Consider the following 144179-nt stretch of genomic DNA (forward strand, 5'->3'; position numbering starts at 1 on the left):
GGTTGATACTTTTTATGGATATTCATGTCTATGTAAAGAGATGTGATGAGTGTTAAAAGCACAGATACTTTGTCAAAGTTGATTACTATACCTTGCATTAGTAGACCTAAGCACTCATTTTGAAAACAGGGGACTAACTTCACTAATTGTTGTGACCGTAGCGTCGTGACAAGGAGTGCGAGCGAACTAGCCCAACTATTGAGATGATATGGGAAGAGTAAGAATAGAAATAAAGCAATGATGCAAGTGAAAGTAAGGTGAGTAGGATTAGAGGTGAACAAGAGTAAAAGAGAATGAGAGAATGAGATGAAAGAAGAAGAGAAGAGTGAGTGAGAAAAAAAGAAAAGCTTAAGAAATTTTCATTAGAAAGACCTTGTGCAAACTAATTTCGCTCTAGGTAGAGCTCATTAGTGCCAAGGTCATTTACAACAAAAGGGAAGGTTTATATAGGGGGAAGAGAGAGAGAGAGAGAGAGAGAGAATAGGAGTTGAATGATGGGAGAGAGGGAAACGGGGATTTGTGATATGCAAAGGATTGATAAGTGAAAGTGGGTTAGAGGGGGGTTATATGTATGTATATGATAAGTGATAGGTGGGGGTGGGCTCTAAGAAGAGGGGGATTATAGGGGTGGGATATAAAAGGAATATAGTATTAAGTGGGAGTATTTATGGATTTATATTTAGTTTTGACGAGAAGGGAATGAATGGACTTAGACTTAGTCCAACATATGAAGGGTTGCGGTAGTTCGGATAGTTGGGGATGTGTGGCTAAATCCGCGTAGAGGTTTTCTAGCATGTCGCGAATTCCTAATCTAGGGGTATCTTTCGTATACCTAAGTTTGAAGATGACAGGTATAAGGGTACTTTTAGGTTTTCTACTAAATACTAGTGATTTCCTAGCGCTAAATGAGACCTTTTTATAATTCTCTAATATAAAAGAAAGGGGATATCCTCTCTTAACTAATCTACTAAAAAATAGTTTTTTTCATTCGAAGGAAACCTAAGGGGGTACTTTCTCTAATTAGGTATCGTTTTAGTTCATTAATAATAAAATGACGTTTTAAGTGAAGGGGGTGAACTGACGAGAATGAGAGATACTTGTAGGCATTTTGGGGCTTTTGGTAGCAATTAAAGGAGAAATGTGAATTCTTTAGGTTAATCCATAAATCTAAGAACAGTAATCTAAAGAGAGAAGTGGTGATGGTAATTTTGATGCAATTATTAGTGGAGGTGTTATAGAACTGGAGGTAATTTTCTAATTCGGGTTTAGTACCCGTCCATATCCTGAATGCATCATCTATATATCTAGTGAAATAAAAAAGATTAGGGTGTGATGGTTGGGAGTTCTCTAAGTGAGCTAAGAATAGGCATGCATAAACTATAGAAAAATTACTACCCATGGTTGTACCCTTGACTTGTTGATAGATCATGTCGTCAAAGGATAGAAAGTGATATTCTAACGTGAGTGCACTAAGTGTATTGATAAGGTTAGTTTTAGAAGATTAAAAATGTGGGGCAATCATTTTTCGTAAAGCCTGAAGTCCTAACCTAGGGGGTATGCTGGGATATAAAGATTCAACATCAAAGGTGAAGATAAAACTATTAGGGGGTGGGTTGAGATGTTCTAAAGTTTGGACAAGGGAATGTGAGTCTTTCAAATATTGCTTCTGAAGGAGAAGGATAGGCATGAGTTGGTGGTGAAGCCATTTTGATGTTTGTTCAAAAAGGGAGTTATTGTATGAGCAAATAGGTCTAAAACCTATTGGGTTTTTATGGAGTTTTGGGAGGAAATAGACATTGCATACTTGGTACCCTTTTGAGGGTTTATGTAGTATGTAGTTGGTTTCTATGTTGGATAGGGTACCAAGATGGTTATTAACAATGCTTTTCAATCTATAGGATAATTCCTCAAGTGGATAGTGGGAGACTTTTTTATATGTATTAGTATCGGAAAGGTGTTCTATAGCTTTGTTATAGTACGTGCCCTTATCAAGAACACACACTCCAACATTCTTGTCAACAGGTAGGATTATGATTTTATTGTTTTTCTTAAGAGATTGTAAGGCTAGTGATAAGTGAGGTGCAATCCTAGTGGGTTTTAATTTGAGTGTATGAAGTGTGTCCCTAAAGATAGTTTGGTGTTTAGATATAATGTTTTCTAGGGGAGTGTACTTAGTAGGAGGTTGCCAACTAGGGTTAGGTAGCTTAAAGGGATTTTGGGGCAAATTATCCACATCTTTAAAAAAATGTTTAAGTCGAAGGGTCCTACTTAGGCTATCAAATTCTTTAAGTAGGGTAGGGGATGATGGTGGAGAAGATGGGAGGATGTGTTTCAAACCTAGGCTAAGGAGTTGTGTCTCATGTTTAGAGAGGGAATAATTAGAGTGGTTGTGGATTCTACTAATTCTAGGTTTATTAAGGAGAGGTGTCCAAATTTTATTAATAGACATGCTATCGTGTGGACATAACCACATGAAGAGGCACCCGAAGGGATTCCTTTGTGGAAATTCCCATGAAAGTTGCTTAATTCCACATAGTCTCGGTTCGTGGAAATTTCTATGAACATTTAAACTGACACACTAGGGAAGGCATCTATAATAACATGGTTAATATGCTTGCCAAATAATCAATCAACATCAAGCTTCAATAAACTTATTCCATGAGCATACATACATATACACATACATACATACATCAGGATGGGCTTGACAAGTTGGAATCTATAATGTAACTGAGTTCTCCAAAACAAACTTATTTCTAGTGGATACTTGATATATAGCCAATTGGCAGTTGTTACCCGGTGGGACAAGTGTGAAACGAATCAAAAGGAGCCGAGCACTAGTAGCCGAATATCAAGGAAAGAACGTGTGGAAAACGCCAAGTAGAAGGGAACTATATATATTGGGGATTAGTGAACACAAAAAGAGGCAGAATAGAGAGGACTAGGAAAGGAATAGACAAGTAGAAAGTGAGTGAGGGATTACAGGGAATATTTGGTACTTGTATTTGTGTGTTACTTTTTAATCGAATATATATTTGTGGGTAACTTCAGTGTTATGTTTCGTCTATATGCTTATATAAGTTCGGTATGTGTAAAGGACGTATCTAAGGATCGGTTATAGCCGATCCCGCAGTATACCCCATCCAAGAGGAATAATTTGAATTACAATCCCAAGTATTGGGAAGTCATATACCCTGTAAACGACTTCGGCTAACGATCTTGGTATGGCACCGTGACCTCAACTCTCCTTCGCACCACAATACCTTGACCCGAGTACTCAGGCGGGGTAATCGAAGGTGTTTTCTCTAGGAGGGAGTAACAATAGTCACTCGTGAGTTGCATGTAGAAGGCGTGGATGAACTTCTCTCGACGATGGCTCGTAGGCAATTCGAAGCCACGATTGCTCAAAACTCGCAGAGCCTTTTTTGTTTTGTTTTGTTTTACATAATAAGATAAATGATCGTAGAGGAGCTTAAATTCAATTCAAACGGGAAGGCGAATCGGTTTAGGTTTAGGGTTTAGATTTTGGTGGTAAGTAAGGGAGAGTGTCGAGGTTTAGGTTTAGGGTTTAAGGGATTGATTAGGTTGTGTGGCTAAAAAGAGAGTTTAAGGTGGTGTGGTGTAGTTAATAGTGAGTGAGTGAGAGTGAAAGAGAAACTTTCTTTGGTTGTAGCCCCCCCCCAAAGAAAGATTACTTTTGGAAGAAGAAAGAGAATAAAATGCTAAGAATATGTATGTATGAATAATGAGAGTGTGATTGGATAGATAGATAGGTAGATTTATGTCTGTCTGTATGTAGAGTAGATAAACCATGGGTTTATGCAGCCTCATGGAATGCTGCTGCACTTGTTCCCCTACCCTGCACATTCAGCCCCGTGCTGAGTCAGGGTCAGGGTTAGGGTTAGGGTTAGGGTTAGGCCCATGGACAGGCACAGGTAAAGGTATAGGTCCAGGACTAGGACTAGGACTAGGACTAGGATTAGGATTAGGATTAGGGTTTAGCTGTCGGATTCCTTCCTCATTGCACACCACAGGATTAAGCACATCAAGGACGCTTGCTGCAGCTGCGCCACTTTGGGGAAACAGCCAATCCTCGCTCTCCGCTCCTCTAACTGAAACCCTTCAGACATTCGGGCAGACGAAGCCGCGGAGCCGCGATGAATGGGCCTTAGTAAAGGCAGCGGATGACGACTTTGAGGTTGAAGAGGAGATCGAGTTCGATGACGATAATGACAAGGGTGAAGATGATGAAGAAGACCTTCAGGATTTTGAGACAGATTATGACGTTATTGGAGGGAGGCTGAGTAGTGACTCAGAAAGATACCTTGAGAGCGACTCATTTATCTCTACTAGAGGTGAACCCGCGGAGTCCATTGTTGATTACAAGATCAATGAAGACGAGTTCCACAAACTCTCGCTTCAGCATTGTGACTTCTTTATCCGTAAAGTCCCCGATGCTGATGAAGATATGTATGATTTCCGAGAGGTATCTACTTCTTGTATGCATGCTATTTACATATGTATGTAAAACGTTCATACCGTTGACGACCTTTTTATTTATTTATTTCTGAGAAACGTCTACTTCCCACCTATATGTTATCTACAAATGTGATACTTCTGATTCCTGTTGTTTTTTTGGTAGCCTGACCTTTGTTTTTGAAAAGCATGAAAAGTTAATTATTATACCTACCTGATGTACAATTAACCACACGAGACCTATAAGCGATACACCATCTGTCTGAATTTTAAGGAGGCTTAAAGCTTCCTTTAATTGTCATTTGAGGTGCTAGTGTGGATGTTGTCAGATAGCCTCTTCATAATGAAATCCATTCCTTTTTCCATGAGCAAAGCATTATTCATTTTCTAAAAATTTGTTGAGGGTTACAAAACTTCGATTTTTGGATTTTGATCTTCCAGACACCTCATCACAGTCATGATAGTCTAGATGATACAATCAATATTTCATGCAGATGTATGTAACAGCCCCTGACACAGATATTTATGCAATTCCAAGGACAGATGGAAGGTTGCCAAAGAAAGTAAGTGCATTTATCCAAATTTCTCTTTTAAAATGAAATGCTAATGTGCACCGTTTTTGAGGTGCTCCGCAGTGTTTCACCAGTGGAGCATCAGGCAAATCACTGAATGCTGTATTGACTTGTCATGTAAGATAATTCATTTTTTATCTTAATGTGTGCAGCCGGTACGTTTGACTAAAAGCAACTTTGAGCACTTATGTGTTACAGAGCTACCAGTTGAAACACTTAGATCACCTATGGTCAAGGATGAAAGACAAGTTATGAAGGTTAGCAATTTGGGTCTACCAACAGGGAATTATGCCTGTAGGCTTGATGTTTCTTGAATTGTGTGCTTTCTTGGAACATTCATTGGAATATCTTGTAGTTAATTCATATTGCTTTCAAGGGGGAACTTAATATAGCAAGAATTTGAATATGTTAATTGGTGCAATTTGAAGTATAACAAAGAAAGTTTTCTTAAAAGCGGCATTTGTCCAATGGTATTGGATGCTTAAAGGAGTCAAATGGGTCCCTTCTGCTGTATTTTAAGATGTCTTTAGACAGACTAATACTGAGCTAGACAGTACTTTCTTGGCCAGAGGGAAATATCCTAATTAAAGTTGCCATTAACTACCCCAGGTTTCGACCTGCATATTTTAAAATACAAAATTTAGAAATAAATTCTCATTTTTCTCTATCTTCTTTTGTCAAATGCTATAGTCACAGTCATTATCACTATGTGGACAGTGGAAATCAATGATTAAATAAATTATGTAGAGATATTGGCTATAGGCCACGTTAAATGTTAAATCATCACATTGGGCTTGGTATAATGGATCAAATACAGTTTTTTGTAGAAATTCCTTCATAGTAGGCTGGAGATGGGGTAGTTCTGATGTATTAGAATGAGATTTTCATTTAATGGACTATTCTATGACTAACTAGAGACTACTGCCGTTTGAGATTTTCTTCATTTTGCAATTTCTTGAGTATTTTGTTGATTCTTAAAAGAACAGTTCTCTTATTGATATGAATATACTATCATTGCAGATTTTTCTAATGAAGCACTTAAAGAATAGGAGAGCAGATGCTTGGAACTTTGTACTAGATTTTGAGCAGATCTATGTTATTGATTCCAAGTCACGATCTATATCAAGGGCAAAGGTTACGGTTAGTGTTTAAACTTACATCCCATGTTAAAACATAATAGGAATGGGTTAAACAATTTGTATGTTAACATTGACTCTTCTGATGATCATTTCTATACTCTGAGATCTCGCTCCTGTCAAAGTCCTACTTGTGATAAAAACATTTACGCAGGCCCTACATGGCCTACTATTATCACTAGTAAATATATAAAGGCTCCTATACATTCTTCAGCAAGGTTAGAAAATTATGTTTACTGATGTGAAGGCTTCCCTATATCTAGAATACGTCAAAATGGGCTTGTTACAAGATTAAACCCCTTCCATTTTGTTGATGGAACATGATGCTTTGTTTTAACTCGACTTATTTTTTTATATCAATACCTATTGGAGGGTGCCAGCTCCAGACCTGCACTCTCTTTCATCTTTATTATCTCTCTTCCTAGATTCTTTTCTTTTCATGTTATTTACTTTTATATTTACTGTGTAATATATATTTTATTTTGATTTGTTCTCAAAGACAAGACAACACTTAAGATCTCTTATTTGGTCTTATAGGCCATTTTGGCCTCTTAAAAGACGTTAATATATCTTTATTTATTTCTTTCTTTCTCTAGAATCTGCAACTCTTTAAATGCCTTCTTTCTCTAGAGTCTGCAACGGTTTAAATGCCTTCTCTCTCTTTCACTTTTTCCAAGATATTCCTTCTTATTCCTAGTTTATTGTACCTGTTTGGTAGTACAAGAGTCACTTAACTACCAAACAACCATTTCACCCACATTTCAAAATTTTGTATAAATAGGCTATACCAGCCTCTCTTTTAAGTACTTTACTTTTGCTGCTACTTGAAAACAAGCTCTACTCTTTGCAACCATTTTTGCTACTGCTGTCTAACAGTCTTCTCACAGCTTGGCTGTGTCTATTTTGTTCTAACAACTGTTCCGCTGCTGTTATTAACAGCTTTTTCACAATACCAACGGTAATCTCCTAAACAATGCAGCACCAGCATTAACTATGCTATGCTGGTGATTAATCCATTAAATTAAATAATCATCAAGATTATATGGATACTTGCTTAATTGGTGACATTCTCCATGAAATCAGAATTTAGAATGGTATTTTACATGGGATAGAGTTTTAGAGTAAAGGCAGTTGTGTCCTCTCCACTTGAGTGCGCAGGTCCTGTATTTAGACAGCAAAGCATGTTGAGGTTAAAGGCTATTGTGCCTTGTCCATTGGTATTGTACCCATTGTATAGTGAATAACGTGCTGCTCATGTCGCACCCCTACTTGGGATGATTACGCATCTACTTCTTTTGAATCCCAAATGAGCTTCATAGCGTCATCACGTGACCTGTGTATTCGTAGTGTCACACTTTCTTCTTCTTTGATAGTGACTTGCTCAGCTCAACTGGAGCCTCATGAATATGTACCATCAAAGCATGATTGATGAACACAATACTCTTATTGCTTTGGCATTTGGTGGGAATCTTGACAACCCCTGAGGAAGATTCCGTAAAGATACTCACAAATTTGAGATTCTATAGGGGATCATTATAGTGTTTCACATCAAGCAGAGAGAGAAAGCACCACCATCTATGTGGGGCGTTTAGATGGAGGAGAGTTGGAGCAGTATTAACAACAAATAAGAGAGGCAAGGGAAGTGGACTGGAGAGCATTCTCTTCATCTGGGGGGTGTTGGGTTTATTATAGAGATGTATATACTGGGCACATTAGTGGTATCAGAATTTTTTTCATCTAAAGAATATCGTGGCTTAATACAATGGACCAAGCATCATGATTATAAATGTAAAATCAATTCTTCTGGAATATTCAAAAAGTTGTTTCGTCGATGAGGCATGTGTGTTTCATCTTTCTTGATAGGCAGAGATTCCTACATTTCCTCCATGCCTCATTTGTAGGTATTTTAGTGTAAATAATCTAGGTTAATGAAGTCCTGAATGTCAGTCTATGTTTTTCATTGTTTTTCTAGCTTATGTTTGTACCAACCAGTAACATTTGTTTCCCTGGTTTTCTAGTTAAATGTTCCTGGTGGAGTGAATCGCGATAGGAGTCAAGAGGTTTTGCTTGTTCATGATGATGGTACTGTGTTCACGGTTATACATCAGGTATGCTTGATTGCATTATATAGGTTGTAGTTGTGTGTGAATATTATAATGTTGAATGTGGTTTTACTATATCATCGATCCAATATTTCCCAACCAAATTTCTCTAGACAATGGATGCTAGCTTTTTTCAGTGCGCATGCTTAGTTTTGCCTCTTCAATATTCCTGCTGTTGCTGTTTCTAAATGGAAGGACCGGTGTGTAATGATAGACTTGGAGCAAAAGTGACAAGAAAGGGAAAAGGGCTGAGGTGCAGATAGATAGATTTTATATCGTCTTCAGAGGTCAAATATGACCTATGAGGTGCAGAGAAAACACGAGAGGAAGAAGGTTCATGGAGGTTTTTGGAGCCCTCTAATAATCTATTTTGTAGGGGGGCATAACTATATTGTTTTACTAGAATGTGACTTGAACCAGCTCACATTGGCCAAGCGACTCAAATATGTCCTGGAAGCTCTTAAGAGAGCATATTGAAGGGCCTTTATAAATATACAAATGGAGAATTCTTGGACCTTTATACCAAGCAACCTCCTATTTACAAGGCTAAGTAAGCTCCTTGAAGCTATGCAACTTCCACCAGCTGCCGCCGATGTTAATGGTGTGCCTTGAGAGGTCACTTAATGAGAGCATCCATAGGATTTTGTTCCGTGCTGATTTTATTCAATAATATAAGACTATCATCTATTGCTGCCCTGATGACGTGATACATTACAGCAATGTGCTTAGTGTGTGCATGAACCATGAATTTGTAGCTAAACATATAACGTGCTGGCTATCACAAACAATGTAAGATTTGTTTCCTCTCCGATTGACCAAGTTCATTGTAGAGACGTGCTGCCCATATGAATTCTTTGGAATCCTTAGTTCTAGATAATGCAACAATCCTCTGCAACTAGAACACTACGAAATTGTATCATCTCCAAGTACAAATACATGTGAGTGGACTTCCGTGTATCCATGTAACCTGCCATATCAGAGTCACAGAAATCAATTTATTTCCAATGGAACCTTCCCATAACCTAGATATTTACTTTTTGTCCCCTTCAAATATCCCAAAATTGTTTTATTTATTTTTCTTGGGATACACAAAATAATAATTGTTGCCTATCCCTCTTTATCTGCATACCCAATACATATTCAGCTAAATCTAAATTTTTCATGGCAAAAGCTGATTTTCTATCCTCAATCGTAATTTTACCCACCTATTCGGGATGCCATTCTTACCACCCTTGAGCGAGTCAACCAAGTCTCAAGTATCATTTGCATGCAAAGCTTTTATTTCTGCTTGCATTACCAGCTCCAACTCACTCTTTTGCTCACATGACCTAGTTTCATTTAATGTAAGAGGTTCACCCTCATCAATCAAAATATTGTATTGCTAGGAGAGATCATATCTTTTAAAGGCCTTCTTAATGTATTAGACCTGCTAGTGGACATGGGATCTACATCAGGAGGGACCTCAGAACCTAAACATTAGGCCGCTATCCATCGTTTACAGCCTTATTTTCAGCATTATGCATGTAATGGCTGTCCAATTTTTGACAGCAGTTCTGGAAGAAAGAAACTATGTCTGCCTCTCCTTAGATGCTCTAGCTATGTGAGCAATCTCAATTTATATATAATGTGAAGAAACTGCAAGCTGTCTAATCACTACAAAATATTAAATGGAATGTCAAATCATGTTCTTGCATGGTATGATGTCCATATAATTGCTGAATAAAGCACTGAAATGTAGTACTAATGACATAAAAGTGGCTATAGTTATATGCTTATCTATGCATGGGTCTGTACATACTAACATTCATTGTCTTCAGCATTAGCTAAATCTCAGGATCTTAGGAAAGTCTGTATTATAACAACAACTAAAATCGGCAAGTCTTTTTATGCTTTATAGGAAACTCAAGGATAATATAGTCTGCATAGAGCATTAAATGAACAGTTATACCTCCTCATGTGATGTAGTTGATAGTCTCATTGTCCACCAACAGTCTGATTGGCACCATACTCTACCAATCATCTCTCATAGAGATTAAATTCCCCGAATCATAGGGATTCTCAAATATCTTAGGTACATGAAAAGCCATTGTAGTAGGAAAATGAAGTATCTTAATTTCAAATTTGACATTCTATCATCCTGCCACTTCATCCTTAGTGCTCTAGTAATCTATCCTCGATGATCACATACTTCATAGCTTCACCTGAGAGCTCCAATAGATTTTTGATTCCCCATCTTTAAACCATTCATATTGTCAAGCAACTGTTCTGGCAATTATTCTGCATGCTTAGGACCTGTTTCTAATAGCATGATGTGATACTGGTTGGGAATTCCCCCCCAATTGTCTACGTGGGATTTTCTCTATTGTACATTAAGGGAGATAGGGCCATCCTGCACTTGAACTCTGGAAAGCAACACTCGAACCCACCATAGCATGGAATAACATCAATCTCACTTCCCATTCTCAAGTATCACTTTGGTTGTGTTGATTGTCAAACATATAATAACTAATTCAACCTGCTTGAAGTTTAGACTCATACTCTCCACATATTTGTTGATGTTACATTGATACAAAGATATTTGAAGCTTTGCACCTCTTGTATGTAAAAGTGGGGTAGTGCCTTGGTTTTATTAGCCTTCTGATTTTGACAAAATGTTTCCAATGCATCAAGTGTTTGGGCCATCATATCCTCTCGTCTTTTGCATCCTTGTTTACTATTTCTTCAAGTTTATCAATGCATAGATCAAAGAGTGTGGGCTCAAGCAAACTTTGAGAAACCACAATTTATTTTCAATTAGCAACTAACTCGCTCATATTAGAATTAGAATTAGAATATTTATCGTCCATAAAGAGGCCAATTTTGACCTATGGGACCAGAGTATACATGTGTTCTTGATATGTGTCTCCTTCCTAAGAAGGGGTATTCATACATTGAAGCACAAAGTCTCTATGTGTGAATAAGCATGCACATATGAGCTCAACCTTCTCGGTGGTGTCTTAAGTATGGCACTTAAGTTATCACTCCCTCTTAGTATGTCAACATATCTTGAACGAATTGCACTATATGTCGAGCATGTGAAGAGCAAGTGACATTCATCCTCTACGATGCCTTCGTTGCATACTTTGCATGTCTTCAAATTAGTTACATTTTGATACCATGATGCAACTTCAATACCGAACTTGTGAGATCGAGTGCGAAGTAGTGTAAGGGCTCTATGAGCATTACTACTCATATTGGTAATGAGATAAGGTTGGATACGATCAATAGACATTCTTGCTTTATATTGAGACCAACATTGAGGGTTGACATTTGCAATGTAGTATTCTAGCTTTGTCCTCTAGGCATCATCCCATTTCATCCTTAATGATTCTACCAACCTTTCCTCAATCATTACATATTGCATAACATTGCCCGAAAGCTCTAAAAGATCATCCAAACCCCATCTTCTAAACCATTTCTTTATGTCAACAACCCAACTTGATGAGAGAATCTTACTTTTATGATTCTTTTGTAGCTTACATCCAACATTCCAAGCAAGATGTGGTAATCGATGATTCGGCATATTCTTGACTTTTATAACGTATTTATATACTTTTTGGAGTGCCAATAGTTCTATGGGTCGAACACTTGTTTCCAAGAGCATAACCTGGTAAGAGGTAGTGCATTTAACTCCTAATTGCTTCCTTAAAAACATCTTTTGAATTTTCTCAATCTCATTCCATGCATTAAGAGTGATGGTGCCACCCCATACTTCTACTCCATAAAGCAATACTTGAGTTACCATGGCATTGAACAACATTAGTTTTACTTCCCATCCACAAGTATCACTTTGGTTGCATTGGTTCTCTAGAAGGTAATATGATTTCGAACCGGCTTGGAGCCTAGAATCAAAGCATGCACTCCATTTATTTGTGGCAGGTACATCAATACCAAGATATTTAAAGCTTTGAACAATTTGTATATGTTCACCTCTATATGTGAGCATAGGGTAATGATGAGGTTGGATGGTTTGCACTACCATCATTTTTGTTTTCTCCACATTCACTACTAGTCCAGTACAATGGTAAACTTCTTCTAATACCACAAGTAAATTTTGCATACTATCAACATCATATGAGAAGAGTACCACATCATCAGCATATAGAAGCAATAAGATAACATGTTGCATCAATTTGGGAGCATTCAATCCTTCTTCTCTTGCAACCTTATTTACCACATCTAATTTATCAATACATAAGCCAAAAAGTGTGGGTGATAGTGGACATCCTTGCTTGACCCCCATGTTACTTAAAAAGTGCTTTGAGAATCCACTATCCATTTTTAGTTGGCATTTTACTTGTTCATATAGGCGTGCAACAACAACTTGGTACTCTGATGGCATGTCAATCTCTACGATTCTATTCCAGAGCTCACTTCGTGGTACGATATCAAAAGCTTTCTTAAAATCAACAGAACAACGATAAAGTGTTTTTCCTTGTAGTCGACTCTCTTCCATTATTACTCTCAATGTGACCAAATGATCCACAGTGGAGTGTTTTGGTCTAAATCCTGCTTGCCCAAGTGCTCTTTTGCTTGTACTTTTAGCCCATGTGCTTATTTTTTGCTCCATAATAGTGCTATATAATTTAGGAATAGTTGAGCTCACCATTATTGTATGATAAGTTGATACTTGATTCTTATCACCGGCTTTAAATATTGGTTTAATCCAATTCATAAGCCAATCATTTGGAAATCCTTGTTTTATAGCTTCCTCTATATAATTATCATTATCCAATGACGAGTATGTGGCATTGTGTCACGGACAAGTAGACGAGGCTCAATACTAAGAAAGTGAGAGAGAGATCATAGACAAGATAATAAGAAAGAGAGAGAAAGTAGTCAAGAGAACAAGAACTGAATTATGATTTCTCTAAATGTAGCCCCATGCACAGACTCATTTTCATGCACAAGCTTTTAGAATGTTCTAGCTTTTGGAGCTTTCTGGAAGCTTCTAAAATCCTACATGTAGAATAGATAATCTACAATAATCTAGTAAGGTAACATGATTATGTATTGGATGTATTGGTTAAAACATATCGATTAAATACAGTAGGTCATGAGTTCGAATCATGACATGACTGTTGTCATGTCCATGACACATTGTCCAATTTAAAAGCTCACTTGAGATGTAGGTTGCATCCGTTGCTTTCCCACTCGCCATCTTCTTTATTCCCTTATTGACATCATCAATATTGATACATGTAGTGCATGGTTTTTCAATTTTCTCAACCATAGGAGCCACACCTTCATGCATATATAGCCTTTGTACATAGTTTAACATCTCTTCATTTGTAAAGTGGCCTTACACATCTTCTTTCTTACCCTTGAGTTGTTCCCATGCTAATTTTGGTTTGATTTTAAACAAGTTTTTCTTTTTCATCTTTTGCATTTGGAAATATCTTCTTTTCTTTCTCCTCATTACTTTCTTATATAGGTGCCATGCAACAATGTTTTCATTTTCCCCCTCTATGGACTTAAACCATTTGAGATACATCTTACATTCATCGTCAAACCAAGAATTACATGGAAAACTGCACGTCTTATGCCCACCCACATGCCTCTTAAAGTATTGATACCCAGCCTTAAGGATGATATCCTTCAAATGTTGCCAATTTTCTTTAACATTGTTGCATAGAGAAAAATTTAATAGATGGTTCTCCACTTCATTTCAATACATCTTAGCTTTTTCATACAAGGTCGAATGATACATCTTTTTTCATCTTTCTCTCCATGGCATCTATTGGTGAAATGTGGAATTGCAAGCTCTAGGTATAATGGCTTGTGCTCCGAGTCAGGAGATAGAGAACCAACTTTAAACACATTCACCAATGATAGATCACATGCCAACATTAATGCGTAATCAACCACACTTCCTCCACTTGAGGATGGTAAACATGTGAGCACATTTGTCAATGGGAATGCCTTTATACCATTTAGGATAATCAAGTTTGTGCAATTTAACATATGTATCAAAAGTTTTCCATAATCAGACATGACGCAATCCTTTGAGTCACACAATAGACAATGTTCTACTACATTTTTTTCAAATGTCTCCATGTTTTGGAAATTTCCAATTCTTGCATTCAAGTCTCCCATAATTAAAACTTTACCAAGCTTCTCAAATGAAAGTATATCATGGCATAATTCTGTAAAAGGATCATCACAATCTAACCCAAACCTACTATAGTAGTTTGAGTCTTTGTGAGGAATGTAACATGCAACTATATACAACTTCTCTTTCCCCAAATTAACCTCTATCCATATGTATCTCTTATAGTCATCATATTTGCATACTTTGATAGAATTATCTAAGCTCTCATGGTAGATACATGTTATCTTGGCACGCCCAATATTCCCTTTGGAGTGAGGCCATATCGATTTTATGAGGTAACCGTCTATCTTAGGTATACATTTTGCCTCATGCTCCCATGTTTCAGCCAAAAATATAATATCCATACCTTGACCTGCATCATTGAGTCCTAAAGCCTTATTCTATGGATATCCTCTACAATTCCAAAACATTACTTTCAATCGTGAAGCACTTAAAGTCCCATAGGTCGTTGTTTGCTATGCCTTTTGATTTGCTTTCCTAGATGCATATGCTTGCGTTCTACGTTCTTGCTCTTGTGGAGTTCTATCCTCCGTTACAAAAAAACTTGTCCCTTTTAAGTACACCTTACTACTATCTAGAATCATTGCCCTTTTACGTTCAACAAGGATTGTACAAACAATAGCTCGAGATGACTTTCCCTCTAATTGCTTTTTGCCAACCCTATATGCGGCATATGTAATAACATCTCGCATAGCAAAGTGATCTTCACAGATTCCATAATATTCTCTCCAAGACATAATGCATTCTCTGTTTCATTCTCTTACAGACCTCTAATGACAATATTATTCTTTCTTCTTTCGATTCCATATTGCTCCTTTGCATCTAACACATCCATGATATTAGAATGCCTTTGCGTGATTTTCGGTGTTTCTTTCAAGAGAACATCTTTCCACCTTGTCATGATCACATCTTCCTTCCCTTCAATTGTAGATTTTATTTCGACATTTTCCTTCACCAAAATATCTTTTTCTGCTTCAAGACTCAACATTTTTCTTTCTATTTTAGGCATTTGATTATCTTGCATTTGAATAATCATGTTCTTCATTGAATGTCGTTCTTCACGCAAAGCTTTAATCTCCAACTTTTGCATTTTCATTGTATGTTGAAGAGTTAATTCTCTCTCCTTACAACTATATATTTCGATTTGCATATGCATCATTGTCTCTTGCAATGAGATATACATAGCTGCCATCTTTTCTATTGGCAAAGTATGCATTTGATTGTTTGGGCTTTCAATCACATCATCATTGATTTTTACTCCTCTTGGCATATTTACTATTAATAAAGTGAAAGAAAAAGTAGAATGTACCTTTCAATCGATTTAGGGTTTCAAAATTTACCTTGAGTTTGAGGAACCGCGGGGCAAAGAAGGCTGCGGTAAAAAATGGTCATAACTTCTCACAACTATAACGGAATTCAGCAAATAAACATTCCTTAGAAAGCTCTCTAAAGGAGCTTTCCAACGAGCTATAGAATGCAAAAAACGATGGAGGGGGAGAAACGGGCACACAGAAGAAAGAAAGAGGAGGAGAAAGAAGGATATATTAACGTCTTTTAAGAGGCCAAAATGGCCTATATGACCAAATAAGAGATTACATCTTAAGTGTAGAGAGAGAGAGAGAGAGAGAGAGAGAGAGAGAGAGAGAGAGAGAGAGAGAGAGAGGGAAGACTAGGAAGTTGTAACAATGGGTTTTACATGCAATTAATATAAATGTGTGCTTTTAGTAGAGAGAGATAGATAGATAGATTATATTATCATCTTACGAGGTCAAATATGACCTATGAGACCAAAAATATTACATTTCACGTGAGACATGTGAAAGTGAGTAGCGACTCTTGATGTTCAAGAACTTTACCAATGAATCTTGCAATCGAGAGTGCACATTGTGGTTGTGAGAGAAGTTCGTGCAAGGATTGGGCTTGGTCGAAGATGTGTGGAAAGCATGGTCGAATATGATCAAAGGTAGAGCATTTTATCAAAGTGTGATACTCAGACTCTCGAACTTATTGAGTGCAAAGTGTGTATAGTCGACCACTCTCATCACTTGTGCCCTAACGCCTTGTCTCATATTGTAGTTAGGTACAACATGTGTAGTATAGTGTGTGAAGCGTGAGCCTTCACATTTTTCCCATGTCATGATATATTGGCTTTGCAAAAAGGCCTCATTTATAGTGGAATCTAGTGATGCATCATGAAGCAAATGTGTTGCATCCCATATACCAAACCACTTTTTCATATCTTGCATCCAACTGGAACACAAAATTTTGCTTTTATGTGTCTTTTGAATATTTTTGCTTATTTCCCATTCGATTCTAGGAAGTCGATATGAGGGACATTTTTGAATCTTAAGCATTTATTCAACAACCCTTTCCATGGCCATGATCTCGGCTTCTCTTGCGATTTTAGGGAGTCGATGTGAACATATAACCTTCTTATATATTCGGAAGATTGCAAGCATATATTCACTTGGCACCTTGAGTTTTTCCATTTGTCTCCAAAGATGCTCATGAGGTACCATATCAAAAGCTTTCTTAAAGTCTATGAAGCAACAATATCAACCTTTACCTCCAATGCAACTTTCATCCATTAATACTCGAAGGGTTACAAGGTGATCAATGGTGTTATGGTGTTTTCGAAAGCCAGCCTGTTCATAAGATCTTTTACTAGTTCTTTTAGCCCATGCACATATCTTTGATTCCATTATACATCCAAATAGTTTTGTCATTAGTGAGCAAACCATGATGGTTTGATAGTTGTTTATGTTATTTACATCTCCATCTTGATGGAAAGGTTTGATCCAATTTGTAGTCCAATCGTATGTCATATCATCTTGCAATCTATGATTAAACATATTATCTATCCATGCATGTGCTTCCTTTCCTGTTTATTTGAGCATTCCAACCTTTATACATTGAAGATCGTTTGCCTTTTGAGAGGCCAATTTCATAAGTCCTATGCATATATCTCTGATTGTAAAGAAGGGAGACATATGTGAAATAGAACCATAACACATGATTTTTCCGACAATAGATAGCTCATATAGATTCTTACAATAAATGGACAAGTGAAGAAGAGTTAAGTCACCATAACTCTCAACACGTTTCCCTGTTAGATTTTCCCAAAAGCACATGCATGTTCTTTCTCTTGCGTTTGGAGAAATTGTTGAGTAACTTCCTATATTCTTCTTTCTTTGAATAAGCCTTTTGTACTCATGCAAATGCTTTTGGTAATTTTCTTTATCTTTAACTACATCTAAAATCATAAGGCGCTTTCGAGCTTCATGTCATTCTTTATGAAACCATTTTTTCTTTGAACTACGTTTCTTGATGCATTTCCAAGATGTGTGCGTGGTCGAAAAACATTCGTTTGTGCATGAGAGAATGACTTTCTTAAAAGCTTCCCATTTGCATTCTAGTGTGGCACCATGTTGTATCTTTTTCATTTGCATCCTCAATTGTCTTGGAATATATGGGCACTCGCTTAAGGTTCATCCTCAAGTGGGGTTGTTTATTATCTTTAATGGCCTTCTCACAATCAAACCTATGCATACACTTGAGGTCAATACATAAAGCCCTATGATCGGATTCCAGTGTCCATTCACCAATTGAGAACTTATGTATACAATCCAAAATATCTTCGGAAAGTAGCACATAATCAATTACACTATTTCCATTGTATTTTCTACATGTAAAACCATTAGTGTTGGGCCATAAGGAGACACGCAATTCGATACTATTGCTCATTTGTAGAGTAACTTCCCAAATTGGTCCAGATCTTTTTCATCGCTAAAAGAGAGGCTATACATTTGTATATCCTCTTGCATCCTTGGAAACTTCTTGTACAGGCATTCATGTCACCAAAGACAATAACTTCCCCTTTGGATTTGAAATAAGCAATATCATCTTCTACATTGGCAACATGTTGATCTTTATACAAAGAATCTCGAGGAGGAATGTAATATCCAACTACAAAAGTGGGCAAATCATTAGGTGGATATTATAGCCATATGCATTTATATTCATCATTTTTTATGATTGACATATACTTCTCTATTTCCTTCTTAATCAAACATGCCTCCCCTCCTTGTCCTCTTCTTTGCCATCCCTCCTCCAATATCAAAGAGTGTACACTATAGTTTCTTAAACCTTGAATCCATTGAGTATCATGCTCCCATGTTTTAACAAGAAGTGTGATATCCGAGTCATCGGTGAACTCCTCTATTCCAAATCACGCATTCCATGGGTATTCATTGCAATTCCAAAAGCAGAGAGAGAGAGAGAGAGAGAGAGAGAAAGAAAGAAAGAAAGATATATTAACGTCTTCTAAGGCCAAAATTGGCCCATGAGACAAACGGTTTACAACAAAAAATGGGATATTTACCCATTCATTGAAAGTAAAAAATAAAAATAGAGCTTTAAGCTAAATAGTTCTAGTAAAATAACAAACATGTTCTACAACGAAAATGATGTTATACTTTCAAAGAGAAACGAGAGGTCAAAGGGTTTCGATGTGGATGTGGCATGTGGCCCCAATGTGAAAGGTACCCCAACCATAGCTTCTAGTCGACATAGCTCACATTCCCTTATCTTCTTAATCCTTTCTACTCCGTGTCGACTTGTTTTGAAGCCCAACATCCAAGGGTGTTTGGTTGTTCTTTGCGTTTCGGCTTCCTCAGGAGAGAGGCCGAGCGGCGTAAGTGTATTCACATTCATCGTCTCCCCTTGTTCCTGAAATATTACACTAGTTACAAGTTGATGAATAGTAAAAGGGTTATGGGCAACACTTTGTAATTTCTCCCTATGTTGTTTTAGCTTTGAGAGAGAGAGAGGACTAGGAAGTTGTAAAAGTGGGTTTTATATGCAATTAATATAAATGCGTATTTTTACTGGAGAGAGAAAACTTGGAAGTTGTAATAGTGGGTTGTACATGCAATTAATATTAATGTGTGTTTTTTCAGTCTAAAAGGAAGACGCCTGATCAGCTTGTGCATGAAAGACATTGGAACAAAACTAAAACAGATTTAGACAACTATCTTCGGAGTTTTCGGGACTATCCTATTTCAAATTGGTTCTAGAGATATCACCTTCTCAAGTATTCATAATGTATTGTACATGGTTAGAGTATTGGAAATGCAGTGTTGAATTTTATTAATGTCATTATTTTTATGTGCAGTCTGATTTCACCTTCGTTGCATCTAATCAAAACATCTCCTTCAATGTGATCATAATTGAAATATATGTGCTATTACAGATAGATGTGCTAATAGAGCAGCTACAAGTTTTGATTTGGAACTTCTGAGAATAAATTGTATGATTGAATTTGGGGAGAGTTTACATGATTTAAGGGGAAAGGCCAATTCTTATTTATGGTGGTGCCAATCATGTGACATTTGTAGCTACTGTCAATTCAGACATGCCTCGTAAATTTGCTAAATTAAAATACCCATATAGGATTAGTGCATTTTGAGCAAAAACAATGTGTTTAGGGTTACATGTTTTTAGATGGGTTTCTTCAATTATTGATATAATGAGAGTCTGGATGTGTCTTCAAGACATTGAGGCTGAAGGATCATGGCCTAGATTCTACTAGGGAAAGGATCCAGTTTGAGCATTAGGTGATATCCAATACCTTTTCCACACTTTGGTGACCCCATTGGCTTCTCTATGGGGTGCCAGGTGGTAGCAACCCTAAGTTCAATTGAAAAGAGTTTGGTCCAAACAAATGTCAATAGCTGCTTTTCTATAACTGGTCTTCTCTATTAACTTTTTAACCTACATAGGTTGATGGATATTCTATAAAGCCATCAGAAAACATAAATACATATTCTCGGAAAATCTGCACACAAGAATGCTTTAGAACTTCAACATAGCCTTTCAATCCATGTCTACCAAAAACATATAAGTGTTAAGCACACTCTAATTGTACTGCAACCCCCAATATCACAAAACTTAGAACAAGATTTGTTACTCATCATTTGGACCATTTTGAGCATATTAAAAAAAAACATTGTTGAGGCATCAAGTAATCAATGTTTTATATATTACAAACTTTCAAATTTTAAGGTCTTCTATTGGTGAAGTTCTTGAACATCAACAGTAATAAAGGTGACCAAAAAGGTGGTTTCCATAGCTAGCTAGCTATAACCTACTAGCATTATACTCTTTATACTAATAAGTTTACACAGAAAGACAGCTTGTGGGAGGACCATAGTTTCTACACATATATTGTATACAAGGCTAAGCTACGTCAAGGTTAATAATTATTAGTTTTTACCTTTGAGACATTATTGAAGAAGTAAAAAACAAATATTGAAGAAGAAAAGGATCAGATGTGACACAAATATCGCAGACCAAACATTGAAGTGGGGGTGTATCCTTCAGGGTTCTCTTTTTAAGGTCAAGTTTGCAAAGAGATATCTACTAGCAATTAAGTTGGTTTGATGCAAACATGGTTTGTATCAAGTTCCATAAGGCTTCCATTCTCCAATGATTATTTGGAATATGTATTAGATCAAGAATCTAAAATGACTAAAAAACAAGAATGTAAATTAGAATGCTACAACTGTGCATTTCATTCCAAAAAATATGCCAGTGTAAAAGAATTTTCATAATAAAATAATAGCATTACACAGAGGCTCGCTACAAGAAATGACCCCCATATACTCTGAATTACCCATACAAAAACAATGAACCGCAGGACCTGACATTAATATCTATACACAGGGCCACCTGAAGAAGATGGTGGGACAGGAGGCAAACGAGAAGGTATTCTTCTATTGGAATATATATCACCATTTTGTTCCGAGTCACTAAACCTTTGACTATGTCCTCCATTTGCAAATCCATTATTTACTGAGTTTTGATCTAAAGATCCCCGATAGTTAGCATTTCCAGCATCTTCAAATGCAACCCGCCAATCCTCACCCCTAGTGGAAACATCACTCTGTGATGGTGCTGGAAGCCCAATTGTTTTAGAAATTTTTAAGCCAAAAAAATAGCAAAATCAATGGTTCTGCAACTTTAGCTTACCTCCACTAGACCACCCAGTTGTTGAAGCGTGAGACTCACGCACACTTAATTGTCTTGTTAGACGAGAAAGCAAGGAAGATTGACGTCTAACTCGCTCACGGCGTCTCTTAACATCTTGATCCTCTTGCAAAAGTTCCTGAATAACTTCATTTGTTTTCGCACTGCATTACACAAAAAAGGGAGTCAATAACATATCATAATAAATTAAGCTACATATGTTGCCCACATTGCAACCCCACCAAGATTTACCTGATAGAGCTATAGAGTTGGTTGAGCATTGCATCTTTAGCTCTCTCAACTTGACACAGAACAACCGCCTGTGACAAAATTCAACATTAACCATGATGTAAACAAAATAATATCCTGAACAAATGAAAGAACAAAAAACTCACTTTAGGGATATTTGCTGCTAAACTGTTTAAAACAGCTTCGACATAATCCCGTACTTCTTGAGCCATCAGTTTCAAGTCTTCATCTGGATCAAGCGGCCTTCTCACAGCGGTATCCTGTAGATTGTCAGTGAAATCTTATGGCCATACTGAAGACACCCTCAAATTTCAGATTAACATATTTGGGACACCAGAGTTATAGGTTTTATGTCTTCAGTTCATATATAGACAAAATTCACATACATAATTCATTGACATGTTTGGAATAACTTTAGTAACCCATTAGAAACAGAGATGAGCACACATACAAGTGAACCATCTGATAAACTTGTTCTCATTGTAGGGGTTGTGCCATTTGAGGAGCCTTTCACAGGGGAATTCCCTTTACCTCCCTGAGCTTTAATCAACAGTTTAGCCATCCATTCCTTTCTGTCTATGGCAGTCTCAGCCTTAAGTATTACTGCATGGTGTGCTGCAGATATCACTGTTGCCTTAGAATCATAAACTAACAGTAAAGCTTCGACACCCTAAAGCAAGTTAAACAAGCATACCTTTTACAACAGTCTTATATGATACTTTATTGCTAATTTTGAAGAAGAATCCTTCACTGGTGTCTTGTGCATTTCCTTTGTCCTTCTTAGAGCTCTTAGATTTTGATGGTGGCTGCGCCTCATCAGCACCTGTATCCTTATCGGACCACTCTTCAACAATACATTCCTGTACGTTATGTCATCATATCAACATAAATGAGTGTAAATCCTAGATAAACAAGAAGATAACGCATGGTTTAACCGAACTACCTCCAAGTTTATGACTCCTCTGAAAAGCTTCTCATCGGAGCTTTTCGTATACCCAAGCTGTTGATAATAGAATCAAGATATCAGAGAGTTTATTTTGCTTGCCAAAACTAAAAAGCACGATTTTTTAGTGTAAATTACCTTTCCATTTTTCTCATTGAGAACAAACCAGCGTTTCTTCCAAGCAGTTGACTTCGTACTTTTTTTAAACAGATATCCTATATAAGATGTCAGCATGCAGAATATTAATATAAATCTGGATGATATTAAAACTAAAAGCTTCTAGCTGGGCACAGTTAAGTATTGGTCCATCTTCCATACAATTAAGTAAATAGACTTAAATTGTTAACAAAAGTAAATCACCGATGTCTGAGATTGATTACCTGCTGTCAGCTCCCCAGCAGCTCCAGCGGTTTGCAGTGATGATGTTTCTTTTGTATCCTTTTCTGTTGCTCCTTTGTCTTTCAACGATTTTAAACTCCCACCTGTTTGTGGGGGCGGTGTGGATGACTAGAAAATAGATATAAAACGTGCATCAAATCACCCATTTGTCAATTCAAACATACATGAAAGCATAGAAAACAATTCCAAAGCATGAAACATCCTTGATATAAGTGTTGTTAATATAGGGAAGGCATACCCTGTTCACGAGAGATTGCTCCATTTCTTGACCTTTTTTTGATGATCTTTGTTTTAGTTCATCTTCACGTCGTTGTCTGTCAATTCTGTGCAAAAAAATGAGCATGGACCTCAGAGTAATTATAGAAAAACTGCTTCTATTGTGGGCCCAAAGTACAGGGTGATTTCATTCCAGTGCCAATAAGGAGGTTTATTGCAAAGATATTCACCCAAACTATATAAATAATTTTTTATGAATCCGAAATTTCTATCTTTTGACCCAACATATCCAATCTTATACATCATGCAGAGTCAAGTACAGGACTCAAGCTGATCAAATACAGGTTTCTCAACTGAGTGAGATCAAATCCAAGATCAAACTCAGTTTCCTAGTGGTGCAGCCAAAACTGCAGGTGGAACAATAGTTGCTAGATAACAATGGCAGCAAGTAATATGAAAGGAATGCCAGGAACTTAATACATGCGGTTCATATATAGATATATACAAGCATATGTAATGTACATATACATAAATAGGCAATCATTTCATATACATTCTAAATTTTATTTAAAATCAAGTCAAAAGAATTAGATAACTATACAAATATACATACATGCATATATTGTACTGAGTATGCAAATATACACATGATATATAAATATTATTATGAATATGAAAATAGAAAGAGATTAAAGAAAATTGATTTGTAAACCACAAACAGGTCTGACAATATTTGCAAATCTTCTATTTGATTCCTAATTCATGAGGAAAAACCTCAAATTAGTGCATTAATACCTCCGTTGAACTAATCGAATGAAGTGTTGCGGTGGTATAAAAGCTCTTTCCATATCGACTAGAGCGACAACCATCTTTTTTGACTCAGAACGGAAGTCATCAAGTGCTGCACTTGCTATTGCCACAACCTATATCAAACATTAATAGCTAAACGAATCTATGTGTTTAATTATACTCATACTAGAGATGATGGACATTGTTTTAATTTTACCTCTCTCTTGAAAGGAGGATATCTCCCCAAACCTGAAGTTGATGATGCAGCCGACGCAACAATATCAACTAGGATATGATGAACCTACACACAGGTATACCTAAAAGCATTTAGCAGATTTATAATTTCTCAAAACTTTATACGTTATGCAATTTGCAACAGTCCACCTGGCTTCTTTGTGGGAGGGGATTTACCACCCTTAACATAGGACCAGAAGAGAGTCCATCGAGTACGCAGTTTGGGGGGTATAGAACATCAAGTAACATAGATGAGTGTCGAGACATTGCATGCAATCCAAAAGACAGGAACAGAGAACATTGATGATAACGGGAAGAACAGAAACGGGAAGTTCAAATGGAAGGAACCAGTCCAGAAGGATGAATTAAGAAAACTAAGGCATTTTAAATCATCTCAGGTCAGCAATAAAGTGGATTATGAAGAAAAATGAGAAAATACTAACAAATTAACATGTTTATGATATCCCCCTAAGTCGTCTGCATTATGGTCATCATTTGGGAACAAAAGAAAAATATTCTTTATGACAAAGAAAAGATTAATACCAAAAACAGCATCCATGAGTAATGAATCCATTGAATACACACTCTGGATTCCTTGCAGGAGCAAGAATGTACATTTGGCAATATGTAAAAAGCTGTTTGACAATCCCATCCAAACTCCTCCAAGATATATTATGTTGGAACATAATCTAGTACAGTGGAAATGTGGAGACAGAGACAATCAAGAAGAGTTCATGGGTTTCCTCCAATCTCAGAAACAGAAAATGTAGAGAATCATTTGTACAGGTTAAAAACATGTGAAATTACATATTAAATAACAAATATGCACATTAAAATGAGATACCAGATATAATCTTCCACATGATGAGTTGGACACAATGGAAAACAACTGGAAATGGATATGCTGTGACATGGAACAAAATGATTTGATTCTGCTAATGTACCAGTATTAAATTTCCATATCGACTGGAGACCATACGATAAAGCATATGAAGATAAGGGAGATGCAGCACAGAGCACAGATTGCTTTAATATTTGCATCAAATATAGGATAAATAATGGCACTCACCTCATCAACACATTGGCGTCCAGGATCTTTGGCCAATTCCAAAACCTTGCGAACAAGTGCCCTAAGACCTTTCTCCGGAGATATGAGGTAAGGCTGATATCCATCTGCTTCCAAAACCACCTGATTTAAGGATGAAAAACAGGAGTTAAGTTATACCGAAGGCATGTCAACCTACAAGCCATAGAGTTGAAGTACATCCGGAAATGACAATTCTATAAATTATATTTTTGTGCAAGTTTGATGTTACCTTCTTGACATTGTTCAGGTCAAATAGGTCATTCAGAGGAAGCTGTTTTATCCTGCTGGGAAGGGCTCCTTCAAAACTTGTGACAACTTTCCAACTTCCACCCTGTAACAAAGCACCAAGTTTCACATACCAATCCAAATGCAAACATAGATAATGATATAGCATACACGCAAGGCCCAAGCTATGTCCCTAATCTGAACTAATGGATTATAACAGAATATTGACAAAGCCAGGCACAATTCACAAATCAGAAATATCATGTACGTGTCATTTAAAAAACATCATTTGCTTAATTATCAATAATTGGTTGTTAGGCATTTCAGAAACATGGAAGTTTACTCTGCTTAGATGAAATGGAAATATACGAGTTATCTTAAGAAGACAAGAAGAATTCAGAATGTTGATTAGTCATGCTCTTCCTTGTACAATGTAAGACAGTTTCACATCAAAGCTAAGGTATGATAGATGGCCAGCAAATCTACTACCTCCACCAGCAGGATTCAATGGCTCTAGCCAACAATCTACTAATTCTACAAGCAGGATTCATTGACACATTGCGTATAAAATAGGTTATAGTATCTATCACACATAAAAAGAACCAGTTATGTTATACTGCCTTCCTGACAAAAGACAGCTAAACTCTAAATGAAAAGTTGGTACTTTTCATCATTTCTCATAAAAGGAAGAGAACAGAATACAAAAGAATATATCATCAACGTATAATATTAGAATACCTCTCCTGTATTTATATGCTGAAGGAATTTGTCCTCAAACTCTCTGCACAACTCTAATGCTATAGCACGAGTACCTTCCGAAGTTTCCACCAATGATTCTCCTAATCGAACCAACTCCTCTTCCACTTCTTGGGTTCGTCCTTCAAGCCTGAAGATAAAGAGAAAATCATATAAACCCAAAAGCAAACATATAAAAGGCTCTATTGCCTTCTATTTTTCTTTCATGCTTCTTACACCATGGGGCTCATTACATGTAATAGATTGAATCTGCAAGAAAACTTTTCTACTCAGGCATGGTATATACTAATTTATCTCCTTGGTTTTAGACCAAATCTGTCACGGATTTCATCACAACTAAAGATGTGATAAATAGAAAAATACAGACATGAGAAATAATATATCCCTCTCAACTCCTGGCCAAACCACATTACAACATATTCCAGTACATACTCCTAAACTGGAGTCCATGGCCTGTTCCATATTTCACCATGTTATCTCTAAATTGAGACCACCAAATTAATTCTCTATTGCACACCAACAAACAACTTCTGCATTATCACAAAATACAAGAACTTCAAGAACACACCCTGAAAGAATGCTTGGCAGGCGCAACTTCAGCCGTTTCTGTATCTGCTTTGCAAGTGTATCCATTAATGCATTTCTTCCTAGCTTAGATTGAGGGGCATTGGTAAGTATGGACTTCAAGTTTTCCATCTCTGCTCTCCATGCAGTCTCTAATGAGTTATCAGCACCAAGCGAACCAGAATGAGCAGCTGCAATAGACACAGATTGACCGATCAAGGCTACCCATGGAACATCAGACGTGATTGCTGGCCCTTGGCCTACTAGAAGTGCTTGAACAGCTGCAAGACTCCTGGAGTCAGAAGCTGCTTGATCAACTTTACTGATAACTCCAACTGTCCTTGACCCTATAGAGGAAACAACTCTTTCAGAATGACATTTTTTGTCAGCTTTTAGAATGTATTATTATCCTAACTAAAATTAGCTACCATCAGGATCCAAATCGTGTGCCAGCCGAAGACCTCGAGAGCTGGAAATTTCTGGAGCCTGGGATGCAGGAACAACTACAAGAAGAATTGAATCACTGTTCGCCGTGTACTGGTTCACCTATAGAAGCCAAACATTTAAGCAGCAGAATATTTTCTGAACATGCAATTTAGAGAGAGCTATGAGTATTCAATCACATATACTTGTAATAATCCGATGGAGAGAGCATAGCATCTTCAATCATATATACTTGTAAAAATCAGCATGAAGATTTTAAATTAAGGTTAAACACTACACACCATGGAGTCATCAGCTGCCCGTTGATCAAGACCAGGAAGATCAATCAACTTCAATGGAGGTGCTGTAAAACCCAGTCACAGAAAATATGAAGCATTTCAATATAAATTTTTAATAGATACATTCACAAGTTGCAGGAATTTTTCAGTTTTCAAGCTACAGCAAGTCACTGATTAAAAGTTAACCATATCAATGTAGTATATTAATGTGAAAAAGAAACATATGTAATTTTATAAAGAAAAAAAATGGATGCACATCATACACATAACTTTGATTGGCAAAAATATATTTGAATAAAATTTAATAGAGAATGTAGAAAGTTTTGATTTCGGAATATAGTCTACATTCACATATACATCTTAATAAATATGTCACCTGTGCTTGAACGAAGCTTCAGCTGAATTTCTTCAGGCTGTCTTTTTCCGGAAGAGGACATCTGGATAGCTTTACTGAGTTTATCTTGTAAAGAATGACGAATCGTGCCTGGAATATTGCATCACAAATAATGGCTTGTCAGAGGGAAATCTTTACAAAACAAACATAGTTTCGGTACCTCATGGTACACATAAATGTGTAACCAGAAACACAAATACTAGGTTCATTCATGCATATGTATGTACAATGAGGTACACAAACAAATTCATATGGCATACACACATGTTCGTTATATATACAAGGATAAATAGATATTACCTATATATGCACATATATTTGGCCTCTACATACTAGCGGCACAAGAAAATCAAATCATCAACCCTCTGACTATAGAGTCAAAGAAGATAAGTGGGACACATGCAATGAGAATTCTGAGAATAGTCTACATTTCCAGCAAATGAGACCAAAAACGAATGTCATGTTTGTGTGCAAATACAAACATGTACAATGTCCATGCAAAGCTATACAGACACATTTGTACACTATTCATTTGAGTGCCGATCTAGATTCTACACAAATGTTTCTAATAAACTTGTATGTTGGAGAAGGCATCCTAGGGTTTCATATTAACCTCTGCCTCAACTTTTAATGATTTCAATAATGTTCACACACCAAATTACATCCTCAAGAAAATTTCAACGATTGTAATGTATCAGTTTTTGCATCATCATTTATTTATGTTTGGCATTCTCAGGTTTCTCATTAACATCTTATGTTTCAGGGTTGCCACTAATGTTTCTTATAGTGAGTTTCTTAAATACATTCACACTTTCATTGATGAACGGACATGACAAACTGCATCCTGAATGGATTATTATTATTGTCATGTATCAACTTTTAGTATCATATGCCTACAAGGCATTTCTGGATGTTATGTTTTTCCTTCTTGATAGTGTTTGAATCATCGATTATTGTTACCATCCTAGGGTTTTTCTTCACCCTCTGGTTCAAACTGTAACAATTGTTGCTTTCATTAATATTGGCACGCATTTGCGGTGCATCAGCATTTGGTTCCATATGCTTTCGAGGCAGTCTGTGAACATTGACCGTAAAAACGTTTTTGTTTCATCCGTTCAAATTTTCTTTCTTTCATGCATAGGTAGGAGTGTCACTAATATCACTATTATGAATTTGCAGCTATGATGCTTACTTGCGGAGACTTGTTGAGTCTTGTTTTCAATCTGTACAAGTAGCCCTTTACTAGTTAATGAGTCATCACGCTCCATATCAATAACAATAGGGGCTCTTGTTGCACCATTTTCTCCTGTTGGCTGCAAAAAGAAAAATAGTAATGCAGCTTTAACGATTAAAAATAACAAGCAAAATCCAAATGTGAGATATAGATGTCACAATCATTTAGGTATTTACTATTCATCAATACAGAAAAATGACAATCAAAAGCATAAAGTGAATGTGACAATAATGACATCCCAAACATCTAAATGTTTACAATCCATCAAACCATAATATTGGACATACCAGGACAGGATGCCCTATCAAACTATTGAGCACTGCTGACTTCCCAGCACCCTACAAAAAGAATACCACCCGGAAATTAGAATGAAGGCAAACAATTCAAATTTTCTAGGAAAGAAATTACACTCAACTGATAAATGGAAAATATATGACACATAGATAATGTATGTTGTAAAATGTACACAATAAGCCACTAAAAGATGGTGACAAATTCATGTTACATGCAATCATCAGCTCACACAAAGAGATAACAAGTTATTACAGTATTGACACTGTACAATTGGCAAAAGATATTAACTTCTCGTTGCGGTGTTATACGATGATGACACGGGCATGCTACATGACTTTTCCTCTTCAAAAGTGATTTAGACTGACCGAGTATGAGAATTACAACTTTCATATCGCGAATGAATCAAGCTGAATTTTCCTACTTGTCTGATTCCAAAAGAAATCAGACAATAGATCAAGCAGTTGCATCGGGAACATACCATGTTGCCTAGGGCCACAACACCAAGAAATCCAGATGCTTGCTTGGTCGAATCCTCGGGATCTTCATCTGAAAGAAGTGCTGAAGCTTGTCTCATTGAGTCAGCCAATTGTATCAGGCTTTCCATCTCGACAAGACAAAGTGTAAAAGCAAACACAGCTCTATGAAGAGCGAGCTGCTCTGCTTAAAGTTAAACCAACAAAAGAGCGAGGAAAAGATAAATCCACAGATTTTTATGTATACAACAGTTGTTGCTACGATTTTACACACTCTTTTCCTGTAGATTGTTTTTACCTGCAGAGGAAAATATATCGAAAAGGAGCTGATCGCATTAAGCATACGTAACAGAAAACAATGGATGAAGAAATGGAAGGAGTAGGGATCTTTTACCAGAAAATGTCAAATTTGCTGCCTTGTCGCGATCATAAACTAGAGTGAGAGAGAGAGAAGATCGAGCGTTGCCTGTGAAGAGGAGAATGCGGAGAGGGGGTAGGGGAAGGAGGAGGAGGAGAAACGTTAGATCTGCGATCCGAAGTGGAGGATCTGAGAGATCGAAAAGGAAGAAGGAGACGGCGATGGCGATGGAGATGGAGATGGAGATGGAGATGGAGACGGAGACGAAGGAGAGGATGCAGTGGGGCGATGACTGACTGACTCTCTCTCTCTCTCTCTCTCTCTCTCTCTCTCTCTCTCTCTCTCTGGACTGTCTGTGTCCCTCGGTGCTCAAACAAATAAAAAGGAAGAAGAAGACGAAGAAAGGATGAATGGATTCCTCAGTGTGTTAAAAAAGAAGAAGAGAAAAAACAAAGTTTTAACAAAAAAAACAATTCCTCTTCTTCTTCTTTTCCTCGGCTTTTTGAAAAACAAAAACACAAAGTAGGGAAAAAACAAACAAAGAGATGAAAAAAGAAGAAGCTTTGGCATCTTCTTCGGACAGGAGTAATTCCGGTGGCACGTCCGCGAGCTGAGCCGAGCTGAAACCCTGAAGAAATTTCATTGCGTATCAAGAAGCGCCACCCGAGACTTTGGACTCGACTGAAAAGGCCAGACAAAGAGACTGACAAACTGACAAAGACCTGACACATTGACCAAGACTAACGAACTGACAGACAAATAGACTCACAAATTTTGTGTGTGGGAGAGAGAGAGAGAGCGGTCGATCTGCTGACGAAAGATTGAGATTGCCAGCCTTCCCTTGTCTACTATAAGGTGGTTCTTTCTAGCATAAAGTCATGCGTGTCAAAAGGAACAATTCGAGCTTGTTGTTGCCTCAGGGCCCCAGGAAGAGGTTGGCAAAAAAGATTGTCGATGTAGTCACTTGTCTTGTATACAACGTAGTTTCTCTAGTATGTGGTCATGCAAGGAACGATTCCAAAGTTTTGCCCAACGAGAAAGGTGAGATCAATTGATCTACCTATTCACGTAGATGAACATTCTCTAGGTTCAAAAGTATTGTGTCTCGAGTGACTTTACTTAGGCTCAAGTCCAACATGGTGTCTGTGTGTGTCTGTGTGTAGCAACCTAGGTTCTTCTTTTGTAAACCTTCCCAATCATATCCTCCCAAATACATTTGTTCAAGTATGCATCTTAGTGGTGGATACTCGAGAAAAATGAGAGAGACACTTAACCTTTAATTGCAAATATTCCCAAAAAACAATATGTTTTCTCTTCAATGTATGTATATGTGTTCATGACTTAAATTTGAAAATTTCAATCCTTTGACAATAGTGAATTTGTACATTCAATTGAAGATGAAAGAGTGGGGCTCTATCAAGGGGAGGAGGCAAATAGTCCATAAGCCTAAAGTGTGGACGCATAGGAAGACATGTTGCTCCCATATAACAAAGTTTGTTGTCATATAATGAGTCAATGAAGTTGGTTTCGGGACTTAGGAACATTGATAGTTTGTTTGCCACAACATTGGGGAACAAACATAAATGTTTGATGAAGGGAAATGGGTGAGTGTTAAAAATCAAGGGAGTGAAATGAAGTACATCAACGATGCACTTCTAGCTTGATATTGTCTATGTCAAGGTTGGGGAGGATGTCTATTATCAATGGTGAAAGTCCACAACAACATGGGATGAGTAGTGTGGCAAGTGGAAAGAAACCACAATTCATTCATGTCAACAAATGTACAACATTAGATGCGGAAGAGGGTAATAGCATATTATATGCAAATTTACAACATCAATATTATGGATGTTGCATATGTATGAAGTTATGCACGAGTTTTGTGACAAAGGTCCCCATGATGGGCAAGTCATGCTAGAAGTATTTCTCGCATGAGACTCAAAGCAATGTTCTTCTAGAATTGGTTCATGATTACCTTTGCAAAATACAACAAGTGGAATGTATTGCTTCTGCCTTATCACTAGTGATCATAATATGATGATGTGGATATATGTTTTTGAAGAGAAAGTTGTGTCATGGTTTTGGGAAGATTATTGGACAAGATTATATATAGATATGTATCATAAATGAGATGGTGTCCAAGAAGGGTTCACGTTATTGGGAACTAAAAGATGGGAATTGAGTATGGAGAAGTGATCAGATATAAAGTTGAAAGGTGTAATGAGTTTGCGGAATAAATAGTGTCGAATGGAATTCATGGGCATTGAAGGCTCTATATAATACACAAGAAAACAAAGTGGACAATGTTTAAAAATTGTCCATTGTCAACATGGTTTAATGATACTCAAAGAAGTAAGGTTATGTGATTTCTATTCATACATTAAGCCATCGTTGCATATTAATCATATCTTTATTTGTATCTACAATTGCGTGTGTTCATTAATCCTTTTTCCGTTCTTTAATATTGCTTAATCTCTCCTTCAACTTCGTTATCATTCTCTTTTTTATGCTCATCCTCTTGGCATCAAGACTAAAGATATGACTTATTGGATTAAGAAAATAAATTCCTATCACTCTAGTCTATTACCTTTCTTTTCTACATAGTCAATTAGAGAGCCAACATGTGATTGTTCTTGCTATATTCCATCCATCCTTTGTAATTTTGCACAACAATCTTTCTTATCTAATAATGGATGTCAAAAAGGCCATCCATCATGCCTAAGTATTTAAAGCCTCCAAAGTAGAGCCTTCTAGGGAAGTGGACAACCCAAAAAAAGAGTTATCTTGGAGGTATCTCAAACTGAGTTTGATCACTAGAAAGTGCATTTTCATGGGAAAACTTTGACTTCCAATCTAGGGACATGCCAAAATCCAAGCATCACATGTATGATCCAATGACTTCAAATGAACAAGCTATAAAGGGGCAAAGAAAGAACAAATTCATGGCAATGTGTGAATGCAAGGGAGTACAAGAGAGAAGGATTGATTAGAACCCACCAAAATGACAAGGAGGGGCATGGGGGTCATGAGAACATTCATATACACGTGTTTTTGGACAAGTCTCAAAATTATGTTCAATGTCTCAAATGAAGAGAGAGTGGCGGAAGTAGGGCAAGGACTATCCACACGCCATTCAAGGGTCACAATGTTGAAGAGAAGGTATGTGGGTTTGATAATTGAAAGTGGTCTCCTCACCATCACATAATCATGGAAAGCCTCCAATGAACGTGGCGAGACCCCCCGTAAAAGTAAAAATAAATAAATCTATAAATCAAGTTTCAAAAGTTTCGTAGGAATGTTTCGTTGGACAATGCGTAAGCATGCAGACTTAGTATATAAATAGATCTCAGTTGATTGGGGCACCCTTCCCGATTGGTCCCGATGGAACGCGAGCTTGGATTGAAAATATATTTGGATTCAACGAAAGACATGCTTCTTCTGCCACCCTATCTCCCAAATCTACTCGATGTTCAAATCCAATTCAGAAGTCTAGGATTGATATTCAGCCCCAACTTAGTACAAATTCATGCATTTGGGGAATTAGTGGGGATGTGTTCATATTAGGGACCCTATACAGGAAAGTTGTGGGTCCCATTAGCTATACATGTTAGAATTATAAATCAATGATGTGGCATGTTCAAAGGGAGAAATTTGCGAAAATGTAAAGTTGAAACGACATGGTTTTTGGAAACCATAGCTCAAATAGTAAGAGCTAACGATTGGAGCACAAGGTTTAAGGGTTCAAAACCCCTTGAATGGAATGGATGGGAGAGTTTATCTTCAATGCATAGGGATGACAATGAAACATGCCACATATATGAACCTGTTGATGTACATTTTGCCAAAATGAAGGACCTATGCAAGGATAAGGACAATAAATGGATCGGTGCCTATTAAAAGAGACAATACCATTTTTAGTTTTCTAGAGCGATATCCAAAATGCTATATGATGAAGAAGAGAGTAAATATTGTCAAGTTCACAAGTTTTGGGAATTCAATGCCCAAGCTTTGTCTGCCAACCAAATCATGAGGTAGCAAATCACACGGGTGTGCTGTGTGTGGGAGGCCTACTACGATAGCATGGGCAATGTGGACATCGATCACACACTTGACACACTAAAACTCAAGGTGCCAATATTTTTTAGTCTTAGTTCATGTTCTCTTAAATTTCCCACCCTAAATAAAAGGGTTTTCCAAATAATGTAATCCGGATAAAATCACATAACCAAAACTATTATAAGGGAGAAAACTAAAATTGCAATTCTCTTGAATGTCTTTAAATTTATATATTCAAATTGATTTAATGGTCTCTCTTATTATCTTACATGACATTGTTTTAGGGAATACGCGCCAAAGGAGAAAGCAAATGACTAATTTCCTTATTTTGCCGATGAGTTGATCATGTAGGTATGGCACATAAGACGTCTTGGCATGACTCTCCATGACAGAAAAATTGTTTTCCTTGAAACCTACAAAGACATACTCTAGTTCTTGGCTAAGGGGCTAATTGATGTATGCAATAGTTTTTATTGCAAAAGTGCTCGGTAAGGCTCTCCTTGAGAAGAACATGACTCTCCATGACAGAAAAATTGTTTTCCTTGAAACCTACAAAGACATACTCTAGTTATTGGCTAAGGGGCTAATTGATGTCTACAACAGTTTTTATTGCAAAAGTGCTCGGTAAGGCTCTCCTTGAGAAGAACATGTTGTGGAACTATATGTTCCCACTAGCATCATTCCTTTGGCCAATGCTTAATCTTGGGAACGTGATTGACCATTGGGGTTTAATTTTTTCCATCATGTGGGATTTGTCCATATATGAATCTCTTTCTCTCTCTCACACACACACACAGGCTCAATTGTGTACACAAAACAATAATCCCACGCACGTGTTCATGTGTTCGCTCCAGTGCACTGTGCATGTAACATTTTTACACATCCAAGCCGTGCGCATATTTGTGGAATCCAAGCACTCCACACATAGAGGGGGCACAACACGTTAAACGTGCTACATCAAAACGTCACCCGCACACATGCACTCATGCATACGCACACACAGTGCTCATGCTCTCTCTCTCTCACACACACACACACGCACGCACACGCGTATGGGCGCACACACAAAGTGCACACGCTTACGAGGGGACGTGTTGAGAAAGGGAATCGTTTGTCGGAAGCACGGCCACATACCACCACGATCCTTAGTGGCAAATGCCACCGAATAATATCCATCTTCCCGAGGGGGTCCGGCTCGCTTTTCTCACACCCTAGCCACAAACTCTCTCTCTCTCTCTCTCTCTCTCTCTCTCTCTCTCTCTCTCTCGATCGAGAGCGAGCGTGGGGTTTCCCGAGCGGCTAGCTTCTTTCACACTCTACTTACCTAGGATTTTCTTCTAGAGGCACACTTGCGGGGGCTGGCCGGCCGTGCAGCCTTTACGAAGTGTCCGGCCGGGGCCGCAGCCCGGACGCCCGCCTGCCCGCCCAATGGTGGCAACCTGAGCCGCTGCCATGGAAGTGCTCTCTCTCTCTCTCTCTCTGCTACGTTTCCTTCCTCGCCCCTCTGCTAACTAAGATCACGTTCCTCATACCCATATGGTTCTTCTTCTGTTCACCATCCTCCAAATCTAATTAGCTCAAGAAAGATCCCGTCTCGGTAATTCATGTAAATCCATTAAGCGATGCAGTTTTTCTTTTTCTTGTTTTTTTTCCGCTTGTTTTTGCTTGCAATGTTTGATAGGTCTTCTTTGATTTGCTCAAATTTCTTTCCCCCCCCCCCACCCCCCCCGTCGGTCCGATCACATTAGATGTGCTGGTTCTTTTCTTAATTCTTTACGGAAGTATTCTGTGATGAAATTCTACTAAAACCATGGCGTTTCCTTTCCCAGATCCATCGTCAAGGAATATTATCTTCAGTAAAGATAATATGGCCCGGCAGAAAACTAGCGAGAAAATCAGTTTTGGTGCGTTTAGATCCTTATTTGGCATCATCTAAAAGAATCAATGCGGCGAATCAGTTTGCAGAGTTCAAATCGTGATATATACACTAATTATGGACTCAGAAAAGCTGTCGTTTTCATGCTCAGATGATGATCTTGGGGATGATTTCATGTCTTCATGGAAGCCTGGGGAACCGTTGTCTGCATATTTGAACTTTGACGATGATGAAGCAGCTCAAAAGAATAGTAAGAAATCGTTTTCCCTGGCCAAAATGTAAGTATGCCCGATCAATCCGTTCGGTTCGTTTTCTTCTCCCTCTCCCTCTCTCTCTCTATATATACATATATTCTGGAAACTTGACTTTGAATCTTCGTTTAAAATTTCCTGCGTGATGCAGGGACATGGATTTCGATTTCGATCGCAGTTTGAATGCTCTATCAAGCTTTAATATTGATATGCCCGACCTTGACTTTCCCATCCGATCAGTTTCTAAAACAAGAGACAGTGCCAAAGCGGAGCAGAAGACGCGCGACACCAGCAAGAAAGGAAATTCGAAATTCTGTTTCGAGTTCAACGGGTATGGCTAATCTCTAGGCGTTTCTCTGAGTTGTAAAGCTAAGGAGTTCCTTTCTATGGATGGGGTGTCAGTCGAAGAGGAAACTCTGAGAACTTAGCAAAACGTGACTGTATAATTAATTGCAAATCTGTTCGATCACGTTTTCTTACGCGCGCAGGCTTGATGATTTTGATTTGGACGACACACTGAAGACAAATAAAGATCCAAAAAGCAAAACGTCTCTGCAGAACGAAAAGGAAGATTTTGGCCCACCTGATGCAGGTGGTAAATATGGCGGCAAAAAGGCGGAGTCACTCAATAATCTGTTTGAATATGACGAAAAAGAAACAAGTATAGGCAAGCATCTTAACCTTCAAAATCAGAAACAAGATCCAATAGCTGATGAACTAATGGCTGCTACAAGCATAGATCACAATGGAAGTGGTAGAATTCAGAGAGGAGATCCAACATCTGACAGAAGAAGATCCCTTACCTTCTCTAGTGATAAAATATCCCAAACTAAACGTACTCTAAGTATCCATGACTCTCACGAACAAACGTCCATGGAATCTGACGATTGTCCATCAGCAAAAAGGAGGACTAGCAGTTATGCAACGTCTTCAGCCAATGCAGCTACTGCAGAGATAGTTAGTGCTGATGAGAAAGAAATTTTAGGTGATCACTGCGTATATATATAGTGTTTTTTTTGCTGTATTCCTTAAATTGGTTTTTGGAACCTCAGTAACTGCAATCATTTCCGATTGTCATCATTTAGAATTGCGTCTTCTTTCTGCACATTTCTTTGGTTTCTTCAAGGTTCATACTTTGATACTGTTTATATGACATCGAGCACAAAGAGAGAACACCTATTGAGCTGGATAGTGGATGCATACAATTGCTCCCAAAGCAGCCGGAATCTCCAAAACTTAGTCCAAAGCAAGAAAATAGAAAGCAGCACATAGAGAAGTTAAGTGAAAACAACCATGAAGCTGAAGCCACCTCGGACACGTTACCACCTTCTGAGGTGGAAGCAGTAAAACTGAATGAAATCAAATCAGAAATCAGGTTTAATACTTTTGTTATATGATGACGATCTTATTTATTTAGAAACACTCTTGTTAAAAGGTTCTTATTAACACTGAAGAGAAATAGCTTCTTGTGCCACTCATATTGAAAGTCCTCTTTTGCATTTCAATAGTAGGTCATTATAGATCTGAACAGAAATAAAAATAACACTGAGTCCGATTATTGCTTTAGTAAAAGATCAGGGACACCTCAAGAAGAAACACCATCACCACACAGAATAACCACAAAGGGTTTGCAAGAGAGTGTTGGAATCAGGACATTGAAAACGCTAGCACAATCAGGCATCTGTACAAAATCCAGATTTAATAGGTACCAATTTGTTTTCTCCAGATAATGTGTCAATAGTTATGATACTTTAACAAGTAAATATCTGTCTTGGGCCTTTCCAGCCAACAAGTAAAAATTTCCAATGGTAGTTGTCATCCCCAACAGAAGTACAACTTGGAAAACGCTGAAATTGTGGAGAAATTACCCCAGAATATGCAAGCAAAACGGTAAGCATTCTCTATTGATAATGGTGCAAAGTATGCCATGAAATTATAACGATTTCTGTATTCTTATTTGTCCTCACTACCTTTGAAATTATTGAAAATGTTTGGGTATTCACAAATCTGTTCTTCACGTGATCTGCAACCGTTGTAATTTACACAGTTAATGATATGGGGAAATGTCTTCTCAGATATTCAATGCATTGAAACATAATACATAACTATATGAGTGGATTTTCTCAATTAATTGTTCTCTGTGGAATTTCTATTTAAATGTAAGCTCTGGTACTTGAAGTTGGCATCGGAAGAACTTTCTACCAGGTACTTAGATTCATACATAATGTTCTATGGTTAGTAGTTTTTTTCGAAACGTTTATCGTCTTTCCCTATTCTAGACAATCATCCGTTGCTTGACGCATATAGTGTTTGCAGGTAAATTTCAAAAGCATTATTTAAATGTCCAAAGTACACTTGAAATTGTCTTGTTCAGGATTGACACATTCCTTTTTATATTTTCTATTTCTTTTACAAGACAACAAAATCAATATTGAGATAAAAGCTACATAGCAAATCTATGCTGGAAAAATGAGGGGTTGTTCCAAGAATAGAGTTTTTTTGTACTATCAAACGTTCTCTCTATAATAAAATGCCTTACTTGTTTAGAGAGGAGGAGATTGATTGATTATAAGGCATGGTAATTAAACAGGAAGTTCGATGCAAATATACAGACATCAGATTCTCTTGCACACTCAGATGCAATCAACAAATTGATTGCAGACGCAGAAGCAGAATCATCCGATTCATTGAGCTCAAAGAAACAATGCAGGGAACCATGCACTAACCTACCTAAAAACAACATTCAATCTAGGAACAACCTCGTCTTGAAATCTTCCCTAAATCTGGCTCCTAAGAGGCTTCTCCAAGGTGGCCAGACTCCGAGTAAGATAGAGAAGACGTTGACACTTCAATCTTCAAGGTTTGCGAACGCTCATTGTCTTCTGACCTTAAGGTTAATAATTGTGTAAGGTTAAATAGCTATTCAGAGGCAAACCTTGGTGATTCCCATTGATTACAGATCAGATATGGCTATTGATCCAAAGAGAATCACTGTCAAATCTCCTACTGTACCTACACAAAATGACGCTGCTCAGATGGGGGTCAATGCTTTAGCTGGATCGCTCCAGAAATCTTCATTTCCATCTGCATCACTTCAACCAAACAAAAGACACATAGACCAGGTCGATTGCTACTGATACAGAAAAAATGCTTAATCTATCCCAATGCTGATTCGAAAATATGTAATGAAATGTGAAATCAAGCAATATGACATCTTCCCAGGAAAATTCTCTCCTTGGAAAGAGCAAGTCTAATGCAGGAAATGGACTAATTGGCAGCACTAAGACTAGCTCAGCGGGTCATTCTCTTTTGGGCAGGACAAAGTCTACTGGACTTCTGCGGTAAAATCACTGGAAACAAAATAAGAAGCTTACTGCTTTAATCCAATCAATATAAGTCTATAATTGTCTTTATAATCTCAATCGAGTGGCATTATTCTGAGTACAGAGAGGCTTCTGAAAAAGCATTTAAATTCAATTTCGAAGGCAAGAAAGATATAGTTGCACGGATCAATGCTAATTCTGAAGCAAGAACAGAAGAAGATAATAAGATGGAAATTAAGGTGCGAAGTCTAGGTCAAAGGGATCATTTAAATATGGATTTGATCGGAGCTGGAATTTTACTGACAGAATAGTTCACATGATGCAAAGGTGCAAGTTCCTGTAACAGATAAGTTCTCCACGGATCAAGTACAGGCTGGCATCAAATTAGAAGAACAGCTAGTAGATGCGGAAACTCTGAAAGGTCGCTTCATCAATACGGTTCCAGATAAACTCTCTGGTGATCATGATGAGGCTTACATGAAATCAGTAATTGAGAAAGACAGAGGAGGATCGGCATTAAAAGTAATAAAAGAAGATGGCAATCACCGCCATTCTCGGCCAGCTGTGGCTACAGATTCATATGCTTTGAAGGATTTATATGGTTATGGAATAGCCGAGGAGAAGGCTGAAAGTTATGCAAATCGCCTTGATCATGTACTGCCCATTTTGTTTTTCAAACTTCACATTTGGGTTTCCAATTTCATTTAATTGACTGAAAGAGGTTGATTGGCAACAGCTTCTGAAGGTGTTGAAGGACAAGCAGGAAGAGGCCATGGATTTACACGTAAGAGCGCTGGTCATCAACAACACCTTCCTGGTCCTCAATAATCCAGCCGACCAAGACAAGATATCCATCCTTTTTCTCCATTAAAAACAAACATAAACAAATCTGTGTGAGCTTGAGTCCCTATCTGTCTATAAAGCTTTTTTCTTTGGTAATTTGGTGCATACGGTGTCTACCTACGTATGGATATAAAGTTTTTTTTCTTTAGGTAATTTGGTGCATACAGTGTCTATCTAAGATTTTATTCTTTAGTAAATTGCTGCATTTAAGTGTCTTATCTATGCATGTATATAAAGCTTTTTTCTTTATAGTAAATTAGTGCATAAAGTGAGATTTTAGCTTGAGTGCCTGATATAAAACTTTTCCCTTTTTCCTTTAATTAATTAGTGCATAACTACATAGAGTCACATTTGAACGTGAGTGCAATGTATGTATGAATGTATACGAAGTATTTTTCTTGTTGTTGTTAACCTTATATCTGTAAATTGGATGGAATGAATACATCGAGAAGATTGTGAAGCACATCCAAGAGAAGCTACATGGGGCAACCACTCTATATCGCGGAGGCGAGCTGACCATTTCCGTTGGAGATAATAATAGATAGTAGATATCATTGGAATACAAAGGATTCTGAAGGATAGAAGGAAAGGTTATCGGGTTTCTCCCCATGCTTCATCCATACCGATAATCTCCCCATACTTCATTCATACCGATAAGGATGTCCATTATTAGTACACTTTGACTCGATAATGTAGCACATATATTTGGTCAATTTTGTGCATCCATATTTTTGCTTTGTTTGTGTATGTAATGTTTTACTTTGATAATTGCACCTCCAAATGCAATATCTTTTGTCAATGTATCTTTTTGACGTTGTATTTGTCGCATAAGAAACACTAACATTTAAGGATAGAATGATTAAAAAAACAGGCAAGCATGTAACTTATATACTTTTGAGTAACCTAGATGGTAATATATGGCAAACCACAAATCTAAATGTTGTTAAATGTTGCATTGAGATATATATACAACTATACCTCTAGTGAGGACATTTTATCTACGAAACAGAATAGATGGATGTGAGAGATATCTATAGAATAATGGAGAGGTGAGAAATTGGATTTCGAACCCAAGACATAGTGCTAATAATGTAATGACTTACCACTAGTGTAAGCCAATTACAACAAGAAAAAAAGAGTGACCATATATGTTGTGTGGAATCATCTAGCAACCCCTAAGTGCCTAGGCGAGTTGGAATATTGGACTTATCTAGGCATATGATGGCTCATAGATTTCATTATTACAAGACGTGTTTAGACTCACAACCACAAATACCTATTGTTCAATATTCATTGAGAATAAAGGTTTAACATATGGGAGGATAACGATTAAGGCTTCATGATGGCAATTACTGAATGGATGTATTTCACTTAAGATTCATGGCTCTTCATGTGTTCAATACTTGGTTATCTCATGGCAAAAAACACTCTTTTTATGTGTATGGAATCCATCATCTAGTAGAGAGCATTGTAATTCTTTGCAAAAACAGTTAGTACTTGTCTTCTAAGTTATTATGTTGGCGTGGAAAGGAGAGATCGCACTCTTAGTTTAATCGTTTGTTTCGTTTTGGGGTCAAAGAGATGGGAGATGTAGTTGAAGCCCCATCTCAAAGAATTTTGGAGTTTGTTGAAGCGCGACAATTATTACACATCGTACATAATTATGGGTTTATTTGGCAACAATTACAAAATATTGCATGGATGCAAGGTCCTTTACCTTTACAAACAGGAGAACACACACGGATTGATTGGTGTTTATGGGGTCATACGTCATTTTTACAAGTGATTGCTAATCTTTTCTATCATTGCTTTGTCAAGTCACTTGGATTGCTATCATCTAAGGTTGAAGAAGAATGGAAAATACACAAATCTGATCATGGGTAGTGGCAGATCGTAAAATGTTGTTGGCAGTCTAAATTGCCACTTGTAGCAAAGGTCTTCATTTGGGGAGTTTTGATTGGAGGATTTGCCTTTGGGATTAGCTCTAAAGCGTCGTGGACTGGACTAGCAACGAGTAATTGCTTCGTTTGCATTGTTGAAATGGAAGATAATACTCATCATTTTATACGATGTCCGATTGCTTGTAAGATTTGGAGTTACATTTCTAAAAATTGACAAGTTTTATCACGGTGTTATTTGACTTGAGACAATGGGTGTTTGCACAATTTACGCAGGTTGACCCAAAATCAATGTTATTTAACTTGAGACAGTGGGTGTTAGCACAATTTACACATGTTGATCCAAAATCAGAGATGGCAATCGTTTTCCAATTTCTGAGGTATTGGGGATTGTGTCATAATTAATAGTCGGGATAGTTCGGTTTGAACCGAACCGAACCGCGAAACCATGGCTTAATGGTTTAAACGCTTCGGTTTAAGGTCATGTTTTTTTAAACGGTTCGGTTTGGTTTCAACAATTAGAAACCATGGTTTAAACGATTTAACAGTTTTATATTTTTAATTTTTAAAAATTTTTAAAAACTTGTTTTTAAAGAATCTTTTCATTTTCAGGCCTTATTCTCACATTTTAGGAAAATCTTTAAAATTTTGAAAATGTAAAATTTAAATTAATGAAATGTTTTAAATTTGAATTTTGACCTAAGTTGAAAACCAAAACCGAACCACGAAACCACGGTTTTAATAGTTTCGTGGTTTGGTTTGGTTCAGTTCAAGTTTCAAAAAATTTAAATGGTTCGATTTTGACACTCTCAAACCGAACCAAACTATTGCCGATTGTTAGTCATAATTGGGATATGCGGAATGCTTTTGTATTTGATGGTAGGCATGGAGTCAAAGCATATCTGGGAAAGTTAAAGGGAGTACGAATGTGACAATTTTCTTTATTGGAGCAAGTGGGAAATTCAATTCTTTCCTCACTGGAGTGTTCTTCTTTTGCCAATTGTACTCTATTGTGATGCCCATTGTAAGTATTGTAAGTATGTAGTGTTTTTCACACACATTTATTAATATAATTGTGTTTGTCTTGCCTATTGTAGTCTATTGTGACACCCACATTGTAATATGTATTGTAACTTGTACATATGTAGTGTTTTTCACACACATATATTAACACACACATTTATTAATATAATTGTGTGTTTTTGCCAAAAACACAAAAAGAGAGAGTAAGAGAGAGAAAGAAAGAAAGAAAGAAAGAAAGATATATTAACGTCTTGTAAGGCCAAAAATTGGCCCATGAGACAAATGGTTACAACAAAAGATGGGATACTTTTTTTGGAAAAGAAAAGAAAAGAAAAATTGGCCCATGACACAAATGGTTTAAAAAAAAGGGATATTTTTTTTTGGAAAAAAAAGAAAAAAAGAAAAGAAAAGAAAAGAAAAAAAAGGGATATTTACCTATTCATCGAAAATACAAAATAAAAATAGAGTTTTAAGCTAAATAGTGAGAAACATACTAAGAGAGAGACAGAAAGAGTAAGAGAGAGATAGAAACAGAGTGAGAGAGAGACAGAAAGAGTGAGAGAGAGAAAGAGAGATAGATAGAAACAGAGAGAGAGAGAGAGAGAGAGAGAGAGAGAGAGAGAGAGAGAGATGTCCCTGAATCATACATATATTTGTGTGAGCATGATATAGTGTTTCGCTGCAGTAATGGATATGAAATGAGACGTCAAAATTGGCATTGGAATTCTATGAGATGTATGTGTATCGCAGTTGCAGAGCATGGCTGCTGCTTGTCTCCTACCTTCAACACATTTCGATCACAGCAGCAGGAGCTCGGTACAACAACCATCACCACCGTCTTTGTTGTCATCCTCCTCCTCATTTTCTTTGCCTTCATGGACCCAAAAGTTGAAAGGAAAGGCATCCCAGGAGAGGTCAAATCCTGGAATTCTCCATGGACTGGTACGTCTAGATCGGAACTCTCTTTTAGACCTTATCAAATCCTGTGGGAAACGAAAAGACCTGTACACGGCCAAATTGATCCATGCCCATGTCCTAAACAATGACGTGTTATCAAAGGACACGTGTATTAGCAATGCCTTGCTTACCATGTATACCAAATGTGGGGCTTTCTGTGAAGCACTAGATGTGTTTCAACATACTCCTTCTCGGAATATTGTGTCGTGGAATTCACTCATATCTGGATATGCTCAGCTAGGGTTTGGTCATGAAGCTCTCCATTGTTTCAAACAGATGAAACATGAGACTAATTTGACCCCAAATGCAGTTACCTTTATTTGTGTTTTGAAAGCTTGCAGCAGCATACGGTGTGCTGAGATGGGAGAAGAGATATATGCAGAGGTGAGAAAGAAGGGGCTATTAGAGGAAAACATTATATTAGGGAATGCAGTGTTGGATATGTATTCCAAATGTAACATGCTCACAAAAGCACAACGAGTTTTTGATGAGCTCCCGACTCGGGATGTCGTATCGTGGAATTCAATGATCACTGCATATAACCAACATGGGCTTAGTAATGAAGCTCTCAAATGCTTCAGAAAAATGCAAGAGGAGGCCCTTTCTCCTGATTTGATCACATACATTTGCGTTTTGAAAGCTTGTGGTAGCATAAAATCTCTCAGAATGGGAGAAGAGATATATGTAACAGCTACAAAGCAGAGCATATTGAAAGATAATATCTTGTTTGGTACTGCATTAGTGGATATGTACGGAAAATGTGGAAGGGTTAGAAATGCACAAGACGTATTCGATGAGCTTCCAATGTGGAATGTTGCTTCTTGGACTGCATTGATGGCTGGTTATGTTCAAGAAGGGCTTGCTGATGAAGCTCTAACCTGCTTTGTGAAGATGCAGAAAGAGGGCTTCTCTCCAGATGCCATCACTTTTGTGTCTGTTTTGAAAGCTTGTGGAAGTGCCGGATTCCTGGAAATGGGAGAAGACATACACACTGAAATCAGCAAGCAAGGTTTGTTAGAAAAAGATATTTTCCTTGGTACTGCGCTGGTAGATATGTATGCCAAATGTGGTGTGCTCCAAAAGGCACGAGAAGTCTTCCATGAGCTTTCTATGCAAAATGTCACATCCTGCACAGCATTAATGGCTGGGTATGCCCTCTTGGGCAAGGAGAAAAAGGTTTTTGACTTGTTCAGGGAAATGGTAGCAGAAGGTATGACTCCAGATCTGGTTATTTTTGTGGTTTTGTTGAGTGCATGCAGTCATGGAGGTCGAGTGGAAGAGGGCCGAACAATCTTTTATGGTACACACACTTTCTACTGTTCAGTACCAGCTATCGAACTGAACAACTGTATGGTTGACCTTCTTAGTGGTGCTGGGCATTTTGATCAAGCATTAGAACTGATTGAAAAAGTTCCATCTTCTGATCGTCTTGAATTGTGGCTTTCTCTGTTAGGTGCTTGTCAGAAGTGGGCAAATATAGAACTTGGGGAGTGGACCTTTCAGCAAATACTACAACTGGATGAGAGATGTGCTGCTGCATATGTCTGCATGGGAAACATATTTGCAGCTGCTGGCATGCACAAGGAAGCAAAACATGTGCTTCTCCGAGAAACAAAAGTGCAGTTGTGAAAGGTGTGTGGACTGACAACAAATGTGGAGCCAGGGGTTGGACCTTCAAACATTAAGAATTATCAAGCAAACGAGTTATTTCTTTTGAATGAAAATTTAATGTTGAAGATGTTATCCAGAGCCATGTGGAAGAAGCAGTATGCAAGATAGAATGCACTAGAAATATGATTCTGATATTTGGAGTGGATGACAATAATCATTTAAAATCTATTAAATGCGGATGTCGTAAATGTAAACCTTGCTGTTCTGTTGTCGTTTTGATTAGAGGTGAAAGGGCTTGCAAGAGTGACAACATGAGTCACCATCTGCATCACATTGCATTGTTGGATGTAAGTGAAATTGTAGTTTTTATCCACATTCTTGTGAGGGGGTGATTGAAGCATTGCGCGAAGAAGGTTTCGAAATCAATGGAATCACGAGAACCCACATGGAAGTAAGGATGACTTAATGGTCATTCAACTTCATGCATATTCGGATTGAGATATCGTTGATATTTTGCACATAAGGAGAATGTGGCCTAGTAAATTTCAGCATTGATGCCTACAAGGACATGACCAAGAATGCCAGTTTAAAATCTTTGGTATGTTGAACTTTAATATTCTTCTCTCTTGTTCTCCCTTCATGCAAAGTAAAGAGAATTCAAGTGTTGCATGCTGTTTTTTTAGTGAGCATTCACCTTGCTTGACAAAACTGTCAACTGAAGCATATCCTCAATCAAGTCCAGCTTGCAACACAGCAATAACAAAAGTGTCTGCATAAGGTAGAGAGTGTTTAGTCCTGGGTTGGTAAGTATTTATTAGAGTTCGCTCTTATAAAAAAGGTTTAGGATTTATTAGATGACTGGGCTCTGCCATCCCATGGAGCCCCAAGCAGCAGTATAAGTGGATGCAATAACTGAAGGATTGACTAATAGCAGGGTCCAGGGTCCATGTGCCAACCTACTATAGAGTTGCCAATGGATTAAACTCCTATCAGAGGAAGGGGTAACACTCACTTATTAGTTCTTTGCAACCGGCAGTCACTATTGACCACACTCCTATCCAAGGAAGGGGTATCAGTCATTTACCAGTTCTTTACAACAGGCTGCCACTATTCACCACTCCTATCCAAGGAAGGGGTATCAGTCATTTATCAGATGGTTATCTAATTCATGCAAAGCTTCTTTATAAACAATAGCTCCGTAAACTCACATTCCTATCCAAGGAAGGGGTATCAGTCATTTATCAGATGATTATCTAATTCATGCAAAGCTTCTTTATAAACAATAGCTCTGTAAACTCACATTCCATTTGAGGTGTATTTATATTGCATATGTGAATACTGTATTCACCAATATGATAAATATCATTCATGATGGGCAATTTTCCTAGACATCTCATAATGCAATCTGCAAGCAAGAAAAACACATTCTTGTTGGGCACATAGATCACTTTGATGGGATTCTTGCGTAAGTTATCCTAGAAACATGCCAAAGTGTACAATGTACAATGCAATGAGTATCATATTTGTGGCAAACTCTTCCATGACTTGGATATGGGTTTTTTTGGCCACTTTTTCTACATTGTTTTTTCATTTCGATTGCCCTTTGATGCCAATGGATTAATAATTAGTTAGAATATATATCTTGCATCGCATAAGGCACATTTCTTAGTTTCTTTCAAACCTCACTATAATGCTTAATTCTAGTTACTTGCAATTTTCTCGTTATATATGCCAACTGTAATCAAGTGATTCTTTGGTTTGTTCCACACACAAAAAAAAATACTATTAGATGGAACCTATTATGCAATGATTATAAAATTTCACCCTTTTTTCTGCAATGAGCTCAATCCCTTAGATGCACATGATAATTCCATCACTGCCCTTTGGCAAGAAAGCAAAATGAGGCAATTCTGAGTTTCCCATCATACACTGGTTCAAGCATTTCTCCTTGAACCTTTACTTTTCAGCACTTAACCCTGTATATTGCTCTTAGTACATCAGGATGTTTAAATGTGTATTTATTTTCTGGGCAATTAAATGTATAAGTTTAACATATTGCATGGTACAAGAGCTACAATGTGCCCTTGCTGTATTGACAACGATATGACTAAACATCACATCTACCCATGATCTTTCCCTGTTCTAGTAGGCTATCATGAAATTTAAATAACAAAGCACACATGAATTCAAGCTTGAGAATTATCACATTAGAGATTTTGATCACTGATAACTTCTACCTAAATTATCACAGCAGTTTGAACAAGAATTTGTTATGCTTACACTAACAAAAAAAGAGATGATAATGTCTCTACTTCCTTGAGGTTAAAAAAATGTTTTCATTTATTCCCCTTCATAATTTTACATCAATTTTAGAGACTAATCTCGTAGAGTAATTGCATAGCTCTCAAATGGTACACAGTCGAAATGTCATCCATGGCTATATGTTCCCTACACAACTCAACGGGGGTCCAATCCCCAGGGCTTCACTTGTAGATATCGCAGATTAGAAGGAAAAAAAGTGAGTGCATAAAAAAGAGAAAATATCGAGTCAATATTAATGTGCACTAGATGGATTCCCAAATTTACTGTCATTCACATTAACTGTCCTTTTCTTATATATCAAATATAGCAGAATGTCTGCACCAGAAAGAAAATGTGCACCCTTAAATTAGATGTATGACATACAATAGACCTGTTTTCCATTACAACAGCCTGTGTCGTAGTTTTAAGCTTCTTTATCAGCATCTTGAAACTCATAAAGTTGACGGATATTTCCTGAAGCTGCAAATGTGCTTGTTAAGTACACATGTTTTAACAACTAACCATTTCTTTAATCTAGGATCAAGACCCCTCTTTACTACTTTCCATAATGGATGGAACAGATCCAAATTGCAATCTACTTACTGTAAAGCCATTCTCGAAAATGAACATGGATAGCTTGTGATAAATCTTGCCTCTTGCTCTCATCAATTGGTACAGTCTTCAAGGTCTGTCTCAAGGTGTCCACAGCTCTGTTCTGTAAATGAACGAAGATTCAATAAAAATAACTCATAAATTGTAGTCTGTGATGTGCAGAGTCAATACAGGTGATAAGAACCATCAAGAGTTATGTGCCATATAAGAGGGTATTATTTATAAGCTCTAATAACCACCTGGGCCACACACCAAGACGATAATTTTAAGCCAAAACTCTGAAAGCTTATCACTCTCACTCAAACCAATGACTCGCCTTACGCAACAAAGTAACATATACCAAGCTAGACTGATACCTTCTGCTGCTGAGCAGCCAAGTAAGCTTTCGGTAATGGGAATGGATTGGCTTCTGTGATCGGCTGCTCAATAGGATCAGGATGATCCCATTTAGGAATCTGCAGTTACAAAACCTAAAGTAAGACAAATGAAATATCTTGAATTCATTGAAAAAAAGCATAAGAAATACATACCACAAAGTTTGTGTATTTATCAGGTGGCAGAAGCGATGCATCTTCTGCCTTTGCATCAGCAACACCTGCTGCATGTGGAAGAGAATCATGAGGGTCTAAAATTCCAAGTGTCAGGAACTTGTCCCACTTATTCACTGCTGGATTGATACCAACTTGAGCCAGATGTGCCTCCAATCTTGGATAGAAGGTATTATACGGTGCCAACTGTGAAAAACAGGTATAACATTAACTAAATATAAACATAATAAAGAGGCTTCCACAGAACAATATTACAAGAAATTAAACCTACTTGTGGCCAAACTGGCGAAGAGATCGAAACATGTTACAAGCAAATGACATGTGCTATCTCATTGATACAGAAAAAAACTAATTCAGTGACTATATTATGTCAATGAAATAGTTATCCAGGTACTGAGAAAGACTCAGAGGACCTTTATGACAATTGAAGTTCTTAATGACAGATTGCAACCTAAGCAAATTTAGAGTAAGACTGAACCAGCCCAGGTAGTCAACTGGTAGAGCATGGGGTGCATAGGAAGAGGCCAAGGCAAGAGGTCCTAGTTAACTGAAATGTCACAAGCATCCCTTGTAGTCTAACAGCAAAATTGGTTTATAAAGCATTGTCCACGTATGGACAATCAGGAGCGTGACAGCAACCAATTGGGAATAGACCTACAGAACTTATGGCATTGACCTCAATGGGATCAATAATACATGGCGATCATGAGGGAGCTGCTTAGCACGTACTAACAGACCAGATCTAAAACTAACCATAGCGGTGTATGACTGACATGACTGCTAACAGTCGACAACGGAACCGCAGCTTAACGGTTTAAACAGTTCGGTTCGGTTTGGTTTCAACATTTAGAAACCGCGGTTTAAATGGTTTTTAATTTTTTAATTTTAAAAATTTGTTTTTAAACAATCTTTTCATTTTCAGGCCTTATTCTCACATTTTAGGAAAATCTTAAAAACTTTGAAAATTTCAAATAATGAAATATTTAAAAATTTAAAAATTGAAAATTGACCTAAGTTGAAAACCAAAACCGAACCACGAAACCGTGGTTTTAACGGTTCAGTTTAATGGTTTCATAGTTCGGTTCAGGTTTCAAATTTTTTAAATGGTTCAGTTTCAAACCGGTTCGGTTTTGACACTCTCAAACCGAACCATTGCCGATTGTTAATGACTGCAGTGTCTTCTGCAGCCACACACGCCAAATCTAGAACAAACCCAGAAACCACTAGTAGTTGGTTGAGGTTTCTAGACCATCTTTTCTCCTTGCCTACTGTACTTTCAAGAGCTCGACATGCTGTATCCATTTGATACAAGTTTTATGAGGGCACAAGAGCCAAGGAGCACATGGCCACATTCCCGTCCTACTCTAGATTTGGAATCACCTAGTACATCTCCTTGACAGCCAAGCTGCCAGCTGCTATAATTGACTACCATGGGCTGTCTCCCCAAAACCCCCAGCCTCACTTGAAGTGATCCTTGATGAACAATAGTGCCACCATAGATGCACCAAACTTGCCAACCCCACCGCAGTATTTCTGATGCAAGCAACGTGGCACACTGCAATTACAAATGTTTGTCCCTCCTACCCAGAAACACAAGAAGAGGACCCACCACCAATTTCATTGGCACCAGTACTGCTGATATCCCACAAGTCTGGATATGGAATCAGACGATGGCCATGGATTCCTGGATCACCCAAGAAGCAATCTGCTAGAAAGGGAATTGATTCCATCTATAGGTGAAAATGGATACTCTTCATACCCTCTTTGATCTCACGGCAGCTCTTGATTTGGAGCTCCATCGGATGGATGTAAGACTATGTTCTTGCATGGTGATTTGTATGAAGACTGTAAATGAAGCTATTCAAACATTAGGAGAGACATGTATGTTCGTGTATGTTCACACAAGTGACATTTAGTGTCAATGTGACATACCCTCATGGGACAGATGTTGAGCATCTTTCGATGACATTAGAACAACCATAGTGGCCAAACTACACAACCCATGTCCAAATATTGCAAACACACACATGTACATGCTCATAGCAATTAATGGTTATGTATCTCCCAAATGTATATCGCAGAGATCCTACCTCTACAGATACTGCCAAGCCTCTACAACGGAGAAATAAATACCTGTAAATTGTGATTTTCGCCGAGTATAAGTGGTTTTTGGTTCACTGCCATGTAAAGTACACATTCTCGACAATTTACAATGCATATACGAGTACTTGAGACAATCAGCTGCACCCGCTCACAATGCTCAATCCGCACTACCTGCCAAAAACAATAATCGCAGAATTCAATGAGCAAAAATATAAATATATAAATGGAACATGGACTTGGAACATGGACTTGCCCACTGTTATAAGTATAGAATAGCTTTTACGGCACACACAAACCATTGAAGGACAGAATGAATTTAGAAGTTTTGTGCAGGTTTTTTCCATATAGCTCCAAAAGTATCCTATATAAGCCATTTAATAATGAGAACAGGGTAATCAAGATCCCTCACTTCAAGAGTAGATTCTTGATGGTTTAGTTGGTCAACGATAGATTCCAAGTGGCTCTAATCTCTGACAAACTTGGGAACATAAAGGTACATCTAGACACAGCTCATAATCTCAACTAGTTACTGTCACGTCTATAACAAACTTTTTCTAGTAAACGTATCTCACAAGAAAGTTTGTCAACCTTTCCACAACATCTCATGCTTCTGTTCTGGAATCTCCAATTTTTGAGAATATTTTGATCTAACCAACAGTCAGTTTTATAACACTCTACAAACTCATCCATAGGAATATGATAAGTTCATCTGTAACTCAAAAATGATTAATCTACTTGCAGGTTCTCATGGTTTAAATGATATTATGGGATACAGGTTCTCATGGTTTCTCAGATGACAAGTCAAGAGATAATGCAATATTTGTATATTAAGGGATTGGGAGTAGAGGTTCTCATTCTGAGATGACAACTCAGCAGGTAACCAATGATACATCATTAAATGGCATATATGTGCGCTATTCAGGACAATGAAGCATGACAAGCCAAATCGATCAGTATCGACTATATCTGGCACACTGGTGCACTGCTAGAGGCATATTTCCAGCCAAAACAAATATAAAGAAAACACAATCTTTTATGTGGACCACTTGTAAGGTCAAATAAAAACTACTGAATAAATGAACGAATAACACCACACATTTTTCTCACCTTTTCCACAGCCCCAAGAACAATGATAGAGTCAGAGCACCCATAAATAGAAGCATACTTAATTGGAGCCAAGACATAAACAGCAGAGTCGTGACAATTGACAACCTGCACAATAATTTGGCATTAAAGAAAAAATGCAATTTACACGCCTATTTCTAAAAGAAAATTTAGTTTCTTATCAAGGAAAATAAAGTTTTAGACAAAAATAACATCAAAGTATTTCACTACAGCTAACTATGTTTGAGACAGGTATTATCTTTGTAAAGTCTTTATCTAATGTCCGCCTCAAAACCAACCTTATATCAATTGCATCTACCTACTCCTATTCCAATCAATCACTACCAATTGAATAAAATCACCATAAAAACAGACAACTTACTTGTCCTTAAAAACTAAATAACTTGAATAGAGAAATTCAAAATGATCCCACCTTGACTGAACCTCGGTTGACGTCTTTCTCATCCTTCAGAATTGAAGCTTTAGATACACCATCAACAAATGTCAAGTCTTCCTTTCCAACATAAAGACCACCTTCAGTTGATGACAATAATGGGATGCCAACACAAGCATCAACCATTGTTACATCATCCACTTCCCTCTCTGGTCCAAATTCTTTACACCTCTGTTGCGGTGCAGCTGACACATGTTCTAACACCCAATCAACAACTACTTGCAAAGTAACTGGAGCAGCAGGCATATCAGGATCAGAATTTGCAAAAAAAGGTGCAGATTGACTGAGAAGCACATTCTCTGTGTCCTTCCCTTCATATTTGAGAAGAAATCCAAGGTGATTGAATTGTTCAAGTGAGATTACCTACCATGCCAGCAAAACACGAGTTCAGTAAGAAATAATGACTAAATTGTTGATGTTTGTGAAGCCAAAAGTTTGAACCAATATGATAGTTATTTAACTGTTTGAAGTTACACAGCTTACTCTATTTGTAAGGGACAATACGGAAGAATAACCAAGAGTATCAGACTTACCTGATCCATCAGATAGGACAACAAGGGCTCAATCCACAAGCAGACTGTTAAAAAATGATGCTTACTACTACATACCTAGAGATAGAGATAAATACCATTATAGAACTTTCATTATCATTAAGATTCTAAATTTTTGCACGTTTCTGAAAATATGTTCCAGAACTAAATTTGACTCTCATATTGTTTTTGAAATGACATTTCAGTACAGTGATGCAGATTTGCATGACTGCACAGGTCAAGGTATTATTGTGAGAAAAGTTGTTAATAGCAGTAGCAGAACAGTTGTTAGAACAAAATAGACACAGCCAAGATGTGAGAAGGCTGTTAGACAGCAGTAGAAAAAATGGTTGCAAAGAGTAGAGACACAGCCAAAGAGTAGAGCTTGTTTGTAAGTAGCAGCAAAAATAAAAGTCTTTACAAAAGAGGCTAGTATAGCCTATTTATACAAAATTGGGGAAAGTGGGTGGAATGGTTGTTTGGTAGTTACGTGACTCTTGCACTACCAAACAGGTACAATAAACTAGGAATAAGAGGGAATATCTTGAAAAAAGTGAAAGAGAGAGAAGGCATTTAAGGAGTTGCAGATTCTAGAGAGAAGAATAGAGGAAGAGAGAGAATGTAAATGAGAGATAATAAAGATGAAAGAGAGTGCAAGTCTGGGGCTGCCACCCTCTAACACCTCCTCAGTTCCAGAACGGTGGGCCAACATTGAGTCGACCGAGGAGCTGATCAATGGCTTGCCTTAGAAGTGGCTTAGTAAATAAATCAGCCACATTTTCTTGAGTAGGACAATATGCCAAGTGGATGACTTGTGATTTCACTAATTCATGAACAAAATTGTAGTGCACTTCAATATGTATTGTTCTACCATGAAATGCTGAGCTATGTGCCAAGGCACGAGCACTTTGGCTGTCAATGAAAACTGCAATAGGAGAGACTTGCAAAACATCAATGTGACAAAATAATTGCATTAACCATAGCAACTCACAAAAGTATCCAAGGAGGCTCGATATTTAGCTTCTATTGATGAAGTAGAAACTGATTTTTGCTTCTTTGATTTTCAAGAAATCAAGCCTAAACCTAACATAAAACAATAGCCAGATATGGACCTTCTAGAATCAACATCTGAGTAGATAACAAGCTCAATGTTGCGTCTAAAAGACAGACCATAGTCGAGTGTGTTGGCCAAGTACCTAAGAACTCGAATAGATGCTTGCCAATGACTTTGTCTCGGAGCACTTGAGAATTGGCTGAGAATACTCAAGCTATAGGACAAATCAAGACTGGTGTAAGTTAAGTGAAGAAGAGACCCAATTAACCGTCTATATTTGGTGATATCTTCAAATATGGGAGAATCATCTTCACGATATAGCTTTGAGTTAGGATCCATCGGACAAGAGAGTGGCCTGCAATTTAACATGCCATAAGTCTCAAGGAGCTGCCTGTGATACCTATGTTGGCTGAGGAAGATACCACCATGTGATTGATAGACCTCCAAACCTATGAAGTAATGGAAAAGTCCTAGATCAATCATTTCGAATGTGGTTTTGAGGTCAACACGGAGCTCCTTGATTTAAGAAGCAAGGGAACTTGTAATTAGAAGGTCATCAACATATAATATGATCAAGCATAGCAGATTTTCTTGGGAAAAGACATAAAGATTGATGTCAACATAATAATGCTTAAACCCGAGTGAGAGAAAGAAGGTATCAATTTTGTCATGCCAAGCTTTGGGAGCTTGCTTTAAGCCATACAAGGCTTTGTGTAACTTGTAGATCATGTTTTTCCGCTCTGAAATCTCGAAACTTGGAGGTTGTTCAACATAAACTTCCTCTGGTCTTGAAAATCCATTTCAGTCCAATGACTTGTCAATGTTGAGGCTGTGGGACCAGCTCCCATGTATGATTCCGCTCAATGGAATCAAGTTCAACTTCCATTGCTGCTTTCCACTTTGGAAGAACAAGGGCCTCTTTTGTTGTTGTGGGTTCTTGTGATTGCACAACAATGCACAGTAAGGCAAAGTTGCATGAGTGAAGAGGCCGTTGTGACCTACGTGTTCTTTTCATGTTGGTCAGAGAACCAAATGTATACTCATGAAGTTCAGCATTGGAGAGATGAGCATCACGAATGGTGGCTTGAAGCCACTTGGGAAGTGGTGGAAGTTGGTGTGTAGAGGGAGGGGAAACAAGTGGAGTTGAGGGAGAGGTTTGAATTGTTGGCAAAGTAAGAGGTTGAGTAGAAGGAGATGGGGGGCTTGACGGTGAGACATCTTCGTCTAAAATAGGAGATTCCAGAGGAGCTGGGATTTCTACCGTGACCTTAGGTGAAATCCTAGAGTCATCCAGCTTAAACTCCACAAAATGAACATCCCTAGAGATGACTAGGGACTTTGATTCTAAATCCCATAACCTGTAGACTTTAGATTGTGTGTTGTAACCAATAAATTTGCATTTCTTGGTTTTAGACTCAAATTTACTCCTTTTATGATCTGAAATGTGAACGTAAGCATCACAACCAAAGACTTTAAAATGAGATACTAAGGGTTTTACACCTGTAAATGCTTCTACAGGGGTCATTGCAGCAACTGCTTTTGTTGGGCAGCATTTGATGATGTAGACTGTTGTGTTGACAACTTCACCCCAAAATGAGAGAGGAAGATTAGATTGAGATAGTATTGTACGAGCCATCTCTTGGATTGTCCAGTTCTTCCTTTCCACAACTCCATTTTATTGAGGAGTATTGGGTGTAGAAAATTGGTGAGCAATGCCTCGTTGAGAACAGAAATGGTGGAAAGCTTGGGAGATAAACTCTCTACCATTGTCGGACTTGATCTTTCGAACTTTCTTTGATGTCTCGTTCTCCACAAGAGCTACCCATTCTTGAAATTTGGTGAAGGCTTGAGATTTTTCTACAAGAAAATAAACCCAAACCTTACAGGAGAAATCATCAATGATAAGCATGAAGTAGCGTGCACCACCAAGAGTAGTGGTTTTCATGGAACCACAATGTTGGGAATAAAGGGCCATCATGCCTTTTATTAGTGTACAGGTGTGAACACACTCATAGCAGATTTTGACTTGTATATATACATATATATAAACCAAAAAAAAGTGGTACACTCTTTGTACCCAAGACAACGTGCATCTCTCTCTCTCCCTTTGTCTCTCACTCGGATTCTCTCCCTCTTTGGTTGACCTAAACCCTAATCCTCGTGTTGCCCTTCAAACTAGTATCAGAGCAAAGCAGAGCAGGTTAGAGCAGGTCACGTTTTTTTTTCTACGGAGCAAGTTTTTGTTTCTGCAGAGCATATCACATTTTTGTCCGTGTACAACAGGAACATCTTGTAGGCTCTGAAAGTGTGGATCAAATTTCTTTTTGCCCATGGGTGTTGTACAATGCATGTACAACAAATATTGCCTCTGAAAATTTATCTGCAGATCTAAACTTTTTTGTTTTTCCAATGTGGCTATATATGGTTGGTTGGTACTTGTTTGTACCTTAGTTCACTTGTGTGAGAGTCTAGGTTTCTGTTTTTTTTTTGCTTAAGTTTTGGTCCTCCTTTTGGGCTAAGAAATCACGATTGGCAGTAGTGATAGTAGCCATCTTATGCACATCAAGAAGCTTGAGGGTGCACATAACTTAGCAGTATGGAAAAAGCAGTGTTACAACATCCTGCTACAAAAGAAACATGCAAAACCTATTAAAGTCAAAGGGGTAAAGCCTACAGATATAGACCATGATTGGCAAGAGATGAACAAGGTTGCATGCTCGACTATTGAGTTGTCAATTTCTGATGCCTTGCTGTTTAATATTGATGGTTTGGACACTGCCTATTCTATATGGACTAGACTAGAGGAACTATATGCCCAAAAGACAGTAGCTTGCAAAGTTTATTGGCTTAAGAAACTTATGGATTTGCGCATGACAGAGGGCACACCCATGTCAACTCACCTGAGTGAGTTCAATTCCATTTTCAGCCAACTGGTTGCCTTGAAATTCATCATTGATGATGAGTTTAAGGCCACGTTTTAACTTTGCACCTTGCCAGAAAGTTGGGATACTTTCAAGACTGCTATGAGCAATTCAAATATGATGCTTCTTTATGCCGATGTAGAGAGTTTTGTACTCATGGAAGAGATGAGTCGGCAAAACAATGCATCCAATAAGTCCTCTAATGCGTTGCATACTAGGGGTAGGTCACAACAGAGAGGCAAATTTGATAGTTATGGGCGTAGTAAATCATGTGGTAAAGATGTAGAATGCCATCATTGTGGTAAAAAGGGTTCAACATGGTTCAACATGGTTCTGCTTTCAGTTTCAGCATGGTTCTACTTTCACACTTCAGCATGTACGGCATGTACCTCAGCTCAAGAAGAGCTTGATTAGCACCGGATAGCTAGATGACAATGGATTTCACACCACCTTTGGTGATGGGAAATGGAAGATTTGTAAGGGATCTAGAGTTATTGCCAAGGGTAGTAAAAGTGATACTTTATATCCTCTCCATGTATCTAGTGTCAGTGACCATGTTGTTACCATAACCGAGCAGCCAAGTGTTTCTTTGTGGCATGGCCGGTTGGGACACATGAGTGAAACTGGTATGAAAGTACTTTCTCGTTTGGGTTACTTGCCTTGTCTTCGTTATGCTGATTTTGAGCATTGTGATCATTGTAGTTATGGTAAACATGTACAAACATCTCATAAAAAGTCTCTTTCGCTGAAATCTTCACCTCGCCGCTCGAGTTAGTACATTCAGATTTATGTCAGATGCTAGGGCTATCATTAGGGGGAAAGAAATACTTAGTCACTTTTGTCGATGATGCTACACGAAAGGCATGGGTTTACCCTATTCGTAGCAAGGATAAAGTGCTTGACAAGTTTCGAACATTCTTGGCATTAGTTGAGAATCAAATTGATAAGACATTTACGGGTCTTCGCTCTAACAATGGTGGGGAATATGTGTCCAAGGCCTTTCAAGCATTTTGTGATAGCAAAGGGATAAAGAGGGAACTCACTGCCCCTTATAATCCACCCCAGAATGGAGTTGCAGAGCGTATGAATCGGACTATTCAAGATAGGGTTCGTACTATGCTGTCTCATGCTACGTTACCCCATGGTTTTTGGGCAGAGGCTGTTATGACAGCTGCTCACTTGATTAATCGGTCACCTAACAGGTCTTTGGGAGGGGGAAAACCTCAAGAAGCTTGGTCAGGCAAGCCACCTTCATATGCTCACTTGAGAGTGTTTGGCTGCAAGGCTTTTGTGCACATTTGTAAAGAAGAACGCAACAAACTTGAGACAAAGTCCTGCAAATGTATTTTCCTAGGATACAGTGACGAGGGTGAAATGAGGTATAGATTGTGGGATCCCGAGAAAAGAAAAATAGTACGCAGCAATGATGTTATCTTCCGGGAAAATCGCATGCATAAACAACCCGAAAAGACCGAGGAAGTATGTAGGGTTGTATTCCGAGAAGAAATACCTTTTAGACAGAAAAATGTGCCAGCTGTACAGCAGCAAACACCTGCTGCAAACTTACCTGCAAATGCAGAAAATGAGGCTGGAAATGATCAGCCAACCTTTGCCAATAATGATGAGCCACCAAATGGGCAGGATCGGCTAGAACAGCAAGTTGAAAATGATGATTTGCAGGCTGAAATGCTGGACAGCAAGTTAAAAATGATGATTTGTAGGCTCAACAGCTACCAAACAATGAACATTGGGTTAGGAGATCGTCTAGAGTTATTAGACAGCCCAACAGATTTGTTCCTGATGCAAACAGTGTGGCTGATTATGTCATGGTGACTGATTGTGGTGAACCGTCTTGCTTCAAGGAAGCAATGGACAGACAGGACAACAAGAAATGGTATAAAGCCATGTTGTCAGAGATGGAATCTCTTGAGAAAAATGACACTTGGGATTTGGTGCAGTTGCCTAAAGGGCAGAAAACACTTCCATGCAAATGGGTTTATAAAATGAAGATCATTTCTGATTCCTCGCCAAAGTACAAAGCAAGATTGGTTGCAAAAGGATACAAGCAGGAATATGGAGTTGATTTTGATGAGATCTTCTCTCCTGTAGTCAAGATGACTGCATTAAGAACCATTTTGGGCTTAGTTGCAGCTGAAGATATGGAGCTCATACAGATGAATGTGAAGACAGCCTTTTTACATGGCGATCTGCATGAAGACATATATATGCAGCAGCCTGAAGATTTTGTGGCTAAAGGCAAAGAGAAGATGGTTTGTAAGCTCAAAAGGAGTTTGTATGGGTTGAAACAAGCATCAAGCGAATGGTATCATAAATTTGATACATTTATGCAGTCTCAAGGTTTTCGTAGAAGTCAAGTGGACCATTGCTTGTACACCAAGAAGGCAGGAGATGGCAGCTTGATTATCTTGGTTTTGTATGTTGATGATATGTTGATTGTTGGCAAGGATATTCATGCCTTGGATTCATTGAAGCATAGCCTTCATGGCAGCTTTGATATGAAGGATCTTGGTGATGTAAATGACATCCTTGGCATGCAAATACTCCGAAACCGGTTGAAAGGGGCATTCCTATCTCAGCAAGAGTATATCGTTTTGTAGTGTTTCAATATGGAGGGGGGGAAAACAATTGGGTTTCCATTGCCTACATATTTGAGACTCAGTGCAAAAGACAGCCCTACATTTGATGATGAGAAGGCTGAAATGGATAAGGTTTCCATATGCCTCAGCCGTTGGCAGTTTGATATATGCGATGGTTGCTACACGCCTGATATTGCTTTTGCAATGGGAGTGTTTAGTAGGTACATGGCAAATCCTAGCAAAAAGCATTGGGAAGCAGTGAAAGGTATTATGAGATACCTCAAAGGCACAAAGGACTTGTGCATTTGCTTTGGAAAGTAGAAGGCATCTGTTGTTGGTTTTATGGATGCGGACTATGTTGGTCACGCGGACTACAGAAAGTCTACTTCTGGGTATGTGGCTTACTTTCACAAGAGGAGCGGTCTCTTGGATCTCCAGGCTACAGAAGTGTGTTGCATTGTCTATTACAGAGGCAGAGTATGTTGCTGCCACTGAGGCATGCAAGGAGGCTTTATGGCTTTCACATCTAGTGAAAGATCTTGGCATTACAAAGTTACCTATTCTTCATTGTGACAATCAGAGTGTTATCATGCTAGCTCGGAATCCCATCTTTCATGCAAAGACGAAGCACATACAGGTGAAGTATCACTTCATCAGAGATGTACTTGACAGCAAGAACATTGAGCTTGTCAAAGTACATACAAATAATAATCCTGCAAATCTTCTCACGAAGGGTCTTCCAGCTGAGCGGTTTGCTCATTGTCGACAGATGATGGGAGTTGGACAGATGTATGTAGTTCAGCTTTGTACATACTTGGACTTAGGTGACTTTCTTTCTTTCTTTTTTCTCCTCACGGAACATTGCCTTTAGGTGGGACATTGTTGGGACTAAAGGGCCATTGTGCCCTTTATTAGTGCACAGGTGTGAACACACTCGTAGCACATTTTGACTTGTATATATATATCTAAAAACCAAAAAAAAGTGGTACACTCTTTGTACCCAAGACAACGTGCATCTCTCTCTCTCCTCCTTTGTCTCTCACTCAGACTCTCTCCCTCTCTGGTTGACCTAAACCCTAATCCTCGTGCTACCCTTCACATAAAGATGGATGTGCACCAACTCCAAGATAGATGTTGCATAGTGAGTGGCTTCATGAGGGAAAGGCTTTGGATGTTGCTTGCCATGAAAACAAGCAACACATGGGGTATTGGGAGTTTTGAAAATAGGTTGACCCTCAACTAGTTGTGAAGAGGAGAGGTTTTGTAGAGAATAGTAGTTGAGGTGACCGAACCTAGCATGCCACAATGTGGGATCTTCTTATGCCACCAAGGCATGAGAGCTTTGAAGAAGATGAAGAAGATGAGATTTGGATTTTCCCAAGGGGCTATGGGAACTTTTCAGGTGATTAAACCCCCGTCTTGTGTGTCACTAGCTACAATTTGTAGGTTGTTGGTGTCAATGACTTCCAAAACTGAGCTATCAAAGTAGACTCCATAACCTTGCTTAGTGATTCGGTAGACTGAAATTAGGTTAGTAGAGATGCGAGGCACATGTAGCACATCTTGAAGAACGCTAGGTTTTGTCATTTGAAGAAGTGTTAAGAAACACATTACCAACACACGAAGCCTCGATGCTTAAGGCATCTCCTATGGAGATTTGGGAGGAACTAGGCTTCACATCATGCAAAATGGATTTGTAATAAGTCATGTGTGTAGTGGCACCACTGTCTACTAACCACTCATCAAGGGTTGAGGTAGTTGTTCCAGCCAATGTGAAGAATATTCCTCAATGCCAAGGGAAACTGTTTCTTTGGCTGAGTGGACCAAGTTTGATTTTGGTGTAGGTTGACTTTCGGTAGAAGAAGATTTCTTGGCATTGTCCCTTTTCTTTTTCCGACAGTTGGGTTGAATGTGACCTTTGTAGCCACAATAATGACAGGTGAGCTCCTTGTAGGTTGGGTTGTTTGACGGTCTTGGATTGGGTTTGTTGTAGGAGTTGCCATTTTCCTTCCACTTGCCTTTACTTTTCGCATGTAGAAGCGTGTCATTGGAAGTTTGTGCACTTTTCTTCCTTGTTGCTCTGTCTTGTAGCATGCCAAGAAATGTATTCATATCAAGTGTGTTGGGAAGAAGAGAAATTGTGTCACAAAAGGCTGAGAATGACTCAAGCAGCTTTATCATTAGACGATGCATAAACTCAACTTCAGTTGACTTGCTTCCCAAAGAAAATAGTTCCTTTTGGAGAGTAACAAATTGCGTTATTTGATCCATGATGTTGGGAGTGTCATGAACCTTGAGATTTGCTAGTTGGCTCTCAATAGCTATCATTTGAGCATGATTAGCTCGATGATACCTCTTTTTGATGGCTGCCCATAGTTCATTGGTTGTCTCTTCATTTGTATCTTGAAATTGACGAGCGATGCTCGGTTTAATATTAAACATGAGGAAAGCATGTCCATGAGAATCCTTATCTAGCCAAGCTTCAATCTCAACGTTAGATGAGCCAGCAACTGATTTGGTTGAAGAGGATGAAGTTACCGGTGGTTTCTTGTCACTACCATTGACTACATTCCATAGACGATGGTATTGTAACAAGGTCTTTATTTACAATTCCCAATCCAAGTAATTGTTCCCATCCAAAATGGACTCTTTGGGGAGTTGGGGAATGGTTGATGAAACAATGGTGGCATGTGAGGCCATGGATATCCTCCTCTTGAGCTACAACTGGACAATTTGCAGCAGCTGTAAGTAGATGCTCAGGGTCTTTCTATTCCTCCCTAGATGCTAAGCGAGGCTCAAAAAGAAAAAAGAAGAGCCTCCTTTGTAGGTTGGGAGGGTGGCTGCTAAGAGAACCTCCTCTATAGGGTTGGGAGGGAGGGATAAAAGAGGATAGGTCTGTGTGCTCTGTGGCGAAAAAAATCAGGTTGAGGATATGGAGACCTCATTGCTTTGATACCATGTGAGAAAAGTTATTAATAGCAGCAGCGGAACAGTTGCTAGAACAAAATAGACACAGCCAAGATGTGAGAAGGCTGTTAGACAGCAGTAGAAAAAATGGTTACAAAGAGTATAGACACAGCCAAAGACTAGAGCTTGTTTGTAAGTAGCAACAAAAATAGAAGTCTTTACAAAAGAGGCTGGTATAGCCTATTAAACTGGGAAAATGGGTGAAATGGTTGTTTGGCAATTAAGTGACTCTTGTACTACCAAACAGGTACAATAAACTAGGAATAAGAGGGAATATCTTGGAAAAAGTGGAAGAGAGAGAAGGCATTTAAAGCGTTGCAAATTCTAGAGAGAGAAGGCATATAAAGAGTTGCAGATTCTAGAGAGAGAAGAATCTACGAAGAGAGAGAATGTAAAAGAGCTAATAAAGATGAAAGAGAGTGTAGGTCTGGAGCTGCCACCCTCCAACATGATATGGATCCAATCTCAACACACAAAGACCCATCTATCACATTATTAGGACAATTGTTGCCATAGATAGTTTAAATCATACTTGTTATTCTATAACAAAGGGAAGGAGTTTTTTTTTTGAAAAAAAATAAATCATACTTGTTATAAAATTGTGAACTCTCTCAACTATTTCTAAAGTTGACATTACTTTTATTATAACACCCTTACATTGAAACTTCCCTCTTTCATTAAGTTTTACTTTGATTGATAATGTCTCATTATTAATGAATAATACAATCTGTGTTCATTAATTATCTAAATTACTACAAGGTATCAAGGTTTGGATGATGTATGAATTCAACCCTACAAATTACCTAATGAAAATTTCTCTTACTCAAGAAGTTCGAAAATGGGCAATCTATCTTGAGGTAAGAGTAACAAATTGAATTCGTTAATCTCTTCATCATACTATAACTATAGTTGTTTAAAATTAAGTGTTTTAATTAATGAAGGCAATGATGAGTATTAACAAAATTTACAATTTATAAACAATTTAAATCCCTGGTTCGAAGGATGAATGTTCCTTGGTTGACAGCCTGGTACTAAGTTTTAGCATTAAAATTTGAGACGAATGGAACACAGGAACATAGCCAAAGAGAAGATTATGTTGGAATCAAATAAGTTTAAGGAATATTGCACGTGCATTATGCAGCTTTCAGTTTGACACACGTTAACAAAATGTCACAGATCTCCCAAGATACATAGAAACAGAATGAATCAAACATGAACTAAAATTCTTATGAGTCAATTCACATAGCACAATGGTGATCCTTCAAAAGAGATCATAGTTATCAATACATACGTGATGCCCCATTTGTCAAAGATCATTGGAGGATACTACAAGAGATGGAATGACTGAAAGCATGAAACGAAGGTTGCCAGTTACCAAAAAAGCCCATAACTAACAGCTCGTATAAAAGGAAGATTGTCAGTTAGCAAAAAGGCCATAACTATTGGCTCGTAAAAAATTAATAACAGGATAATAAAGAAATGTTCTAACGGAAGGCATTGGACACTTCTATGTTCTACGCCACCAGTTCATACACTTAATTTTGCTCCATATGTGCCTAGGTCAAGTAGAAATCACCTAGGTCATTTGGTTATTTCAGAGGGGCTTTTGTGTTCAAACCATTAATAAAGCACGAAGACATACAGCCTATGGCAACAAGGATTTACAACCAGATGTGTCAAGCAGTGATTTTGGAGAATCTCAGGTGGAAGATTCTACCAAAAAAACAAATTCCAATAAAAAATTGGTGCGCAATCAAAGAAGCTCATAATGGCAGATCTACAGTGCGATTCATCACATTCAATAGACAAAATGATAAGCCTCAGCCACTCCCTTTATCCAAGATTAATGCAGCCTTTTCCCAATAGCAACTTCATAGAGGTATCCAAGATATGTAAAGCACCATCCTTTCTCACCATCAGCGCACTTCAATTGTTCGTTGCCACTCCAACTTCAAGGTATAGATCCTATGAATTTTCTTTTCTCTGAGCTAATTTTTTAATCTACTTTTTCTTTTAATCTGATTTAGCCATATCTTTTAACATTGTCATGACTGGATGGAATGGAGTACCAAGAATTACAGTAATATGGATAATTACAACCAGAATTTTTTGGACACTTCCATTACTTATCTTATTGCCAGCTCATTGGCCAAGCAAGTGAGAATAATCCAATATTGTTGCAGTTTATCAAAAGAAAAAGGGATTTCTTCAGTAAAACTAAGGTGACATGTATAAACAGATTATTAAACGTACATCTATTATGCCTGTGCTTTGCAGGCAGAACAGATGAAAATTTTGAAAGAAACATAGGTTTTTGAAAATGAGTTTCTACCTTTGACAAAAGAATACTGGAAGAAAGAAAGAGTCATATCCCACAACAAACATTCTAGGTGTGAGGAGGAAGGGAAGATACTTGCAATGCCAACAACGATTTCCCACTTAAAATGCTTATTGCAAGGAACAACAAAAAACTTTGGATTGGGTTAGAGGATGTGGGCTTGAAATTTTGCACATGAAACTTTTAATTGGTATCTCTGTCAACTTTCCGGCTTGAGTATTCTGCATGTTTTATGTCAAACCCTTTGGGTGGTTCGTGATTTTTCATGTATTAATCCACTTCATGCTTGTGTCATTCTCTAAAATCATGAACTCTTGGAGGAAAGAAGTTAATAATATGGTAGTGGCAAAGCTAAAGACATATATGCCTTGAATGAAAGGGGAAATGCAAACACACTTTCAAACTGCAATGAACATATGGAAGTTATAAACACTGGACTGCAAAATAGACACACATGGCCAAGAATTTATTACATAAAATATTATCTTGAAAAACATAATGGATACTCTAAATTTTTGTAGACACATGAAGAAAACCAGGAACAGAAGATCTGAAGAATATGAGCATTTAAGCTCTTTGCCACAAACTTCCCCTATATACAAGAGGTTTCATTTGATATGAATATATACCACCCTTTAGAAGATTATGAAGGACTCAGGATAAAGATGATGTTGATATTTAACTAACCTGTGTATCCGCATTTTCATCAATTGATGCATCTACCAAAAGAGAGAGAAGAGCATGAAGGTGTCTTTGTACATACGACAGCATGTGTGCTTCCTCATCACCTTGAGCAGGTACATTCTTCTTACCCGTCCTTACCTGTATTAAAACAGGATGCATTGATGATGAATACAATAAATAGTGGTGGGAAATTTGTGAGTTATCAGCTCACATAAATAATTATTGAAGCACAACACCTCTTTCCTTCTTTATCATTACCAAATCTATCAAAAATTTAAAACTTTAAATATTGAACAAATCTATCAAAAATTTAAAACTTTAAATATTGAATAATAGTTTCATCATCAATTCAATAATTGAGGTTGTGATTCCCCAAAGGAGATCCAAATGACTCACTTGGAGGGGTGATAATGTAGAGATCAGTCTATCAAAAGCTGAAGTAGATGGCCACACTTCAGCCACTGATGCTGCTGCAGCTTTATGAGGCCGAATTGGGGGCTTCTTATAGCCCTGAATGTACAGGAACAGAATCAGATCATCCAAGCAGATTACTGGAGCAGGTTTTCCTACGGAAGAAGAAGTCGGGGTGCCTTTCTCAGAAAAAGGAGGAGTGTCTGGAAGCACGGAAGTTAGGGTTTCCAGAACGAGGAGAGCTTCCTCATCCGATAAGTCCAAGATGTGTGCTAATCCATCAGCATCTATGTGATGTGGAGAAAGAGGAAGGTGATGTCCTAATTCTTCTTCCTCTTCTTCTTCTTCTTCTTCTGCTGCTGCTGCTTCAGAGATATCCGAGGAGATGAACTTTGAGCGAATCTCTCTCAGTGCAGTGGTGGGATCGGGAAAGATAAGCATAGGGAGGGGAAGCAAACCATACTCGAACGGCTCTCGTCTCACACGAAGGAGGCTGCTGCTGTTTCTGGTGCGGTTCAAAGGAGGAGGAGGAGGCGATGGCTGCTGCAGCTGCTGCTGGAGATGGAGATGGAGATTAGTGCTACTGCTGCAGATGGTTTCTGCACTCATCTTCTTCTAGGGTCCTTCTGTCGTCATCCACTGAGTACTCCAGGCATGAATCAGAATCAGAATCAGAATCAGAATCAGAATCAGGCGGGGGAGAGGGAGGAGGAGGAGCAAGAAGAAGAAGCTCCAGTGGCATTCAAAAGGGTCATCTACAGTAGAAATGGTGGAGGCGGGAGGAGTGCAGACAGTGGCACGGCCTGATCTAAGGCGCGCGCTCAATCGATCAATCCAGAGGCAGAAGCAGAGACAGAGACAGAGACAGAGAGACAGACTCTGACGCGTTGCAGAGGAGGTCTTCTTCTTCTTCTTCTTCTTCAGTACATATTTGTATGTACACATACATACATACATACATACATACATACATACATACATACATACAACAAAAAACAAAATAGAGAACCCAGAGGAGACTTCTTCTTCTTCTTCTTCTTCTTCAGTACATACATATCTCATATATGTACATTATGTACATAAGTAACAGAGTTTATTTCCTTGACAAGCTTTTTTAGGTTTAGGGTCTTTGATTCTGAATTCTTAGGTATGTACATATGTATGTACGTAAGTGATAGAGAATTTTCTTTGATTCTGATTCTCAATTCTTAGGTATGTACATAAGCGATAGAGAATTTCCTGAGAAGCTTTTTTGAGGTTTAGGGCCTTTGATTCTTATTCTGATTCTGATTCTTAGTATGTACATATGTATGTGTGATGGTCTCTCCGAACACACATACGTATATATGTATGTTATATATGGTCATGTCATTGGTCCTGACAAGTGCCCGCCTAAAAACCACCCATCGGCCTCGTGACGATAGGACCGATCACATTTGCCATCATTTGTTCCCTTCCCTCCCTGCTAGCTCCTCGCCTGCTAGCTCTTCCTAGCTCTCGATCTGGACATGACTTTTGGGTTCCTGGGTTAATGCCCATGAGTCATATTCTATCGAGAAACGGAATCTCAATTACTTGAAGTTTTTGGGGGGCCACGATCCCATAACTTTGTAAAACTTCAATTGACCCACTGTGAGTAGCACGTGTTCTTCTTCAAAAGCATTCATTCATTTGAGACTAGTGTTGAATGTTGAAGTTGATGTTGCACAATATTGAGGACCTATCAGTGAGTCTAGAAAACAATACAAGTTGCAAGCAAGATAGAGTTGTGCACTTACACAAGATTCAAGAAGATAAAACGATCAATGGCACACACACACACACACACACACACACAGATGTTTAAGCTCAAAGAGAGTATGTTATATTAGTCGTCGTTGTTTCTTTACAAGGTCAGTTACCCACTTATATAGTTAGGTTAACAGTGTGTTCACGCTAGAGATACAAGGTGGGCGAAGTGGGACATTTATCCCAACAAACTCTCCTGTAAAAGGACTACTTTGTCTACATACAGTGATATGGGGTTATCTCCCCTATAAGCTTAAATTACAACTTAAATTTAAACTGTAGTGTATGTTACAAGCTAATCAGTTGGTGGCCGACTCAACAGAGGTAAAGTCGGCTCTAGCTGATCGGTTGCTTGCCGAGTCGGCTGATGTTCGAATTGGATAGTAGTCGATTCGACTTTTGGTCTCTAGGCAGTCAGCTCCCCATGTATGCTGGTTCTCGTGCTCTCCAATGGATTGTCGATTGGTTTTCAGTTCCATTCGTCCCTCAATCATCTCTTATCCTTTTGGTTTCCTCACACTCAGTTGTGTCTACAGCCTTCAAGTTGTTTGGCTCCTTCGACTTCACCTTTTTTACTTGTCCAGTTGTGTCATTCTTTGACTTACCTTCTGCTCCTCATTCGGCTCTTCTTTGCTCACTCGCTTGTTGCAGTCCCATATGTCCTCTTAGTGTGTCGAAGCATTTATCTAGGAGTGGCTTTGTTAGACCGTCGGTGATGTTCAACTCAGTATCCACCTTTCGAACTTCGAACTTCTTGTTAGTGACAAGCTTCCAAATATGATGCTACCTCACCTCGATGTGCTTCGTCTTAGCATGATATACCGGATTCCGGATGAGGTGTATTGCGCTTCAATAGTCACAATAGAGGATTTGCGCTTGATGGTCAATTCGGGTTTTTGCCGAAAAATCGATCGACAACCGGTGCAACCAGATTGCTTCCTTTGATGCCTCTGACACGGCTATGTACTTAGCCTCTGTGGTCGACATGCTCGTGCACTCTTGCAATTTTGACCTCCATGATATGGCGCCACTGCCATAAGTGAATATATGGCCTAATGTCAACTTCTTATTGTCAGGATTGCTGGAGTTGGTGAAGCCTTCGACTTCGGTCGGATTGTCCAATCCAAATGTCAATTGCAGATCTTCGGTTCCTCATAGGTACCTGAAGATGTTCTTCACAACTTCCCAATGCTTCCGTCGGGATTGGACATGTGAAGATTGACAAACCCTATGGCATATGCAAGGTTGGGTCGGGTCGCCACCATTGTGTATGTTAGACTTCCTATTGTCTTAATATAATTATTATAACATGTACGATGTATAGTTATAATAATTATATTATTGTTTGTTAGAAGATATTTAGCGTATTCTAGAACATTCTAGAATACTCCATAAGAACCTCTAAATAGGTGTTTACTCATTCATCAAAACTCATTTGGTTCAACACCAGTCTTTAGCCCCTTAGCCTACCTTTTGTAATTCTTCTTCTCTTATAATATAAACTCATTTCCATTTCTAGTCTCTCTCTCTCTCTCTCTCTCTCTCTTTGGTAAAATCACACAATTATATTAATTGCATGTAAAAAAATCCCCTATTACAATTTGTTAGTCATCTTTACATACATAGAGAGATACATATTCATAACATTACCATGAATATGGACCTCTCAACATCCCCTAATTGTTCTAATTAGTAAAAGCATATTCAATCATGAAGAGAAACAAGTATGTAAGTTAGTTGGACATCACATTCGTCATTTGGTCTCTCTCTACATCCTATCTTCACCTCTTTCTATTTTCTCTTTCTCTCATGCTCACAAGTCACGATAGTTTGAACCGAATCCTTTCTTCTCTTCCTCTTCCAGGAACCCTAGCAAACTTTCTTCTTTTTTCTTCATTCTTTTCCCCGATCCACATAAGTTATGGAGTCCATAAGCAAGCAAGAATATACGTGTGTCCTTTCTGAGCTCGACATGCTCACAACTAAGTTTGTGGCATTAGAGCAAGAAAATGAAAGGCTACTCGGGGACCTACAACAATTGAGTACCGAGAAAGCTCACCAATATGAAGAGTTATCAAATGGGTTCACCAACTTGAGGCTACTATATTGACATTACGAGAACAAGCGGTGGGGGTTCAGAACCCCCCTAGAGAACCAAAGATTAACCTCCCTACCAAATTTGATAGTACAAGATCTTTGTTTCAAGGCTTTTTGAATCAAGTATGCTTGGTGATTCAATTACATCCCAATCGGTACCCAACTGAAGTTGCTCGTGTAGGATTAGTCGGAACCTTGCTAAGTGGTACAACATTAGCATGGTTTGCACCACTTCTCGAGAAGAAATCACCGTTGTTGGAGGAATTTTGTTACTCCTCCTAGAGAAAACACCTTCAGTTACCCCTCTCGAGTAATCAGATCAAGGTATTGTGGTGCGAAGGAGAGTTGAGGTCACGACACCCTACCGAGACCGTTAGCCGAGCCATTATGGGGTATATGACTTCCTAGTGCTTGTGATTGTTATTCAGGTTGTCCCACTTGGATGGAATTATGACCGCCGAGATAAGAAGGATATGTTGCGGGATCGGCTACAATAAATCCTTAGATATGTATTTTACACAAATTGAACTTATATATACCTACATATATATATAAGAATAAAGAGACTGAACACTGAAGTTGCCCACAAAATATATTCGCTTAAAGTGTACACACACAGATACAAGTACCGAATACTCTCGGTAGACCACCCATAGTCTATCCCTGTATTTCTGGCCTAGTTCTCCATCTTCATGTTCTCTACTACTCGATATATATAATTCTTGTGCTCAGTGTTTTCCCATTGTTCTTCCTAAATGTTCGGCTCCCTTTGTTTGGTTGCTAGTGCTTGGACTTCCTTGATTCGTTTCACACATTGTCCCACTTGTCCCACCGATAACACCTGGCACATCCGTGGGACAGTGCCTTGCACGTTGAACCCAAACTCGATGTTAATCATGGGCTGGACTTAGCCACAAACACAGGGTGTCCGTACCGGAACACTTCTCCAAAGGGGTGGTTAGGATATGGATGTTAACCAGTGTTTATCCGATTCCAATCCGACTATTCCCGGATACCTTCCGGATTACTTAATGCGCAACCGATTACTTCTACCATGCGTAAGATTAATAGTAAAGGGCAGAACGACAAGTACACAGACACAATATAATTAAGAACAATCGCTAATCTTGTATTACTTCCGTTAATCATTTACATTGATTCCGGATCCTTTTATAGGCATCCGATAGGGATTACAAAACGGTGCTTACCGGTTATCAACTATCAATCGGTGCAGATCTGGATCGGTACAACTATCTGGATCCGTCTGTTCCTATAATATTACTTAACTAATAATTATGCTACTACTTATATTATTATACTCCGACTCGTGCCCATCCACATTACTCGTCCGGAACATACTCTAGACCAACACATGGCACGCCCGTGGGACAATGCATTGCATGTCGAACCAACGGGTTAGCTCCTTTAGTCTTCATCGAGTATGTCCAGTATACTCTGATCCAAGGGCTCGAGCGGTTCTTCTTCCATCATCTATTGTTGTTGCTCTGGTTGTTGCTGTTGAGACGGTTGTTGCTCCCGTTGTTGAGACAATTGTTGCTCTAGTCTGGCGCCCTTTGTCTTTTCTGTTCTAGCTCCTTCTGTCTGCTCCATCCCGGTGCTTTCCATCTACTGATCTGACTGCGACTCTGGCTGTTGGGGCCTTGCCTCCACCAGCTATTCCTCATCACTAATGTTGATTTGCTCCGCCCGCCGTGCAAATTCTTTCCTCCGACGCTCCCGCTCATATCCTTCCAACTACATTTGCACATCGAGTTGGTCATTTTCAAGTCCATTGACGAGCTTCCGAACCTCCTCTATCTATGTGTCGACCAAGGCATAAAAATCCTCTGCCAATTCCTCTTGGATGGTGACTATGCTTCCCTCATCCATCTTATAGAATTTGTCCTCGTCCTTCTTCCGGTTTGTCGCATCCGCTCGGAGCAGTTGGAGTTCCGCCACTTGTTTTGACCATTGATGTCAAACTACCACTGAACTATGGACTATTCTTGTTTTAATCCGGTCTCTCCATGTTCCTACCAACATCCGGATTCTTCCAATGCCCATTTTGACTTTGTCTTCCATGGCCGCCTTTTCGTTCTTTAGCTGTTTGATGAGGTCTATCGGTGTTGTTGCTTGCACTTCTTACTCCATTATTTTGGTTTTGTAGGTTATCTGTACCCTGTCCAAAACCACCTTTGCTCATTCCACCTCCTCGTAGTGCTTTGACACAATCCCCGTGCATTCTTTCGCAGCTTCCTCAAGCACCCTTGTCATTGCCTCAGCCATCATCCGTCCCTGGTCCGTCAGCGCCTCCGTTTTCTCTTTCAACTCTGTCCCGACTACCTTGAGCTTCTCTTGCTACCGGTCATAATCCGACCCCGGCTTCTTATGTTCTGCCTCGAGCTGCTTATGGTCCCGTTACAACTTCTCGAAGTCCTTTGTTCTCCACTTTAGACTTTATCCTTCTGTTGTCAGACCTCCTCCTTCAGCCTTTCGATCTCTGTTTCCGCCATTCCCTGCAACTTATCCTTCTCTTGCAGTAGGCTATGCTTCTCATCCTTTAGCCGATCATAACTCCCTTGAATCTTCCGGAGACTCTCTTCGGTTCTCCCCTTCTCCTCCTCGGTTGTCTTCCTTAGTTCTCTCTCTTAATGCCTCCTGAGCGGCCAATTTGTCTTTGCGTTTGCATTTCTTTCTCCCACTCATGTTCTTTTACCGGGGTTGTGATCGCCTCTGACTCTGCTTCTTTTTCCGGAGCTTTCTTCTATATATTTTTCAGTTCTACTGGCTTTATTTCTGTATTGGTGCCCTAGCCCATGTGTGCCATGATTTTAACCAATTCCTTGGTCCTAGCTAACTCCTCCTCTAAACTTCAGATTTGGTTCCAGGCCTTTTTTAATTCCTCGATTGCTGATAACAACCGTTCGGCCTGCTTTGGCTCCTGCCTTTGTTCTGCATCCATGCGGTCAGCCACACCGGAAACCTGCTTTTCGAGCCGCTCCAACCATTGCCCGCAGGTTTTGTGTTGTGTGAGTGTAGCGAATTGCTGCACTGGCTCCGACATCCATCCTTGCTCCTCTTCGAACCTCGGTGTAACCCATTCTTCTTGTTCTGGTGTTCGTTTTGGTCGGTGCTCTTCATTCTAGAGTTGCGTCTGAAGACCGGTGAAGTATGTCATTCCTTCTCCGGTTCATGTTGAACCGTGCTCACCACTTCTGGCCTTTCTGTTGTCTTTGCCTCTGGTCTTGGCTCCACTGTTGAGCGGGAAATCAGTGTACTTTCCTTTCACGGACTCGATCCTTCCCCATGTTGCTCATGTTCGCGTTGTTGCCTCAACCGACGTTGAAGGGTTTCTTCTTCTTCCTCCTCTTCCACAGTTTCCTGGTGGGCCTTTGGCACCGGTTCTAGATGTTCCCTAACATGTCAGTGCAACTTTATCTTAATTGGTTTTGTTGTTTTCTCCATAACTTTCTCCACCGTTGCTTCTCTCTGGGGCTCCGGAACTGCTTCTATCCGTTGGGAATCGGGATGCTTCCCTGACTGTCCATCTGGGGTTTATGTTTGGCCAGGAGCTACTGTCGTTTGGATGCTTGGTTTGGTGTTGTGACCTGCCGTGCCCGTTTCTTTGGTTTGATGGCACTTGTCGATGAAAATAGCATAGTAAGCCACTGTGCTAATCCGACCCTAGCTTTCTTGCCATCCATCACGGCCGCAATCGCCGTTCATAAGGAATCATCCACTATTACCGACCAATCCACTTTTAGGCCTTCAAATGTTGTGATAATGAATCCAGCCCTATTCTTGGGCATGACGAGTGGCCGGGGATGAACAAATCTGTACTCGAGCAGCACCCGAGCCACTTCTCGGAATAGGGGGGTTTCACCGCCATGTGTCTGGTATGCCTTGCTTGCGATCAAGAACTCCCCAAAGTATTCTGTCAGTATTTGGGTGGAGGGGTTCTCGATGGAGTACAGGCCTCCAGAAGGTAGTTCTATGGCCGCCTGCATTGTGCCTTCGTAGAGTTCGTCCAATCTATTGTAGCTACGACCTTCTTCGGTTCTTCATGCCGTGGTGCTTCTGCTACTCGGAGAAGTCCTTGATGACCTAGTCCCTTGCTTCTTTTGAGAGCGCCATGGGTTATGTGCTTTCTTCATCGAGATCATTCTGGTGGTTGAGTGCCTGTGTTTTTTCGGAAGTCAGTGCGTTATGTGCTCATAAGATCTTTCTTTCACGAAATGAGACTCCCTCGTGTGTACGTCGTATACCACCTCTTCTTAATTATCGCACATGCACGTCGTATACCATAATAACATGATCATGCCATGTGGCGCACTTAAAATAGGATGACGTCACTCCCTTCCACTCGCCTTTTCATTATGACCATTCAATATCTCGAATCTCTCTTCTTCTTCTTCTTTTTTCCCATTCCACTACAACTTAGATTCCTGTTGTTCCGAGTGTCATCCAACACTTTCCTATTTACCGGTGTCATGGAGAAAACCGTCAATAGTGAGAAATCGGAGAATGTTGGAAGGATCGTCAAGGTGCACCGTGTGCACCCACCCTTGTACAGAATTAGCATAGGGGCTAGGGGTTACCTTTGTGGCGCCGAATAGGCAATAACGTTGGGACAGAGGATCCCTTGTAATATGGGATTTATCCCACATTGTAACGTCTCTCCCTCCTTGGGCTATAAAAGGAAGGGAGGGGTCTCTTATATGGGGTTGCCCATTTTGTGTTAGGGGGTATACCGTTAGATTAGGGTTAGACGGTTTTAACTTGGAAGTTTCTTTTCTTCTCCTTCTTCCTCGTCGTGAGGGTTGAGAGTTCATTTTTGTTTAGGGTTTGCTTCTACTCGGTCTCCTGTGCAAGACCTTGCTCAGCGTGATGAGCCCACGAGTTCCCCGATTAACGGCGTGGCAGCAGACTGCGGCTGTAACCTACCTTGGTCCGGCTCAAAGCCGGGTTGTAGCACTTCACTTGTAATATACATACTCATATCTATTTGTACATGTTGGCGTATTTGGTGGTGTCAGGAGCACAACCCCTTGCTTCTTGTGCATAAGAGTCAGTGTCGCACGCATGCTCTCTCTCTTCTCTCTCTTCTCTCTCTCTCTCTCTCTCTTGTGTTCAGTTGCATCCGGGTCATGCCCGGTGTCAGTTTTCTTGGCATCCCTTTTCTCCCTCATCCGAGACCCCCGTGGTCCCGCCCCTTCCACACGCACGCGCATAATAACGCGACACCGGCTCTAGTGTTGTCGGGGTTGCGCCGATAATTTCTTCTTCGGCTACCACTTCTCCGATTGCCTGGTCCTTGCGCTCCTCCGATTCCTTGAATGGTTGCCGGAATCTATTTACCCATTTCTCGAGGAGCTCCCTTGCCAACGTACCAAGCTGATAGGACCCTTTAAACTCCCGTGTGATCCAGAATGGTCCAGTCAATCGGAACCTCAGCTTCCTCGGCATGTTTCCCATCCGGGTCTGGAATACCAATACCGGTTTCCCGATTCAGAAGTCCTTCTCGTTGCCCTTCCGGTGTCGTGTCAACGAATGCCTTTTGTTGTTCCAGCTCTAGCTACATCAAGCCCAGTATCCGGTGTTCTTCCAATTCACATAATGTTTCTAACTGTATTTGTTCCGACTCTTTCTCACTCAACCGTTCCCGTACTTGTATCCATAGACTGGGAATCTGGAATTCCATCGGCATGACCGCTTCCAATCCGAAAGCCAGTTGGAACGGTGTCGACCTGATACTCATTTTGTATGTTGTCTGGTATGCCCACGATGCACTGTGCAATTTCGTATCCCAATCCGTCCGGTTTTTGTTTACAATCTTCCAAAGGATATTTTGAAGTGTTTTATTCATTCATTTGGCTAGTTCATTCGCTTGTGGGTAGTATGGTGTGCTTCTTTTTTGGACCACTGCATAGAATGTCATCAAGATTTCCACCACTTGTGTTATGAAGTGCCCACCTTGGTCGCTGATAAGCTCAATCGGGCAACCATACTGGCACTAGATGTACTCATACAAGAACTTCGCCGTGGATGCCACGGTGTTATCCCGAAGTGCCTTTGTTTCGACCCACTTGGTACAATAATCCGTGGCTACGATAATGTTCCGGTTTCCGGTACGCATTGTCGGTGTCTTGAATGGTCCGACAAAATCCAGGCCCCACTTTTGGAATGGTTCCAACGGCATCACCGATTGATGTGGCATTCACGCCCGTTGTGTTGGTTGCCCCATCCTTTGGCATAGATCACATTCCTTGCATTACTTTATTGCATCTTTGAGGGTGATTGGCCACTATAATCCGCTCCCAATCCGCTACGTTATATCTTTCAGGTTGTTGCGTCTCCGACATAGTGTCCTCTGGAAATCTCGTAGTGTGCCTCACATAATACCGCGCCCTTATCGTCACTCCGGACCGCTTGTCGCCAAATCCCATCGGCTCCCTTGTGGTACAGGCTGTCCTACAACAAACAAAAATGTCAGCTCTACACTGCCAGCCGTTTCCGCTCATCCCGATTCAACTCTTCCGATGGTAAGCCGATACTCAGAAATTGATGCATATTGGTCATCCACTTATCTTCGTCGGTCTTCGTTTGGGTTTACGTTGTCGTGATGTTTCTAACACATAGTATGAAACCACCCACGAAAAGAAGTAAAATAGTAGTTCAAATAAACTAGTATTGTGAAGTCAACTTTATTGGTAGAAAAAATACTTTTTCATTTTCCAAAGATAATTCCTTATAAATAAATGGTCAAAGGATTGAACCTTACAATAAATAATGATGAATATTAAGTTAGAGGCGGTTTTCAAAAGTAGACAAGAGTAGGGAAAAAGATGGAGAGAAAAAAAACACACGTGGATATGAGCACAGTAGAGACAAAAGCTCATAATTTCCTCATCAAATGTCCAAATTAGAAAAGAAAAGATGCATAAGAAAGCTAACCCAAAGAGCTCTCCAAGAATATCTTGCATGTGAAATTTGGGGCTAGAAAACAAAAATAGTGAGGAAAAGAAAAGTCGACTCATATAGACAAGCTGTTTTTTAGGGGAAAATGGCAAGCAATCCTAAACCTATAAATAAGAGCCTATTCTAGTGAAGAAGGGGAGGAGGGAGAAGGAACGTGGAAGCTCTACTCAATTGGAAAGTGGAAGAAGAAGGATCAACAACATCGAGAGGCATCATCAACAAAGAAACTCCTTCTATACGCCACTCTCTTCTTTCCTCTACCTCTCTTCCCCCATTAATTTATAAACAATCCTTCATATTCGCATCCAACCCATTGTAACATGATTCTTATATTATAAAAGAATCTATTATATTGATATAAACTAATGTTTTCTTTCATCTACTTGTCTTATGTGTAAATCTTGAATGTGCTTATTTGTTATCGTCATTTGTGCTTATTTGTTTGTGTGTCTTGTGACAAGGGAGCGTTTCGGGCTTGCCCATGCACATCTCCTTTCACAAAGGCATTCAAACGTAAATGTCTTATATGTTATCATTGTTTGTGCTTATTTGCTTGTGTGTCTTGTGACAAGGGAGTGTTTCGGGCTTGCCCATGCACCTCTCCTTTCACAAAGGCATTCAAACATACGTGCCTTGCGTGTTAGTGTAAATCTTGCTTGTGTGTTCGTGCGACTTGTGGCAAGGGAGCATTTGGGCTTGCCCATGCACCTCTCCTTTCACAAAGGCGTTCGAAATCGTGTCTCCCGTGTGTAAACCTTTCTTGTGTGTTCGTGCGACTTGTGGCAAGGGAGCGTTTGAGCTTGCCCATGCACCTCTCCTTTCACAAAGGCGTTCGAAATCGTGTCTCCCGTGTGTAAACCTTTCTTGTGTGTTCGTGCGACTTGTGGCAAAGGAGCGTTTGAGCTTGCCCATGCACCTCTCCTTTCACAAAGGCGTTCGAAATTGTGCCTCCCGTATGTAAACCTTTCTTGTGTGTTCGTGCGACTTGTGGCAAAGGAGCGTCCGGACTTGCCCATGCACCTCTCCTTTCACAAAGGCGTTCAAAATTGTTTCTCCCGTGTGTGAACCTTGCTTGTGTGTTCTTGCGACTTGTGGCAAGGGAGCGTTCGGGCTTGCCCATGCACCTCTCCTTTCACAAAGGCATTCGAAATTGTTTCTCCCGTGTGTAAACCTTGCTTGTGTGTTCATGCGACTTGTGGAAAGGGAGCGTTCGGGCTTGCCCATGCACCTCTCCTTTCACAAAGGCATTCGAAATTGTCTCTCGTGTATAAACCTTGCTTGTGTGTTCGCATGTTTTGTAACAAGGGAGCGTTCGGGCTTGCCCATGCACCTCTCTTTTCACAAAGGCATTCGAAACTCTGTCTCTCATGTGTGTAAGTAAGCCTTTTCCTTGCGTGTCCATGTGTAAGCCTTCCTCACGTGCCTTCGTTCGCCTTGTGACTAGGGGTTGATTCGGGCTTGCCCATGCACCTCTCCTTTTCACAAACACGTTTGAATACTCGTGCCTTGTTTGTGTAAGTCTTCCTTGTGTTGTGTGTGTAAGCCCTATTTCCTTCCCGTCCATAACCCTGGCAGTTCCGCCTCACGATCCACACATAGTGACGGATTTTCACAACATAATAAAGTGGTGAACCCGACGTGAAGAGGTGGTAGGAAGGATCAAGTGCTTGCAATAAAGATTAGAAGATGGCTTCTTCGTCAAACACCCAAGCTGATTAAGTGACAAAGTTGGTGGCTATTGTCGAGCATATGATGAGAGCTCAAGATAATGATGCAAGCTTAGACAAGGCTATCGACTGAACCGTTGAGATAGCGGGCCAATTTGGTGGAAGAAACATTACGGATTTTCTCGCTACATACAAGATGGAGATGCAACAATGTGATGTCATTGAAGAGACACAAATATCAAGCTTCAAGTGTGTCGTAGCTATTGGGTTACAAGGTCGTATAAGGAAGATTCATGTTAGGAAACAGGTCCCTTCGGATGGGAAGTGAGAAGAACAATGTTGATGAGCAACTCGGCCGAGGCCGAATCCGGATGTGGAGTACCCGACAACGGAAGACCCGGTGAGAACCGGATGTGGAGTACCCGGCAACAGAAGACCCGGTGAGAACCGGATGACGAGTACCCAGCAAGGAAGACCCGGTGAGAACCGGATGTTGCAAGCCCGGTGAGAACCTCTCATCGGATGGAAGGGACATATATGTAAATATGTTCCAGAGAGCCCATTGGGGCTATATTTGTAAATAGCCCGAAAGTCATATTAGTATAAATATGACCTAGGGCAAACTTAATAGTGAGGATGATAGAGTTATTGGTGTAACCTTTGTATAGTGCATAAGAGAGAGAGAGAGAGAGAGAGAGAGAGAGAGAGAGAGAGGGAGAGAGGGAGAGAGAGAGAGAGAGAGCGATATACAGAGATTGTGTCTCTGTTGTAACCGCCGCTAGGCGAAGATTGTGAGCAAGAGGTCGTTGCCTCTGTGCTCTCTGTTGTATTACTTTACAGAGTGATAGTTTGGAGTCTGTGGACTCCCGTGGTTTTTCCCTCTCAGGGTTTTCCACATTAATATCCTGTGTATTCTCTTTCTGTTTTGTGTACTTACTGTTGGGATTTTCGGTCCCTCCGGATGGGATGTCCGGAGATGAATGACGGCAAGCCCGGTTGCGGTTACGGAGCCGGATGACGAATGTACCCGGAGAGAGATCCGGATGACGGCAAGCCCGGTTCCGGTTACGGAGCCGGATGATGATGAAGACCCCGGTTACGGAGCCGGATGATGAATGTACCCGGAGAGAGATCCGGATGTGGGGACATATCTGTGAATATGTTTTCCAAGAGCCCTTGCGGCTATATTTGTAAAAAGCCCGAAAGTCATATGTGTATAAATATGACTTAGGGCAAACAGTTTAACTGTTGTTGCTCATTTTATGCAAAGTGAGAGCAGCCGAGAGAGAGAGAGAGAGAGAGAGAGACGAAGAGGTCGTTGCCTCTGTGTATTGCCGCCGCCTGTGGCGAAGACAGTGAGCTCAAGGTTGTTGCCTTGTAGCTTCACCAGTGTACATCCCTGTTCATAGTGATAGTTTGGAGTTTGAGGACTCCCGTGGTTTTTTCCCATTTAGGGTTTTCCACGCAAAACATCCAGCGTACCTTTCTCTCTATTGTTTTGTGCATTTTGTATTTCCTGTTTTCTGTGAGTTGATCCTATTCCTCGGTTGTGTTCGAGCATTGTTTTCATCAAACTGGTATCAGAGCGAACTGCTGCAGAAAATGGAAAGCGGCGGCAGCGGGCAGCCGGGAATGATGGTGCTGAATGCACAGAATTACGCCGACTGGAAGATCAAGATGGAGGATCTTCTGATTGTTCGGGACCTGTACGAACCGATTGACAGGTCGGAAATACCGAAGGGAGTACTTGAGTCGGAGTGGAAGCTCCTGAACCGGAAAGCCGTAGCGACGATCCGACAATATGTCGATGTAAGCGTCCTACAACATGTGGCGAATGACACCAACGCATATGAGATGTGGAAGAAGCTGTCGGGCCTCTACGAGAGGAAGAATGCGTTGAACCGGACCTCCCTGATGAGGAAGATTGTGAATCTCAAGTACCGGGACGGCGAGAGTATGGTAGAACACGTAAGCACGTTCATGGGATTCGTGAACCAGCTTGCGGCGATCAAGTTCCCGTTGGAGGATGCAATGCAAGCCATCATCCTGATGTGTACATTGCCGGACAGCTGGGAGAACTTGGTGGTGACTCTCAGCACCTCATGCACGGAAGATAACTTGTCCCTACAAACGGTAAAGACAAGTATTTTGAACGAAGAAGCGCGTCGGAGAGATAAAGAACCGGCCTCCGACTCGAAGGCGCTGCTTACCGAATCGGAACGGGGAAGACACTGGAACCGGAGTCCGCAAAGACGGGAGAAGTCGGGGACCCGGTCGCAGTCAAGAGGAAGGCCAACGTGCTTCCACTGTGGGAAGCCGGGGCACTTCCGGAAGAATTGTCGGCATTACCGAAAAGATAACGGAGCCGTCGACACCGATTCGAAGAAGTCACCGGAGATAAACGGTGCATACCGGGGAGCCACGGACCGGAGAGGTCCGGATCGGCGAGGGCAGGACCGGAAAGGAACGATGGCACTCGCGGCAAGTGAAGAAGAGATAATGCTCATTACCGAAGAGAGGGAGCTGAACCTTGCCGGTGAAGAGATGACCTGGGTGGTCGATTCCGGAGCGTCGTTCCACCTGACCCCGGAGAAGAAATACTTCTCATCCTACACAGCCGGTGAGCACGGCTGTGTCCGGATGGGAAATGAAGGTACGTGCCGGATAGCCGGCATAGGAGACGTGTGGCTGTTGACATCAACCGGATGCAAGATGCTGTTGAAGGATGTGCGACACGTTCCGGAGGTCCGATTGAACCTGATCTCGGCCGGGAGGCTAGATGATGAAGGCTACACGGGTAGCATCCGGAACGGTGTCATGAAGTTCAGCAAAGGGAGCCTGATAGTGGCTCGGGCCCGGAAAGTCAACACTCTATACCTGATGAATGCCCGATTATGTCCGGAAGAGCTGAATGTGGCAGCCGACACTGCCGGTGAGCTGTGGCACAAGAGACTGTGCCACATGAGCGAGAAGGGGATGAAGAGGCTTGCAGAAGACAACCTCATTCCAGTGAAGCATGTGCATCTGGAGAAGTGCACCGATTGCCTGGCCGGTAAACAGAACCGAACCTCCTTCCACTCAAGGCCACCGACGAGACGTAGCGCACCATTGGAGTTGGTGCACACTGATGTGCGTCAGGTAGAAACGAAGTCACATGGCGGAGCCCAGTACTTCGCGACTTTCATTGATGATCACAGCCGGAAGCTGTGGACGGCGCCGTTGAAGACAAAGGACCAAGTGTTGCCCGTCTTCAAAGAACTCCACGCGAGAGTGGAAAGGGAATCCGGCAAGAAGCTGAAAGCGATACGAGCGGATAACGGAGGGGAATACCGGGGGCAGTTCCAGGAGTACTGTCGCTCGAAGGGAATCCGGCTCGAGTTTACTGTGCCGAAGACGCCGGAACTGAACGGGCTGGCCGAGAGGATGAACCGGACCATAATGGAGAGGGTCCGGAGTATGCTGGCGCATGCGAAACTACCCAAGGGATTTTGGGCTGAGGCAATGTCGACGGCGACGTATGTGATAAATAGATCACCCTCAGTACCTTTGGACGGAGACACGCCGCAGAAAGTGTGGACCGGTAAGGAAGTGTCCTACCGGCATCTGAAGGTGTTCGGGTGTCTCACATACGTGCATGTGGCAAAGGACCGGAGAGGAAAGTTAGATCCAAAGACCCGGCCATGCATATTCCTCGGTTACGGCGACGACGAGTTCGGCTACCGAGTATGGGACCCGGTCGACAAGAAGATATTCAGGAGTCGAGACATCATCTTCATGGAGGACAAGACACTTGCCGACTGGGAGTCGGAGAAGAAGATGAAGAGCTCCAAGTCGACCGGTGAGGATCAACTCTACGAGGAGCAGTTCCGACCGGCAAGAGACCGGTTAGCACTCGAGGATCCGGCCGAGACGGTGAAGAAACAGAACCGGCCGAAGAAGATGAAAATGACACCGGAACCGGCCCCGATCCCGAAATGGATTCGGATGAAGAAGAATCGGAAGAACAGGTTACCGAAGCTCCGGAACGGAGATATCCTCTAAGAGAGAGAAGGGCCCCCCGGAGATTTCCGGAACCAGAGCACGTGCTGCTGACCGACGAAGGGGAGCCGGAGAGCTTTGAAGAAGCAAAGCATGACACCCAGAGCCGCAGGTGGTTGAGTGCCATGCAGGACGAGATGGATTCCCTGCATGAGAACCACACATATGAACTTGTGGAGATGCCGAAAGGAAAGCGGGCACTTCGAAACAAGTGGGTGTTCAAGCTGAAACCGGGAGATGCCGGAAACCCCCCGAGATACAAAGCCAGGATCGTGGTGAAGGGGTTCCAGCAGAAGAAGGGCGTCGACTTCGACGAGATATTTGCCCCGGTAGTGAAGATGACCTCCATCCGGACGGTGCTGAGCATAGCGGCAAGCATGGACCTCGAGGTAGAACAGATGGACGTGAAGACGGCATTCCTTCACGGTGACCTCGAGGAAGAGATCTACATGCAGCAACCGGATGGATTCGAGAAGAAAGGGAAGGAGCACCTGGTATGCCGGTTGAAGAAGAGCCTTTACGGACTGAAGCAGGCTCCCCGGCAATGGTACCGGAAGTTCGACTCCTTCATGACCGACGAAGGGTACAACAAAACGCAGTCCGATCACTGCGTGTTTGTGAAGAAGTTCGAAGGAGGAGACTCTCTAATACTCCTCCTGTACGTGGACGACATGTTGATCGTCGGACGGGACCAGGTCAAGATACGGATGCTGAAGAAGGCTCTTCACCGAACCTTCTCAATGAAGGACTTGGGTCCGGCGAGACAAATACTAGGGATGCACATCATCCGGGACCGGAGCAAGAAGCAGTTGTGGCTATCACAAGAGAAGTACGTGACAAAGGTGCTTCAACGGTTCAACATGTCGGAAGCAAGGCCGGTCGGATCAACTCTCCCGGCAAACTGCAAGTTGTCCAGCAAGCAAAGTCCCAAGACAAAGGCTGAAAAGGAGGATATGATGAAAGTGCCATATGCCTCAGCCGTCGGGAGCTTGATGTACGCCATGGTGTGTACGAGACCGGACATAGGATATGCAGTTGGAGTGGTTAGCCGGTACATGAGCAACCCTGGCAAAGAACACTGGAACGCGGTCAAGTGGATACTCCGATACCTGAAGGGCACGGCAAACGTGTGCCTCCGATTCGGCTCCGGTAAGCCCGAACTCGACGGCTTCACCGATTCGGATATGTCGGCTGATGCAGATACCAGCCGGTCCACATCAGGGTATGTGATGACCTATGCAGGGGGAGCCGTTTCGTGGCAGTCGAGGCTGCAGAAGACGGTTGCGTTGTCAACCACGGAGGCGGAGTACATGGCAGCTGTTGAAGCCGGCAAGGAAATAATTTGGATGAAGGACTTCATTAGAGAGCTCGGTATCCGGCAGGAGGAGTACCGGCTCTACTGCGATAGTCAGAGTGCCATCCACCTTGCAAGGAACGCGGCCTACCATTCCCGGACGAAACACATCCAGCGTAGATACCACTGGATCCGGGAAAGGATAGAAGACAAGGAGTTCGTGCTGACGAAGATCCACACGGACGAGAACGGGTCGGATATGCTGACCAAGGTGCTCACACCCGACAAACTGGAAGCATACCGGAAGAGGATCGGGTTGGAGAGACATCCCATGCCGAAGTGAAGGGGGAGTTTGTTGGGATTTTCGGTCCCTCCGGATGGGATGTCCGGAGATGAATGACGGCAAGCCCGGTTGCGGTTACGGAGCCGGATGACGAATGTACCCGGAGAGAGATCCGGATGACGGCAAGCCCGGTTCCGGTTACGGAGCCGGATGATGATGAAGACCCCGGTTACGGAGCCGGATGATGAATGTACCCGGAGAGAGATCCGGATGCGGGGACATATCTGTGAATATGTTTTCCAAGAGCCCTTGCGGCTATATTTGTAAAAAGCCCGAAAGTCATATGTGTATAAATATGACTTAGGGCAAACAGTTTAACTGTCGTTGCTCATTTTATGCAAAGTGAGAGCAGCCGAGAGAGAGAGAGAGAGAGAGAGAGAGAGACGAAGAGGTCGTTGCCTCTGTGTATTGCCGCCGCCTGTGGCGAAGACAGTGAGCTCAAGGTTGTTGCCTTGTAGCTTCACCAGTGTACATCCCTGTTCATAGTGATAGTTTGGAGTTTGAGGACTCCCGTGGTTTTTTCCCATTTAGGGTTTTCCACGCAAAACATCCAGCGTACCTTTCTCTCTATTGTTTTGTGCATTTTGTATTTCCTGTTTTCTGTGAGTTGATCCTATTCCTCGGTTGTGTCCGAGCATTGTTTTCATCACTTACCTCCATTCCCATTTCGTCTGTGTTTTGATTGTCATCAAGTGATCTACGCTTCGGTTGTGGTCGGAGATTAATCCACGTATTTCACGTCAATTCAAGCCGCCCAAACAACATGGGTGGGATTTGAAAGGGTGCTTTTGGCTGAATATATGCTTGAAGACGCGTCGAGGATGACTCGTCATACGTTGATGAAGTGGATCAAGAAGAAGGGGAAGAACATGAACACATCGGGAGTGTACACCGAATTTGACCAAATGTACAACCGTCTCACGAGAACCGACCAAACACTTCTCGAAGGAGATAAAGTTTTGTACTTCTTAAGGGCGGTGGATGCAAAAGATAGACAAGAACTAGGTAGTCTATTAGAGGATGAAGCACAACCCAATGGTCTCATAACGGATTGGGTTGCGGTAAGAAGAGCATGTGATCGATTTGACAAACGTCGTCGATGGCTAGATGATTCTGACATGGCGGGCCTGGTAGTCCAAAGAAGGAAGGCTCCAATAGCAACTAAGATGACAAAGCAAAGCGAGCCAACCGAAAGAGCGATGGAGAACTCTGTCATTGAAGAGTTGGCACGAAAATTCGAAGCGGTTTTGTTAGCTAATATGAGTCGTATAGGGCCGAAGGGGAAAGACCCATATAGATGTCTATGGTGTGATAGTGTTGATCATGCAAGGAAAGATTGTGCTAGCCTTCAAGAGGCAATTCGACAAAACCTTGTCTACATGGAAGGCAACATTATACACTCAAGTGAGACTCAAAAGCCCTTGCAAGTGAATTTCGGTAGGGGGGTCTAAAGAAAATCATGGATGAGGCTGATGCGAGCCATGTTGAAGCATTCTCCTGGTGGGCTTCTCTTTCCGGTTGTGTTGGCACTAGTTCCCTCTGTGTTACTTGTATTTGGAGTTTCTTTGTCAGTTCCTTCTCTATCATTGTTCGTCTGGTCGTGTTTATGTTGCATCTTGCACCACACTTTTGGAAACGCGCACATTGTCGCTAACCGCACCCTCGCACAAACGTCGTTGCCATTCTTGTTCGCTCGCACATACTTTTGCCATTTCTCTTTCGCTCACACATACTATCGCCGCATATCATTCCGTCATTAGTCGCTCACCGTTGATTAGATTTTTTGCTCTCTGTATAATTTCATCGCATCTATCCATCGACTACTTCCAAACATCGTCACTGTCATTTGTACATTTCCGCCATTTCTTGCACATCGTGCTACCACGTATTCTTCTTGGACTTTTTCTTCAAAGAGGGTTCACCGTTGTGGTCGCCAAAATAGTTTAGGGTTAGGGATAACGTTTATGATAATGATGATTGGTGATGGTGTTGACAATCATTGCGGGGTGGGGTGGGGTGCCTAGAATGGCTCTGCCCCCCTCCCAAGGGGCTTCAACGTGAGAGAGAAGGAAGAGAAAGAAAACGAGATGACAAGAGAGAAAGATTGAGAGAGAACTATTCCTTATTCATTCATTCCCCATAAGGGGTTAAATAGTTACAAAAGGGTAGATACACAGGGGTGCAAGCCCCCTTGCCCATTCTCACTAATCACTCAATCACACCTCTTCGTATATGTCCCCATGCACACACTTGTGCATGTGTTCACATACGTATTGACTCACACTCACAATTACACTTGTGCACATCACATACACATACACATACACATCAACAACATTATAACATTCCACCCTCACTCATCACACTTGACTCTCCGTACATCTTGTACGGTAACACTCAAAAAAGAATTGCAAAAGAGAAAAAACTAGAAAATCAAAAGAATCAGAGATGTATAATATACATTAGTCTTCTTCGTATACGTATTGACTCACACACATATAAAGAATCGAAGATGTGTTCACATACGTATTGACTCACACTCACTATTACACTTGTGCACATTTACACATACACATACACATCAACAACATTATAACATTCCACCCACACTCATCACACTTGACTCTCCATACATCTCGTACGGTAACACTCGAAAAAGAATTGAAAAAGAGAAAAAACTCGAAAATCGAAAGAATTGGATATGTATAATATACATTAGTCTTCTTCAAGAATGTGCAAGATGCTTGCCGACTGCTGCGAGTCATCTACTTTGGCAACTATTCCAGCTAGTTCGTGTGTCTTGCTCTTCGGTCCTTCGTTTCTTGGCTGACATTTCCTTAGACATGTTCTGCGGGGTTGGTTCGTTGAGTGCATCGTCCAGGGTGGTGTGTTGATTGATCGGGTCTCCTTGCTCCTGCTCCTTGCGTATCGGCTCCTCGTTTCTCAATGTTGCCACTTGCTCGGTCGAGCTTCCTCGTGGGGCTTCTTCTTCTCCTTTTGTTGGGGCATCGGTTACAATCTCAGCTTGGAGTCGCTCCCATTCGTAATGCTCTAAGTCGAGGGCGAGTTGCAGTTGCTTGTCCTCGAAGTCCTGGAGGAGTTTCTTGACTTCCTCGTTGTGTGTCTGGGCGAGGGAGGAGAATTCCTCGGTGAGGTCTTCTTAGAGCAGTTGGATGTTGTTCTTATCCATCTTGTAAAATCTTCAACCCTCCTTTTTGCGATTCTCGTGGTCTGTTCGGAATATTTGTAATTCGACCACTTATCCCAACCATGTGTTCCATCTGTGCGATAGAGCTTCCTTGATCTACGAGTACAAATGTTGTCAATGCTTGGTTAGCAAAGCCTTAATCCGAGTTCTACATATCTCACTTTGTGCTCAAAACTCCTGCATGTCCTTGGCCAAGTCAGCATGTTGGGCGTACATAGCTTCCATTTGAGTCCTCATTTCTTTAAGTCGGTCCTCATAGTGGTCATGTTCTTGTTCTAGTTGTCGCGCTAGTTGAAACTCAGCTGCCTTAATAGCGTTTCTAGAATAGGCGAGTTCGTGTTGATACGTCTCAATTTCCTCGCTTTGCAGCCGATCATGAATTTGGAGGTCAAGCAACTATTGGTGGTGTCGGTTGAAATCGACCAACATCGAGTTGTGTTGGTGGTTCGTGGTGGGTGGGTGCTTAGATACAAAGAGGGAAGAGGTGAAGAGCTTAGGTAGAGAGTATGTGTTTTCTTCTTTGCATGAAATGACTCTAGGCCTTTGCAAAAACGTTTTTTGTATCCCTTGTGATTTTCAAGGCGATGCGGTGTGCCCTAGATTTAGAATCCTTCTGGCCATGATGAGGGTTAATGTCATGCGTTGGGAACAAACCTGTACTTGCTTTTCTTGAACTTGGTGCATGCGCATGCACTTTAAATACTGACTTGGTGGGCTTTTTTTTTTCATAATTAAACCTAATATATATGTTAGGGTAGGTTGGGTTGTTATTGTGATTGTGGTAAGGCGGAGTCGGTAGCCACTCTTTGACCTACCACCGACGATTCTTGTTTCCGTGTCTCATCGGAAAAGGGGTCCGACGGTGTGTCCACCATTGACCCATTTTGGCATGACGTCACCCACTAAAGTGTCGAGTTGGTATGTCTCGTTGAATTCATCAATGATCCAGAAGGGTCCGATCCAGCAGACCCGTAGATTATCCCTAGATTGGCCTTGGGCAAAGCATCCAACTAAAGATTTACAACAATTGTTTGGGTGATGCATGACAAAAGTTTCCACCACTCTCAATATTGGGAGTCAGGGACATTATAGACATTCATGCATACTACATATCCCAATCATTTCTTAGTTTCTCATGTTGGCGTTGCACGTGGGGATGCAAGAATAAGCCATCCTCCTAGATCAATGGTGGGGTTGGGAATTTGGAGGCTTGATGCTCGTAGCCTTGTCACAAGCTTAGATGACATATTTACACTTTCTTATTATAAGGAAGTTGCATAAATTTTGGTCATCAATTTTAAATTTGGTATTCAATCTTCAAGTTCACACTAATGGTACAAGGTGTTAATTTGAAGGATGTAATCCCGTATAACTTATGTTTATTCTTTCCTAAAAGAGAAGAGTTGTTTTGTTGGGATTACGGTCCCTTCGGATGGGATGGTCGGATATCGGAGATGAATGCCGACAAGCCCGGTTTCGGTTTCGGAACCGGATGATGAAGACCCCGGCTTCGGAGCCGGATGACGAATGTACCCGGAGCGAGATCCGGATGCAGGGACATATCTGTGAATATGTTTGCCAAGGGCCCTTGAGGCTATAGTTGTAAATAGCCCCAAAGTCATATGTGTATAAATATGACTTAGGGCAAACAGTTTTGTTGTTGCTACTCATTTTTCTGTTTTTCCACTCAAGAGGAGTGAAGAGAGAGCAGCCGTGAGAGAGATAGAGCGTGAGAGAGGAGGAGGTTGACGCCTCTGTGTATTTCCGCCGCCTGTGGCGAGGACAACGAGCTCAAGGTCGTCGCCTTGCAGCTCGCCATTGTATATTTCTCTGTGCATAGTTTTGGTTTGGAGTCTTGTACTCCCGTGGTTTTTCCCGTCTAGGGTTTTCCACGTTAATCCCTGTGTATTCGTGTTCTTTCTCTGTGGTTCCTATTTTCTGCTGCATTGATTCGTGCTTACTCGGTTGTGGCCGAGTGGTGAAGGTTAATCGGAGCGTCGATTTCTCTACAAACTGGTATCAGAGCGACTGCTGCAGAAAATGGAAGGCGGCGGCAGCGGGCAGCCGGGGATGATGGTGCTGAATGCGCAGAATTACGCCGACTGGAAGATCAAGATGGAGGATCTTCTGATTGTTCGGGACCTGTACGAACCGATCGACAGGTCGGAAATACCGAAGGGGGTACTTGAGTCGGAATGGAGGCTTCTGAACCGGAAAGCCGTAGCAACCATTCGGCAATACGTAGACGTGAGCGTTCTACAACATGTGGCGAACGACACCAACGCATATGAGATGTGGCGGAAGCTGTCGGGCCTCTACGAGAGGAAGAATGCGTTGAAGCGGACCTCCCTGATGAGGAAGATAGTGAACCTCAAGTACCGGGACGGCGAGAGTATGGTGGAACACGTAAGCACGTTCATGGGATTCGTGAACCAGCTTGCGGCGATCAAGTTCCCGCTGGAGGATGCAATGCAAGCCATCATTCTGATGTGTACATTGCCGGAAAGCTGGGAGAACTTGGTGGTGACTCTCAGCACCTCCTGCACCGAAGATAACTTGTCCCTACAAACGGTAAAGACAAGTATTTTGAACGAAGAAGCGCGTCGGAGAGATAAAGAACCGGCCTCCGATCCGAAGATGTTGTTTACCGAATCGGATCGGGGAAGACAACGGAACCGGAGTCCGCAAAGACGGGAGAAGTCGGGGACCCGGTCGCAGTCAAGAGGAAGACCCACATGCTTCCACTGTGGGAAGCCGGGGCACTTCCGAAAGAATTGTCAGCATTACCGAAAAGACAACGGAGCCGACGACACCGATTCGAAGAAGTCTTCGGAACGGAACGGTGCTTACCGGGGAGCCACGGACCGGAATGGTTCGGATCGGCGAGGGCAGGACAGGAAAGGAACGACGGCACTCGCGGCAAGTGAGGAAGAAATCATGCTCATCACCGAAGAAGGTGAGCTAAACATTGCCGGCGATGAGACGACCTGGGTGGTCGATTCCGGAGCGTCGTTCCACCTGACCCCGGAAAGAAGATACTTCTCATCCTACACAGCCGGTGAGCATGGCTGTGTTCGGATGGGAAATGAAGGTACGTGCCGGATCGCCGGCATAGGAGACGTGTGGTTGACAACCTCGACCGGATGTAAAATGCTGCTGAAGGATGTCCGACACGTTCCGGAGGTTCGATTGAACCTGATTTCGGCCGGGAGGCTAGACGATGAAGGCTACACAGGTAGCATCCGGAACGGCGTAATGAAGTTCAGCAAAGGGAGCCTGATAGTGGCTCGGGCCCGGAAGATCAACACACTGTACCTGATGAATGCCTGGTTATGTCCGGAAGAGCTGAATGTGGCAGTCGACACTGCCGGTGAGCTGTGGCACAAAAGACTGTGCCACATGAGTGAGAAGGGGATGAAGAGGCTTGCAGAAGACAACCTTATTCCAGTGAAGCATGTGCACCTGGAGAAGTGCACCGATTGCCTGGCCGGTAAACAGAACCGAACCTCCTTCCACTCAAGGCCACCGACGAGACGTAGCGCACCATTGGAGTTGGTGCACACCGATGTGTGTCAGGTAGAAACGAAGTCACATGGCGGAGCCCAGTACTTCGTAACATTCATAGATGATCATAGCCGAAGACTGTGGACGGCACCGATGAAGACAAAGGACCAAGTGTTGTCCGTCTTCAAAGAACTCCACGCGAGAGTGGAAAGAGAATCCGGCAAGAAGCTGAAAGCTATACGAGCGGATAACGGAGGGGAATACCGGGGACAGTTCCAGGAGTACTGTCGCTCGAAGGGAATCCGGCTCGAGTTTACTGTGCCGAAGACGCCGGAACTGAACGGGCTGGCCGAGAGGATGAATCGGACCATAATGGAGAGGGTCCGGAGTATGCTGGCGCATGCGGAATTACCCAAGGGGTTTTGGGCTGAGGCGATGTCGACGGCGACATACGTGATAAACAGATCACCCTCAGTACCTTTGGACGGAGACACGCCGCAGAGAGTGTGGACCGGTAGGGAAGTATCCTACCGGCATCTGAAGGTGTTCGGGTGTCTCGCATACGTGCATGTGGCAAAGGACCGGAGAGGAAAGCTAGATCCAAAGACCCGGCCATGCATATTCCTCGGTTACAGCGATGACGAGTTCGGCTACCGAGTATGGGACCCGGTCGACAAGAAGATATTCCGGAGTCGTGATATCATCTTCATGGAGAACAAGACACTCGCCGACTGGGAGTCGGAGAAGAAGATGAAGAGCTCCAAGTCGACCGGTGAGGATCAACTCTACGAGGAGCAGTCCCGACCGGCAAGGGACCGGTTAGCACTCGAGGATCCGGCCGAAGACGGTGAAGAAACAGAACCGGCCGAAGAAGATGAAAATGATACCGGAACCGGCCCCGATCCCGAAATAGATTCGGATGAAGAAGAATCGGAAGAACCGGTTACCGAAGCTCCGGAACGGAGATATCCTCTAAGAGAGAGAAGGGCCCCCCGGAGATTTCCGGAACCAGAGCACCTGTTGCTAACCGACGAGGGGGAGCCGGAGAGCTTTGAAGAAGCAAAGCATGACACCCAGAGCCGCAGGTGGTTGAGTGCCATGCAGGACGAGATGGATTCCCTGCATGAGAACCACACATATGAACTTGTGGAGTTGCCGAAAGGAAAGCGGGCACTTCGAAACAAGTGGGTGTTCAAGCTGAAACCGGGAGATGCCGGAAACCCCCCGAGATACAAAGCCAGGATCGTGGTGAAGGGGTTTCAGCAAAAGAAGGGCGTCGACTTCGACGAGATATTTGCCCCGGTAGTGAAGATGACCTCCATCCGGACGGTGCTGAGCATAGCGGCAAGCATGGACCTCGAGGTAGAACAGATGGACGTGAAGACGGCATTCCTTTACGGTGACCTCGAAGAAGAAATCTACATGCAGCAACCGGAAGGATTCGAGAAGAAAGGGAAGGAGCACCTGGTATGCCGGTTGAAGAAGAGCCTTTACGGACTGAAGCAGGCTCCCCGGCAATGGTACCGGAAGTTCGACTCCTTCATGACCGACGAAGGGTACCTCAAAACGCAGTTCGACCACTGCGTGTTTGTGAAGAAGTTCGAAGGAGGAGACTTTCTAGTACTCCTCCTGTACGTGGACGACATGTTGATCGTCGGACGAGACCAGGTCAAGATACGGATGCTGAAGAAGGCTCTCCACCGAACCTTCTCAATGAAGGACCTGGGTCCGGCGAGACAAATACTAGGGATGCACATCATCCAGGACCGGAGCAAGAAGCAGTTGTGGCTGTCACAGGAAAAGTACGTGACAAAGGTGCTTAAACGGTTCAACATGTCGGAAGCAAGACCGGTCGGATCGACCCTCCCGGCAAACTGCAAGCTGTCCAGCAAGCAAAGTCCCAAGACAAAGGCTGAGAAGGAGGACATGATGAAAGTGCCATATGCCTCTGCCGTCGGAAGCTTGATGTACGCAATGGTGTGTACCCGACCGGACATAGGATATGTAGTCGGAGTGGTGAGCCGGTACATGAGCAATCCCGGCAAAGAGCATTGGAACGCGGCCAAGTGGATACTCCGATACCTGAAGGGCACGGCAAACGTGTGCCTCCGATTCGGCTCCGGTAAGCCCGAACTCGACGGCTTTACCGATTCGGATATGTCGGCTGATGCAGATACCAGCCGGTCCACATCAGGGTATGTGATGACGTATGCAGGGGGAGCTGTTTCATGGCAGTCGAGGCTGCAGAAGACGGTTGCGTTGTCAACCACGGAGGCGGAGTACATGGCAGTTGTTGAAGCCGGCAAGGAAATAATATGGATGAAGGACTTCATTAGAGAGCTCGGTATCCGGCAGGAGGAGTACCGACTCTACTGCGACAGTCAGAGTGCAATCCACCTTGCAAAGAACGCGGCCTATCACTCCCGGACGAAGCACATCCAGCGAAGATATCACTGAATCCGGGAAAGGATAGAAGACAAGGAGTTCGTGCTGACGAAGGTCCACACGGACGAGAACGGATCGGATATGCTGACCAAGGTGCTCACGCCCGACAAGCTGGAAGCATGCCGGAAGAGGATCGGATTGGAGAGACATCCCATGCCGAAGTGAAGGGGGAGTTTGTTGGGATTACGGTCCCTTCGGATGGGATGGTTGGATATCGGAGATGAATGCCGACAAGCCCGGTTTCGGTTTCGGAACCGGATGATGAAGACCCCGGCTTCGGAGCCGGATGATGAATGTACCCGGAGCGAGATCCGGATGCAGGGACATATCTGTGAATATGTTTGCCAAGGGCCCTTGAGGCTATAGTTGTAAATAGCCCCAAAGTCATATGTGTATAAATATGACTTAGGGCAAACAGTTTTGTTGTTGCTACTCATTTTTCTGTTTTTCCACTCAAGAGGAGTGAAGAGAGAGCAGCCGTGAGAGAGATAGAGCGTGAGAGAGGAGGAGGTCGACGCCTCTGTGTATTTCCGCCGCCTGTGGCGAGGACAACGAGCTCAAGGTCGTCGCCTTGCAGCTCGCCATTGTATATTTCTCTATGCATAGTTTTGGTTTGGAGTCTTGTACTCCCGTGGTTTTTCCCGTCTAGGGTTTTCCACGTTAATCCCTGTGTATTCGTGTTCTTTCTCTGTGGTTCCTATTTTCTGCTGCATTGATTCGTGCTTACTCGGTTGTGGCCGAGTGGTGAAGGTTAATCGGAGCGTCAATTTCTCTACAGTTCCATAGGGTTGCACTTGGCCCTTTGTCAAGCTATTTGTTTTAGGAAATCCTCCTTTATTTCTCTAAAGCTCATTGGTACCTCCTTGGGAAGTGTGAAACCATTTATTGGCTTGGTCATCAATGGTCAACCTAAAAGTTGCCTCTCTTGTGACATTATAATTTTTTTCATAAGCATTTAGGACTTGTTTGAGCCATTTGATATTGTTTGTTGCATTGCCTTGCCCAATATATGTCGACACCATCTTGGTAATAAGGGCAACGTTATGTGGTTGCCAATGAGCTATTGTGGTTGTGGTATAGTTTGTTGTTGGCCTTCGATCATCAGTGTTGCGAACGAATGCATAACAAAGCAAAATGTTGACATCATGTCCAGCTTGGCACTTCGTGGGTATTGGAGTGTTATCTCTAATGGATGGTGGGTTTCGATAGAACCTTGTGGTTTGATCCATTTAGCAATTGGGGAATCTCCTTTTGGAATGGTCGAAATGCTTTGTTATCCTTATCATATGCTTACTTTAGAGCATACCTCTAACAATTGATATCCGAGCCATGTTTCTAATGTTTCATTTGTTGATTGTTTTCTTTTGATGGATGACGATCAATCGGTGTGCGGTCGACCGTGATTCAGAAAGGCATTAACAAGCAAACTTCGGTAACTCTTCTCCCAATCTAATCATGTGTAGTCAATATGTTTTTTGTTTATTGATTCAATGATGTTGTAGTGGTAATGGATTGGTTGTATAAAACATATACGTATGTGTATGAGATCAATACCTCATTTGGCATATATTTGATATGTGATTTGTGTCATATGCACATGAGGCTAATACCTCAATTGCGTGTGACGTTCACATACATATGTTACGTATGCGTATGAGGTCAATACCTCAATTTGTATATAAATGATATGTGATTGGTGTCGTATGTGTAAGAGGTCAATACCTCAATTTGTATATAAATGATATGTGATTGGTGTCATAGTGTAAGAGGTCAATACCTCAATTGCATATTATGTTCACCCTTATTTTAGGATGTTTTGGGTGCGTAGAGGCGAGACTATATGCCTCGATTACGTGTCTCGATTTCATCATTTTTTGGCTATTTTATGTTACGTTTTTTTTTTACTATACGCATGTGTGGTCACATGTATACGTATATTAGTTATTACATGATCTATATATCAAACATTGTCCTTTTCGAGGAAAGGATCTTGGTGGCCGTCATCACCATCCTTTTTTCAACAATTTTTTGTTGTCATCCCCGTTGGTCACTTTGATTTCGCTATGCGTTATAACAAAACGATCATAGCCACAATGATGTTGAGAGTGTAGGTCTTGACCCACTTCATGTGAGGTCGCTCCTATGACACACGTATCCAACATCCCTCCCTAGTTACATGGATACGATGCCACCATGAGATCATCATTACGGAAGGCATTCGTAATGACGTACAACCATGTGATGGGCCATGTGGGCCTACTACGAAAAGAGGGCTATTTGGCTTGACCATTAGGTTGCACTTTGGTTTATGGCATCGTAATTATGAGGCTTGAGGTTAGGTAACATACCAACATAGTTTTGTCGTAAACGAGGGGGAAATAAGAACTCTCAACATATATGTTTTCTTTTAAAAAAACCTATATGGGCAAATTCCTTTGCATATCTCTTATCACATAAAATACTAAACCTTCACTACGAGGAACCTATTTGGTTAGCTTAAGTGTTTAATGCATTTGTTCGCGAGGTCTTGAGTTCAAATATGACCAAGACCATACAACATTGTTGATGCATATGACTATAAAACATGGGTGGGCATAGAGACATAGTTGACAGTTAACATTTTTCGTGTTTAAACTATTCATGACCGAAACATACATGGTTGAGCCTTGGGGAGCCACCATGAAAAAATCAATATAGAGATCAGGTAAGGACATTCATTTGTCACTCCCATGGTTTTTAAAACACATTTGTGTTACCATAGTAACATGATCTTGAACCTCATCTCATACATCTAGAGGGTATTGACGTGAGATCATGATATTGATTAATGTTTTCCCCGGATATGTTTACATCACGACATAATGTTATGACTATTTTTCTAACCTTATCCTATTTCTTTGCCAGAAATTATCATTCAAAGGCTCATAATAACGACCCGATGGCATCTGCACAAGCGAAAGGAAATCAAGGAAATCCTCTTGGGCCAATCCAATCCCCATTGAGTCATATTTTTTACAAATACAAAATTTCCTTAATTCAACCTTGCATCAGATGACCGAACATCGGGAATCTCATAGTGCTCTCGAGGCACGTGTCATTAGTTTACAACGTGATACTAATAGACCCGATGAGCGTCAAGGTGAACCATCATTTGTCATAGAGCCATTTACATACTAATAGACCCGATGAGCGTTAGTACGAATATTGCATATGTTGGCCAAGAACTTGGGGGTAAGGCCGCCGCCTGGTGGCATGGGCTCCGAACTTTGGGGAAATTGCTTGATACCTGGACACATTTTGTCACAGTTTTCAAGGGCCAATTTCTGCAACCTCCATCTTGAACCGAGGCAACACAAGCTTTAATGAACCTCTCTAGCATGAAGTTTTCCTCTCTAGAAGACTATGTTCACCATGCTAGCTTGTTTTGTCAATGGAATCCCCAATTCGGACTATCATTGGATAATGCACGATAAGGATCTCAAATCCTTCGAAGAGGCCGTTGAAAAAGTTCTTCGCTATCAATGCACTTCGAAGAAGGACCATAACAAACCCAACAAAGCGCTAGGGACTAAGGAGTCGCAATTCGCTGGGAAACCCAAGACACCCAACAAATTCATGGATCACAATTGTAAGTGACAACATCCTTTTTGCGTATTCTGCAAAAACAAGGGTCATACAAAAGAGCAATGTCGAAACCTCCAACGGAAAGAGCACGATAGCAAAACAAAAGTTGCAGACCATAAATGTTAGATTCCTAATGTCCTTCAGGTCTATACACATCATTTAAGTAATTGTAAATGTTCTTTCCCTCACTATGTATTGGGATCCAATGCTTTACTACGTGCAAACGAGTATATCAATGGATCTCCCGTACAATTTGTATTTGATTCAGGAAGCTCACACAACTTTGTGAATGATTGTTTGGTTCAGATATGAGGAATCCAACCCACCATAAGTGATCACACCTATAAGGTGCACTTGGCTGATGGAAGAGTACAATACATCAACGGGACGATTCATTCATTAGGAATTTCTATTGATACTTATATAGAGGAAGTAGACTTCCATGAATCTTTGTACCACTGAGGTAATACTGGGTTATCCTTGGTTTTATAATAAACACTCTTCTTTGTCTATTGATTGGGTTCGCCATTCCATTTCCTTTGTACTGAATGATTGTACTCATTTTATTCAATGTGTAAATAAATAATCTCTTTTGATTGTTTCCTCTCCATCATTATCCGAGTTGTCTTGTTCTTCTTTATTTTTTTGTGTACTTGATCCGAACATTCACGTTTATAATATCGATAATGTCTCAGGTCAATTATCATAGTTTGAACAACAACAACTTGATGAAATCTTTAATGATCTTCGTGATGTTTTTCCAAGTGAACTACCACATGGGTTACTTCCTAAACATAATATAGACCATCGTATAGATATTGTACCTAGTGTTGCACCAATAAGTATACCTCCTTATCGCTTAAGTCAATCCGAAGAGGATGAGGTATCTCAGCAACTCAAGGACTATTTACGAATGGGTTATATAAGTTATAGTAAATCTCCATGGGGTGCACCTATTCTCTTGGTAAAAAAGAAAGAGAGCACATGGCGTATGTGTATTAATTACCGACGCTTGAATAAAGTGACGATCAAGAATTCATAGCCATTGCCCTGGGCTGACGATCTGATTTACTATCTCCAGGGAGCTCGATATTTTACGAAACTTGATCCTATACGGGCTAACATCAAATTCGTATAAGTGCGGAAGATGTTCCTAAAATGACATTTCGTACGCGCTATGGCCATTATGAGTTTTTGGTTATGCCTTTCGGTTTGACCAATGCTCTGGCCACATTTCAACAAGAAATGAATGACATTTTCCGAGAACAACTTGGAAAATTTGTCGTTATTTTCTTGGATGATATTCTAGTTTATAGTTGTACATTAGAAAAACATGCTAAACATGTCTACTTTGTTTTACAAACATTACGTGACAAACAATTTTACGTGATGTTGTGAAGATTTTCGGCAACGGTGTGAAAATCACGTGGAAAGGAGACACCCGAGAAGGGTTCACTTTCGCACTTCTCTTACTGTTTTTTCTCAGTGAGTTATCCCACATATATATGAAGCTAATACAACTCTCTCAATATATATACTAACTTATCACACACACACACACACACACACACACACACACACTACACATATATATATGACTATGTATATATATGTATGTGTGTATTCGTCTGAACTTTTATTCGACCGAATCCCATTTCGGCTTTTTGGTCGATTTCGGCCAACCAACTCTCATTTTAGCTTTTTGGTCGATTTCAGCCAACCGACTCTCTTTTCGGCTTCCTGACCGATTTCGGCCAGCCGAACTCATTTCGGCTTTCCGGCCGACTCCCCCACAAGGAGGGACAATCTTATATAACACAATTGACTTACCACTAAGCCAAGTCATTTCTTTAAAAGTTATATTTTCTATTATATTCTTCACATGTAAAGACCCTAAAGGTCGTAAGGCACGATGGGCAAATCTCATCCAAGACTTTGATTTTTCCATAAGATATCGTAAAGGTTCCATGAACATTGTCGTTGATGCACTAAGTCGCATCCGTGAAGTTAACATGCTTACCTTCACTAAAATAACACAAGATCTTTATGATCACCTTCAAGGAAAGTATCCTGATGACAGTTATTTTGCGAAATACTGGGCAAGAGTTGAGTCTGGAACAGACATCACCACATCCTCGAAGGAATACTTCCACATTGCTAACAGTCTACTCTATCGTAATGGGAAGGTTTGTGTTCAAGATTTGCCTAAGGTAAAAAAGATAATTCTTTTTGAATGCCATGATGCACCCTTAGTAGGCACCTTGGAATACATCGTACACTCATTCTCATCTCCACTCAATTCTATTGGCCTAAGATGTGTCCTGGCATACATAGTTATGTGACTAAATGTCACCAGTGTCAGGTTAACAAAGTCAAGTGACTTAAAGCCGCAAGACTTTTACATCCCTTGGACATTCCCAATAATAAGTGGGAAAGTATATCAATGGATTTTATTGTTAGCCTTCCTTGCACCCAAAAAGGCTATGATGCCATCTGGGTTGTGGTTGATTGACTAACTAAAATGACCATATTTATTGCTACTAAAACCACGGTAACAGTTCATGAATGGGCTTACTAATTTGTTGATGAGTTATTTCAATTTTATGGGTTACCGATGGATATCATGAGTGATCAAGATCCAAAGTTTACTAGCGACTTCTGGACGTAAGTCTTTAAGAAGTTAGAAACTACATTGAGCATGAGCTCCACGGATCATCCTCAATCCAATGGAAAGGCAGAACGAGTAAATCAAATTATTGAGGACATGCTCCGTGCATATGTTAGTACAAAACCAACAAAATGAGAACATTATCTCCCAATTTTGGAGTTTGTTTATAACAGCTCCAAGCATACGTCGACGGGATATAGTCCTTTTATGTTGATGTATGGTTTTCAACCACGAGCCCCAGTTGATGTTAATATACATCATGATGAGTTGCGAAGTACGCAAAACTTTCTTCGGGATATACAAGATATGTTGCATATTGCACAAGATAATATAAAAACAGCTCAAGATAGAGCGCGTTTTTATGCCGATCATAATAGGCAACCTCGTGTATTCAACCCTAGACAAAAGGTATTTTCACGTGTACCTCACAATTCTAAGGCACTATCTACGAGTAAGTGCGCTAAGTTAGCCCCACGGTTTGTGGAACTTTTACAGTCCTCAAACACATTGGTTCATCAGCCTATCGTCTAACTCTTCCTGATGGCGTTGAAACTCATCTAGTTTTTCATGTAAGTCGTCTAAAAGAACTTCTAGGTTATGGTGACAATACAGTGACAACTGAAACTCTGGTTACTTCTGAAGAATTATCTTCTAAACCACATGTGCCAAAAAGAATTCTCGATGTTAAAACAAAAAAATTGCGTTCTAAAATAATCAGAGAATTTAAAATTAAATGGATGGATAAGTCTATAAAAGATGCCACATGGGAACACGAAAATACTCTTAGAACTAACTTCCCTAAGTTTTCATTACAAGAGTGTAATGTTTTGACTACGTCGAGACTCTGACATTGTGGTGGGCCAACTCTTGTAGCTAAATTCAAGTCTACTTGGGTAAACTATATGGAACCCCCTTACATGTCCCAATTGTTCGCACACTAGATTCTTTGAGTTATAGGCATAGTTTAGAGCCATCAATAGCCAAGTATTGTCACCAACAGGACTTTTATTTTCTTGGAGTACCAACCAAACATAACCATTTTAGACTACATATGTTATTGAACAAAGGTGGATGCAACATTATAACAAAAAGAAAACTTGTACATGCAATGGAATGTGGTACTTATAATTCATGAATGCTATCAAGATTGCATATCCCAAAATCATACAAATAATCATCCTTGATAATTGGCCAAGTCCGCTTTAAACCTTTAAAGTTTTGTTCCATAAAACAAGTTGAAAGAGTTGTCGTTGCTATTGTTCCATGCCGATTTCAAATTTCTTTTGTGCAATCTTTGGGCAATCCTTGTTATTTGTTTTGAGTGTGTAAATAAATGTACACTATTTGTTAGTTATAATCCTTTTTGCAGCATTTCATATCCGTTCCCTCTATGTTTTGTTTTAACCTTATTAACTTCATATTTAACCGGCATTATTGTTTAAAGGATTGACTCATGAATTTGAAAGCTTTCCCACACTCGCAGACCATATAACTTCCCTTCAACCAATTCATAGAATCCCTTTTCATATCTTTACTTCTTTAGTTGCATCCTTCAATGAGTTTTGTTGTCCAAGGGGCTACTACAGCTTTGGTAAATTCACAATTCCCCGATCCTTATTTATTTGCAGCAGCATTGTCATCTAACCGTGGGTTTTGAACCGTACGCCATTGCGCTTTTCTTGTCTTATATAATTTTTCCCATTCTCGTAGCAACTAGGAATCAGCAACAGTTCGGTTTCGGCTTAACCGGTTTGGCCTTGTCCACACCAAACAGGTTAAGTCTTAACCTGTTTGGGAGTTTCCACATTTGAACCTAGTCGGGTCCTAAAGTGGATAAGGCTAACAGGTTAAGCCTAAACCGGGGGTTTGGCCCAAATCGGTTCAGTTCAGCATGAGCCATCCCAAACCGGTTAAGGAAGCTCATGCCTAAACCGAACCACCAAACCGTTTTTAAACGGTTCAGTTCAAGCTTGCGCCGAGCCATTGCCAATTCCTGGTGGCAACATCACCTAGCATCACCATCTCCATCTCCATCATTGTCATAATCATCTCAAAGGTATCCAGCTCTTCATGCACGACCACGCAAGCCTGCGTTTCTTGACATCATCTCCTGAGCTGCTGCATGATCTCAATGCCTCCAGCTCCCTTAAGCTCTTATGAAGCTTGCTCTGTGCACTCGAGCACGCAGCTCTAGCGTCTTTTGCTTCCGCCCGAGCCTCAAAAAGCTCTCTTCTCAGTTTCTCCAGTTCCTCCACCACAGCTTTGCCTACCTTCAATGACGATGATGATGATAGCGTTGTCGTGCAAAACATTCTAGTCTCTTTTTGCACTTCTAAATGGCCTTCCTCATCTCCATCTCCCTTCATTTCAATCTCAGCATCTTCCAGCTTGCCATTAGTAGCTGCCATTGCAGCACTATAATGTCCAACTTTAGTTACATCAAGAGTCATATTGGCATTGTGTCCTTGCCGATTATAAGTGGCCAGAGCTTTTAAAGCCTCGCCCAGGACCTGCAATAGTTCAGAAACATCGGCAGCAAAACCTGTGAAATTAGCACATGAACCGTATACTTCCCTCGTCCTAAGCTCGATCAGATATCTTTCTTTCTTCGCAGAGAGCCCCAAAGTTAAGGCTCTAGCTTTCACCTCCATTTCTAACAATCTGCCATGGAGATCCACCAATTCAGCTTCCTTCTTTTCGAGTTCGCACATGAGAGTTGTTGTCGTCCTATTATTTCTACATACTTGGTCCTTGAGAGCTTGCAATTCCACTTGGTTTTCTTCGAGCTCCATAACCAGTGCAGCAAGCTTATGATCTGTACTTGATTGCTCTAGATTAAGCATACACCTACCACACTTTGTATCCCAATTAGCAGCCAATTTGCACTCAAGCGATGAAGAAGAAGAGCATTTGCTCGCTTGATCTTGCAACTCCCATCTGCTTTCTGTAACTTCAGCTTGTAGCAAATAAAGCTTCGCAACTGCAGAGGTTTCCCTTTCTTTGAGAGCCAGTATTTCTGCTTGATTTCTCTCTGCCATTTCTACCAGGCTGGCAGTTAGCTCTGCTATTTTAGCCTTCGCATTCCATTCCCTGCGTTGTGATTCAAGGGCATCCACTAGGTTTTGCTCAAGCTGAACTTTGAGAAACTCGAGGGAGGAAGATAAAACACTCCCTTGTAAAGCCATGGCCAATGCGATTTCGTGTGCACCCTCAAGGTCTTTGGAGGCCTTGTCAAGCAAACCAAGGGCTACAATTTCGGCATTTCTCGCCTCTTCTCTTTCAAAGAGTGCTGCTTCCAGCTTGGCTTGAGTATCTACTACCACCACATCTAGAGCCTTCTTCCATTCGGCCTCAGCTTTCGCAGCTGCACTGAGTGAAGCTTCCAAAGAAGCTGTTCGATCTCTAAGAATATGTGCCTCTGAGGAGGCTTTCACCTCAGCAAGCTCCCTTGTGAGGATCTCAACTTCGGCCATTGCCCGAGCAGCTGACTCGGTTGCGTCTTTCAAACTGGCCTCTCGGTTAGCCAACTCGATTGCCGATTCCCGTGAAATCCTTTCGCAGGCCATGTTCGCCTCCATGAGGTTCTGCTTCGTAACCGCAAGTTCTTCCAGCAGCAGCTCTTCCATTGCTCCTGATCTACCAGAAGCATCACCAGCAGTAGTCCTAACCAGTTCCTTATCCATCTCAGTGGCAGCACTGGCAGTAGCAGATTCAATCTTGGTTCGGAAGAGCTCAATCGAGAGCTCCTCGACGCGTTTGGCTGTAGACTCGGCTGCATTCATCGCCTCTCCAGCAAGCCTCACCGCTTCATCTTTGGCTTCCACACAAACTAGAAGCTCATACTTCAAACTTCCTAAGGCTTGCTTGTTAAGCTGCAGCTCAAAAAGTGCAACATCATACTGCTCCTTCATGCTATCTAGCTTTGCCTTCCATTCCTCTGCGGCTGTGATCATCGTGCTAGTATAGCTTATAACATGGTCATGATTCACATCTAGCATCATCTCTCCATGTGCACAAGGAGATCGAAGGGCCTTATCTCGTAATTTGGAAGCTTCGTTCACCTCATTGTTAACTTTGATAGTGAGGTGATCCACATTCTTCTTTGCGCGTGCAAGGTCGTGTGCCAAGCTAGACTTCGATTTCTCGAGTAATCCGAGTTGCTCCTTCGCTTTAGCAAGATCTTCCTGCACCTGCTGCAAGTCGAAATCCGAGACCTTCGCAGCTACTGTTGTTCTTTTCAGCAGCTGCTAAGAAAAAGAAAACCAGCCATGGTTTTTTAGCATTAGAACAACACCATGTGAAATTTGGTTCCTTCCCTTCCATCATATGAATAAAATGAAAACAAAATGAGCTAGTCTCAGCTTTCTTGCTATTTTTCCCAAGATTGCATAGAATAGAATGAACAGCAAATTATTGGAAAATCAGAACTCAATTTCGCTTCCAGATTCCTTCATGATTCTTACAGAACTCAATTTAGGTTTCCAGATTCCTTCATGATTCTCGCAGAACTCAATTTAGGTTCCAGATACCTTCATGATTCTTACAATGGGAGTATATACCTCTGCGCAGCTTGGAGAGCGGCCACCCGACCTGATTCTTGGAAAGCTCGCCATGAAAATGAATTTATAGATTTGCAGCTCTGTTACATAAATACATTTTCAACTCCAAATTTTCTACTGCTCTGTCGTATTCCCACAAAAGTTGATCTCATGCACTCATTGGCGTATAAGCTCTGCTGTGATATAACCCCAAAACCTAGACCTGAATTGGGCCCAAATCTATGTTATAGCCCTAAACCTAAACCTGAATTCGGTACGCAGGTGTGACATAACCCTAAACCTGAATTGGGCCCCGAGTTATATTGTAACCCTAACCATGTGTTGGGCCCAAAGAATCTTCCAACCTTAAACCTGGATTGAGCCCAGAGCTATGTTATAACCCTTAACCTGGATTCAAGGATTGAACCCAGAGCTATGTTAGAACCCTAAACCTTGATTGGGAGGTATGTTAATAACCTAAAGCTGAATTAGGGCCAGAGCTATGTTAGAACCCTAAACCTTGATTGGGAGGTATGTTAATAACCTAAAGCTGAATTAGGGCCAGAGCTATGTTATAACCCTAAACCTGGATTGGGCACCGAGTTATGTTATAACCTTCAAGCTCAGTTGGAGCAAGACCAATGGTACAATCCTAAACCCCAGTTATATTAAACCCTTAAACCTTAAGCCTGGATTGGATTCAGCGCTATGTTGCAAACCTTAAAACCTTCAAGCTCAGTTGGAGCAAGACCAATGGTACAACCCTAAACCCCAGTTATCTTAAACCCTTAAACCTTAAGCCTGGATTGGATTCAGCGCTATGTTGCAAACCCTAAAACCTTCAAGCTCAGTTGGAGCAAGACCAATGGTACAACCCTAAACCCCAGTTATCTTAAACCCTTAACCCTTAAGCCTGGATTGGATGCAGCGCTATGTTGCAAACCCTAAAACCCGGGTTGGGGTGAGAGCCCTAAAACCCCTGAAATCCTATAAGACCCTAAAACTCTTGAAATCCTATAAGACCCTAAAGCCCCTGAATTCCTATAAGACCCTAAAACCCCTGAAATCCTATAGGACCCTAAAACCCCTGAAATCCTATAAAACCCTAAAATCCCTGAAATCCTATAAAACCTTAAAACCCCTGAAATCCTATTAAACCGTAAACCCCTGTAAAACATTAAAACCCCCTAAAATCCTGTAAAACCTTAAAACCCCCTGAAATCCTGTGAAACCCTAAAACCTCCTGAACTCCTGTGAAACCCTAAAACCCCCGAACTCCTGTGAAGCCCTAAAACCCCCCTGAACTCCTGTAAAACCCTAAAACCCCCTGAACTCCTGCAAAACCCTAAAACCCAAAAAAAACCTGCACAGGAGTAAAAGCTCTTGAACCTAAGCAGGGGAAACTAAGGTCTTGCATGTAGAATAAGATTAAATGTGTGTGTGTGTGTGTGTGTGTGTGTGTGTGTGTGGAAATTGGAATGATATGATAGAGAGACAAGACATACCAACTGGACACAGCAAAAACACATATGTATACAGTATATGTATTCATAGCCAAATTGGACACACACAAACACACACATATGATGAGCTTTCTCTCGGCTTCGTTGATCGTGCTCTCGGTGTTCTTCCAAATGAATATCTCGCAAATTTCGTGTCTCATATTTTTGTGCTGGGTTGTTGTATGAGTTCGATCAAAATTATCATTTTTTGGGGTGCTTTGTCCGTGTCTTTGTTCGGTAATCCGAGAAGCATGTGGAACCAACCTCATGAGTCATTGTTTCTTTCTTTTCGCCTTCGCAAGGCCCTATGCTAGCGAGGTGTTGTTCTTATTGAACGGCGGTACTTCATTCTCTTTTTATTCTATGTCAAATGCGTGTGTTTGCAGTAAGGTGCAATTGAAGCTTCTCAATACTCTCACATTCTTGTAGCCTTGTAGTATACAACGTTATTGAAACAATGAAAACTAAAGGCTAGTAGCCCATTCACGTTGAAATTATAATCGTACCTTATAACAAGCATGAGCAAAGCTTTTTGCCAATTTACAAAAATGATATTAAGCACATTGAATCCAGCTTGCAATCTCTTTAAGCAATGACAGATTTATATATGAATGATCATGTGTTGATACGAACAATAATTTATACATTATCAAATACACAGATATACATCCTCAACATGCAAGACATAGGATCAACACTCGTGTAGAATTGTAAATTCCCATTCAGAGATGCAAATATAGCTGATATAAAAACTCAAAACACAAGGCTTTGTCCATTAAAATAAGCACCATTACGATCCTAATTTCTCAAATTGACGTGCAATTTTAGTTATGGTAATAACTTCTTGCAAGGGAAAATAATAGAATTTGGCAAAAAAATTGGTGTCCCACGCACGCACACACACACACACACACATATATTCTAGCAAGGATATGGAATTCAGTATTATACTCTAGTGAGCAAATAGAATTTATGAAATACAATGGTGGGATTAAGAAAGAAGGAAAAAAAAATTCAGAAGAATTTGAAGATGGATATTCCTTAGATGAAGAAAATGTAGCTAGGTGGTTCTTGTTAAGGAAATGGTTAATCTCTGTGGTTTTGTGGTTTTGTGGTGAGTTCAGAGTTGAGTACAATACGTCCTCACACAAGGAGTATGAGTGATAAAAGAATAAAAGTAATCTCGATCGATGCAAAAGGCCTTCATACAAAGAGTGTGAGTACGAGAGCACAAGGATTTTGACACCAAGAGCATGATTGCGAGAGCTTAAAGAATGTGAATGATTAGAAATTAAGAGCGGATGCTTTGAACATTATAACTACACTACACAAATATTTATGAACTTATATTATTGATGAGTAACTATGGAACTGAGTTAGCACGATTTTGCCACGGTTCTTGTAGTAAGTAAGTAGAACATTCGGAATCTACTCCAATTTCCCAAATTCGACACGCACACCCGCATGTGTGTTGATGGTTGTGACTACAAAAGCTCTTGATTACTCAACGAGAAGGACTAGTAGAGACATAACCTTGAAATCCAAATGTTCTTGGGAATAGCAATTTCTATGAAGCGCATTGTAATGCACATATGCATCTAGTCTAATGCACATATGCATCTAGTCATTTATTATTGGCATACTTACACCAACTCACTATACTCCCTCACTTGGACCATTCGTAAATAGGCTATGATGATATACCTTTTGGCGAAAGTATTATGACTGCAAATTATACAAAAATCATGATTTTGGCTTCTTAAGTAGCTTATAAAATTTGTTCCTATGGTTTCAATGATAGTATTTGTACATTTTACCTCCAATTCCCACTTTGTTTGACTAAAATGCGATAACTGTATGACTTGGCAAATCAACATTACAAGAATGCAACTTTTACTTGTCCAAGTAACTTATATATTTGACATGACACGGTCCATCATAACACCATACCCAATGTCAACTATCTTGCTAGTTTGTAGATGTAAACACCATACACTTCAAATGTCAAGGATACCTTCTAAGAAGCAACCTACAAATCCATGTTTATTGTTATTGTAATTATTTTGTGGTTGTATTCATTCATTGAAATGCTCAAGTTTCTTGGAGCATCTTTGGGCTTTGTGGCAATCCAAACTTACATTTATGATAGTCTCCATAGAAGGTCAAGGAACCTCAACTAATTTGAAATGCATGCAAGGTTTTCAAACCCAAGCTTAGCCACTTCCATAAATCTCTTTATATGATCCTTGGGATTTTGCAACCAACAGTATGGGTCAATTGAAGCTTTGTTGTTTGATACTAAATCATAAGGGCCATATTTCAAGATTACACACAACCATTCATTAGTGAATTGGACCTTCCAAAAAATGTTGCATGAAGGCATCTTTGTTGGGATACATTTGTTTATGTTATAACTTTACAAGCTTGATGTTGTCACACATTCCATAATACAAAATGTGAAAACAATAGATATTATTGCCCTTTAAAATAAAACATGAAAATATAGTACTAAAGGTCCTTGAAGAAACCCTAGCGTGAACAAGTTGTACATATTTATTTGTTAGATTATGCACATACATCTAACAAGTGTGTATTGTTCTTAGCTCTAAAGCAAATTGGGAAGCATTGCCTTCATTTTGTACACAATAGGACATTAGATACTTTACCCATATCTACCTCCATCTCACAATTTAATAATTTATAACCCTACATTATTAAACTAAATGATGGTATGGTGGCAAAGATCGTGCTTAAAGCTTAAAGTTGAGTGTTCAATATCGCATTCATTTTAATGTTTCTTAATTTGACATCATGTACACTAATAGTTTCTCCTAAAAATGACTTTACACAACCAAGAGTTGAAAATGGTAATATTGCCTCTAAATGAAAATGTTAATAAATTCATATTCATGGCCTTACATGAACTAATTTAAATACATGAAGTGAGCATATAGAGACAAAATGGCACTTTGTGAATGAATCTCTCTAAAATAAGTGAGAAATTAAGAAAACAAAAAAAACATTTTAGCTCAACAAAAAGGACTCCAACATGCACATAAAAATCTTTCTAGTATCATAGTATGCACAAATTTCTAGATTAAAATCTTGAGGTCTAATATTAAAAAGGACCACATGCTCAACTACAACTTACCCAAATTTCTTGAAACCCAAAACTAATAGAAACCCAAACAAGAATAGATCAAGGTTATGTCAACAAAATTCATCAAGCACAAATAACACCAATAAATACACTGCAGGAATACTTGATATCCTACACCCACTATCACAATCCTATTCCTCTACAATGGGGAGATCTACATCCGAGTTACAACAATGTACCAACAAGAAAGCACTAGAATACTTGTTGTGTGTTATTCATGTTCATAAATCAACTAGGGAGTACAAATAATGTGATAACTATCACAACACTGCCACTAGGTTAAGGTGCACTTCCCCTATCCCTTAAAATGGACAGCACTACTTTAACAACAGAGGTCGGTCAGCAATACGTGTTCGAAAAACTTCCTAATATAAACCCCCATGTTTCATTGAGGATGCCAAAGATCAATAAGCAAGTCACAGTGAAGACTTGCCAATCTAGCAGCAAAATTCTAGAGTTCCAATGTGCTTTTCATCATTTCTCAGTTTCGTACAAAAGATAAATCGCTCACTTGCTAAACTGGAACCCATAGAAGTCAAAACATCAAGTAAACTATGTATTCTACACTTTACAAATTTATGCAAGAGTGCGATGTGATCAAATAAATCAATCAAAGCCATTAAAAAATTTCAACCTAAGATGCTTAAAATTGCAGAGTTTCTATTTGGTAACAAAGGTGTTTAGATAAGAATGTCATGACAGCCCACAGCTCAAGTTCCACATAGGTTTTTTTCATCTATGCACATTAGCAAATCATGATGTCTCAAGCAACATCAGAGAATACAATTACATAAACCTTGCTATACATGCACAAATATGCATTGGCTTTCCGATAAAAAGACAAAAAAAAAACTATAAAATCCAGCCTGGCTTTTGGGAGACTCACATCGTAAATGTCCCGGGCTCCATAACCTTCTGCTGATTATGTTTCCAAATTGCTAAAAATTATAAAGCCGATGTATCCTCACTTAAGAGGCACAATGCAAAGCAAGGATAACCAAAACAAAAAACAAGTTCATCACATTGCATTGCACCCCAGCTCAACTGATAGTTTTGCTATTTATCCACCCATATGATTCACTGGGGCCAATGTTTTTGACTTCTGTAGAGTTCTGGCCTTGACATAGGAAGCATGCCCCTGTTAGATGCTAGATAAAACTGTGCTGCAGGAGTTGCTCCTGCATCCCCTCCTTCCAATGGTACTGGTGACGACAATAACAATGGTGCAGTCGGTGGCATACTTTGCCAGCTTCTATTGTTTCCCGGTGCCTGTGTACCAGGGTCAATGGATGGTGTTTCTGGACACCACTCTGGCATATCATCATCATTCCAAAGTCTGCTTGCCCGTCCCCTATGTCCAGCACTCATGGTGGTAGATTCATCAGAAGACATATGAGGTCGCCCATACAAAGATGTGCCTGATAGCAGTCCTGGATGTTGACTAGACCCTACATGTATGTGACTTGTTTGTGCATGTAATGATAGAGGTCTTGTTTGCTCCAGTTGACCAGATGCATGAGAAAAAATTGGTCTTGGAAATGATGGCTGCAAGCCAGATATATTTGATGTTTCATGCTGGGAATTGAACCTCCCAGCATGTTGCTGTGAAGGGTTCCCTACAGAATTCTGAATGTGAGGAGCTTGCATATGAAGGGGAAGAGTTCCAGGAGGAACTTCAGAATGTTGGGCACTACTATATGGCAAAATAGTCTGCGCAGAAAATTCATACTCTGGAAGATCGTCACTTTCGTCCATTGCAAACCTACGTTTCATAGCTTTTGGTCCAAATCCAGGCGGCAAATCATCGCCAATATTTAATTCTTGCTTCAAATCTTTCTCTAACCCTTCAGATTTGCCCCTGCCAGACCTAGAGCCTTGGAAGGATCTAGAAAACTCCAAGGGCTCACATGTGCGTTGCTCTCGTATGTTTGACATGCACTTATTTGTCAGACTAATCATGCCACCTTCAACATTTTTATTAGGTATTGAAACATCTTTTTGCAAGTTTACAAAAGACACTGGAGCATGATGATTTTCATACTCTTTGGAAGTTGGTAATGGAAGAAGAGGGGCTTTAGATCTAGCAATAATATTTCCACTCCATTGGATTCCATTAGGGCGTGTTGGAGAATCCAGTTGTGCTGATAAAGCACTCTTGTTTGCATTGAAATAGTGACCGGATGGTTTATGGGTAGTCGTCGATGGTATAAGGCTTCGTCTGCACACAACAAAACCAACTAGCAACCCTTCTTCCTCAACCAAAACCTGATCTACGGTAAGATATCCATGATCAACGAGCAGCCTTAAAGAGTTACCACTTCCGGGAAACAGGTAAAGTTCATATCCTGGAAGTGGCTCGGCATAGCCTACTCTTTCTCCTCGTTGATATTGGTTGGCAGCCTGCAGTGGTTCATTATCCCACTATCAGAATACTTATAATCCATATTAACTTTCCTGACTATAAAAACAACTGATTTAGACATAGAAAATTCTGCCTAATTTAATCACCAATAGCATGAGTTTCTGAGACTACATAATGCATCATCACTCATAATAAATGAAGCTAGACAATCTTCTCACTCTCACCTCTTTCAAAGCATTTATGGAAGCCACATGATCTGATTCTTTCCGATCTACTTGGCATGTTGTAACCTGAAAGAAAATAATGCATAAAGTTTATATCAAACAAGAAAATCATTTCATGAAATGCCTCATGCATCAGAGCAATAAATTAATGGAATTTCCAAAACGCATTTATCTTTTTGATGTGTTAGCTTACCATAACAGCTCGTGCCCGAGACAGTCGAAGCTCTTGCAGAAACCTCTCAAGAGCATCTAGCTTTACTCTACCCTTGATCTCAATCTGCTTTGGCCAATTTTGCAATTCTATTGCATCACCACTGATGCAAAATGGAAAGGAACAGAACATTTTATTGAATGAACAAAAAAATAAAATTATATCGCACCAAAATCAGCGTCATAACCAAAACAAATATAGCAGATTACATCTTTAAGACCTTTCGGACCAATCAAATCAAAGTTCAAACAGTTCAAATTCAGAGTCCATATTGTAAGTTATACATCCTCGCTTTTATAAGTCCATACTTACATTAGGGTTCATGCTGTGGTCATGCAGATGCAAGTCCATATACACATTTGTAATGTTAGTAGATTAGCATTATTTGAAAACATAATGTCCAACTATTTTTGTTAAATGTGCTTGGCTGTATCAAGCATAATTTTTCATCGTGATTATATTTTTTGCTCACATGCTGTGGCTAGAGATTGCTCACATAATGTATTGATACACTTTTAAACACAGGCATACGTGCACTCTGTTCTGTTAAATTCCTGTAAAAGCCTTTTGACTTCAACTCTCTTTAATTTAGAAAATTTAGATATCACTGACCACATCCTTGAATGTATGCCAAACACTCTCATTACTATTGCAGAAGTTCTTTTCGCGCTGCATATCTATGCATGCATACATGTATGCAGTATTTATTCGATGCATGTGTGTACACATGTCACACGCATCACTGATATAGATATATATGCATCCATATTGGTTGGTTGTGTTTTTCTTTACTGATTATCCAAGTTCCCTTTCGACATTTGAAAAATTGGCAACTATGAGAAAATACAGGAATACAGGAATTTAGTAAGTACTTCTGTCTGAATCCTGATATTGTTGCCTTCATAAATATTTCACACCAGCCAATGCAGATGTATTTTAGTAAATGAAGGGGGGGCTTCTAATTATCAGAGGCACCTTTTATTTCATTTATTAGGAAATATGAATGCATTTTGGCACTATATCAATGTGAGGAACATGAACCCTATTGCAATACAATCATAATGAAAAAAACCTCAAATCAGTTCCAAAACTGGAAAGTGTTCCAGGATGTCTTAGGCCATCAGATAGCATGTTCCATAACAGATAAACAGCCACTTTTCACTGTTATTAAAGATTCCATGATCACAGGCTTTCAATTTATTCTCTTATTTGTAAATGCCTAGGACACTTAGTCTGCCACCAGGTGCAATCCCTATATTTCCCAAAACCTGTAGATCGAAGAAAGCTACCACATTTATTTCTGTCCACAAAATCACATAGGAATTCTCCAGTCAGCATAAAGGGCAGGGTATCCCAACAGCACTTTCACAATCTTCTGTTTGCCTGGGTTGCAAAGCTTTAGTGGTAACTTGCCCCTCCATCTACTGCAACAATAGGTTTGCAACTTTATAGTAGAGCCCATATTGTGGCAGTCTGCTGTTGTGATTCATTCTTACTTCACCAAGGATACTGTAATGGAAACCCTAATTGCAATATTCCCACAACAAAATCACTGAGTAACATTACAGTACAGAATTTCTGATGCTAGAAATAATCACCACAGAGTTCATAGCTTTGAGAAAATTGAAGGTAATCATTTATACACATTGGACATAGTTGCACTAATGGAAATGAGCTGTAAGGAGACAAACTTAAGTGCAAAGATTACAGTAATCTAGATTTTTGTATTCAAGGGTGTAAAAGTAGGAGAAGAATGTGGTTACCAATGACCATCATTGAAGGCTATAAACAGAAATGTGGAAATGAACTTCCTATTCAATTTGACTTCAAAGTTTGTCTCAGCATGGCTGTAAACATTACAGCACAGGCAATCAGTAGAAGACTTCTCTGCAGGAAGTTTTGGAAATCAAATACATATCACCGTGATAGAAAGTAAATATCAAGTCACAAGGTGATACCTGTGGAATGGGAAAAAAAGCCAATTGCAAGCACAGCTGTTATGTGAAGCAAATCTATTTAGATACACAAGAACACATCATTATTGAAGTTTATGAGCCTCAGAAATAAGGGTTTTCTCTAACGATACAAGTTTACGTATGCCCCTTATTCAACCTCATGTAAATGTTGGTTTGGGCTTGTAAATAAATTATTCAGAAAAATCTGACAGCTACTATAAAAATTCGTTTATATGCAGAAGTGCTAGCATTTACAAAACCTGACATGCAGAATGTGCCAGAGTCAAAACAGAAACCAAATCCAGTTTTCAAATTCTAGCATGACTGCAAAAAAAGCACTCTTAACAATGTCATATTGAATCCTGGCTACAAATCGTGGCGTACATGTACACTATGTATATATGTGTGTGAGAACTTGAACCAACGTAGCAGAAAAGTTGGTTGGGTATGAAAAACCCAAATCCAGTTTTCAAATTCTAGCATGAGAGCAAGAAAAGCACTCTTAACATTTTCCTATTGAAACCTGGCTACAAATTGTGGCATAGTGTACACAACATATACAGGTATATCGTGTATATGTGTGTGTGTGTGTGTGTGTGTGGTAATTTGAACCAGAGTAAGTAGCAGAGAAGTTGAGTATGTAGGCATCAAAGCCAAGATTTCTGACTGGCTGTGTTCTTGAATTATACCATGCATTTTTTACATCCAAGTTTCCTTTAGTTCCCCATCTTTGGAATTTTTTAACTATTTGTCAAACTGGACAATATCAATGTTAGTCTAATATACAGCAGGGACCCAAAAGGTCTGTTCATCTGATACCAAATCATTGGACTTTTTAACTGTTTGTCAAAATAGAAGAAATCGATGTGAACTAACATACTGTGAGAGCCTAAAAATCCACACGCATCTGATATCCGAAATTCCCATATACTTCTGCCTCACATAAAATAGGCATGAAGAAGTTATGGTTCATTAATAACACGCTTCCTTTTGCCACAACCAGCTAAGCTAAGAATGTCTATTAGAAAAGTAATCAATAGGTAGCAGTTAACTCAGAAGGAAAATAGCTAATTACTGACAGCACAGAGACTTGGTATCCTCCATCAAAGTCATCAAAAAGGAATCAGCACAAACAAAAAAGCAAGCACAAAATGAAAGATGATCCACATGCATTCACACTCAGGTCAAACTTGCTCAAATATTGCATGAACAGAGTGATGGTGCCTTACCATGCAGGGTCAGGAAAATCCCACAAATTTCATTCTAGTAAAAGGCAACAGAAATTTACCTTTTATAAATGGCAAGGATCGGTGAAATTTCGCAACCTGACAGTTGGAAGCTCCCTTCCCAAAGCGTCTCATTGAAGTTATGCTCATTTTTTCTTTCCTTCAGAGACATTAACCCATTCTTGGTGACCCCAGACTCTTGAGAACTGTGATTTGGACTCTTAACAATCTTTTGAGGCGCCCTATCCTTTGAATTGCCAGAAACGATGTCCGAATCAGTATCACCAGAATCCACTGCAGACTCTTTCTTAATACCTAGGCATTCACCAAGGGCAATAATCACAGAAAGGTTAATACTCACTTCCCTTTGAAAATCATTTTTTATTTTAGCTCCCCTTTATAAAATACCTGCAAACATCTCAGAATTTAATTCTCTAATAGCCAATTTTGGTTGTTTCCCTCCATTTACATCAACTGTGGTATTGCCAGTTTCCTGAGTAACAGACGAAGACTCTGGCACATCTGCTGCTTCTTGTTTAATTGGCAATGCAACTCTCTGCTGTGAGCCAGCAGTAACCACTTCAGTAAGTACATCATCCTTTTCGACTGTCACTTCAAATTCACCCTTATGCGTCTTTTTCACCAATCTGGGTTGGCCTCCATCTGGCTCAGTAAGCACAATCATATGAGCAAATTCCTCAGCTTTGGCTATCCTCCATTCTGATAACTCTTTCGAAGCTAGTTGTTCGGCGTTCATGCTACACAAATTCTCAGGGGTTATCTCCCCAGAAAGAACACGTGCCCTGAGTTCTGGGTTAGAACGATCTTTCAAATTGAAAAGCAAGGAGCGAGCTTTCTCTTTATATTTCCTATTGACTCCGCCAAAATGCCTGTACATCTCTGATTCAACATCAAAGGCAACTCTCTCTGCAAGATCAGGTGCTTTCTTGAAACTCTTATCTTCTACTTCTACGCTCTCTACTTCCAACTTCATTTTCTTGGAAGGGTTCTCCTCTACTTCTAATGAATCTGGATTTTCCTCATTTACAAAGTTGCTTTCATCTTCAATCTTACTCTGACCTTCTTTACTGATCTTCTCCTCATCTAAGGCTACAGAACCTAGAGTTTCCTGTTCCTTATTTGTCGTTTCTTGCACAATTTCCCTGGGCTGGGAAACTGCATCTGTACGATTTTCTGTTTCTGAAATTAAATTTTGACCCTTATCATCGTCACCTACAGTAAGTGTGGAGGAAATAATTCGATCCTTGTCATCAATTAACCGAAGTGCTGCAGCTAAAGAATCCCGTAACTTACACCTTACAGTGTCATCACTCTCATTGATCTTGGGGGATGGCAATTGAGCAGTGTCTGCTGCCCTTCTGCTCTGTGTCCGCTTCATGCTCACTTCTGTCTTTGGATATTTCGGATTCAGCATGGGTCCCTTCATGTACTGGTGATTATCCATGGGAGGTTGCAGCAAGTGCACATTAAAAAAGCTTGGTGAAAACTAATCTGCATCTTCCCTCTCTTGAATTTGCTTGTTTCTTTGGTTTCCTTCTTCGTTCACCTGGAGTTTTTCACAGACAACCGTAGGTCAATCTCTTCACTATTAAACATGCTGAAAATTTACAGACAGAAAGCACATACTGTACATATGCATACATAGGGTTTTTCACAGACAAGCGTAGGTCAATCTCTTCACTATTAAAAATGCTGAAATTTTACAGACAGAAAGCACATACCGTACATATGCATACATACACACACACACACATATGTAGAGAAAGCGAGAGAATGAGAATGAGCACAATTTCACGCTTTTATTCAATCTTGCCGCCACAAATCAAAAGCAGTCCTCTGGAAGAAAGGCCTAAGAGCACAAACACACAGGAATGCAGGTAAAGAAGAAAGGGAGATACACAAAAACACATACGATAATACACTACAGACAAGCTCCACTACAACAACAACAAGAAGAAGAAGAAGAAGAAATAAAAGGGCAGGGAAGATCCCCCTCCACACACACACAAGCACAAGCACACATACTCTCTCTCTCTCTCTCTCTCTCTCTCTCACACACACACACACACACACACACACCGTGTTATGCTTACCTGTGCTGGCAAGAAAAAAGATCGGATATGTATGGTGGGTAGGAGCAGTAGACCCTCTCTGTCTTCCTGGCTGCTGATGATGCTTCTTCTTCTTCTTCTTGGAGGAGGAGGAGGAGGGGGAGGGGGAGGAACTGATGATGGGTTATTTCCTGATTTCTTGCTTTCTTAGCGGCGATGGAAATCTGCAGCAGAGCAGAGCAGAGCGGAGATGATGGATGGATGGATGGGTCGAGGGAGAAGGAGGGAGGAGAAGAGAGGCGGTGGGGGGGCAGAGTTCATTCAGATTGGGCGGACAAAAGAAAAACGAAAGAGCAGACAGAGCTTGGCCGCCCAAAGACATTATTATGTATTTCCTCTCTCTACAAAGAGAGAGAGAGAAAAGAGAGCTTGATCTGTGTTGCAGATCTTCGTGAAAAACCCCTCATCAACAAGACTATCGCTCTCGAAGAAGAAGAAGAAGAAGTCGAGAGAGTAGCAATGGGCATATACCATCGACAAATTCGAGACCAATATCCTCGACACAACAAACACAGAAGGACTTCCTCCAGCTCACGTGGCCGTTAACAATCGGTAACGGTTCGGTTCAGTTCGAGAGGGTCAAAACCGAACCGGTTTAGAACCGAACCATTTAAAATTTTTGAAACCTGAACCGAACCACGAAACCGTTAAACTATTAAACCGTTACAACCGTGGTTCGGTTTCGGTCTTCAACTTAGGTCAATTTTTAATTTTTTTAATTTTTTAGATTTATAATATTTCATTATTTTAAAATTTTAAAGATGTTCCTAAAATGTGAGAATAAGTCTAAAAATGAAAATATAGTTTTTAAACAAAATAAATTTAATTTTAAAAATAAAAAACTGTTAAATCGTTTAACCGCGGTTTTTGACTATTGAAACCGAACCGAATCGTTGAAACCATTAATCCGTTAAGTTGCGTTTTCGCGGTTCGAGAACCATTGCCGATTGTTAGCGGCTGTGTTTTTTTTTATTCTTCCAAGCAAAGCAGCTTGAGGATGGAACAGACATATGGGGAGATCGATTACAACATTTGCACTTCGTTCTTCTATCTTGGGAGTATTGAACCTTCCCTCATGGCTTTAGGCTTCGGCAAGGAAATAAAAAAAAAGAAAGATGAGTTGTTGCAAGTGCCATGCTCATATATCATCCACGTGTTGGCAATTTCGGGAAGAAGCAGCATGGACATAATCGCTAGCTTCGTCCTAGAAAGAAGATCAAATTGACCCATCCTTCGGTCATCGTTAAAATAGACATTGGATTATTTTGTAGCATTTTAGCGAGAACGTTGATTACCTTGAGGCTTGCTTTTGACACTTGTAATGAAAACTCTCATGAGTCTGAGATTTTTGTCTCAAAAAAGAAGAAATGACATTCTTTCTCCTATGTGTGTTTGTGTATGTATGTGTGTGTGTGTGTTTATGGCCATTGGCCATTGGTCACTCACCATCACGCTTGCCCACCTATGGGGCAATAATGGCCACCCTAAACCCTACATCTACCTTCCTCACCCACGCACTCATGCATCTCCATTACCTTTGACATATGTGCATATGGATGACCTGATGACAACCACCCCCCCCCCCCTCTCACGCATCAATCAACATGGATCCTCAAGAAGTTGTATAGATAGATAGATATATTTTTAACATCCAAGAGACATTGAATGTGTTCTACGAGAGAGAGAGAGAGAGAGAGAGAGAGAGAGAGAGAGAGAGAGAGAGAGAGACATACTCCTCTTCGTTTGTAGTTGTCTCTACTCGATCGTAGTGTGATTATTGGTAAGTCGTTGCGATAAGGGATCGTTCTCTTTATCCAGGTGTCCCCAACAATTAACCAATATGCTCAAAAGAATAATGGTTGTGATGGTGTTTTCCAATCACCGTGCCCATATATTCTTATTCGTGTATTCCCTTCTGGAGGATCAATTATTTGTCATACATTTATTGATTACGGTTAAAAATGAACCTCTCTCAAGAATTTATTCATAGGAATAGTGCAATGAGCGGTTCAATATACCTCTTTGTCACAACTTATAAGGTGAAGGTCACGCCAAGATTTCCTAACAATTTCTCACCAATGGAAACACATAATGGATTGTTCTAGAATATCTTCTCGTGTTGCCTTATCAATGATAAAAATTTCTTGAACAAGCAAAGTCATCTATGACCAAATATATATTCGGAGAGGCTTTCCTAGATTACTAATAGATAAGTCTTATTGTTGTTGTATTCTCCACCTAGTTTTAGTGGGGTCATTGTGAAATGCACTCTCTAGTTACAAGAATCTCCTAAAACAAAAAATGACGACGACGACACTATCTACGTGTGGCATGGATGTCAACAACTATATTTAAATGTTTAACTCTATGTCCTCCACCTCATACAATCAACTAAAACAGTGTATATTGTGGCCAAACATATCACGCTTTATTTTGAAACACATGTAAATTCTTAATTCGACTAAGAGTATATGACAAATCATGATTAGTAAAGTTTAAGAGCTAATACCTAAATAATTACAAGTTTGGAGAGATTAAATTAGATGACATGGTCTAAAAGTCTCTCTCTTTTGTTGCAACTTATATAGTGGGTGTAGCATAGTGAAGTCCAATGGATTTTGGTTCATCTAGTGTTATCTTATCACTTGTGCCATGTCATAGTAGTTTGAATTTTTCCAAAAGGTACTTATTTCCTAACAATTCTTAGGCTTTCCTTTAGGGTCTATCTAGTTACTCTCAAATAGACCCTAGTGAACCTGGCATTTTGCAATATTATACACCTCACCGTGCTCTTGAACAACTTCCGGAAAGTGAATGACCAAATATGTTTTTCTTTGCCAATGTTACACTACCATCAGAATTGTCAAGAGAGGTTCAAATGACCAAGGTTGCAAATCCGCATAACAATAATTGATTTTCCTCTGATTTTTCGGATGGCGGACATTTGGCCATATTGTTAATGTTGCATGGACTAGATTTGATGTCCACTTTTTTGAGACACTTTGATATTCTTGGATAAGATCCTCCTTCCTATGTTATTTGACATATCCAACCAATGCAATATCTCTTCCAAAACTTCCATAATCCACTATCTAATATGAAAGAATGTTGTTAGGAAATTTTGCAAGTAGGTTTGCAAATGAAGTACTTGTTTGTAAAGAAGTATTATTTACTAGTTTAGTATTACATGTATTGGTTTGATATGCATTCTAACAATTAGGAATTAAAAACATCCCTAAACTTGGGTTGTGCCATCTAGTCTTCAAGAAGTTTTTTAGTGTGGTCATTGATCCAAGATAATAAGGCATCTTTCTACAATCAATTTTTAAGGGAAAGTCCTTTTAGAATCCCCCTTTGATTGCATAGGTGGCTCTCCTTTATCAATAAGTCTGGTATCAAATCTTCAAACAACTTGCATTGTTCTTCATATGCTTCATTGAACCCATTCTCATTCTCATTCTCATACTCATCAACCTTCGCCCACTTAAGGACGAGAGTGGATTGTAGAGCGAGGATGAAGATGTCAGATGAGTCAATAAGAAATGGGGAAGAGGTTTAGTGTTGATGACATCATGTTGTTCTCATATATTTTGATGATATGCATCACTTACTTAGTGTATCGGAAACATATCGCCCAATGAACAGGCTATCTGCTAATGTGGAAACAAAACAATACAACAAAAACCCTAACTCAATTTTTACATATAGAACTAATACGAATGATGCAAAGCTTCAAAAAACTTGGTGTTAATGTCCCATTGACAAATATGTGGAATTCATGTTATGAGTTACGAATCTATAATTCACATAGGTTGTAATAGTTATTATACATATGTTTGAGAATCAATAAATCCAAAGTGATACTTGGAGATGAGAAGTGAGGTTGACGTTATCAATGCTATGGTGGTCCAACTGATGCTTTATGAAAGTGGAATTGGGGGGTGGCACTTATATTCACTTAGTGCATGGAATGAAATAGAGAAAATTCAAAAATTATATGCACGTACACAATTGGGAGTTAAATTCTCGTCATCCTATCAGGCCATGCTATAAGAAACAAGTGTGTTGCCCATAAAGGTATACGCCATGCAAAGAGTAAACACTATGTATATCACAAAAGTCAAGAATATACCTTATCACTGATTACGAAAACAAGCTTGGAACAAAGGGATGCAAAGTACAAAATAAGTAATAAGAACAAAATTCTCTCAAATGGTTGGGTACAAGATATATTAAAGCTCTTAGGTGATGCCTATGAGGTATGTGATCACCAAGGACAAATTACAAGCGGCATCGAGGATCGAATGGCAAGATGCAATAATGTCAAAACTAGAAATATTATGTTTACAAATGTTAACCCTTTGATGTTGGCATGGAATACACAGTCAACATGGCATGTAACATTCCAACCACATCTTATAACTACCTCCAAGGGCCCCGGGGTGTTGGAGAGCCCGAGATTGCTTTATCCAAGAAACTCACGCACACAAATGAGGAATCGAGGGAGCATCATGGCGTCATTGCCCAAGAACCGAAGATATGCAAGGGTACGAACTGAGAACCTAGTGGAGGAAGAGCAACATCCCTTACATCTCTCATTGGCATCAACATACATACATACATACATACATACATACATACATACATATGTAAGTGTGCGATTCACACGATTCGAATTGGCGCTAATTTTTATGATGTTGAGAGTTTCTGGTGTCCGATATGTCGAGATTGGCATATGCTCGGACAACAAAAGAAATTCCCGTTCCATTCCACTTAAGAAATTCCCATTCCATTCCACTTTCTCTGTCTCTTGTCTCATGTCTCTCATTCTCACAAAATAACAAGAATAGTTACTCCGTAAATATTCTTCTTAGACATGTATATGTGTGTGTGTGTGTAAATCTTCTTCTTCTTCTTCTTCTTATTATTAGTTCTTCTTCTTCTTCTTCTTCTTCTGTATGTTGATTTTCTGTGGAAAAAAGGAAGCAGAGCATATCATTAGCAGGCTGCAGCAGAGCAAGCTCTGTTCCCTCTCAGATGACTAAGAGGGCTTGGCCCATCTATCTCTATGTACCCAATTTGATCGGTGAGCATATCTGTCTCTTTGTTCCACCCCCCCCCCCCACCCCATATCTGTCCGTCTTCCTCTGTCTATGCTTAATTCATTCTGAGGTCCTTCCCTGTGTCTCTCAGGCTATGCCAGGATACTAGCGAATCTCGTGGCCTTTGGCTATGCCTTCTCCCACAAGAACCTCTTTACTGGACTCTATCTCATGAGGTTCTAAATCTATATGTATACACGCTTTTAATCCATTGATATGCTGTTATATTCTCGAATCATCATACTGCTAGAGTCGCAGAAGGAATCCAGTATTTTATTTATTAAAATTTTCCAAATCACATCGAAAATTCTTGTGATGGCCAATGCATGAAATGCTTTTATTTATTTATTGTTTTTGCAAAAAACTCACTGGAAAAATGACAGTTATGCAGAAGGAATGCTGTATTCTTCTTCGTCTTCTTCGTCTTTTGTTAAATTACATATCATTGGTGTAAGCCCCAATGTAGTAATGAAATCCAAGCGTATAGGTGGATTGATCTACCAAGTTCCTGTTGAAACAGTACCCTAAGAAATGGATTATGTTTGTTTATTTGCTAATATATATTTCAACTGAAACCCAGAAGACCAGTGATGCAGAAGGAATGGAATATTTTTTAGTTTATGTGTTGAATTAAAAAACACATAAAGAATGATTCTGATGCAAAAAGAGATGAAATCAGTTTCTGTTAATTTTACTGTCAGCTTCATTTGCGATGAATTGGATGGACGATTTGCACGGCTTCTAAATCAAAGTGAGTAATTCATCTTCAGATCATGTATTTTTAGTAGTACTTTAAACTGCTCGTTGTAAAACCTTGATTGGCTAATGTAATTCAAGATGCTACTTTGCCACATGATCATGCATAATCAATAACATTTCATAATTAAATTCACATAATGATGGGAATGCTATTTGAAAGAGTTCATTTTAATTACATTAATAAAAATGTAAATGTGCAGCATCCACTTTTGGAGCCGTTCTGGACATGGTGACTGATAGGTATTGCAAATATTATTGTGATGGCTTATATTTATACTTCCTCAACTTGATTTGGATTTGTCATTGTGCTCAATATGTGTGGGATTGATTCTAGGGTGAGCACAGCTGGACTTCTAGTGGTCCTCTCACACTACTATAAGTGAGTGATCTTCTATAATCTGTCTTGAAATCATATCTTTCATATGTCTATTGTTCTTATATTGGCTTATCTGTTAGTGTAGGAGCTGCTTTGGGTTTTTTCTAGGATTGCTGGCCCTTGATATTGCAAGTCATTGGATTCAGATGTATAGGTATGGTGCATTTGTCACTTAAGCAGCCTTACTTAAATGCACTCTTATCTCCTTCTCCATATCTATATATCTCTCTCTCTATCTATATGGTCCATTTTCACTTAATCGGTCTCACTTAAAATGTCATATGCATATATTTCCTTTCTCCCTTCTCGGTATATATGTATCCCATTCAAATGGTACCCTTTTGTATGGGAATAATGTGTAACAAGGGTTTCAAATTATCCTGACCTATGGAGCTTACTTAAATGCAAACACACTTTCTATTCAGTTTTGACGTATATCTCCTTTAAGTGGTACCCTTGTGATATGAATTACCTATTATAAAAGCGCTTATAATGTGTGAAAACAGTGATATGAATTACCTATTATAAAAATGCTTATAATGTGTGAAAACAGGCGTAAAATCCCTTCTCAAATTTTCATGAACAAAATACACCTGGTTCCTATACAAATGATAACCCTTCTGGAAAAATAATACTTTTGTTGAACTAACCTGATATGGTATATGGAGTTTGCAGTATGTTCTTAGCAAGCAAAACAAGTCATAAAGATGTTGCGGATAGTAAGAGCACACTTCTCAAGGCGTATTACCAGCATCGCATATTCATGGGCTATTGTTGTATTGGGGCAGAAGTAAGTTTTTAGTTTTCATCATTGAAAATGTAAGGAATCTAAATTGTAATGATATCTAAATTATAACGGTATTATCATTTTTACAGGTAATGTATTTGATATTGTATATTATTGCACAAGAGGAATTTGATTCTATCCTAGATGTAAGTGTTCTACTATGTATGTATCAGTAGATTTAAATGTTTTTTTGGTATTTTAATTGATTATTATTGACATACTAGGTTGTACAAGATGCTTTTTCAAGATCGTCCCCATGGGTCATTCTTGGACTGATAGCACTACCAGGATGGGCGATAAAGCAATTGGTAAATTGTTTGCAGGTATGTTGGCTATTGTTACTGTGCTTGGGCTAAAAGAACTATTATGCTACTAGGAAGGAAGCACTTAAATACAAGGCAAAGAAAACCCACAAAATGATTGTACACAGAATGGTCACATTGCGTCAATCATGCTATCTGGAAGATAGCCTCACTATAAGGCGAATAAAACTCACAAAGAAATTGTATGATCAATCTAGAATGGGCACAATCTCATAAAACAAAAAAGAATTACACATGCTCATTAGTACTAGGATTGTAACAAAGTATTGTGAAAGCCTCAGCCCTGTGGACATTAGATAGAATTTGTTTATATTCTTTCACTGGTTGCATACTTTGGCCTACTACTCAAAAGTGGCCAAACAACTATTCTCTTTTTGAAACATTTGCTAAAATTTACAAGTAGTGTATTCATGAAAGGAGCTAAATGAGAAGCTGAAATACTAGGCCAAAATTTGTATACTTTCAGTGCTTCATTTGTAAATTCTTCCAAATTTCAATCATTTAAATTTTTTTACAATAGAGGTTGATGGATCATACTTTTGTACAAGACATGTAAACACTGATAGATGACATCGCAAACAGTTAATCACAAGATACTATTGTCCTACATAGAGAACATCTTAATCTGTTTGTTGCAGATACGTTCAGCTGCCGAAGTGTGTGTTCTCCACGACATTGAGAAGTCAAAAAAAAACTGAGGTTTAATGGTGATTTCAGAAGCAACATACAATGACATATATTTAATTACCATGTCCAGAATCAACAATATTTGTCATTCTTCATCTCCCTCATCTGGTTAGTTATTGCTGATATATATATGTACACATACATACACACATATATTTGCATTGTTGTTACTAACTCGATCATCTCTTTGAGAGAGATTGTAGCACATGTCTAGTGGTTATTTAATTTATCTGATTATGATAAACCAGTGAAACTCTCTTGATCATTATGACTTGGGGAACACTTTGGATTCTTACCAAAAAGGGGAACAGTTTGGATTTTTACCAAAAGGGGTGCTATAGCAACTTGTCGACAATTATTTTCTGTTGTGATGATTAGACTTTTTGCATAGGGTTATTGGCACTATTTTGCGTGCAATGTTTCTGTATGATAAAAACGTTGGGAACTCTTTCTTTCAAAATAAAATCAAAATTTCATTGCTAAAACATGTTAATTTTCTCTATGTATAAAAACTTTAAAAGCTAATTGTACTGTATAGTTATTGCTGTTTTCATTTTCTGAAATCTTTGAAGATTCTCTATTGCAAGATTCTATTTTGTATAAGGTGAAGTGGGATTCGATTGTTTTGAGAAGCCTAGTTTGATAAATTCCTTTGTTTAATGATGGATATTATTCTTGTTATTGAAAGTGCCTCTGTTTCATGATAGCATTCTCGTGTAGAAGGCGAAAGCCAAGTACGAGGACGATTATAGCCATAGTTATTAAATGAACCATCATGGTTATAAAAGAAGACATTTTGAATTTGCAGAAAGATGAGAACTGTGGCAAGAAGATTTATGTGAATTGTACGAAGGGTGCATCAAAATTGCGAAAGCGCCCTAATTTGGGTTAAGTACCAAAATGATGTCATGCAATTTATGCTATGGTAAACTTGATGCTCACTCCAAGGTGTTGATAAACTTGATGAAGATGGTAGATAACCGAGGTCTTTGATGTGAGATTCATAAGAAACCAACATAAGCATAAACCATCTAAAATGCCCTCCTCTTGTGACCATAAATCTGAGGCATGACAAGTCTCTATAATACTGACGTTCCTTGCGTAGCCTTTTTGCCATCTCTTGTTGCCATTGTTTGAGCTACAGAGTCTTGTTTGTCAATGGTGCTTGTCACCATATACTCCTTATTAGCATGTCTCCAATATACCTCCATAACTTGCACTATGTATTTGAGCATTGTTTGAACTTGGCCAAGCTATGACATGGTGTCTCAATAAGTAGTAAAGGTCTCCTACAACATTAGTGTTAACTTTGTAGCTCAAAGGGTGACCTAATCATTTTTACTAGAGACCTTGAGTTGAAAATCTCAAAATATACCCAAATGAATGGGCAAAGCCTAGCTTGTGAGAGATAGAAAGCCATAACATGATTTCTTGTTTAGTGGTTAAGGTCTCCTACAACATTCGTGTTAACTTTGTAGCTCTAAGGGTGATCTAAACTTTTGTGGCCGGAGACCTCAAGTTGAAAATCTCAAAATAATACCAAATGATTGGGGAAAATCTATGTTATGAGAGAGAAATAATCCCGAGTTTGAATAGTGAGAAACAAAGTATGGAAAAAGAAATATCCGGAGTTTAGAGTAAGCTAATAATCATTTCTAAAGCTCAATGTATAAGAAAAGTTTCTAACATGGAATGGTTTTGTACTCTCATTCATCAAAATTATTTCCATTAGGGGAGAAGGATGAGTCAAAACGACACACTATTTCCATTACATAGTTGGAAAGATTAACCTCAATCACTAATATGTTAAACACAATTTGTAATAAAATAATTGCGCAAATAAACCCTCAAATGAGCAAAATCTTGTTACATCAACTAGAATTTAAATCCCGTTTGGTGTTTAATTACATGTTCACAATCTATTGACACATACTTCTAATATCACCATTTATGTAACTTCAATTTGAAGCAACCATCTACAACTCATTTTATAATTTAATAAAACAATGAGTACAATGCATCTTGTAGATAAACAACATGATATCCATCAACCATCTTTGATCCTGATAACAATCTATCTTATAGTAGGTCTTCAAAGACATTGCATTGTGCCAGACATTCTCACTTCTTTGGTTTCAAGATATACAATGCACAACCTTCGCATATAACCACTTCAAACTTCCGTTTCCAACACAATTGAAATTTATGTAACGCCTAATTGTATACTATGATATCAACGTTATCGACGTGTTTTGCGTTTTAAATAATACAAGTCAAATATTATAAACAAAAACTTATTAAATAAAAGGAATAAACAAACACTTCAATAGTCAATGAACAATGATACCTCTTTTACGCCAATTGGTAGCCAATGTAGCGAGAAGCTCCAGTGAACATGGAAAGTTGTGGCCAAAAAGCTTCCATAAAGATGATCTCGGATATGAGAAGCATGATAAAGCTACAAAGAAACCCTAATTATACCAACATTATATCAATGTAAATCTTTGTAAAGCCCATTCGGAATAAACTTCATTGTCCAATAGTTGGTGAAATGAATCAAATCCAAAATTGTAGGATATAAAAGTATTTAACTTGGGAGACATGAACCTTGATACCCTCTTCAATTGTCAGCGACAAAGAAATCACCTCACTTAATCATATTTATTCAAGAAGGAATTTGAGATAGTTTATGTAAGTTTACGTTGCGTAATACTAATGCAAATCAATAAAAAAGAATATCATGACCACAATTCTCTGGCAAAAAGTTATAATGAAGTTACTAACGTAGACACTAAATACACACACACACACACACACACACACACACACACACACACACACACACTCTCTCTCTCTCTCTCTCTCTCTCTCTCTCTCTCTCTCTCTCTCTCCATTTTACTACCATGTGCACATACCCTCATCATTTTTATTAAGATGGTTTATACAAAGGATTTTGGGGAGCACCTATCTTGTATGTAAAAGGGGACAAAGACAAATGTGTTCAAGTGTTCTTTGATTTTGGGTCAACCTATGTGAATTATGTAAACACTCTGCCATCTTGGCGTCAAAATACATTGTGACAAACTTATCAAATTTGAGAAATGTACTACAAATTTGACAAGTAATCAAACATTATATGAAACGATAAATACTATATTCCACACACACACACACACACACCCAAGAATCGGCAATGGTTTGGTTTAGGTTTAACCGTTTTGGGGTTCTCAAACCCGAACCAAACAAAACCGATCCCTAAACTGGTTTGGGACTAAAAAGCTTTAAGGTGTGAAGAAACCCAAAAAACACCAACACCACTTCTCCTATTCTTCTCTCCCCCTCGTAACTCCCACCCCTTCAACCTTACCACCGATGAGTCCGAATTCAACTCCAAGTCCCACCTCCACGACTCCCTCTCCGTAGACTACTATGGTTGGTCGGCCAACGTCCACAAATTTCCCACCTCCCACCACCCGAACCATGAGCCCCAAGGCTATGGCGACCTCTCACTCTTGATGATCCAATCCTTCTCCAAATTTGACATGCTCCCGTGCCCCCCAACCTCTCTCTCTCTCATTACTCAACGATCGTTTTCTATGGCTTCTTATCAGTCTCTCTCTCAAGTTCTAACCTCTAGCTGCCTAATTTCTAACTTTCTAAACCTTACTTATTAAATCACATAAACGGTTTGAGCCGGTTTGGCAAGGCTCAAGCCGAGCTCTAACCGTTTAGGTAGGCTCAAGCCTAAGCTGAGCCGCTAACCTGTTTAAAACCGGTTTAGGCTTGAGCCGAGCCGTTGCCGATCCCTACACGCACGCACGCACACGCGTGCACACACACACACACACACACACACACACACACACACACACACACATTCTCTCTCTCTCTCTCTCTCTCTCTCTCTCTCTCTCTCTCTCTCGTAAATAATGGCTTTCATTACGAAAGAAAAAACACCACCATGACTAACTTACAACAAACTATAGAACCCCTTCTATCTAGGGATCTAAAGAAAACTACGACACCAAACTCAATGCCACCCTACACACCAATTCAAATGGCGAATATGATGATATGTGCCCTTGCAAAGTTCTCTCTCTTCCTGGTTGAGATTTTGTGACTTCTCTAGCACTGTCAATTGCCACAAAAGAAGTCCTTTTAACTTTAGAACATATTTTCTCACCCCAACTTGCGAATAAAAAATGAAGGCATTCCGCATATTCCAATTGAACCATAGCCCCCAATACCTCAAGAACTCAAAAATAATTTGAAAATGAGGCATCGGTTCATTGTTCTCCATATGTGCAAAAACCCAACTGAAGGAAGATAGACTTACTCCTGTTAGAGACATCCACACTAAACTGATACACCTCCAAACCATCCTTGCCATCGGGCATGAAATAAATCGATGCCTACTATGTTCCAATTCCACCGAACAAAAGAAACACAATCCTTTAGTAATGTTTCTTCTTTTTAATGCATCCCCTAATGGTAAAGCTCCAACCATAACTCTCCAAATAAATACCTTGGCTCGTAGCATCAATCGAGAACACCAACCTGCCTTGATCACATGAAACCACCAAGTAATGGGCTTATGAAAACACTATATCTTTATAACCCTTTCTTCCAACCACTTATGTTTGTCAATCAACTTGTGATAAGCAACATTTGTTGAGATCATAGTCAATCTCTTATTTCCAACAAACCTCCAATCAAGCTCTTGAGATCGCCCATCTAAATCAGGAATTGGCTCATGCGAAGACAATATTTGTTGCAACTTATCCCAAATAAAGTTATAACCTTTTGGAATACGAAATGTTGATCTTATTGTTCGAAAAGCCATTAATCTTCTTTGTGAAACCAACATAGCATCCTTAACTGTTACCAAACCCAATCTAGCCATCCGATTAAATTGAAGGTTAAGAATGTGTTTACCTTCCCACCTCAACAACCTTGATGTTGCCAAAACCTCCATTTGTAATGAATTGGCACATCCCCTTTCTTGTGGGGGATGCCATTCCACAAAATCCAACATACTTTGCCAAGATGTCAACAAATGATTAACTATCATAGACCCTGTACATTTGACATCCCTGTTAGAATTAATTACATTCCACCAATTCGCTTCAACCTTCATGTTTCCAAGCTTTATTCCATTCTTCTCTACACCATTTCTGTCCAAGGTTGTACACCTTCAAACATGAATAGAATGAAAGTAAATCGACGAGCCACCATATGCTCATATAGATTCAATATTGATGCCCCACCAAGACGCTTCGGAGTACAAACATGATCCCATGCCAACCATGACAAGGCACTTTTCCCTTTTCTTTTCCATAACAACATTTGCATCGAGCGTGACAACATTTCAAGAGCTTTCTTTGACCATGGGAGCAAAGGAAGATAATAAGATACCATAGAGACCATAATCGATTGGACCACCTTAAGTCGTACATGAAAAGGCCAAAATTGAGACCTCCAATACATAAACTTATCCTCCGACCTTTTGGATACCCACTCAATAAGTTTCACATGAGAAATTTCCAACCCAATTGGATATCCAAGATGACGACAAATCATACCATGATGTACTATCCTTTCTGACCACCCCAACCCCTAACACATCTTGTTCTGTACATGAAATGAGGACAGATTTATGTATATTAATTCTCAACCCCGACGCATTTGAAAACAATTCCCACACATCTCTTGTCTTACTAATATTTTCCCGATTAGGTGCCAAAAACATAATATGGTCATCTGCGAGAGCTTGAACAATACATGGCTTCCCTGATGGCAACCTTAGTCCAAGCAATTCTTCCCCCATAGCCATATTGTGTAACTTAACAAGAATAGGATGCATCACAATAGTGAATAGTAAAGGACTTATCGGGCATCCTTGTCTAACTGACCTCTGAATAGAAATCGGTTGGGTTACTCCTCCATTAAACATCACATGTGAAACTGAACCCTCCCCTAATGTGTATATCAACTTAGACATACGATCACCAAAACCCATATGAGACATCAATTGATTTATAAATGACCAATCCACATTATCATAGGCTTTCTCGATATCCAATTGTAGCAACACTAATTCTTGTTTAGACTCCTTTGCATAGTCAATTGCCATTTGAACATTTACAATATTATGTAAAATGTCTCTTTTTGCTAAAAACCCATATTGAGCATTATGAATAATAGAAGGTAAAACCTTATGCAACCTATTGGCCATCACTTTCGCAAAAATCTTGTGCATTCCCCCCATGAATGAAATAGGCCTCCATTGAGCAAAGGAAGATGGAGAAGGCACCTTCGGCAAAAGCTTGATCAAACCAATCTTCCAAGAATGAGGCATTTCCCCTGATGTCCACACCTTCTGAAATAAAATCGTAAAAGGCCCCTTTAACTTAATCACATATTTCTTAAAGAGTTCATGTGTTAATCCATCCCACCCATGACTCTTATCATTAGCAAGATGTGACATGACATGTTCCACCTCATCCTCTGAAATATTAGCATCTAATGATTGTGCCACATCATGCGATACATGATTTTTCACTCCATTAAAAAATACATCTCTATCCTTTTTAACATTATCATCGATACACACTTGTACATCCAACAATTGTGTATAATATTCTATGCATTTCTTCACAATTTCTTGAGGATCGGAACACATGATACCATTTTCCTCTAACCTTACCACATTATGTCGTGCATGTGATTCATGAAGGTCATGGAAAAACTTATGTGATTGACAATTAGCATCATCCACTTCTTGTCTTAGACGATGTAGTCTAGCATGTTGATAATTTTTTGCCGTTAGGTCATGCATCGCAGAAATTAATACCTCTTGATATCCCATCAAGTCTACATCCGTTGGCCAATAAGTTAACAATGAGTTGCATTTATCAAAAAAATTAACTAGGAGACTTAATTTCTTTCTCCTTTTAAAAGCATGGTGAATTCCATAATATCTAGTTAACCTCTGAACATTTGCAACAAATACTTCCCACGCTTCATACCCATCAAATTGAACACGATAGGCAAATGCATCAATCAATTGACACATATAGGCATGGAAGACCTCATGATCCAAAAATGATGAATTAAAAATCAACGGTGGTTTTCCTAAAAACTCATGAAAACCTCTAATTGAGTGGTGATTGAACTCAAAAATTAATGGGAAATGATATGATATAATTGATCCATAAGACGCTGAAATATCCAAAATCTCTGGTAAAAAACCTTCGGTATGCATTACATACATTCGATCCAACCTACTCCAAGTATCCTTATATTGAGCCGATTGAAAGGGATAACCAGGTTCATCTCCCTTGATCCATTTCCATACATCCCTTTACATGACTTCAGTCTCAAAATCTCCCCATTCTTGAGCCTCTGGTCCATCCATAATAGAGTGGATAGATGTTGATTGATCTGTCTCACAACAAACATTAAAATCTCCCATCAATAAACCCGGTCTACCATTACCAAGCACTGAGTTTAGAGATCTCCATAACAACTTTCGTTCTTGTGGAACATTTGATGCATACACACCAACTAACCAAAGAGCTTGCCCTTCATAACATATCTCTACCACAATAAATCTTTCAAATTCATCTAAAACAATTACTTTTGGGTGAAATTTATCTCTTATAAACATGACAATCCCAGAATAATCCCCATGAACCTTGCCAGCATAACATAATGTATAACCCTTAGAATAACAAATTAAACCAGGATTACGATGATCTTTATGCTCTACTGCACATAAAACATCCCATTGCTCACTTAACAAAATCCTCTAAACCTCATGCATTCTAAATCTAGAACACAATCCCTTCACATTCCATGTGGTGATCTTCATACTTTATTTTTTCCTTTTATTCGAGAAATCTCCTTCTCCTTCACTGCTAATGTTTCTGCCATATCCTGAAATAAATCCCCTAAGATTGCATATGAATTACTATGGGAATGCAAAACTCCAGACCTCGATGGCTCCTCATGTGAACGAGGCACCGATTTCCGTTTATTCCAAGGAACATACAAATTACCTTTATTATCAAAAGATAATTTCTTTGGATAGTCCTCTTGACGAGCCCATGGCTTATTCCGCATGGGATGTGTCGATGTGACCTTCTCCATAGATACATTATGCCCAACATTTTTATTAGACTTCTTCATCTTTCTAGAAACTATTGACCATTGTCCTTCATCCTCTAGAGTCTTTCCATTCGTCTCATTCACAATTTGTGGTTCCTTTGTTTGCTCTAAAATTGTCAAATCTTGAATCTGATCATGAGTTGTAGGCTCTTCATGTACCACTTCCACTACATTATTTTTTTGTTGAGGACATTCAGGCATAAAATGCCCCAACACACCACAGTGGAAACAATGTCCTGCAAATGTACCCCATTTAAGCCGAAAATACATAAGTGGCATACCAGAACATGCAATCTGTAAACAACTTGGCCTCTTTATAGCAGTATTCCAAAGAATACACATCCGATATCGATTTTGAGCATTAACACTAGGAGGCACCAAGATCTTTCCCAACTTTTCCATCGCTGACCGTAATATTGGCCAAACCACTGAATATGTGCACTCTACCTCAACCCATACGGGACACTCTTGCTTTAATATATCTTGGTATTCCACTAGTGGTCTCCACGGAACAATATGAACCAAACTTTTCCCATAAAAAATTGGCAATTTATTGAGTAATTTCTCTTTATACTCTTGTGATACTAAAACAACGTCATAAAATCCACGAGGACTAACATAAACATCGTGAACACAATCAGCTTGTAAAATCCCACGCAACCATTGTTTGACCCTCCAAAGGAAAGGTATCTTTCCCGTGAAAAACAATATGACCCCTTTATCACAAAAATTAGCAAATGAGCCCAAAAACTCCTTATTGTCTATTTCTACCTTAGCCACTTCATCGTCAACAAACTCCTCAGCAACTTTCACATTCTCCCTTATACAATCTTCCATAAATATATTTGCCATGCATCTTAAATGTTCCCAATGACTATCATCTTTCTCAATATCATTTTGTCGCATTGCATCGGCATAAGACATGTTATTACTATTATCTCCAATACATCGTTTTCTTTTACCATCCCCTCTTGGGCTTAATACTGACTCAACCATGCACGCATCCTTTGAAGAATTTGGAGACTCATCCATATTCATGAAAACACTACCATCCATATGACAAGAAATAGGAGAGAGCTCACTTACAAGTAATTGTGTTGGAGAAGGAATCAAAGCAAGTGATCATGAGATGCATGCAATCGAATGGATTTTTTTACTCGTAACGTTCTACCAAGAACTCCAAATGATACGTGCAGATACTCTTTAGAAAGCTCTATGCACAGGCTTCGAAACGAGCTAAAGAACAAAGGAAACGGACACCGTAGCAAGAAGATACATCAAAATTAGTGTTTGTCCTTCTCCAACATCTCCGAACTTTGCGTTCTCTCTGTCTTTGTCTTTGTCTCTCTCAAAACATACAATTAATATATGTGTGAAAACACTACAATGGCGCCACATTTGAGTGGGGTGTCATCGTTATATGGGTAATGGGACATGTTGAATTGCTAATAGGTAAGGCAAATACTCCACTTAGGAAGGAATTTCGACTTGCACCAATAAATAAAACTATTGCATTAGTAATCCCTTCAAGTTTCGTACATATGCTCTAACTCCATGCCTACCATAGAATAAGGATCGGCAATGGTTCAGTTTAGGCATAGTCGGTTTGGCCTGATCCAAGCCAAACCGGCTAAGCCTAAACCGTTTACGAGATCTCAAACCTAAGCCAAGCCGGTTCACAAATCGGTTTACGCTAAACCGGTTTATGCTAAACTTGTTTGGTAAACGGCTTGGAAACTGGTTTAGAAACCTCCCTCCCTCTCTCTCTCTCCCTACCTCCCTCTCTCTCTCTCTCAGATGATCCACTATATAATATACATTGTACAAGCTCTCCCTCTCACTCTCTCTCACGTCTGTTGTCTCGACTCTCTCCCTCTCCCTCTCTCTCCCCCCTATGTGTAGTCTCTCTCTCTCCCTCTCCCCTCTATGTAGTTCCTCTCTCTCTCTCTCTCTCTCTCCTTATATGTTGTCTCCCTCCCTCTCTCTCTCTCCTCGTCTGTGTAGTTCTCCCTCACTCACTCTCTCTCTCTCCCATCGTCTGTTTAGTCTCCCTCACTCACACACACTCTCTCTCCCATCGTCAGTTTAGTCTCTCTCTCTCTCTTTCCCCTTGTTTGTTGTCTCTCTCCCCCTCTCTCGAAAGTTTATAAATGGTTTAGTCGGCTTAGCCGGTTTGGCGAGGCTCAAGCCAAGCCAAGCCGAGCTCAAACCGTTAAGGCAAGTTCAAGCCTAAACTGAGCCGAGCCGAGCCGCTAAGCCGTTTTCAAGCCGGCTAAGCCAAACGGTTTAGGCTTGAGCCGAGCCTTTGCCAATCCCTACCATAGAATATAAATTAATTATGCATTTCCCAATTATGTCTCTATCCCCAATATCTCAGACATAGAAAAATGATCTTCATCTTTGATTTTGGGTTGATCTCTGTGAATTGTGCAAATAATGTCCATATGGGCATCAAATAACAAACTCATAATGAGCTTGGTCCCCACAAAGAAGTAATCTCATGAGAAGACTTTTCTCATAGTTGTGGTAGCAATTAAGCAATGATAAACATTGGCTACTTTCTTTACTCGTCCACTACTTTACGAGGGTTTTTTTCTTTGTTATCTTTACCTATAAAGATTGGCTAGGATCGTTCGACATGGCTTTACAACATTGATTGTAATATTGGACTACTTTGTATATTGCCTCTTGCCACTTTACTTTTAATACCAATGGAGGATATTTTTCTTGGAAAAGAAATTTAAGCAATGATAAAGAGGTCAATGAATAATAGATCCTAACTCACAAATTGCTTTTTATTCACAATAAACATGAATCCCATGATAGATGGATTATCTCCCAACTCATGATAGGACTGGTCCCAAGCCAGGATCACAATCTAAACCACAATAGTGTTAATAAAGGAAATGAAGGAGCAAGATTAGGAAAAGAGACAAAGAAATAGTGAGACTTGAAGCACAACATTGGAAAAGTTATAAAATACACTTCTAATAGTCTTTGAAGTTTTTTCTTCACATTTAGCAAGCTTGACCTAAAGCTTAATCTTCTCTTAATTCCTTAAACTTCTCATTACCTAACCCAAAACTTGATTCTTAATCCTACATGATCTCTTATCCCTCAATCAAGTGGTTGGTCACTTTCTTTAGTTGCTTTCATCGCCTATTTTGTTCAATAGTTTAACATTGATATTTAAGGTATTAAGCACGCTTGATTAAATTTAGGCTTTCTTATTGTGTGTTTAAATTAAGTTTAGTGCTTATTTACTCATTTCTCTGTATTTGCTAATGGGATTAGGAGTGTCTTGACATCTACCCCTACTTGTCCCACCAACCATAGAGTAGTTGACATTGTCCTAACCCATAGATATTGATTCTAGATATAGTTAGAACTAGATAGATCAAAGTTAGGTAAGTCTTAAGCTTCCCCATATTGGCGTTGTTGTCACAGACTAGGGTAATGTTGATGCCTTAGATTGGTTTTTTTGTAAATTCTCATGACAAGTGAGCAAATTTGATAAGTTCAATCCCCCTAATCAACCTAAGCTTATTTGTCCTAAAATCATTTGTGTGTTCTCACAATTGATTAATTCAACATTTTATTATATAGCCTTTCATATTTTCCATTTTTTTGCTTAATTTGGTGTTATTTTGTGTCGATGAATTATTTAATTTCTTGTACTTGGTGCATAATCTTCAATGCTCATAGCTTTAGGAAGCAAAAGATTGACATCATTGCTTAATTAGCCTTCTACTTGGGATTCACTGCTTAATCAACCTCTTCTTGCAAATTCTCTATTTCGGGATAATGCAGGAAAAGTGTTGGGCCTTAGAACTCACCTTGCCTAGGGTAAATTGTATAATGGGCCAGCTGCGTCTGTAAGCACTTGGATTCAATTCCAACAGATGCCACAAGCAGATCGTCTTGCGCATTTACAAGCTGTTCATGGTGCCAAGATTCAACGACATATTCCTCATTGGCAGCAACCGTCCAACCCATACAAGAACATTTTTGGTTTGGATGCTTCATAAATGACACATTGTTGGCTGTGAAGGGTATCTCACCTAATGGGTGCATTTCTTTTTTGAGGTTCTTGACAACAATAGATTGCAACCTCATGCCTTTGATTGCAACTATCTACAACACACACGGAATGCACCAGTCAGAGTGGTTGCTAAAATGCGAAAGAAGTGGCCGCTTGATCCTTACCCTTCCATCGCTCATATGTGTGATATGATGTGGTTGTATGCAAAAGAACTTGTTGCGAGATTACTATGGGATCCGGGGGGTTGGTTCTGGTCATATTCATTGGGGGAACGGATCATAAAGGTTCCCTTCTTTCAGTATTCAATGAAGCTTGGAAGGTCATTACTAATGTCTACGAATGTAATGGTGCGAGCAACTAAAAAACATTGGACTAACTGGGGTGTTTCAACGTTGCAGTTGAAAACCTATTGGAGATGATTTGGTCTTTCAAGGGGCCCACTAAATTTATTCTTTTTAGATGGCTATTATTGCATGCAACATTACCAATTGGCCAATCATTGAACGGGAATGTAGCACCTAATCTCGGGCAATGTGGCTTTTGCTATGCAACTCGGGAGACTACTAACCATGCTCTCTGGTCTCATCCCTTGGCTCAACAAGTATGGAATAAAGTTCTTTCTTTATTCCGAACGATCAATGTTGGTTGCTTGTTCTCATGGGGAGTAGCGGTGTGGGAGTTTTACATTCCATCGTGATGTTGTATGAGGCGGACGATATTCAAGAGGCTATGATGGTACACAATAGAAGATTGATATTGGTTAGTCCGTTTCAGCAGTTACCTCGAAAGAAGGTGCGATCAATTGTGACTACAATAACGTTATGGGTATTATGGAAATGTAGATGTAGTTGACTTTATGATGCAACAAATCTTGGTCCTTCACATGTACTGCTTGAGATATGGGAAACACTGCTCACAGTAGTCTGTGGGTAGTATGATAATATCTATGGTTCTCCAGAAAATGTTCATAAGAGAAGGATGAAGCTTCTTCATTTATGGAGGAAGTTGTCCCTCTTTGTATTGTCAAATCAAGGGTCTCAATGGAACTATCAACTTCCATGGACCCTTTCTTGAATATTAGTACATAATGGGAATATACCACAGTATCAGGGTTCAATACCCCTTTATAAGTTGTTTTTGTATGTACACGTTTGGTGTACATACAATGTCTTTTATTCTACGTTGTAAGCATCTAGGTAGATAACTTCAACATGCAGTCTTCAGATGTTTTTTAATACTATTGAAGAAAATCTTTGAAGGAAAAAGAAAGAAAGATTGACATCACAAAAGATGGGGAAAACACACCACCACCCATGATAAAAAAAGTTCCAACAAAGAGATCTAATGTCACAAGGGAAAAGCACAAAAGAACCAATCTAAGAAAATGATAGAAATAATGCTCGGACACAACCGAGTTCCACAATGCAAATGGAAGATTGAACACAAATTAAGAATGCACTTAACAAGATGGAAGAGATGACACCAAATGTTAACGTGGAAAACCCTGATCGGGAAAAACCACGGGAGCCCACAGACTCCAAACTATACCACCACAGAGAGGAAGGGTACAATGAGAGACTGAGAGGCAACGACCTCGAGCTTTGTCTTCGTCAACCGGCGGTTACAATAGAAAATACTTTATGTTTCTCTCTCACTCTTAGACTGTCTCTTTGTACAACAATAACAACTTAATAAAAATGATCTACAACTATAGTATTGCCCTAGTTATATTTATACTTATATAACTTTGGGGATATTTACAAATATGACCTCAACAGTCACATCAGAACATATTTACTAGTATGTCCGGCTGGATACCAACCGGATCCATCCGATCCGGTTCCTTCCTTTGTCCTGTCCGATCCGGCTCATCCGGTTCTCATCAGGATCCCATTCAGAGGGACCAACTTCCCAACAAACTCCCCCTTCACTCTGGCATGGGATGTCTCGTCAGTCTGATCCGTCTTCGGCACGCGTCCAACTTGTCGACTGACAACATCTTGGTCAGCATGTCCGACCCGTTGTCGCATATTTCCGCGTGTGCGTGTAGAATAAGGCGGGACCACGGGGGTCTTGGACTAGGGAGTAGATGGGAAAACATGTATGAGCAAAGTGGAAAAGATTAACACGGTAGAGAAAGTAGAAATGTTGAGAAGCAAGCTCAACATGGTATGTGATGCTTATTAGGAAATAAGCTATAGTAGCTATTTAGCTACTTGTGAACATAAAGGAGAAACAACTAATTAGCTACTGACAGCTATTTAGCGACTGACAGCTAATTAGCTACTGACAACTATTTAGCGACTGACAGCTAATTAGCTACAGGCAGCTAATTAGTTGCATACGTAAGTAACTTATTACTTAGGTAAAAAGTAAGAGAGTAGGTAAGTAAGAAGAAGATACACAGGAAGTAGAACTCTGAGAGATAGAGCGAGGATAGAGAGGAAGAACTCAGAGAGTGAGAGCTGAAGAGAGAAACAGACGAGAGCAAGTAGAGCTCTGCGGGTAATGAAATAGAAGAAGTTTTGGCTGCTACAGAGGTAAGTCTCCTTCCCCCTTCCCTTCTGTGTTTGAGCACCAAACGATCTTGCACACCACGATCCGCCGCACACATAAGAAGAGCCCAAGTGCCTTCTTCACGTTTTCTTAACAAGAAAGAGACAAGATTTATGAAGTTATGTATATTATGGGCATGAAAGCCGCAATGTGATTACAACTGTGGCCGCGTGGGCCGGACTCAAAACATATGTAGAATGTAAACCCTAATCGGATAAGTAAAGAAAGAAATGAAGAAACCCTAAACCGAATAGAAACCCTCGACCTAAGTGGTATACCTCTTCTCACTCAAAATAGGCAACCCCTTCACAAGAGACCCTTCACTCCCTTTTATAGTAGTAAGGAGTGAGGCACATTACAAAAGGAGAGGTCAAATCCCCTTCTTTCAATGGTGAATATTTTTCCTTGATCTTAAATCGGTGGGCCTTTAACTCTCTCTCCTCTCACATTCACACTCAATGCCCACTACTCCCTACACCCATTCTTCATGTACTTTCCTAGTCTACAAAGTGCACATCATCTTTATGCCTCTACAAACCTCATGGTGCACCTTTAGCACCTTAGATTATTACCCTTCCCCTTACATTTTGTTATCTTATTCTCATTATACAAATTTACCAGTGAATGTGCAATGTTGCACATCCCCATTTTATTTGTCCTACTCGAGTTTCTCACCGTAGCCAGAAATCTTCACGACACCGTTCTCCTCTGTATGGATCTTTGTCAGCAAAAACTCTTTATCTTCTACCTTCTCTTAGAGCTAGTGATATCTCCTCTAGATGTGCTTAGTCCGGGAGTGGTAAGTTGCGTTCTTCGTAAGGTGGATGACACTTTGACTGTCACAATAGCAGATATTCCTCTTGTCAGATCCCTAGCTCTTCGATGAAGTCCTTCATCTTGATTACTTCCTTGCCGGCTTCTACAACCGCCATGTATTCGGCTTCCGTTGTCGATAATGCAATGGACTTCTGCAACCTTGACTGCCACGATACGACTCCCCCTGCATATGTCATGACGTATCCGGACGTAGACCGGCTAGTATCTACATCGGCCGACATGTTCGAATCGGTGAAACCTTCCAGTTCGGGCTTGCCTAAGCCCAATCAGAGGCACATATTTGAATTGTCTTTCAAATACCAGAGTATCCACTTGACAACGGCCCAATGCTCTTTTCCCGGATTGCTCATGAAACGGTTGACCCCTCCGACTGCATATCTGATGTCCGATTGGGTACACCATTGCCTACATCAAGCTTCCGATGGTTGAGGCATACGCTACCCTCGTCATCTCCGATTTCTTTGCCTTTTTCTTCGAACTTTGTTTTCAGGACATCCTGTAGTTTATCGGAAGTGTCAACTTGACCGGCTTTGCATCTGTCGTACTGAACTATTGAACCACCTTTGTCACGTACTTCTCCTGTGACAACCATAACTGTTTCTTTGTCCGGTCCCGGATTATGTGCATTCCCAGTATCTGTCTCGCCAGACCCAAATCTTTCATTGAGAAGGTCCGGTTCAAGGCCTTTGTTAGATTCTGATTTTGATTCGGTCCAATCTGATGATCAACATGTCATCCACATACAGTAGGAGTATCAAGAAATCGCCTCCGTCAAATTTCTTCACAAACAAACAGTGGTTGACCTTTTTCTTGTGGTATCCTTGGTCGGTCATGAAGGAGTCAAACTTCCAGTACCATTGTCGGGGAGCTTGCTTCAGTCCATATAAGCTCTTCTTCAACCGACACACCAGGTTCTCCTTCCCTTTCTTGACAAATCCCTTCGGTTGCTGCATGTAAATCTCCTCCTCGAGGTCCCTGTGAAGGAACGTCGTCTTAACATCGAGTTGTTTGACCTTGAGGTCCATGCTCACCACTATGCTCAACACCGTTCGGATGGATGTCATCCTAACTATCAGGGCAAAGATCTCGGCGAAATCCACTCCTTTCTTCTGTTGAAACCCCTTCACCATGATCCGGCCTTTATATCTTGGTGGATTTCCGGCGTCTCCCGGTTTTAACTTGTACACCCACTTGTTTCGGAGCGCTTTCTTTCCTTTCGGCAGCTCCGTCAATTCATATGTGTGGTTCTCATGCAGGGAATCCATTTCATCCTGCATGGCACTCAACCACCTACGGCTGTGGGTGTCCCTCATAATTTGCTTCATTAAGGTTTTCCGGCTCCCCCTCATCGGTTAGTAGCACATGCTTTGCATTCGGAAATCTCCGTGGGGCTCTTCTTCCTCTTAGAAGGTATCTTCTTCCTTGGTTTTCGGCCACTGGTTCTTCAGTCGGTTCTTCATCCGAATCTGATTCGGGGTCTTGTCCGGTTCCGACGTCTGATTCTTCTTCTTCGGTTTGTTCAGTTTCTTGTTCAAATCCAACCGGTTCATTGAGTGTCATCCGACTTCCGGCTGGGTGGGCCCTTGTATCTTTCGATCGATCTCTGTTGGTCATCCCGAAGTCCAATGTTTTCTTCTTCGACTCCCAGTCGGTAATGATCTTGTCTTCCATGAAGACTATGTCTCGACTCCGGAAAACCTTCTTGTCGACCAAGTCCCACACTCCATAGCCAAACTGATCATCGTTGTATCCAAGGAATATGAGGGGTTGGGACTTCAGGTCCAATTTCGCCCTCTTGTCCTTTGCTATAAGCATGTGGGCGAGATAATTGAACACCTTCAGATGCCAGTAAGAAACGTCTTTACTGGTCCATATTCTCTGTGGTGTATTTCCTTCCAAGGGTGTTGAGGGTTTTTATTATTATCACATAGGTCGTTGTCATTAGCGCCTCAACCCAAAATGTCTTGGACAACTTAGCATGTGCCAACATGCTCCAAACTCTCTCCATCATGGTTGAGTTCATCCTTTTGACCAAACCGTTCAGTTCCGGCGTCTTCGACATGGTAAATTTGAGTTGGATTCCTTTCGATAGGAAGTATTCCTCGAACTGGCCCGATACTCTCCACTATTGTCGGTTCGAATTGTCTTCAACTTCCGACCGGTTTCTCTTTCCACTCTTGCGTGGAACTCCTTGAAGACGGTCAATACCTCGACATCAGGTACAATGTGTTGATTTCCAGGCTCGGTTCACGATCAGGCTCCCTTTGCTGAAATTCATGACTCCGTTCCGGATGCTAACCATGTAGCCTTCATCATCCAGTCGACCGGCTGATATCAGATTCAACTGAACCTCCAGAACGCGTCAGACATCTTTCAATAGCAACTTGCACCCGGTTGACGTCGTCAGCCACAAGTCTCCTATGTTGACAATTTGGCGTGCACCTTCATTCCCCATCCTCACACAACCATGATCTTCGGCTCTATAGGATGCGAAGCACTTATGGTCGGGAATCAGATGGAACGACACTCCGAAGTCGACCACCCACGTCATCTCGTCACTGACAAGATGTAGCTCACTCTCCTCGGTGATGAGCATCTGTTCTTCCTCGTTTGTCGCAATTGCCAACATCCCTTTCTGATCTGAACTCTTTTGGTCCGAACTCTTCTTCGAGTCGATATTGTCGCCCCCTTTCTCTTTCTGGTAATGTCGGTAGT

At 40.2% G+C, this 144179-nt stretch overlaps 9 protein-coding genes across 11 annotated transcripts; 5 read left to right on the plus strand and 4 right to left on the minus strand.

Moving 5' to 3' along the window:
• The first annotated feature begins 3781 nt into the window (after positions 1-3781).
• Positions 3782-19609, plus strand: LOC147855610 (PLASTID TRANSCRIPTIONALLY ACTIVE protein 6, chloroplastic-like). Its single transcript, XM_087330501.1, has 6 exons — positions 3782-4486; positions 4971-5039; positions 5201-5305; positions 6069-6188; positions 8203-8292; positions 19396-19609. The coding sequence occupies exons 1-6, from the start codon at positions 3812-3814 to the stop codon at positions 19510-19512; spliced, it is 1176 nt and encodes a 391-aa protein (XP_087186627.1). The 5' UTR covers positions 3782-3811; the 3' UTR covers positions 19513-19609.
• Positions 19610-20981: 1372 nt separating this feature from the next.
• On the minus strand, positions 20982-30349 carry LOC147855611 (dynamin-2B-like). 2 transcript variants are annotated; one of them, XM_087330015.1, is made up of 22 exons: positions 30048-30349; positions 29563-29613; positions 29234-29354; positions 28024-28131; positions 27651-27712; positions 27354-27471; positions 26930-27272; positions 26344-26491; positions 25610-25711; positions 25363-25482; positions 24277-24360; positions 24066-24193; positions 23293-23377; positions 23036-23162; positions 22794-22870; positions 22656-22712; positions 22407-22572; positions 22164-22327; positions 21859-21972; positions 21716-21783; positions 21467-21627; positions 20982-21391 (listed from the first exon to the last, which is right to left on the minus strand). In XM_087330015.1, exons 1-22 carry the CDS (start codon positions 30171-30173, stop codon positions 21144-21146), a joined length of 2778 nt encoding a protein of 925 aa, XP_087186141.1. In that variant the 5' UTR covers positions 30174-30349; the 3' UTR covers positions 20982-21143. The 2 variants fall into 2 exon arrangements, with proteins under 2 accessions (XP_087186141.1, XP_087186142.1); XM_087330016.1 differs by having other exon boundaries at positions 21241-21380.
• A 6193-nt stretch (positions 30350-36542) lies between these two features.
• Positions 36543-39252, plus strand: LOC147855612 (uncharacterized). The gene is made up of 7 exons (XM_087330639.1): positions 36543-36610; positions 36735-36914; positions 37072-37579; positions 37744-37958; positions 38151-38288; positions 38415-38473; positions 39174-39252. Coding segments are annotated over exons 1-7 (1167 nt in total). The 5' UTR covers positions 36543-36608; the 3' UTR covers positions 39239-39252.
• Positions 39253-39328: 76 nt separating this feature from the next.
• On the plus strand, positions 39329-41342 carry LOC147855613 (uncharacterized). Its single transcript, XM_087330640.1, has 6 exons — positions 39329-39443; positions 39543-39924; positions 40031-40145; positions 40234-40560; positions 40643-40753; positions 41193-41342. Exons 2-6 carry the CDS (start codon positions 39791-39793, stop codon positions 41292-41294), a joined length of 789 nt encoding a protein of 262 aa, XP_087186766.1. The 5' UTR covers positions 39329-39443; positions 39543-39790; the 3' UTR covers positions 41295-41342.
• Positions 41343-44246: 2904 nt separating this feature from the next.
• On the plus strand, positions 44247-47775 carry LOC147855614 (pentatricopeptide repeat-containing protein At2g13600-like). Of its 2 annotated transcripts, none has more exons than XM_087330611.1 (2): positions 44247-45975; positions 46081-47775. In XM_087330611.1, exons 1-2 carry the CDS (start codon positions 44430-44432, stop codon positions 46254-46256), a joined length of 1722 nt encoding a protein of 573 aa, XP_087186737.1. In that variant the 5' UTR covers positions 44247-44429; the 3' UTR covers positions 46257-47775. The 2 variants fall into 2 exon arrangements, with proteins under 2 accessions (XP_087186737.1, XP_087186738.1); XM_087330612.1 differs by having other exon boundaries at positions 44247-45837.
• A 785-nt stretch (positions 47776-48560) lies between these two features.
• On the minus strand, positions 48561-67632 carry LOC147855615 (uncharacterized). Its single transcript, XM_087330500.1, has 9 exons — positions 66848-67632; positions 66455-66589; positions 53340-53723; positions 52910-53014; positions 51833-51973; positions 49682-49885; positions 49508-49606; positions 49143-49254; positions 48561-49019 (listed from the first exon to the last, which is right to left on the minus strand). Exons 1-9 carry the CDS (start codon positions 67469-67471, stop codon positions 48964-48966), a joined length of 1860 nt encoding a protein of 619 aa, XP_087186626.1. The 5' UTR covers positions 67472-67632; the 3' UTR covers positions 48561-48963.
• Positions 67633-102560: 34928 nt separating this feature from the next.
• Positions 102561-105424, minus strand: LOC147855616 (uncharacterized). Its single transcript, XM_087330093.1, has 2 exons — positions 105076-105424; positions 102561-104763 (listed from the first exon to the last, which is right to left on the minus strand). The coding sequence occupies exons 1-2, from the start codon at positions 105127-105129 to the stop codon at positions 102562-102564; spliced, it is 2256 nt and encodes a 751-aa protein (XP_087186219.1). The 5' UTR covers positions 105130-105424; the 3' UTR covers position 102561.
• A 4911-nt stretch (positions 105425-110335) lies between these two features.
• On the minus strand, positions 110336-117159 carry LOC147855617 (uncharacterized). The gene is made up of 5 exons (XM_087330148.1): positions 116103-117159; positions 115757-116009; positions 112496-112616; positions 112303-112368; positions 110336-112116 (listed from the first exon to the last, which is right to left on the minus strand). Exons 1-5 carry the CDS (start codon positions 117157-117159, stop codon positions 110794-110796), a joined length of 2820 nt encoding a protein of 939 aa, XP_087186274.1. The 3' UTR covers positions 110336-110793.
• Positions 117160-122768: 5609 nt separating this feature from the next.
• Positions 122769-126358, plus strand: LOC147855618 (putative CDP-diacylglycerol--inositol 3-phosphatidyltransferase 2). The gene is made up of 10 exons (XM_087330760.1): positions 122769-122912; positions 123020-123104; positions 123630-123679; positions 123888-123927; positions 124022-124066; positions 124149-124217; positions 124739-124853; positions 124940-124996; positions 125075-125173; positions 125812-126358. Exons 1-10 carry the CDS (start codon positions 122864-122866, stop codon positions 125869-125871), a joined length of 669 nt encoding a protein of 222 aa, XP_087186886.1. The 5' UTR covers positions 122769-122863; the 3' UTR covers positions 125872-126358.
• Positions 126359-144179: the final 17821 nt, after the last annotated feature.

This window comes from Azolla caroliniana, unplaced genomic scaffold (assembly GCF_043228905.1).
Source record: "Azolla caroliniana isolate FFs.n. ecotype wild unplaced genomic scaffold, voAzoCaro1.0.p SCAF_14, whole genome shotgun sequence".
NCBI classification, from domain to species: Eukaryota; Viridiplantae; Streptophyta; class Polypodiopsida; order Salviniales; family Salviniaceae; genus Azolla; species Azolla caroliniana.

Excerpts from the sequence above, each read along its gene's own strand:
- LOC147855612 (XM_087330639.1), top strand. Across the intron at positions 36,915-37,071 it reads TTCTGTTTCGAGTTCAACGG|GCTTGATGATTTTGATTTGG; the intron begins GTATGGCTAATC and ends TTACGCGCGCAG. Across the intron at positions 37,580-37,743 it reads AAATTTTAGGTGATCACTGC|CACAAAGAGAGAACACCTAT; the intron begins GTATATATATAG and ends TATGACATCGAG.
- LOC147855613 (XM_087330640.1), top strand. The coding sequence starts at position 39,791 with ATGACATCTTCCCAGGAAAATTCTCTCCTTGGAAAGAGCAAGTCTAAT. Across the intron at positions 40,561-40,642 it reads ATGCAAATCGCCTTGATCAT|CTTCTGAAGGTGTTGAAGGA; the intron begins GTACTGCCCATT and ends GATTGGCAACAG. Across the intron at positions 40,754-41,192 it reads ATCCAGCCGACCAAGACAAG|ATCGAGAAGATTGTGAAGCA; the intron begins ATATCCATCCTT and ends TGGAATGAATAC.
- LOC147855618 (XM_087330760.1), top strand. The coding sequence starts at position 122,864 with ATGACTAAGAGGGCTTGGCCCATCTATCTCTATGTACCCAATTTGATC. Across the intron at positions 124,067-124,148 it reads GTCCTCTCACACTACTATAA|GAGCTGCTTTGGGTTTTTTC; the intron begins GTGAGTGATCTT and ends CTGTTAGTGTAG. Across the intron at positions 124,854-124,939 it reads ATTGTTGTATTGGGGCAGAA|GTAATGTATTTGATATTGTA; the intron begins GTAAGTTTTTAG and ends TCATTTTTACAG.
- LOC147855615 (XM_087330500.1), bottom strand. The coding sequence starts at position 67,471 with ATGAGTGCAGAAACCATCTGCAGCAGTAGCACTAATCTCCATCTCCAT. Across the intron at positions 53,724-66,454 it reads ATGAAAATGCGGATACACAG|GTAATCTCACTTGAACAATT; the intron begins GTTAGTTAAATA and ends CTGGCATGGTAG. Across the intron at positions 49,255-49,507 it reads TGGCTGCTCAGCAGCAGAAG|AACAGAGCTGTGGACACCTT; the intron begins GTATCAGTCTAG and ends GTTCATTTACAG.
- LOC147855610 (XM_087330501.1), top strand. The coding sequence starts at position 3,812 with ATGGGTTTATGCAGCCTCATGGAATGCTGCTGCACTTGTTCCCCTACC. Across the intron at positions 5,040-5,200 it reads ATGGAAGGTTGCCAAAGAAA|CCGGTACGTTTGACTAAAAG; the intron begins GTAAGTGCATTT and ends TAATGTGTGCAG. Across the intron at positions 6,189-8,202 it reads TATCAAGGGCAAAGGTTACG|TTAAATGTTCCTGGTGGAGT; the intron begins GTTAGTGTTTAA and ends CTGGTTTTCTAG.
- LOC147855614 (XM_087330611.1), top strand. The coding sequence starts at position 44,430 with ATGGCTGCTGCTTGTCTCCTACCTTCAACACATTTCGATCACAGCAGC. Across the intron at positions 45,976-46,080 it reads AGCTATCGAACTGAACAACT|GTGCTTGTCAGAAGTGGGCA; the intron begins GTATGGTTGACC and ends TTTCTCTGTTAG.
- LOC147855611 (XM_087330015.1), bottom strand. The coding sequence starts at position 30,173 with ATGGAAAGCCTGATACAATTGGCTGACTCAATGAGACAAGCTTCAGCA. Across the intron at positions 29,355-29,562 it reads TGATAGGGCATCCTGTCCTG|CCAACAGGAGAAAATGGTGC; the intron begins GTATGTCCAATA and ends TTCTTTTTGCAG. Across the intron at positions 27,713-28,023 it reads GAAGCTTCGTTCAAGCACAG|CACCTCCATTGAAGTTGATT; the intron begins GTGACATATTTA and ends TGGGTTTTACAG.
- LOC147855617 (XM_087330148.1), bottom strand. The coding sequence starts at position 117,159 with ATGGATAATCACCAGTACATGAAGGGACCCATGCTGAATCCGAAATAT. Across the intron at positions 116,010-116,102 it reads AAATTCTGAGATGTTTGCAG|GTATTAAGAAAGAGTCTGCA; the intron begins GTATTTTATAAA and ends GTGAATGCCTAG. Across the intron at positions 112,369-112,495 it reads CTCGGGCACGAGCTGTTATG|GTTACAACATGCCAAGTAGA; the intron begins GTAAGCTAACAC and ends ATTTTCTTTCAG.
- LOC147855616 (XM_087330093.1), bottom strand. The coding sequence starts at position 105,129 with ATGGCGAGCTTTCCAAGAATCAGGTCGGGTGGCCGCTCTCCAAGCTGC. Across the intron at positions 104,764-105,075 it reads GCTCTCCAAGCTGCGCAGAG|CAGCTGCTGAAAAGAACAAC; the intron begins GTATATACTCCC and ends TCTTTTTCTTAG.